The sequence below is a fragment of the Pavona decussata genome, unplaced genomic scaffold, assembly GCF_977016875.1.
Source record: "Pavona decussata unplaced genomic scaffold, jaPavDecu1.1 SCAFFOLD_87, whole genome shotgun sequence".
In the NCBI taxonomy this organism is placed as follows: Eukaryota; Metazoa; Cnidaria; class Anthozoa; order Scleractinia; family Agariciidae; genus Pavona; species Pavona decussata.
In genome coordinates, this window is record NW_028145504.1 from 5,834,666 (window position 1) to 5,976,323 (window position 141,658).

The 141,658-nt window shown below is 39.0% G+C and overlaps 8 protein-coding genes and 5 non-coding genes across 22 annotated transcripts in view; 6 read left to right on the forward strand and 7 right to left on the reverse strand.

Moving 5' to 3' along the window:
• Positions 1–648: 648 nt before the first annotated feature.
• Trnaq-cug (transfer RNA glutamine (anticodon CUG)) lies at positions 649–720 on the reverse strand. The gene has a single exon. It is a non-coding gene; the product is annotated as a tRNA-Gln (tRNA).
• Positions 721–1,387: 667 nt separating this feature from the next.
• Trnag-ucc (transfer RNA glycine (anticodon UCC)) lies at positions 1,388–1,459 on the forward strand. The gene has a single exon. It is a non-coding gene; the product is annotated as a tRNA-Gly (tRNA).
• A 1,336-nt stretch (positions 1,460–2,795) lies between these two features.
• Trnaq-cug (transfer RNA glutamine (anticodon CUG)) lies at positions 2,796–2,867 on the reverse strand. The gene has a single exon. It is a non-coding gene; the product is annotated as a tRNA-Gln (tRNA).
• A 279-nt stretch (positions 2,868–3,146) lies between these two features.
• Trnaq-cug (transfer RNA glutamine (anticodon CUG)) lies at positions 3,147–3,218 on the reverse strand. The gene has a single exon. It is a non-coding gene; the product is annotated as a tRNA-Gln (tRNA).
• Positions 3,219–5,537: 2,319 nt separating this feature from the next.
• Trnaq-cug (transfer RNA glutamine (anticodon CUG)) lies at positions 5,538–5,609 on the forward strand. Its single transcript has one exon. It is a non-coding gene; the product is annotated as a tRNA-Gln (tRNA).
• Positions 5,610–6,527: 918 nt separating this feature from the next.
• Positions 6,528–12,539, reverse strand: LOC146475049 (sphingomyelin synthase-related protein 1-like). The gene is made up of 3 exons (XM_085116723.1): positions 11,767–12,539; positions 9,711–9,861; positions 6,528–8,652 (listed from the first exon to the last, which is right to left on the reverse strand). Exons 1-3 carry the CDS (start codon positions 12,508–12,510, stop codon positions 8,336–8,338), a joined length of 1,212 nt encoding a protein of 403 aa, XP_084972849.1. The 5' UTR covers positions 12,511–12,539; the 3' UTR covers positions 6,528–8,335.
• A 390-nt stretch (positions 12,540–12,929) lies between these two features.
• On the forward strand, positions 12,930–26,220 carry LOC146475050 (hsp90 co-chaperone Cdc37-like). The gene is made up of 11 exons (XM_085116763.1): positions 12,930–13,061; positions 15,822–15,955; positions 16,432–16,537; positions 17,500–17,547; positions 17,870–17,920; positions 18,290–18,352; positions 20,021–20,179; positions 21,318–21,433; positions 22,426–22,555; positions 24,198–24,266; positions 25,432–26,220. Exons 1-11 carry the CDS (start codon positions 13,029–13,031, stop codon positions 25,666–25,668), a joined length of 1,146 nt encoding a protein of 381 aa, XP_084972889.1. The 5' UTR covers positions 12,930–13,028; the 3' UTR covers positions 25,669–26,220.
• A 4,392-nt stretch (positions 26,221–30,612) lies between these two features.
• On the forward strand, positions 30,613–33,275 carry LOC146475051 (guanidinoacetate N-methyltransferase A-like). The gene is made up of 2 exons (XM_085116781.1): positions 30,613–31,073; positions 32,184–33,275. The coding sequence occupies exons 1-2, from the start codon at positions 30,746–30,748 to the stop codon at positions 32,546–32,548; spliced, it is 693 nt and encodes a 230-aa protein (XP_084972907.1). The 5' UTR covers positions 30,613–30,745; the 3' UTR covers positions 32,549–33,275.
• A 1,706-nt stretch (positions 33,276–34,981) lies between these two features.
• Positions 34,982–56,302, reverse strand: LOC146475052 (ubiquitin carboxyl-terminal hydrolase 8-like). Of its 2 annotated transcripts, none has more exons than XM_085116737.1 (17): positions 56,061–56,302; positions 55,040–55,184; positions 53,975–54,060; positions 51,425–51,504; positions 51,289–51,334; positions 50,901–50,979; positions 50,515–50,563; positions 49,756–49,975; positions 49,174–49,444; positions 46,687–48,703; positions 45,125–45,312; positions 43,922–44,041; positions 41,509–41,625; positions 40,532–40,584; positions 40,015–40,104; positions 38,735–38,984; positions 34,982–37,829 (listed from the first exon to the last, which is right to left on the reverse strand). In XM_085116737.1, exons 1-17 carry the CDS (start codon positions 56,174–56,176, stop codon positions 37,758–37,760), a joined length of 3,999 nt encoding a protein of 1,332 aa, XP_084972863.1. In that variant the 5' UTR covers positions 56,177–56,302; the 3' UTR covers positions 34,982–37,757. The 2 variants fall into 2 exon arrangements, with proteins under 2 accessions (XP_084972863.1, XP_084972862.1); XM_085116736.1 differs by having other exon boundaries at positions 50,901–50,985.
• A 48-nt stretch (positions 56,303–56,350) lies between these two features.
• Positions 56,351–81,308, forward strand: LOC146475053 (inositol hexakisphosphate and diphosphoinositol-pentakisphosphate kinase 2-like). Of its 3 annotated transcripts, none has more exons than XM_085116733.1 (22): positions 56,351–56,484; positions 58,131–58,336; positions 59,227–59,465; positions 60,453–60,798; positions 61,711–61,872; positions 62,453–62,760; positions 63,365–63,544; positions 64,024–64,431; positions 65,315–65,459; positions 65,859–65,974; positions 66,410–66,476; positions 67,878–68,025; positions 69,458–69,522; positions 71,233–71,318; positions 72,035–72,107; positions 72,197–72,324; positions 73,191–73,305; positions 74,107–75,136; positions 77,263–77,403; positions 79,004–79,162; positions 80,039–80,155; positions 80,820–81,308. In XM_085116733.1, exons 2-22 carry the CDS (start codon positions 58,193–58,195, stop codon positions 81,119–81,121), a joined length of 4,479 nt encoding a protein of 1,492 aa, XP_084972859.1. In that variant the 5' UTR covers positions 56,351–56,484; positions 58,131–58,192; the 3' UTR covers positions 81,122–81,308. The 3 variants fall into 3 exon arrangements, with proteins under 3 accessions (XP_084972859.1, XP_084972860.1, XP_084972861.1); XM_085116734.1 differs by having other exon boundaries at positions 77,266–77,403; XM_085116735.1 differs by lacking the exon at positions 77,263–77,403 and having other exon boundaries at positions 56,352–56,484.
• Positions 81,309–82,462: 1,154 nt separating this feature from the next.
• On the forward strand, positions 82,463–91,233 carry LOC146475054 (uncharacterized). Of its 3 annotated transcripts, XM_085116754.1 has the most exons (4): positions 82,463–82,806; positions 84,790–85,008; positions 87,519–87,729; positions 88,340–88,478. In XM_085116754.1, the coding sequence occupies exons 1-4, from the start codon at positions 82,714–82,716 to the stop codon at positions 88,342–88,344; spliced, it is 528 nt and encodes a 175-aa protein (XP_084972880.1). In that variant the 5' UTR covers positions 82,463–82,713; the 3' UTR covers positions 88,345–88,478. The 3 variants fall into 3 exon arrangements, with proteins under 3 accessions (XP_084972880.1, XP_084972877.1, XP_084972878.1); XM_085116751.1 differs by lacking the exons at positions 87,519–87,729; positions 88,340–88,478 and adding an exon at positions 88,481–91,233 and having other exon boundaries at positions 82,473–82,806; XM_085116752.1 differs by lacking the exons at positions 82,463–82,806; positions 84,790–85,008 and having other exon boundaries at positions 87,571–87,729; positions 88,340–91,233.
• Positions 91,234–91,368: 135 nt separating this feature from the next.
• LOC146475055 (colorectal mutant cancer protein-like) lies at positions 91,369–119,770 on the reverse strand. Of its 5 annotated transcripts, none has more exons than XM_085116740.1 (11): positions 119,439–119,770; positions 114,649–114,997; positions 104,319–104,619; positions 101,478–101,704; positions 100,306–100,417; positions 99,719–99,798; positions 98,814–98,942; positions 97,462–98,022; positions 95,502–96,563; positions 94,276–94,611; positions 91,369–93,001 (listed from the first exon to the last, which is right to left on the reverse strand). In XM_085116740.1, the coding sequence occupies exons 1-11, from the start codon at positions 119,540–119,542 to the stop codon at positions 92,918–92,920; spliced, it is 3,345 nt and encodes a 1,114-aa protein (XP_084972866.1). In that variant the 5' UTR covers positions 119,543–119,770; the 3' UTR covers positions 91,369–92,917. The 5 variants fall into 5 exon arrangements, with proteins under 5 accessions (XP_084972866.1, XP_084972868.1, XP_084972867.1 ...); XM_085116742.1 differs by lacking the exon at positions 119,439–119,770 and adding an exon at positions 119,303–119,358; XM_085116741.1 differs by lacking the exon at positions 119,439–119,770 and adding an exon at positions 118,207–118,271.
• A 5,402-nt stretch (positions 119,771–125,172) lies between these two features.
• Positions 125,173–141,658, reverse strand: part of LOC146475056 (aminopeptidase A-like) — a 20,806-nt gene continuing 4,320 nt past the window's right edge. The window contains exons 2-19 of the mRNA XM_085116724.1: positions 140,851–141,130; positions 139,633–139,753; positions 138,599–138,753; positions 136,801–136,914; positions 136,110–136,244; positions 135,338–135,403; positions 135,142–135,207; positions 134,596–134,759; positions 133,895–133,983; positions 133,333–133,457; positions 131,862–131,917; positions 131,112–131,259; positions 130,612–130,691; positions 130,307–130,408; positions 129,182–129,355; positions 128,298–128,438; positions 127,044–127,122; positions 125,173–125,874 (exon numbers count right to left, since the gene is read on the reverse strand). Coding sequence (XP_084972850.1) covers positions 125,728–125,874; positions 127,044–127,122; positions 128,298–128,438; positions 129,182–129,355; positions 130,307–130,408; positions 130,612–130,691; positions 131,112–131,259; positions 131,862–131,917; positions 133,333–133,457; positions 133,895–133,983; positions 134,596–134,759; positions 135,142–135,207; positions 135,338–135,403; positions 136,110–136,244; positions 136,801–136,914; positions 138,599–138,753; positions 139,633–139,753; positions 140,851–141,130 — 2,242 coding nt within the window. The 3' untranslated portion in view covers positions 125,173–125,727. The remainder of the gene's footprint in view (positions 125,875–127,043; positions 127,123–128,297; positions 128,439–129,181; positions 129,356–130,306; positions 130,409–130,611; positions 130,692–131,111; positions 131,260–131,861; positions 131,918–133,332; positions 133,458–133,894; positions 133,984–134,595; positions 134,760–135,141; positions 135,208–135,337; positions 135,404–136,109; positions 136,245–136,800; positions 136,915–138,598; positions 138,754–139,632; positions 139,754–140,850; positions 141,131–141,658) is intronic.

Here is a 141,658-nt window from a genome sequence, read left to right on the forward strand (position 1 = left end):
ACACTACAACATTTGCCAGTTTGTTTCTAAAGATGTTTTGCATACGCTAGTATAAGCAATAAGTCCAAAAGTCGAACATTAAAGTGTGTTTTTCAACGTCAAAGTCGTGGGTGATTTCCCGACATCATTTTCAGAACCACTGCAAAGACAAAGATAATTTTATTTTAGTGAGTTTAGAATCACGAAACCCAATCTTTTGGCATGTTGTTCTCTTTCATGTATACAATTCCATGGTTTTTTTTTTAAAGCTTTACCTCTTATTATTGAGGAGATATTACAAATCAAAAAAGATTTCTAGGTGTCACAGAAATGAACCTGACTTTTCTGAATTTGTGTCTAGTACAAGACTTGCAACTTCACTGGACTTTTGTCAAAATTCGAAAAACGGGCTTTAGAAAATGCGGGGTTAACCCGGGGTATTACCAAGGTGTTGCTCAGTACAGAAGACAACTTAAAATTCCGAAAACCCCAAGATTTTAGGGTTTTTCCTGTCCATTTCCCCGTTTATTTGTGGTTTCCCGACACTTTTAGCTTGAAACCCAACGGGTGATTTTATACGAGTTTTCGAAAAAGCCCGATTTAAGTGTAGGGGACTTTGTGGACCGGGAACCTAATTGGGTTTAAAATAAAGAAAATTATAGGACTAGAAGGTCCCACCGAGATTTGAACTCGGATCGCTGGATTCAGAGTCCAGAGTGCTAACCATTACACCATGGGGCCTTACGTGTTTAAAGCGTTAATCGTTTAGCAATTTAGTCTAAAAGTCGTCAAGTTTATTTTAACGAAAACTGGAACAGACTCACACCGGGAAACTTGGTGTCTGTGAGAGTAGATAGACAAGTCAGAGTTAAATTTACACTCTTCTGAACTCTTGGAGCCTAACTCTCTCCCTTTTTGGAGCAGGCTTTTCAGAATCAACTTATGGCTGGTTTCTGTTGTCAGTGTTGTGCTGGTGTTAAGAACATGCTAACGACAGAGCAAGGCTTCTTCACTGATTCGTTAAAACTATGGTGTTTTACACCACAGTAGAGCAAATAAACACTAGAAAATCTAAATTGAACTAACAAGAACATTTAAAAGCTACAGTTTACACCCGAATTTTCGTCTATTTTCAGTTAAACGATCACGAGGGTGGCGTTTCAATTTAGAATTCTTACACAAATTTGTATTTTTCCGCCATGTTTGCCCGACTATACCTATGATCCCCTTTATATGTGCGAGAAGTCGGATCTGTTTTTATCGCCGGGCCAACTGACTCCGACTGGCAAACGTTTCGAAAGAAAACAAAAGTGAAAATAAAATACCGTATATTGTCGAGGAATTGTTCCTAGTATAATTGCCTGTCCGCTTGTCCTAATAATGATATCGAAAGAAGTCTTTTCGTGTGGCGTCGGTGGTATAGTGGTGAGCATAGCTGCCTTCCAAGCAGTTGACCCGGGTTCGATTCCCGGCCGACGCAGTTTGTTTTGGCCTCGTTTCAGTTTTTGTTTTGGATTATGTTAATTTTTTAATCATGATTTTAAAGCAGATATTATACCTCTCTTTTTTATGTTAGGAAACGGCTCAAAAAAGGAAGAAAGGTATCAGCAAGAGAAAGCATTCGAGTTTCGGCACCTAATAAGTTTCCCAAGATACAGAAGCTCGACCAAGCCTTACACCACTGAGCCTGGCAAAATGACGCACACACAAGCTCATATCACACAATATAAAGCACCCGATTACACTGCACGAAAAATTGGATTTGCTCTTTTTTTGATTCGTATCAAAGATGAGGTCAAATACAATAACATTTTTGACAACACATTTGACGTGCATCAAAATTACGTCAAATATGTGACGCCTTTGCATATACCTTTGACTCAAATCAAAAGTGAGTTTAAAGGCTGGTTTCCATATGATCGCGGATCGCAGATCGCAGATCGCATTAAGGTCTGCGATCGTCTGCGATCATATGGAAACCAGCCTATAGATAACATGGTTCTATCTTCTGCGATCGTCTGCGCGATCATATGGAAACCAGCCTATAGATAGAACATGGTTCTATCTTCTGCGATCGTCTGCGATCACGATCGCAGGATCGCAAACGATCGCAGACCTTATTGATCGCAGACGATCGCAGGAGATAGAACATGGTTCTATCTTCTGCGATCGTCTGCGATCACGATCGCAGGATCGCAGACGATCGCAGAAGTAGTTTCCGTATGATCGCAGACGATCGCAGACTGCGATCTGCGATCTGCGATCCGCGATCATATGGAAACCAGCCTTTAGATAGATCATGGTTCTATCTTCTGCGATCGTCTGCGATCACGATCGCAGGATCGCAGACGATCGCAGACCTTATTGCAATCTGCGATCTGCGATCTGCGATCCGCGATCATATGGTAACCAGCCTTAAATGTATTAACAACTTTGACCCTACCTTTGACGCGCGTCGAATTGAAATCAAATAGGTGATGTCAAATGTAGTACAACTTTGACTCCGCCTATGACGCGCATCAAAGGTGGATCAAATAAGTGATATCTTTACAAATATCTTTGATTCGAATCAAATTTGACTCCACCTTTGACGCGCGTGAATCAAATGCGGCCTTTGTCACTTGTGATTCGAATCAAAGGTGGCCTTTGACATTCTTTGACCACGTGTTTTTTCGTGCAGTGTTAGAAAACTGAAATGCCCCAATAAAATTTATTCATCGCCGAAAAAAAGGAAGAACAACAACAGCAACAGCAATACGAACACGAAATTCAGGCGAAAAGTGAAAAACTGCATATTGAAGAAAAATAGGGAAGGGAGGTCCCACCGAGATTTGAACTCGGATCGCTGGATTCAGGGTCCTGAGTGCTAACCATTACACCATGGGACCTTACGTTGAAAGAAAGAAGAAATTTTTCAACAATTTATCCCATAGCACAGTGCGCAGACATTCTCTCAGCAAGTTAAAAGTCGTTGAGAATAAATAATAAGAAGAATAAGAAAAAGAAAAAGAAACGACAATGAGGACAACTGTCAAAAACAAGAAATTCAAATTAAAAAAAAAAAGTACGAAGAAATAATTAAAAGTGAAAAAAATGATAAAAATACATCAGGTTGTCTCACTAGCTATAGTCGTTCCTTAAAAAACTAAAAGAAAAAGAGGGAAGGAAGGTCCCACCGAGATTTGAACTCAGACCGCTGGATTCAGAGTCCAGAGTGCTAACCATTACACCATGGGACCTTGTATGACAAAGTGTTCAACAATGGGACCTTGTGTGACAAATTGTTCAACAATTTATGACATCGTTGGCTGTCCAAAAGTCGTTGAGAGTGAGAAGCGAGAATTTTCAACTCTCATCGATTTTAAGACCTTTTAACGAAAACTCGAACAGATTCTCATGCGGAAACTAGGTGTCTGTTAGAGTAGATAGAGGAGTCAGAGTTAGATTTGCACTCTGATCTCCTTACTCTTGGACCCTAGAGTCTCTCCGTTTTTGGCGCCGGCTTGTGGGTTTATTATGAAAATCAACATATGCTGGTGCCTGTTGTGTTGGTGTTAAGAACATGCTTACGACAGAGCAAAGCTTCTTCCTTGATTCTATGATTTATTACACCTAACTGGAGCAAACGAATACTGAAAAATCTTAAATGAATTAGCAAGAACAACTGGTGAAAACTAAAGACAACGAGAGCATGTGTAAATTAAATGAATGTACTTGGAGTCATGCAGTAGAGTCTTTCGTGGTGGAAGAGAGCTTGTGGCGCGAAAATGTCCTCTAGGGCCAGATCCCTAAAAGACTCGAGGGTGTTAGCCATCACAGTAGGTTCAGAGAGATTGTTTTAAATGCGTACAGATAAAACATGTTGGGAAGTAGCTTCCTTCGGTACTCTCTTTTCTTTTATTAGTGTCATTTTTTCAAAGAGTGGATAATTTTTTTCCATCGGATAAGTTGCTATCCAGCCGGTAAAATGTATTAGTTGAAATATACTTTTATCTGGTGGATAGTGATTTATCCACTGCATAAAGTTATTCGCTCTTTGAACAAGCGTTGCCAGGAAGAGAAGACAATGGGAACAAGGTTGGAGTAGCCTATAGGACAGAATATTTGCGTTTGGCCGCAGCGATGTATGGGGCTAACAGCTCTACTGAGAAGGAGGAAAAACTGATGTTTCATTGCATTGTTATTAACAGGTGTTATTAACTAAACCTTCCCTTGTACAACGATGTTGCTCGGACGTAATAATTACCTCTGAACAGTGTCTGCTAAAATAGTCCCTTCCGGTCAAGGTTGTTTAAACATTTTTGAAGAAGATGTAGATCACCTGAAATCGTACATCACAAAGCGTGCAGCTCTCTCAGTGCGGAGAGAATTAAGAAATATAACCATTTACCCATCTTCTTAGACACTTCGTGTAGGGTCCCATGGTGTAATGGTTACCACTCTGGACTCTGAATCCAGCGATCAGAGTTCAAAGCTCGGTGACTAAAATTTTTGCTTGGTTGTTTCCGTTTTTTTTTTTTTCGTTTCAAAGAAAGAAACAAACAAACAGTTTCCTGTGTCCAGAAACAAAGATAAAATACAGTAATACGTGACATGAAGTGATGTCGTTTCAGTGGGAAAAGTCAGTATCAAATAGACCTACTACTGTGTGGTAAGATATGTAAGGAAGCAAGAGAGGATGAAGGTAACCTTGTGGCAAGAGACATTACAATTTAAAACAGGTGCAATATTAAAACAAAAACGTTACAAAATACAACTGCCAACAGCATGAGCAAAATAGCTAACGTTACAACGTGGATAACAACGTGTTAGTGTCTGCAGGGGAATCCACCTTAGAAACAGCAACCCTCAGTTGTACTGGGTTAATTCTTATTCTTTCAAATTTGATGACAACTTTTTACAGATTTCACGCAAAGGTCCCATGGTTTGAAGACCAACGATCCGAGTTCAAATCTCGGTGTTACCTTATTGTGTGGCAAAAATATTTATTAAATCCTTTTTCTTTTAAGCCCACGCTATTTTTTTAAACTGCTATAATTTTAATTATCATTAGTTTCTGTAGTTCCTGGATTAGTTCCTGGAAAGTCTCTACACCTAGGGTACATTTCTAAATTACTCTAATTATAGACTTTTTTTGCGAAATGGTAGTGTTAGTTTTCTACGATCCTTTCAAAACATCAAAGGATAAAGAGCTTGCCGGGCGTAACCGATTTTACACCCCTGAGGCTGCCCTGCATTTTACGTTATTAAAGTTTATATTTGGTACGAGTTTGGAAACTTTTTCGTGCATAATTATTTTTCTAAAACCATTGCGCATGGGATCATTTCCAACCCCAATATATTTCTACCGGCGGACATTTGCTTACTTTATTATCTGGCTGGTCAACTTATAAATTGTTTCAATGTTATCACGGTTGTCAAGTTTGACAATCACCCTGGAATGGTAATGGTTTTCAAAACCAGAATGATCTTTTCAAGTTGTCAAAAGCAGAAAACGAAAATACATTTATTGTTAACTATATAGCTTCAGCCTGATATAGCTTTGAAGCATTGAGAAAGGTCCCATGGTGTAATGGTTAGCACTCTGGACTCTGAATCCAGCGATCTGAGTTCAAATCTCGGTGGGACCTTGATAAACTGTTGATTTTTTTTTTTTTTTTTATTTATTGTTTAATTTTGTTTATATAAAGGAATTTTCTATCTTCCTCGTGGATTCTGCTGAGTATGAAACTTATGACTCTGTCGGTGGTCGACAGCCATTCTAATTCTCGTCCCCCGACTGCTGTCTTAGTTGTTCCTTTTAAGAGGAACAGATGCATTGGTGCAATTCCGAAGTCTACCAAGAATTTTGAAGTCTTTAGTGACTGCCAAAAAATTATGAACCAATCAAAAACTAGTAATGCAGGCGTTGTCAGCGAGTGGGGGGGCAGGCGAGTGCCAGAATCCCGGTCAACCCACCCTTCCTCTGCTTATAAAAATCCAAGATGGCGGCTATAACGCTCGCCCAAAATAATACGCCTGCATTCAATTTCAGGTTAATCAAAAGCACTCTCCAGATCTAGGGCAACGTCATCACCATGGGATGGGAGATTCGTTTTAACCATTTCCCAGCGAGGCGTTGGGTATTTTGGTCAAACGTTTTTGAAAGATGTAAGCTTAAGTTTTATCTTGCCTTAAGTTTGTCTCTACTCTTAATGCTTAATTAAGGTTTCAACATTTATCCAACATTCGTTCAACAAAAGTTAAACGGATCCATGTTGGATAAACGGAGTGTTCAAACGGCTTCATAGCCATTCAACATTTTCAAAAACAAAGAAAATGTTGAATCGATGTTGAATGAAAGTTAAATTTGATTCAACATACTCTCAACAAGCTTTCAACATTTTTGTACGCTTTCAACAATGTTGAACGATCTGTTCAAACGCCCCCGACATTTGGTTCAACAACTGTGTTGAACGCGTTTTGAAGCAAATGTTGAAACCGTTTAAACGGGCCTTTAGTTGGCATGGCACCACAGGCCATCAGCACTTCATTTGAAACTAACAGACTTGCATGTGGAATAGTTATTTTATTTCAGCAATCTTCAGCATAATTATACTGTTGTTCTTAATAATAGGACAATAATCATCACAAAATATATTATTCATTTGTTTTCATTACACTGACACCTATAGTATATTATTAATTCTCTGTAATCATATTGTAAAGCAAACTTGCCACTTATTTGTGTAATTTAAATTAGAATTGTCACTTCTATTTTTCAAATAAAATTCTCAAAAGTAATCAAAATCTAATTTCTCCTTACAAAGTCACTGTCAGGTTTCGCAGACAAGTGAGGAGAACGACAAAATCAACAAAACAAGTCATTAAACCGTAGCCTCTGGTAATAAATTAAAATAATGTGCATAATATATAAAATTTAATATAAAATCACACTTAATCCCCACAAGTAACCCATTTTGTACAAAAATTAAAGAACCTGTTGTTCTTTCCTCCCCTGATTTTATTTATGGCAATGTACTATAAACCAACACACCAACACATGTTTGGAGAATTTTAAAATGATATGGGACTTTTTCAGCCATACAAATAACAATAAAATATTATTTTGACTAAAATACCACATCATTAACATAAAAAAGTTTCTTGGACTTGAGTTGAAAGCCAATCGTCTGCTCACTTTACATTCTATTTCTATTTATCAAGTGATTAATTTACACTTGTCTTGTGCTTGAGTAGCCAATCATCTGTTCCTTGCAAAAGGCCAATATAATTAGCCAGTGAGGATCTGGAAGATGGTAAACATCCCAGTTTTGGTTTCAGTTAAAAAAAACATGACTGGTTGTCCTTAAAATATCTATATGGTCCTGTTTAAGTTAGCCTGTGAACGGAGATGTATTTCCTGCTGTCGCTTCTCCCTGCTGTTATTTTTCAGTGGAGAGAAGCGACAGCCGGAAAAACGTCTGCGTTCGCAGGCTATGTTTAAGTTAGTAGGGTAGCTCTGTATAATGTATTTATTTACTATAATGTAAAACGTAGTGTCTTAGTGGACTGTTTGTACTTGTCATTTTCTTGTGTGCGTCTTGCTCCGCCTTTGACTAGCTGTCAGTATTTGCGGAACAAGCAAATAATTGAAAATAAACATTGATTGCTTGATTGATTGAAATACAATGTACATATAGACATTTGAGCTTTCCCACAATAAATATCAATTCTGCAAAAGATTTGACTGTCAGTATCTACAATGTACTGCTGGAAAATAATACAGCAGAAGTAAGCCAAACTTTCTTTAGCCTTAACCGTATAAAATTATGTGTGGGGGTAAAATACAGACAGGAACATAACTTCATTTTTCTCCCCTAACTCCTCCACCACTCAGATGATCAGAACCCTTCAAATAAAGCCCAAGAAATGGGCTTGATTTCTGATGTTAAAGATAGTTTACAGTCAATCCATGTCATGCGTGACCAATATTTCCGAAATTGAAATGAACACTTGAATTGCTCTCTGTAATGTCCGGCATTGGAATGGAATGTTGAACATTTGTCTGGAAATCTTTCTTAACTGAAAAAAAGATTCAAGATACTTGCGAAACAATTTATTCTTGAAATACTCAATGCCCTAATATAAAGAAAAATTCATAAACTAGCGAAATTTCTAAGGGTACTCTGAAATCTCGTTGGTAATGTTTAAAACTGACATGTAAATTTCAAAAATCGGTTCAAATTTCAAAAATACTAGTCACGTGTAATGTGGATTGACTGCAAATGGCCCGCATATCAAAATCTCACCTTGAGGTATCATTGACTCTAAAATGTACTCGTAAAAATGGCAACAAACATCTGCAAGAGACCTGTCATTGAGACTTTGCTTTTGTACATAAAAAACTAGGCCACTTCAGAGGCCATTCATACTCATTTGGAACCTTGCCAGAAACTTTTTCTTCAAAGAACCAAAACAAAGGAAACCACACACGTGTTCTCTTACTGTCAATACGTTTCAGGGCACGAGTGTTGGCTAGTGTGTGATAATAAAGGAACAAACGAGACGAGATGTAAAAAGCAATCACCACGTCGATAGAGTAGTGCTCATGAGCAGCCAGGATGAAGAATATTCCAAACATGTTCAGGACCCAGCAACCTGTGTGAAGGTAGTACATATGCGCGGGTGTGTCTGAAACACAGAAACAACAAGATGGTTGATCAGAACATTAATTTCAAGGCAAACTTAAAGAGCAGCAAATTAGACAGATTTTGGAAAACATAAAGATTGGATAAAGCACTCTCCTTCCAAAAAACACCCCCTTTCTTAATTAGTATTAATATGTTCTCATTGGAATGAGTGTTGGTTAATAAACTACATGTATGCTCCAGGGCGAGTTGCATAAAACTTAAGGATGGGCGTAACTGCTAAACTCAGATGTTACAACTGCTTTTGACTGGGCTGAACGTCTGGCATAAGCATTTAGGCCCGATGTTAAAGTTTATGCATCTTGCCCCAGTTTCCAATAAGAAACCTTAAAAGCTGCAGTAACCAGTCCATTACTTAAAGACCAAAAAGACTTTCCAATAACTGCCCCCATAAAATTGACATTGAAAATTGTGAACAAAAATTACCCCAAACTCAGCAAATATTGTGTTGTTACTTTTAACACTGTTATAGTTTTGGTTACTGCTCACCAGATGCCTTATTTTACTCTCAGATGTCTTTGTCACAGATGTAAGATGTACATGTAAGTACCCTGACCTTTATGTTTTTAGCTTTTGCTCTACAATATTACAACTTAGTATCACTGGCACTTCCCTGTGTCCCTATGCAATGTTTCATGAGTATTTGGAGCATTCAGTGAAGCAACAGCTGAAGATATCAGAGTGCTGATGTTTTGAGCGTTATAGCCCTAACTGTTGTGAAGCACTAGAATCTCTGAATGTCACGATGACGAAATTACTTGATAAAACCAAACATTTGTTTCTACTCTCCACCGACGCAGCAACACAGTTACTTCAATTTGTGTTGTTGGTTCTTGTCCTTGTTGTGAGAGGTTTTTCTCCACGTACTCCGGTTTTTCCCTCTCCAAATTCCATTTCGATCCGGAATCTGAGGGCCACAGGTTTGTCAGTCGTAACAGACTGCTAAGTGTCACCCTTGTTAAACAAAGTTGATTTTTTAACCTTCCTATCTAACAGCTGAAGATGTTAATCACAGACTGTAATACACCGACCGATACTTACATTCAGTGACAAAGAAATTCAACAGAGTGATGGAGACTGTGTGACCACTGAACATGTAGTCGCCACAAGTGCGTACACCATTCACAGACAGGCCAAAACCAAACAAGATCACAAATGCTCTTTGTATCTTTGCCCAGGTGTCACCATACAACTAGAGGAAAAACACAATAAGCATTAAAACTTATCTTTCATTTGTTTTGGTCAAGGCAGGATGCAGGGTACTATGAATTTACAAACATTACATGTATGTTGAAAATAATTCAGTGGGAAACAGGATGCACTCTTTTTTGAAGGTTGGATACAGGGAAGTACTGACATCTGTTTTGGGAAGTGGGATCAAAATATCTATGTATCTCAACTCCAAAACTTAAAGAGCAGAAAGAGGACTAGCCTGTTTGTCATAATAGTTAGTAGAATTTACAAATTGCAACTGCCACATACCAGTAAGTATTTTAAAGTTAATTAACACCTATCTTTGTTACAGCTGTAGATAAATAAGCACAGTTTTTGAACCATTAACCTGCGAACAGCAGTCGTGTTTCCGGTCGTTGCTTCTCTCCCGCCGGGAAAGAAGCGACAACCGGAAATACGTCTGCTGTTCGCAGGCTATTGAACCATAGCCTGTAACTGACATTGGCATTTGAATAGTGGCCTTAGCTCCCATGAGTCTCCCGTAGTGGTAGAGTATCCAAACTAGTAATCGGAATTTCTTAGGTTCGACTCCTGATAGGAGCACTCGCATTTCCTTCCAGGCTATACCTTGTCTGGTTATTCCATCTCATCTTAAATGCATGTAATGATTATCTTGACCTGTACCATAGTTACTCATTTATACTAGGGCGGATCTAGCGGTGGTTCGGGTGGTTTGCTCGAACCCCCTAAACTGAACGTAAAAACGTTTAAAAAACGCGTGGTTAAAAAAAAGTGAACCAACTTAGCTAATAAAGATATCTTTTGAAAATGATGCAGACATTTTCCCCAACATCCACTGTTTGCAGCACATTGCATGCACTATTCCAGTGACTTCAGCTGACAAAGAGCGGGCAAACAGTACCTTAAAGCTGGTTATAGGCTATCTGCAGACCACCGTGACGACAGAAAGGTTGTCTGGCTTGGCGCTCATGAATATTCACCACAAGAAACCCATGGATTATGATGCTGTTGTCCAGAAATTTGCAGAAAAGCAACCACCGAGAATGTTGCTGGCTGATCCCATTTTTGAGGAATCATGAATTTTTAATTTGAATGAATTTAAAATGTTTATCCGTCTCGATTATTCTCAGTGTTAAGAAAATCCATCCTTTAAACTACTGTAGTTAGCACAAAAATGGAGGTGACTTTAGAGCAATTAAACCACTTCAAATTGCCCCTAAAAACGCTGGAAATCGCATTCCGAGGCCCTAAAATTAAAATTTTTTTCGGGGGAGCATGCCCGCACCCCCCTTCCTCAAATTCTGGATCTGCCCCAGTTTATAGGTTTATTTGTTTCATGGTTTTTTGATTACTGTGTCTGACAGTTTTTGGTCCTTCTGCTATTCAGGAGTGTAATAAACTAAGAACGAAATTAATGTAATATTCAAATCCAAAATGTGTTAATGATTAATGTGTAGCAAAACACAAGCCACAAAACCAAAATTCAAATGCTATGTAAATTCATTTCTTTGAAATAGCATCAGGCTAAAATGTATCTACTAAGTTTTTTTAATTGAATTAGGGCCCCCCTCCCCGCTAAAAAAAATGAAATAAATAAGTATATAAATTTAACTATCGTGTAGAATTAGGGTCCTAACAGTTTCATTTTCGCTTAATTACATTACGTAATGGTGAAAATCTTGTATTCCTGTGCGAGTCTAAGAACATAATCGTTCCTCTCCCAGGCTTTCAATCATGTCGTTTGACTGCACTACCTTCAAATTAAATTTTTTGGCCTGTGAAATAAAAGCTACAAAACAGTGCAAATAAGTCATCTCTTACGTTGTACCTGGAAATTGTTTTACAAAATATCTCAACTTTGATACTGTAACAATGCCAAAGTTTCCTTTATTCAGCTGCTCACCTTTCCAGAACATTCCAAATGAATCCCTGGAACACTGAGAGAGGTGACAAACATTGTAACACAACGAAGAAGGAACACGGTACCACACAACGCGGCCATGCGGCGAACAACAATAACTCTATGTTTGTGGAGGAACAGGACAATCGCTAAAACGACACTAAGAATAAGCGCCGTAACTTCGCACATTTTAAAAGCCCACGGTATCAGAGGCACATTGTCCAGCACTATATCAGGTAAAGGCGGGTATTTCTTCATATCCGGCACACGATCGTGGACGAAAACCATCACAAACGAAGTGACAAAGAAAACAGTGAACGCATACAGCAGACTGATCAAAGTCCGACCCGTTTCGGAAATGTCCGAAAAAGGATGGACAATGTCTGATCTCTCGTCATCAGAATCTTCCTCGGGAAACCATCCTCCTAGGTTTGTTGTTGCCCTTTCAAAGCTATCGATGTGATCGACATCCTTTCTCTTAACGCATCCATTGGCTAGCGCAGAAATTGGCCGGTTGTCCCGTTGTTGAAGAACGTCTATCTCGAGCCATATCCGCTTTATATCGCCGAGGATTTTCAACTCTAGCGGGGGATTTCTAAGATCACCTTCGTTGAGAGCGAGAAGAGCTTTCCCGTCTATCTTATGGTGATTAATAAACAGATCCGCATAGTCCGTAAAACCCTTTCCTTGTAGCCACAAACCTACGTCTTTACAAGTCCAATTTCGCACATCTTTTCTCCGTCCCATCTTTTTTCTGTTGTGGTTTTTTGGAGTTTTTTTTGTTTATGTGTCAAATGTCATGCACCGATCATGTGTTCTGGCTTAGTGACCACGCCAAAGTTCTTCGTTTTGACAGTGAGCCCACAGCTCATCAATCTCGTACCCAGAGTCTTCAGGCTTTTTGGTCAGCGGGGCAACGCCGGGAAGACTCTGGGGACATCGAATTTTATTACCGCAGGATTTCTGCGATAAAACAATGGAAACCGTTTCGGAACAGCCAATCAAAAAAATTGAATTTTTTCGATGTCCCCAGAGTCTTCCCGGCGTTGCCCCGCTGACCAAAAAGCCTGAAGACTCTGGGTACGAGATTGACAGCTCATTAAACCAGCGGCTGCTTTTAAAGCCGCTGGTCAATGGAACCGTGGTCTCTGGTTACAAGATTAGTTACCAGTTCATTCTCGCGTGCCTTCCTAGTTTGAAAGGTTCGCCATATTTTGGAACTAATACTTCAATTCTTTGGTAATCTCTCATAGAACGAATGAAGTATGGTGGACTACAGTAAATGGGATCATATTGAGGTAGGTGCTTTTGCTATCATTGCTCTTTATTTCGTTCTGTTATTCAGTCTGACCACTAAAAATTGAGTTGACAGTAAACCTGACATTCACGAATCGAAAAATTATCATGATGCAAGTTATTAACAGGCTTAAGGTATTCCTGGAGGCTAAATCGAATGTTTCGGATCATGACCTTTTTTTAACATATGCAAGATAACTTAAAATGGGACCTGTACGCCAAATTTCAGAGATCAGGACTGAAGCGTTCGCGAGTAATAAGCAAGGGAAGTTTGGTTTCTACGGGGTCTTTCGCGGGGAAAACACGGACTGCCTACTGCGAAAATCCTTGCGTCGTCTTCGTGTACAATTCCCCAAAGAGTATGATGTTGACAGATCTGTCAATAGTGCTCTCTTTTACGTGAAAGATGAGACTGTTCTGGATCTCTAGATGGATGAAATAAAATTTTTCTTCGCTTAAGACATCTTTTGCGATCAAGTCAGTGGTGACAATATTGGAAATGAAAGCATGGATGCTATTGATGCGAGGAATTTCTTCAAAACCGGTAATTTGAACATCTCAGCAGTCTATTACGTGATTGATATTGTTTGTCGTAATATCGCAATTCGCTTCTTGGCGCGATAATTTTACGAATAAACGCTATTTCTTATTTCACCACTTAGCCAACTACCTAAAAGCACACAGTATTCCAATAAATATATATATTTTTTCAGGTTTGCTTGAACGCCGAACGGGTCCGGGTCGCGTCGCGTCGAGTAATCCAACAAACGGCGAATTAGACTGCGAGCAGTCGTACTTTTCCTCATATCACCCACGAAAAGTGACGGTAAAATTATGCGGCTTCGCCGCCCGCTAGATCGATCCATCGTGCGCTAGATGCGCGCTCCAAAAATTAGGAGAAGAAAAGACTTCTCGCAGTCTAACGGCGATCTTAAAGCCAGGAGAAAACAGGAGAGAAATGCGTGATTCTCCAGCCAGCTTCCCGCAACTTATCAAAATCTGGCCCTATCCTCGACTGTGATCCTGAACTACAAGCTTCGTTACCCTTTTCGGACTTCCCCTTCATCGTGTGTAACCGCTTTTTCGGCGGCGTCACTTCGACTTTTCCCTTTTTTAAGCCTATATTTCCTTTAGAACCAGCTTCTTCGATCAAATGTGTTTGTCTGTTTGATTCAACGCCGTCACGCTGTTGGGGTTCTGTTGCGGGTGCCGTTGCTATGCAAAGGTGTCATTGTTTATAATCGCTTCTCCTGATTGGTTTCGCGGGAAAAATAGCACCCCAAAAAAGGAAAGAAAGGGCCTAAAAAGGACCGTTTTTGATGATTTACCGCTGTAAACTGTTATTACAGGCGTAAAAAAACATGGCTGCCATTGAATCCAAGCCGACGGAAGCTTTCAAGCCGATTTTTTGACGATTCCAGAGCAATTTTTGAGAAAAAAATGCATGTTGATTGAAAGGTGGGAGCGTGTTCATTTAAAATTACTTTCGAAGGCTTATCAGAACGGCTTGAAACTTGGCAGCCATAAAATACGTACTTGAACGAACATTTTTGTGGGAGTACGTCAAATGCCTTCAAATACAAGACTCGTAGTGGCGTCACATTTTTTATGAGATTGCATAATTACATTTGTAGACATATTTTTTTTCCGTTTGAGTTTTCTCTGACGTACTCCCACACGATTCTAGGTCTTAACATTACACATCAATTGGCCAACGCTTTTTGAAATGCAAGACATTCTCTTTGAGTTTTATAGAGATATGCCAAATGGCAAGGTTTTGACCACGCCCATAAACAGATCAAATTTCAGGAATTCCTTTCATTCTTTCGGAATAAAAATATTTTTTGAAAAAACTACATGCAATAACGTGTTAAATGTGAAAATTTGATGAAGTTTAAGTGATTTTTTCAACAGATTTTATGCATGTAGATATGTGTTGAAAATGTGCAAATTAGCCTCCAGGAACACCTTAAGACACTCTCTATTACCATTTTAAGATAAATACAACTCTTCGGAAACGTCTGGAAAGGAAACTCTTTTGTAGTGGACAGTTATGGGTGCGAGGGTTCCCTTTTCGATTCAACTTCAATAAACTTGTTGAATGGGAATCATTGTCGTGTTTATCACCAAATAATTTAGGTTGCTGGTCGTGCTTAATAGCAACCGATGGTGCATCAGTTTTACTAACTGCATGTTTAAGGTGGATTTATTCCTAAATGGGGCTAATAACTCGGTTAAGTCATTCAAACAGTGGCTACACGGCTATGGAGTAATGGCTCCTCGGCTACACAGCTGCATAGCTATATAGCTTTGTAGCCACGTACATGAAGCTGGGAAAAAAATGCAGTACATCTATCTATTTATTGGAAGATATGAAATAATCATAAGAGCACACATCCCTGTAGCTATGTAGCCTTGTACCCTAGAAAGGAAATTCTTAAACCATACAAACAGGAAGAAGCATGAGAAAATAATGACTGAATAGTGCGACTATACAGCTTTTTAAGGGTATTCAGCAGTTACTGCCGTATTGACAGTTAAGGAACCAGTCGTAATCAGTATACAAGCCAGTAACAGCTGTTAATTCCAAGCAGTTGTATACCTTATTAATATAATTATGCATGTCACAATAGCACTTCTTTCCATGGCACTAACTGAGGTGCTGGTTTTTTCAATTGAACAGCCAATGTATCAGTGGCTGGCCAGGAAAACTAACCCTTCAGAGCCCAATATTTAACTAACGTGATATTATATTGCTGCAGGTCAGCGATGATGAAGATGATACCCACCCTAACATTGACACACCGAGTCTGTTTAGATGGCGACATCAGGCAAGAGTGGAAAGAATGGAGGAAGCAAAGAAGGAAAGAGAGACACTCGATACAAAGATGGATGAGTAAGTTGATAAATGAATACATTAATTCAAAAGGGAGTATTATATTTCAGTCTTATTAATATTGGTATTTCCCATATGGCATGATCGTGACAAAGCAAAATATTCAGTGGTGAACATTAATATTTTGATCTGCCACTGCTAATTTCCAAATAATCATTTACAGAAATTGGCGCCCAGAAATTTGTCAAACTGATAACTAGTGATAAAAGCTAACACTAAAAACAAAAAATGTTTTTTTATTGGCTTTATAATTTCAATTTGGCTTTAATTATGATAAGTGGAAACACTGTTCATTATTGGCAATAGCTTTTATGACTAAATTTATTTTAAAGAATTAACTAATTTAAAACCTATAACTGTTCACAAAATAATGATTGCTGATGGATGTTATGTGTTGAAGAGTCTGTTCCTGGATGTTATAGTATAAAATGTCATATTTCTCCAGTTTGCAAACAAAGTCTTTGTTTACTTTTTAGGAATAGAAAAAAACTTGAGCAAGTAAGAGAAAAAATCAAAGATGTGAATGTTACAGAAGACAAAGAAAGACGACTAAAACGAGAGTTACTTGACTTGGAGAGAAAGGTTAGAGATTTAAATCAAATAATTATTGTAAATCAAGTTTCTCTATGATAATCAAAATGGTTTGTCTGTACATCACTCTTGGTGTAATAAGGGGTTACATGTATATAGCCCAACACATATTTTTGCTGTGTTATTATGAATAAAATTTGCTTGTGCCATCTCTCTGCCTTTCATGGTATTTGTGCTCAATTTATATCTGAAAGGTACATTTCTAGCGTTTGTATGTAAGTGACTAATTTAGTGTTCAGTTTAGATCTACCTTATTCTTACCAATTTTCATGAGTACTTATTTAATACTTGCGAAAAAAAGATTGCGAAAATGTAATACCATATCGTATAAGAAAACAATAAGAATTTTAAATGTTCTGGGTTACCCGTGCCTTATGGTGAATTGTTCTGATTTAAAACTGTAACTATCTTTCCTTGAAAACATCTTTCCCATCTTGTTTTTGGCTGGCACTCTTCCTCCTATTCACTGTCTTCTTTAGCTTGTAATTTGGCCAAAACCTCTTAATTACAGTCATCAAAATTCACATTTGGTAGGCACCTTGTTGTTAGATAGATGTTCTTTGTGACAAGTGCCCTCAGCTTAGGGTTTAAGAAAAATAACGCACTGATAAAATCGCGAAATTTAGAACACTTTTTCCCTAATTTTTCTTGCAGTCATGAAAATTACTACTCCCGAAATTTAGTTCCTGAATTCTAGTGAAATTAAGTATGCATGAAAATTAGTAAGAATAAGGTACTTATATTTTGCTGTTATTTGTGATGGTATTTATAATGCACTAATTCCAGGTAACTACAGTTTATGATTAAAAGTGCATAATATTTACAAGAATGCTATCTGAATAAAAGTAAAATTATGATAAATGTATATTATTATATTAACTTTACATGTTTGATGTAAGTATTATATTCAAATGAGAGCAATATTGTATTTTAATCAATTTTGACATTTGCAGCAAAAAGAATTTAAAAAAGAAGATGATGAATTAACCAAGAAAGAAAAGGTAAAATTATTGTGAGTCAATTTTGGTAAATTTAAAATAATTTTCATGAATTTTGAGGCACAAGTTTCTATCTTCAACTACCCATTTTTGCATTCTTAATTTTGAGCAAAAGCACTTTTCAAGAAAATACAAACAATCTAGACAAAAGAGATACCGACGCTTGACTCATTTCTTTTGTATATGAGCCTGAACCAAGTCAAGTGAAGCATTGGTAGTCGTGAACAAAAGAAATCAGAAAGGAACCCACATACATGTGTCTACATTTAGCTTTGTTTTGTTTTTTACTAAATTAATCATTTTGTATTTTTGACTTGTGTATCAGAAAGCTCCCAAGAATGTTGACACACTTAGCCATGCAGGATTCACTAGAACAGTAAGTTTGTAACAAGACTAATTAACAATGAAGTGCGTCGCCGCATTGGCTATAATCATCTCATATCCAACAAGCGTGAGTGGAATAATAAATTGTTTCATTAAAAACAATCAGGAAATATTGCTATATCTTGTTGATTTCACCTTGCAAGAACAACCAGAAGACAATTTAATGGTCGCTATTTTTCAGGCATGGTATAATGCCTCATGTACCATTGCCGCTAAGCCAGTCAAAATCCCTGGAATTGCACTATCCAGTCATCCAGTTTTTAATTAAGTTATGATATTTATTTAATAATTATTTATTTACATGTTGTTTAAACTTGAATCAACTTCATTCATTTTGTTTGTGGGTTGTTTTATAATGCAGATTATCAATACACCAAAGAAAAAAGAAGAAAATTTGACAGAAGAGGAGAGAGCAGAAAGATCAGTGAGTGATGTTAAATTGTCATCATTTGCATTTGTTGTATAGTTTGTAACGTAGTTTATTTTATTCCCACGGTAATGCATTTTCATTTTCTTTTAAACATATGATTGTAAAGCGCTATTGATCAGCACATGTAAATACGCGCTATATAAATTGGTAAAGTATTTTTAAATTATTATTAAATTATTGTGTAGCAACAATGGCAGTCCTGCTGGTGAAACCATTGCTGCCCTATGACCCAAGTCATTCCCCCCCCCCCCCCCCCCCAAACCGGACATCTCATGACCAACCTTGTAATAGGCCATTTCCAAGTTGTTTGAACGTCATTATGAAAGTGAGGCTAAGTGCATGAAAGCGAGGCTAAGTGCAACGCTTTCAAGTGAAAATTAGTTTTGTTTGAAGATGAATGAAAACTAATTTTCATAATAAAAACTATACTTTTATAACGAGGTTCAAAGCAATTTGAGAAAAGGCCTATTACTGCCACTGTAGTGTTTTAATTAAAAACGCTCTTGCAGTCATTTACGTAGTTTCACAAGACTGCTCTCACAGCATGACCACATCTGGGTGGTGATGTTCATTGAGTTCTATTCATCGTGCATCTTGTTACTTTTGCTATGAGCATAGTGGAAGTTGTTCCATAAGCTTGTCATGTGCATAATTATGAAAGAAGACATTACCTGACCTTTGATTGGCTGAATACTGTTTTCAGTAACTCAATGGTAGCAAAGCAGATTATTGTGGATGTTTGTTTCGTAAGGGGAAATAGAAAACCTTAGTTCTTTGTTCTGTTTGTTTGTTTTTTTCAACAAGTTGTGGTAGCAAGGGAGAACTAAAACAATAGAGCTTGCAGAAAAATGTGCAGGGCTGCCCTGGTCAGGGAGATGTACATGTATATCTATCTAAAGTTAAACTTTCGGCCAAACTAAGAAGAAATAGGCCTTATCACGGTTTTTGACGCCATTTTGATGAGTAGGTAAACAGGCTTGAAATAACAGTGTTTGTATGGAAATCCGATGTCAAATAATTTTCATAAAACATCGCTTCTGAAAAAAACATGAATTGGAAACTTTTGGCACTAGGAAAAGGATTTTAAGAAAAAAAAATGGAGGGATGTAGCTTTGCCAGAAAGCGTCCAGTCGTGTTTTGAACTTTCCACACATTTCCCTGTATTTTTTTCCCGCGAACTATTTTTAGTAGCAGTTCACGGCTGGTTCGCTTTACAGACAAATGTATGCATTTCCTCTGTTGTTGTTTAATTAAGGTTTAAGAAATTCATGGCTTCCTCGGAATCTGTCATTGACATCCTCGAAAATTTTTTCGAGCTTCTCGAGCCTGGAACCTCTATAGTTGATCCTCGATAACTTCGAGGATCCAGGATCCAGGATCCAGGATCAAGTTTCGAGTCAAGACTGTCAGGCTTACTTTTGCACGGCACTGCTGTATCTATGAGAGTAATGTAAAGCTGTAATGGTATTTAATGTAATTTAAAGCTGTATGGCATTTATTTGACGGAATTAGACAGAAAAGGGGAGAAAAAAATTTCTTTAGTTTGAGTTAACTCTAAATTCCTCGTCTGGGTCAGCGAAAAGTAAGGGAGGAATTTTACTTTTGACTTGCCACCTTGTTGCGTTATGATAATCTAACAGAGTTATTGCCTTTGTTTCAAAGCAAGCCTTCATGGATAAATATAAAGAGGAAATAGAACACTTTGGAATGCTGAGTGATTACAATGACAGTGAAGATTATCTGTGTAGAAACACTCACTTGGCTTGTGAGGACACGGCAAATTATCTCGCCTTATGGTGCATCAACCTAGAAGTGCAGGAGGTAATTATATCCATTCAATGAATGGTATATTTAGCTGGGTTTTTGAAAATGGGCCCACCAAAGTCACCAATATAAAACATCAGGTCGTGTACACTGTAGTCTTATTTTGTTCCCTCTTCTCTCTTCTTTCCGGTTTTTACTCTTTTTCCCACGTTTTGGCCTCGTTTGACCTCGTTTCACAAAAATTGTGCAAGTTCCTACTTTTGTTGCTGCGCAAACGTTCTGCGCACCTCAAGATACTCGGGTTTCCTATTGGTATTGCCTACTAATACAGAGATATTTTTTATGCAGTTTAAATCTATGCAGAGAAAGCAGAACTTGGCAAGTGCTCTTGGTATCCAAAAAGAAAATTGAGGGTAACCATGCATTTTTTAGAGAATGATAATACAGCTTTAATTTGGGGAGAAATGCCATACATTGCTTTGCATTTTAGCATTTTTAGAATAATTGTTGCTGAATTATCTCTAAAAATGCATGGTTACCCCCAATAGGCCATTTCCGAGTTGCTTTGAACCTCATTATGAAAGCGAGGCTAAGAGCAAAGTTTTTGTTATGAAAATTAGTTTTCATTCATATGCTAGCCTGCAATGCAGGCGTATTTTTGGAGCGGGAGCGCTGAATAATCCTTCGTTGCTGTCATCTTGGGCGAGGAAGCGCGAGAGGGCTGGAGCGAGTCAAAAGTGACCGTAAGGGAGTGGACGACTGCCCCCCCCCCTCCCCCTCAGCCTCCTTCAAATACGCGAACTAAATTTATTATTCAGCGCTCGCCCATGAAAAACGCCTGCACTGCAGGCTATTCATATGCAAACAAAACTAATTTTCATATGAAAAGGTTTGCACTTTGCCTCGCTTTCATAGTGAGGTTCACAGTGACTCGGAAATGGCCTTCTTTTTGGATTCCACTAGCCCTTGCTAAGATGATCTTTTCCCGCATAGTCATAAACTGCGCGAAAATACGTCTGTATTAGTAGGCATGTGAAAACGTCTACTTGGCAGCCTCAGCTTGCCGTGCCAGGGCGCCTAAACTCATTATAACCTTGACCAATTTACTCATGCCAAACACAATCGGTCCTATGCTTCCCTACCGACCAAAGCTCTTACAGCAGACATGTTGAAGCTCCCTTTTTGCTTCAAACAGAAACACGCGCTGATGGAGCGAGTGGCACATCAGACAATCATCATGCAGTACATATTGGAGCTGGCCAAGTCACTTGATGCGTCCCCTCAGGCCACCGTGCACTCCTTCTTTGTCAAGTAAGTACATCATAGGAAGCCCTTCCCACAACTGGCACGACGGTATCCGGTCGTTTCGCTACACGGTCGTTTCACTCCACCGTTAAGTAAAGTGAGTTCTGTACAATAAAGAATTGAAAAATTGTCAAATACTTGTGAATTGTTCGTGGCTAGTCTGACGTGGCGTTTCGTCTCGGCCAAGAGACTCTTAAAGTGAGTTCGGGTGAAAAATTATGTTAGCTGTTTCTGTTTTTCACACTGTTAGCGTCAGGAGTAAATTGAGCTCAAATATTAGAGCATTATGTCAATTTCAGAATGTAGCGAATCGACTAAATTGCAGTGTAGCGAAACCATCGGTAAGCTGTAACACTCTTAGCTACTGGTGACTGCATGACAATTTCTCTATTGCAACATTCGCGGGTCACAAAATTTGTATTCGTTCAACATGAGGTTGAGAGATTCGCTCATACACTGACAACAATCGAAAAAGTCCAAACGAGATGAATACACTGTACTCACGAGTCATTTTTGTCCTAATCATAGAGGGTAGAACTCGAACAAGCAAACGACTCCATGTGATTCTCTCACTGCGAACATTTGAGTCCATGGTTCAACTGGCCTGAGGTCGCGATATAACACTTCGTTATATTAAGGCCATGAATGAAATGTAACTTGGTCATCTAGAGGCGACCTTTTAATATGGGCTTCGAGAAATCCCTTATTTTTCTTAGGGATACTAAAGCGAGCGAATCACGTCAGCGCGCGTGAAAATTGCTCCCGCGAGGAGACGCGACGCGTGGAGGGAAAGATCTCCTCGCGGGAGGCAATTTTCGCGCGCGCGCGAGTGGTGCGCCAGCTTTCCCAACCCTGAGAAAAATAAGGGACAATTCGAAATGCTCTTTTTAATAATTCGGGGATGAGATCGGGTTTTATTTGTGATTTGGGTGTTATTGTTTTTATTATTGGAAGCTCAATTTTCATGGTGACATGGAGATGTTTCTTTTGTCATGAAGGATGAAGAAAGCTAGAACTGACTTCAAAGAGTACATGGAGGCCTTTGATGACGAACTCAAGTCGTTCTTGCAAAGAGTCAAAGAAAGAGCTCAGGCCAGAATCGATAAAGCTATGAAGGAAGCGGAAGAGGTAAACTAAATGTAAAGGTAAATTCGTTGCCGTTTTCTAGCAGAAATGCGCTATACAGCCAATAAACAGATACAAATGATCGATTTTAACATACCCAGCTAAAAATCTGAACTTGTAGGAGGCAGAGATGCGTTGCCGAGCGGTTGAAGTCGGGGCTACCCAGGAACAACTCTAGCTAGCGGCTTAACCAGTCGGCCACGTTCTCTTGTGGCCTCCAAGGTTTTTCTCACATAGCCTACGAGAAGTCCCTTATATTTCAGCTCGAAGACTGCCTCCCACGAAGGACGCGACGACCCCGCGCGTAACATCTCATCCTGAGGCAATTTTCACACGCGTTTGCGAAGTTTGCGTGGTTTATTATCCCTCAGGAAAATAATGGACTACTAGTAGTGTAACTGCGTGATTACACATTAACTTTACGTCTTAAGAATCGTTATCAAACGCGGTTATACAGTGACGCTGTGCGTTTTCACGCAAAAGTGCATTTGACGTCATTTGGCGGCATACCTACTTTATTTGAAAATAGAGACCTTTAGATTCTAGTACGAGTACGAGTACGACTACGAGTTTCTCCAACAAACAAAGAGCGCGCGCGCGTGAACCAGTGTCATTTTGGCGGGAAAACGAGATAGCTGTCGTCATTTTACTACGAGTTTTTGTAAGAATCCCGTAGTGGCGAAAACGAGTCCTCGAAACGTAGGTGATCTCGTCTTTTTGGAAACACGAAAGGGCTTAACTATCATCATTCAAACCAACTGCGTCAAGTTCGTCGTTCGTAGAGAGTGAAATGAAACTTTCTGTGATATATCTGTTCTTAGCACTTTGCTAAAAACTCGAAGTCAAATCTCGTAGTCGTACTCGTACTCGTACTAGAATCGAAAGGTCTCTAATGTCTACAGAAGGTAACCCCAGGCTGGTGTGAATTCAATTCAATTCAATTCAATTTTTATTTTTCACACGTACAACTAGATTCAGTACAATACATTAAAAAAACAATAAACATTAAAGTCAATGGTACTACACTTCTTTCGTTCAAGAAGTTGTTTTTTCTCTTAATCTTGAAAAGTAACAAAGCTTTTTGCAAAAACATTGTATCCTAGTCTTCCCGATTCAAATAGTGAACAAACCACTGTCCAGATCCAGAGATCACGTTGGCAGCTAATTAAGTGCATTTGGTTGTCTTGACGTCCGGGATGTTAACACGTTTGTTTTTCGTTGATCCATTGATGAAATGTAGGTTTATACTATGTTGTGCGTGAATGTCGGTTAATTTTTGTGGGAAGTGCGCTGTATAGTGCTCTACCCACTATGTCGTCAGGCATGTAAGAGCGAGTCAGTGAGTGAATGTCCGTAAACAGACAGGGGCCCGTTTCTCGAAAGTCCCAGTAACTTACCGGGCCCGATAAGTGTCTTTGGCGGTAACTGTTTCTTTACAGAAGTCAATTTTTGTTAGCCCATAGTACCAAATTTTAAAAGCGTGTAATGTTATGAAAACATTGGCCAAGTACCATGTCTGTAATCGCTGCGTAATGGGCGAAAAAACATTTAAAAATTCACTTATCGGTCCGCAGCGCGTGCACAGCACCACCCACATGTTCGCAATGCGTACCTATTTTTTAAAACTGCTCCTTGTGCATTTTAGGAGGAGCGTCAAAACAGACTTGGCCCAGGAGGTTTGGATCCCGTGGAAGTGTTTGATTCGTTACCCGCGGTAAGTTAGATAGTGGAAACGAAACGTGTGGTTGCGGGGGACCACACGACGCAAAATAAACTGTTCTGAATACGTTCCGTTGCCGGATCTCTTGTAGTAGAAATGCACGTGCCAGACGTCACTTTACGTGTAAATAAACCAAACTGATTGCAGGGCTGACACTACGGCAAAGAGCTTATTTATTTGGGCCAATATTTCAAGTAGTACAACTAGTCTTCTTCATTGTATCTCTGGCCCTGAAGAAGACTAGTTGTACTAGTTGAAATATTGGCCCAAATAAATAAGCCCTTTGCCGTAGCGTCAGCCGTGCAATCAGTTTGGTTTAGATAGTGGCTTCCTGGTATAGCACCAAGCACATCGTCTTTCATCAGAGATTTGAGGGCTTTGTTACTTGTTTGATTTCTCATTTGCCGATATGGAAGAATTATCTCTTGAACATTTGCACTGGCAGTGCATAGTCTTAAAAATATTTTACTTGTGACGAAGAGAAAGATCCAGCTTACTGACCCGAGAAAATCCCCATGGAGAAGGGATTTCTTTACAGAAACCTCGTTCCACCTGCAACCTCGTTTCCAAGGTCTCTCCAGCCTGGGAACGAGGTTGCACCACCTGAGGGAAGTACTGTTTGGTAGGAGTAGTGGCGAGAGGACAGTGTAAAGGTTTCGTAGACATCGCATCGCAACAGCTCCTCTTTGCATTTCTTGGCTTGAGATTTTTCCCTCCCAATGTTATGTTTAAAGCAATAGACCCTTCTCCAAAATGGCGGCAACAGATTTGAATGAGTTAAAATTGAACTTAATGAAAAAATGATACCAGCACTGGAAAGAGTACCTTTACTTTAGTAACCTTGCAAAGTTTCAGCATATTGGGTGTTATATCAGCTTAGAAAATGTAAGATGAAATTTGACAAATTTACAGACGTTTGTATGACTGGGGTATACGTCATACCCCCAGTCATACAAACGTCTGTAAATTTTTCATTTTTCAACTTACATTTCGTAAGCTGATATTACACCTGATATGCTGAAACTTTGCAGGGTTACTTAAGTAAAAGTGCTCTTTCTAGTGCTGGTATACGTTTTTAATTTTAACTTATTTGAATTTCCGGCCGCCATTTTGGAGAAGGGTCTATTAGTTTTACTCACTTATTATCCTTTGATGTCAGGAACTTCAAAAGTGCTTTGAAGAAAAAGACATTCCAATGCTTCAAGAAGTTCTTGGTAGAATGCCGGAGGAGGAGGCCAGAGGTTACCTTAAAAAGTGCGTTGACTCTGGCCTGTGGGTTCCCAACGCACAAGATGCGCAAGCGCAGGAGGAGAAAGCCGCGGAGGGTGGATCCGAGGGAAGTGATGACGAAGATGAATACGAGGCTGTGGGCGAAGAGGCCAAAGCCGGGAAATAAGTTGTTCGGTCTGCAGATTTGTAATGAAAGCTGATGTAAACTGCTTTTATTTACATAATTCCGTAAATTAGCAACTGAGGAACCGACTAACATAAGTGATTGTCAACTGTGCGATACTTCGTCGGCAAATTGGTCAAAGGAACGTTGCAAGAGGTCGTTATTAACGATTAGCGGGTTTTGAGGGGATTTTAAATTTCAATATTCTTTTAAAACTCCACTGTTAGTCTCGTTGTACGTCCCTTCATCTAAAGTGATGTGTAAGAAAGCGCAGGATCTTCGATACTTTCAATAGTGAATTGGCAATCCTTACCAAGGTCCAGTTGGCCGGTCTGATTTATAACTCTGAAGCAGGGCATTTTAAAAAATGCCGTAGCCTGGTTTTGCAATACCGGTTAGGTATAACATTTTCGAACTTGAGAAAGTCAAGTTTGTATTGCTTTACAAGGCAAAGCTCTTGTTAGCTATTCTTTTTAATGGTAATTTAATGAAAGGAAATTAATTTGCGCTCTTTTGAAAATCAACCAATAAAGTTACGATTTGTTGATCTCGTAATCTGTCACGTCGTGGCCATTGTCGCGGAATCTTTTACGGACTCCTCACTCGGCGGTTCACAAACTGGGCAGATTACTATATCTTTCTTTTTCTGAAGTTTTATTCTAACATTCTAACAATCTCCAACATCCAATCTACAGTTCACTATTCTCTATTCGCGACTTTCACAATTTCGTTCCCTATTCGTTCTTACTCAATCTGACCTTACATTACAATTGTACTCAGTTCTATTTGCGCAACAAGTACTTTCCCTACAATCACGAGCACAGTAAAATCCCAAGCCTGCAGTGTTGTAATGATCCTAAATTTAATCCTTATTACTCAATTACACGCGTTTCTTTCTTAATTTAGTTTAATAGATGCGTGCAGTTACATCATTGTCATGCAGTACATTAACTTCGGACTTTGCCAGTTAGTCTGAAATGTCAGCCGTCTCCTCCCCCTAACCCACAGGGGCGCGCGGGAGAGAGATGTCTGAATTCCGAGCACTCTATGTGCCATGCTGACGATGAAGCGATGGGCTCACCTTTGGGGTCTTTCATGGCCAATGCTTTCCTGTGCAGCAAAGAAGAGAAGCTTGAACGCAAAAACCAGGTACCAGAATTTTACCGAAGGTACGTTGATGACACCTTAGCTATAATGCCAAATTTACCAGCAGCAACAGCCTTCCTGTCGACGCCAAATGACTGCCACCCATCCATACAGTTTACAATCGAGACTGCAACTAACAACAAAGAAAAGAGACGCTGCCTACTTATAACAAGACAAACACTGGCCTCCTTCTTCACCACCAGAGCCACGTCGACCAACGCTATAAGAGATCTCTGCTAAGGACTTTGCTTAACAGGGCCTACCGTCTTTTGTCGTCGAGGAAACTGTTCTCAAAAGAATGTGAAAACCTGAAGCGGATGTTTCTAAAACTAATGTACCCCGAGAAGCTCATCAACTCGACCATCGCCACTTTCTGAATTCCGTGACCCAACTTGAACGTGATCAAAATCCTACTGACGCTGGCACCGAACAAATCAAGACCGTCCGGATTGTGCTGCGCTTTAAAGGCCAGTCGTCCGCTGATGCTGTTCGTAAACAACTGAAAGATCTTGGAAAGAAAATCGGTACTAATTTACAACCAGTGCACACCAGCCCGAAAATCGGTGACAAATCAATGCGTTGTTTACATTTTAATATGTGATCGGTGTGATGCTGATTATATTGGTTATACCAAGAGCCATCTTTATCAACGCATTGAGCTGACTTGAATGTTTTCGGTTTTAAGAAATGCCAAGGAAAAATCTGGATTGTTTAAACCATGAGATGTGGTTTTTTATTCGCAAAAGAAAACCTACGCTGAATACACAGTCAGACTTAATTCGTGCTAAAGTATTTATTTTAAAACATTCTTCAGCACCGGCACGTCCAGTTATTGACACTTGTGAACATTCTAATTATGTATTCCGCAACAAGTTTTGACGCTTCGAATTGTATAAATTAACTCCACTTGAAAATTGATCTTTTCTTGACTTGAAAATGAAGCCAGGATGTCTTCGAAACGTAGTCTCTTTTCGCTAACATTTATTTTAAATATTTTACTATTTCTCCGGAGTATGTCACCTCAATAAATCATAGTACCATTTATAACTCCAGATACTCCAGGAAATTCTGGGGACGAGACAGAATGCCAAGACATTGGAATACTGCCCCCTCCGCCCACCCCTCCTGTCAGGAAGGCTCGTGAAGATAGTTGAGGTTCTTACAGCTCAGGGCCCATTTGCTCGAAGCATGGTTAGCGCTAACCCGGGTTAAATACCATGACAACCTATAGGTTTTAATACCTCTTAACCAATGGTTAGCCCTAACCATGCTTTGAGCAACTCAGCCCAGGATCAGAAGATCAGAATCTATTACTTCTGCTAATCATTCTGCTTCTGAATATACTAACTCATAATGGTTTACAAAGCAGCTCTATTTATGTTGAATGTTAGTTAATTGGTTTTTCTAAAGGTATAAAACGTTATTGTTATGCGAAAACGAGGTGTTTGCAGCTGTTACGAGTCGGATAGCAAAATGATTAAGAAATTAGATAGGGTTCCTTTGTTCGTGCAAAAATTTGGAAAACCGAAGATATTTGAAAGGCTGAATTCCAGTACAGCAATTCAAACCGCTAGCCTGAAAGTAATCAAGTTTTACTAAGATCCTGTCGAAACAGATTTGAGTTTAAGGCTAAAAGAAGAGTAAAAATTCAATTGAAAATGATTGATTTGGTTACAAAAAACCTAGAGGTGTTAAAGTGTGCGAGTGAAGTTGGATTTTAATGAGGTTTGCTAAACTAATCAGTGTGCGAACTCCGGCTCCAAGGTGTGAGCGCGCGCGAGCTTAGGGAGTGTTCATTATTTATGGGGAGAGGGGGCTGGCAAATGGGAGGGGGGGGGGGGCAAGCGAAGTTTACTCCCCTATTTAGGGGGGGGGGGGGTCATAAAGGTTTTACTCTGGATCTGGGGAAGAGGCGGGGGGACAAAAAAGTTTGAAGGTTGATATCATTAGTTTTGGTTTTTTTTTTTAATTCTTCCAGAACCGCATGACATTTAATTTACTTGTACCACAATAAATCAAACCATGATCTCACACCAATAGTTTACACAGCAAATTGGTTCCATTCAATGGATTTGCTAGTTAGATATGTTTGGATTTCACTAACTGCACCAACAGATAGGCCGCCCTCAGAAATAAGTTGATCTAGGCCTTTCACTAGAACGGTTGGGTGAAGGCTGTCAGTGTTTTGCAGGCAGATCGTGTCATCTGACAGTGGCAATATAACTTCTTCTGCACTTTTCCCAGTCAAGGACTCCACAACTACAGCTTGGCACAGTCTTTTTCTCTTTTCTTTCCTCTGTTTTGCCTTACTCTTGGCCTCTTTCCGCCTCCTTCTCACTCCACGTTTTTTGAGTGTCTGCCAGTTGCACAAATACCCTCTTTAGCTGCCTTGTGGTATTTTCCAGACTAGTGATTACACTCTGTATCACTTCAACCTGTACATTTTAAAACATACGTAAAAGTTTCTTCTACTGCTAGTGGAGCAAGCAAAAGGCAGGCGAGTAAAGCGCTAAGTGGAGGATGAGAGTATGGTTTGATAATAAATGTATCATGGGGGGGGGGGGGGGTCAAAAACACTTACATGTTCTGTCTGGGGGGGGGGGGGGACAAAAAAAGTAATCGTTCATCATTGAGGGGGTACAAAAAGTTCCAAACGTTCTGTTTCCCCATTTGTCAGTCCCCCCTCCCCATCAATAATGAACACTCCTAAAACAAACGTTCATTAAAGATAGGCTATATCATTTTCCAATTTCACAGCTGAAAACACCTTCTAAAGGAAATAATAACTTTTTTAAAGATAACTTTCCAGAGGTGGTGTTTTCCCTAAATGAAAAGTTAATTTACCGAAAATACTAAGAACTCATTTTCCATGAAGCAAAAATGTAATACAAGAAAGTGAATAAATACTTTGGGCTTGCAGCGAAGAGTGAAAATAATGGAGTAAAATAAAGCTAAATATTATCGTACGTTTACATAATATTCGCATTCTGATCGCATAAAGACTTGAGAAAGGACTGTTTTCTAAGCTTTATTTACAATTATTTCATGAACCACACATTTTCTTTTATTATTCAACATCCTTTATTTAACTTACATCCTTCATGAATATTAAACTAACTGAAACGAGGGATTTATACAGATAAATCCCTCATTTACATTAGCAGTACTGCGAGAAACGCACACATCAGGTTGCTTCTATTGTTCTCCGTTTCTCACCTAAGTGTGACGGTACTAATTAGCCGGCGTTTGTCCCCTTGAACAAAGGAATACGGCCCTCGGGATGTATATGGATTAATACCTCCGTTCTCGGTATTTATCTCTTACATACAATAAAGGTTGTGGAGACTGAGGAGGTGTATGTTGATATATAAAACGCTCAGTTACTCGTATCAATCTTAAGGCTTGCATTTTTAAATTAAAACTTTCTAAATAATAATTAGTCATTTAGGTGTTTTATTTATTAATTTATTTTCTTATTTAATTCTTTTTCTCTTTGTTTAATAAGTCATTTCTATTTTGTGCTGTTAATTTTCTGTTCCTTTTGAGCGTGTAAACAACTATCAATGCTACCCACCTCGAATAGCCTTTGCTAATTGTGGGTATCTAATATTGTAATAAGTCTTCTCTTACAATAAATTCTCTTACAATAAACGACAAGAAAAGACACAGCACTTTTTAACTGTGGGCTTCATTTGGCTTTATTTGAGAGAAATTAAATTTAATTTAAAACACAGAAAATTACGATGGCCCGAACTCCCTCCGGGCTGTCTTTGTTTTAGTGGCCAATAGGAACAGAGTATCAGTCCGTGAGTTGGCGCCCTTTCCCGCCCTTTTGCTACCACCTTCTCCCACGACATTTTACGTAGGGTTACATACTGACCGAAGCAGTGACTGAAAGAAAAAAATTTGTTCATTACCTGACACTGCTGACATTATGGCTAAGATATTTGTTTCGGGGGAAAACTGCAAACCATCATGGAAAGATGCCACTGCAGACTACGACCAGACGGATGAGCATTTGGAAATCATGGGCAAACCAGTGATGGAGCGCTGGGAGACGCCTTACATGCACAAACTGGCTTCCATTGCGGCGTCCAAAGGTGGTCGAGTCCTCGAACTTGGCTTTGGAATGGCAATTTCTGCGACAAAAATTCAGTCCTTCCCTGTGGACGAACATGTCATTGTAGAATGCAATGACAACGTCTTCAAAAGGCTGGAGACATTTGCTAAAACAGCCAAACAGAAAGTGACGCCGTTAAAAGGTATCGTCGACTTATTAGCTAGCTCATTACGAATTTTCTAGATTCGAAAGAACTGTTGTTGTTGGTTTCTTTGGTAACTTTTAATTTGTACAGGGCAAACTGAGGCCATTTATCGATTTTTGTTTGTTTGTTTCAAATTGCCACGCGTCAATGAACAGAGGCGAGCAGTCTGCCGATCACTCGTTCAATCGAAATCCGTACGCGCAAGGTGGGAAAGCCAGATCAGGTGACATGGTTAGCCTAGAAACGACAACATATCACTCTTGTTGTAATCGCGAAGCGAGAAGTTCGAAACAACTTTCCCACGGCCTCGTGAATTCAAGGCGATACTGAACAACTTATGACATTATGCAAATTCGCAAACATATTTATATTAAATTTGCACGAATCGAAGTCCCAGGGGGGAGAGGGAGGTACTCCGGATTTCAAGTGACGGGGATCTTTTTGGGTTTGAAATTTTCGATTCCGGGATTTTTTGGGGTAGGAAAATTTGGCAAGTTTTTGGCAGATTTCCGCACGGCCCCATACATTAATTTTATTGCGTATACATTTTGCAACTCAAACTCTATTCATGCTCGTTCTTTGTGTAAGAGGGTTAGTATGACAGTGATGCATGTATAATTAATGTATGGGGCTGTGCGGAAATCTTTCCCCAGTATTTTTTTGGGTGGCTTGATTTAAGTAGGGTTTTTTTTTTTTGGTATTTAAAACAATCTGAAGATTCATGGTAGTGCCCGCGTATCCCGGCCGCATTGACATTTTATAATGTTATTGTTGAAACAGAGGATGTTTTTGGGTGTCTCGAGTGTTGTTATGACTACCAGATGCGGAAAAGATAACTTCAGATGGTATGATGAATAAACAAACACAATTTCTAATGTTTTTATTTTTCGTGTTATATCATTTAATGCTTTCTGAAAATTTTTAAGGCTCAGAAATCCGGCATGGGATTTTTTGGAATTAATTTTTGGTCCAGGTATTTTTTTGGGTTTTGATCTTTGCCCCCATTCGATCATCCCCGTCACTTGAAATCCGGAGTACCCTTCCTGCAAATCACCCTGATATCATGTGTATTTTAAAATCAGGTCTGTTTCTTTTATCAATGAACAGGCCTGTGGGAAGAAGTGGTTCCTGCGCTTGATGATTGTTCATTTGACGGCATCATGTATGACACTTATCCATTGTCAGAGGAGACATGGCACACGCATCAATTCCTGTTTATCAAGCATGCCTTCCGTCTTCTTAAGCCAGGAGGGGTGCTGACCTTTTGTAATCTCACATCATGGGGGGAGTTGTTAAAGACAAAATATGATGACATTGAGAAGATGTTTGAGGAAACACAAGTGCCAGAGTTACTAAAGAGTGGTTTCCTAAAAGAAAACATATCAACTGAAGTAATTGAAGTTGATGTGGATCCCAATTGCCGCTACTACAGCCACAAGAAAATGATTGCACCTATTGTTATAAAGCATTGAACAAACATAGGTGAAGAACCCGTTTAAGTGGCCTTCAGCAAAATGGTGTTTACAAGTTGATTTTTGAATCTTTTAATGAAAAAGATGTTACTGAAATGGGTGAAGTCTCTTACTGGGGGATTTCATAGAGCTTTTAAAGCATGTTTTTTGAGGTATTAATTAAAACTACTTATAATGGACGTGTATTTGTTATCAATTGATTCTTTCCATGTCTGCAACTGGGATGAATTTCCAGCCACTTTGCAGTTTTTGTCCTTAATCCCTCCCCTGCCATCAAAGTGTGGTCAGCACAGCAGGCATTTTGAATACTTGAAACATCAGATTGTCATATCATTTGTGCCCTAATAAAATCAAAGACCTACTGTGCCACTCTAACCATTTTGGGTTCAAGAAAGAAAACCATACTTATCTATAAAACTGCTGGAAAGTGCTGACTTTCATTCACATGCAAACTGCCATTTGTGAGTAAAAATATTTTAAACTAGCAAGATTTGTCTACATTTTAGCAAGACTTGTTTTGAAGTGCAACAATGTTTCCAACAGATTTACTTTGTTTCAGCATTGAGATAGTAGGAAGCAGTGTAAAGCATTCTAAACAGAACAAGAGGAGCCTGGGGAGAATGGCTCAAATAAGGTCTCTCCCGAGTAGCTTCTTTTCTGTTCAATTGTTTGTAATGTTAAGTAAGGACCACTACAACAAAATGAAAGTACTGGATCCTGTAGTAAAGCCTCTAATCAGCAAAAAATTGTAGAACAAATAACCTAAAAAAGAGCAAAGCTGATTTCACGGTCAGGGAAGTATATTTTCCAATATTTCAAAAGACCTTCCTTCTTCAGGGTCAGTCTCAAACATACCCTGAAGAAGAAACGCTGTGCCTTTCAAAATATTGAAAAATTTACTTCCCTGACCATTAAATCAGCCTTGCTCGTTTTTTAGTTGGTTTGTTTTGCCACTTCTTACTATACTGTTGCTTCTTCTCAGCCTCCCCTCTCATTTACACCGCTTTCCACAAGGATTTCGAGATTGTCATACAAAAAGATTGGTGACGAGGAATTCAGAGCCACCTTAAAGTGCCCCTAACCCTTCAATTTGTTTTCTTTTGGTAGATTTCCATATCTTTCAGAAACTCATTTTTGAAATAATTTTTGAGAAATATTGAATCCTTTTTTTTAACGAGCGCTAGAAGTGAAGTCAGTCTTGTCGATATTTTCACCTATCGTTCGCATTAGTCCCCCACTCAGCCAAATATGGAGCGTGACGTAAGAAAAGGACATCGTGCAAAAATATCCGAAGATTCACGGTAATGCTTCAATTGTAAACAGAGAAAATGGTTGAAAAATGTGTGGTTTTTGGAAACAGCAACTCTCGAAATGTAGAGAAAGGAATCAGCATGCATACGATTCCTTCTGAATCCTTCTAGTGTCCTTTTCTTACGTCACAGCTAAGAAAGTGTCAAATATCGGATGCTTCTCATTTGCGTGTTCCTAATGAGCCCACGAGACAAAAATTTGTCCAGCGGGGCTTAAAGCGCGCCAAAATTTAAAAATTTCAGTAACTTTTAGCGCTCGTAAAAAGAAAAGGATTCAATATTTCGAAAACATTTTTTTGAAAATGAGTTCTTCACAGATATGGAAATCTACCAAAAGAAAAGAAATTGAAGGGTTAGAGGCACTTTAAACGAGGACCACAATCTCAGTCTTATAAGGGTCAATTAGCTGTTGTGCTGATCACACAAGGAGATTTTTCTGTCCTCTTCTCTCACCATCTTGTTTACAATAGAGTGTGTTCACAGTGGCCATATTGTAGCAGCACAACAATAGGATATTTTTCGTTTGGGAGGTAAATTTTATTTTTTTGCAAATATCTTTTGTTTGGCTCCTCCAACAAGGCTACCATGAAAACACTATATTGTAAAGAAAGCATGTGCAAATTTAGAGGAATAGGTATTATACAAACGTTTTCTTATAATAATATTATTGAGAATGGTGATTATTCTAGAAAGTGACGCAGGCATACTCGGAAAAAAGAAATCCGAGTGCTCCAATCAGGAGTCGAACCTAAGACCTTCCGATAGGTCCCGCACTCGCATTTCTTTTTTCCGAGTATGCCTGCGTCACTTTCTAGAATAATCATCTTTCTCATTCATTCACCAGGCTGGAAATATACCATCACATTTCTTTCATATACCACACGTTCGACATTCAAATCCTAGCAGTATGCAGTATGTTTGTCCCATGAACCTAGTTTAATGGCCTAAGCTCCCACGAGTCTCCTGTAGCTCAGTGGTAGAGCATCCGAACTAGTAATCGGAAGGTCTTAGGTTCGACTCCTGATAGGAGCACTCGGATTTCTTTTTTCCGAGTATGCCTGCATCCCTCTTTAGAATAATCATCATTCTCATTCATTCACCAGGCTGGAAATATACCATCACATTTCTTTCCATAACATTATTATTTTATTTGTGTTATTATTATTGTTATCTATTAAAATTATACAATAAAATGAAAACATACCAGTAGTTTTAACGACTAATATTAAAATTAGCCCTTAAGGTGCTGTCTATAACCCAAGATTTCACAGCTGTGAAGTGATTCCAAAATATAAAATTAACGTAGCCACAGAGCTTTGTTGCAAAATACAAATTAAAATTTTACTAACTTTTTCCATCTATACCAAAAATAAATTTGATGTGAACAACCAAACCTGACCAGTAAGAGAAAGGCCGGGGCCCAAACAGCTAAGGAAATGCATACACTGCAAAATCTATTGCTTTAAAGGCACTAACATTGAAAATTATTACTGTTGCAATGTTTATGGCCCAAGAAAAAGAAATGGAATGGAAAAGAAAGGAAAGGAAAAAAGGTAGAAAAAAAGAAGAAAACTTTCTTAGTTTGTTGATTACTCTCATGAACATTGAAGATTCATTTCCCAACAATGTACCTGCTCTCATGATCGACTACAAAAAACAACAAAAACCAACAAACAAACAAAAACAGTGGGGGGAAAGGAAGTTACTCTCATAAATTTTTCCTGCTACATCTTTCTTGAAGTCACAATCTAGGCTTTGCATTGAAGTTTCCCCTAGTGCATTAGACAGTATTACATTTACTAAGTAACATTTATTAATGTTTCCTTCTCTGCTTGAAATCAAAAAGGCAGTAAATTCCAAAGCAGGGTTCGTACTCTTTTGAGCTTTTGAAATTCCATGACTTTCCATGACCTTTTCCATGACTTCTCCAAGTTTTCCATGACCTAAATAATATTATTTGACCATTTTTCTTGGAAATCATCTTTCATTTTCGGTATGTTTTTACTATTTTCTTCGCAAAAAAAACCCAATTTATTTTGTACTTTTTAATATACATCATTTTCCATGACTCTCCATGACCCACACCTAAATTCCATGACTTGATCCAGGCCTGGAAAATGAAATTCTAAAATTCCATGACTTTCCAGGTTTTCCATGACCCGTACGAGCCCTGCCAAGAAGTTGGATTCATAAACATTGCAATTTTTATTTTGTCACCAAGTGACACAGATCTTTATCAAAATAATGATGCCTTAGTTTTTTGTCTAGGTTGATATGTTTAGTTGGAGACAGGGGAGTTCTGTCATATTCAACCACTCTTATCTTGAACTTCCCATTTATTTAAACCTAAGGGCTGTAGCTAGGTCCCAAATACTTGTATCAGTGTAACAGTTATTTATCCCGTATATGTCAAAACTTCAGTTTATCTTGTAAACTTTGTTAGGTCAAGTCACATTTACATCCCCCAAACGAGTTTTCCCACAATTGGACCCCAATAGCTCAAACTGAAACTGAGAGTACAAGCTTTCCTGAGTCAAAGCTTGTGCATTTTCAGACATTTACATATCTGTATAATTTGTAAACATGTTAAAGGATAATTTGTCGGATCAAACAATCATGTTAATGGTCAATACTGAGTGTTTTTGGAAAATTCAGCCTTGCTGTTTACAGGAAAAGACTGAGATAGCGTATGCTCTCTCTACATAAATAGTGCGCTAGCTTTAGTTCTTCTAAGGTACAATTACAAGCATTACACAGTCAAATCCCTCAATATTAGTGTAATTTTACTGCCATTATCTTGAGCCCTTTCCTTAGCTCCCTCCAAAGTTCAAGATAGTACTCTGGAGGGACTGTTCCTTTGATCTAATATATGTTATCATTTACACTTTGTTTCAAGGATAAAGTTGAATCATTCTATCACTACAAATTTCTGTTTCTGATCTATTTTATATCAAATACATTTACCTACTTACTTACTAAATAATGTGTTTTAGTGACCTAATGGTCAAACACTTTAATATTTTTACTACACTGTATTTCTAGCATCCTGGAAGCAGCTCTGTTGTTAAAATTCACATTTGCTGGAGTTTTTGCATGTGTCTGGGCTAAATTCCTTCAGGAAATGTTGCCCCAATGTTCTATCTGCTGCCTTGCACATCATTTTGTGATACAAACAGAAATCTTGCTCATAATCATAGGTTTTTAATGCAAACAAAGCGTTAAGCAATGGATAAAACATTAGCACAACATTTAACATGCAAAAACTCTGGTGAATCTGGGTTAAAACAACAAAACGTGATCTAAAACAAACTATAGATTGGTTATGCACAACAGCTGGAAAAAAATACCGTGCAATGATAATGTCTGTTTTTGATGGTGCCACTGTGTTTGGAGGCACCTGCCTTTACCACCACTGATTGAAGCCAAAGAAAAGTACAAGGCAGCTGATAAAAAACATTGGCACAACATGTAACATGCAAAAACTCTGGGCCCAGTTGTTCAAAGCCCGATTAAACCAATCCTGGGTTAACATGAACTTTGATTCGAGTCTAATTACCAATCAACAAAGGTTTTTCCAAAACGTTTTTCTCCTTCAGTTTTGACTTCCACTCTTCTTTGCCATTAGCTAAATATTAGCTTTTAAAGATATCTTTAACAAGAAAGATGAAAACCTCGGTTAACTGTTAAGCGGGGATTAGCATTAATCGGCCTTCGAACAACCGGGCCCTGGAATCTAAGCTAAAACAACATAAAGTGATCTGAAATGCACCATACATAGGTCGGTTATGTACTGAGGCTCCCTTCAATTGGTTACTGCACCATTGAATGTTTGTTCATTTGAACTAAATGCATATAAATTATATATTTACAATTTAACATGACAGCGTTGTGCCATTAAGTTAAGATCTGAATAAGTACTTAGGAGGTTGAAAGTCAAATGATGTGTAGAACAACAGGTAACCAGCTGAGGTCTGAAACAAAATGAAAATTTCTTGCTTTTAGTTACATATTATGTTATTCAATGATACAAGCGGCTGATTGCCCATCCCACGATACAACAGATGGCCCAACCCTGTAACAAACGCATGCTTTTGAGGCCTCTTAGGCCTAGTTTATACGTCACGCTACAGTCGCATTTAATTTAGCCTCCCACACAGTCATTTTTAGGGGAGGAGGTAATATGAGCACCCTAAAAACGACTGCGTGGGAGGCTAAATTTAATTGAGTCGAATTTAATTCAAGGTCCCACAAGCAATTAAATTCGACGATAGTGCCACGTCTAAAACGAATTAAATTTGTGTGGTAAATTATATTCGTCCTAGACGTTTATCCGTCTTGGTTAGAAGCATAAAATATCAATAATGCGTCTTCAGTTAAAACGTTCCACTAGTGTCGCATCGAATGAAATGCATACATTTTCTTAATGTATTTCAAACTATTTTGGCGACACCTCTGACCAGAGACACTGCATTTGGGAAGAGAATTAAATTCGACTGTATTAATTTTGACGTATAAAACCACGCCACGATTTATGTTGACGGAACAACGAATTTAAAATTCGTCTGAAATTCAACTATAGCGCGACATATAAACTAGGCCTTAGCGCACAGAACATTCACAGAGGTGATAATTAAGTTAACACGATATGAAAATTTATTCAACCATTTTCTGCACAACTATTGAATACATACAACCTTTATTTATACACGATAAAAATTGAAAGTGATGAGTTAGCAGAAAGATCTTATTTACAAGCTAGGAGCAGTGCAGACTGGCCCAGGATGCAAAATTATTTTTAAGTCAAATTGCTATGCATTTTTTTGAATCCAAACGTATGTTCATGAGAAATTTTACTCCAGAATAGAACAAAACATACCGTAACTTCCCTTGGAGACATTTCAGTCACGTACTGGTCATCAAACTTGTACCACTTTTTATCATAAACACTCTTGGCAAACGCAGTATAGTGGCCTCCATGCATGGTCCCATAATGATTGGATACGGCATGCAAGTTGTAACGTGTTGCAGACTTTGGACCAACTACATAGCTGGACATGTCCAATTGTGACATGGGGAAAGATACATTTGTCTGGAGCTTCTGTCGCCACAGTCCTTCATATTGGAATCTAGAAATGAATTGAATTCAGTGTGGATTTTCTCGACGCAGCTTCAGAAATGTAAAATCTAATTCAATTTTAATTGAAAAAATTTAAACATTTTCACTACTGCTTCTCAACACGGAAAATTATATGTTGGCTCGCAACATATCTCTCACAAAAACGCACAGTGATATTGCAAGAGGTTAACCCTTTCCCTACCGAGACCCACTATAGTGGGTCCTGAACTCATACCTTGGTCAGCATTTGCTCAATTACAGTGAAATTTTGACGGCAAATTGGGCTTGGCAAGATCTTTGCATTTCAAAGGAAAAAATGCTACCCTTTGGTATCTATGATGTGGTTTACCACCCCTATGATTTGTGGAATATTGTCATTTAATGCATTTACAGACTCTCACATATTCCAGAGTGTTCTATGCATTCAAAGCTGCAAAATAAGCTACAGTTTTGAGGTATACCTATCACATGAGTCGATCAGTGAAATTTTGTAGTTTTGAATTTTTTCGTTTTAAAACCATTTCTATCAAAGATCTGACTTCCTTTAGTTATCTTGATTTCAGAAATGAATTACACTCATCAAGACCTTTTAAAAGGTATATTACATTAGCAAGCTGGGTTTTTCTTTACCGTTTTGGAAAAATGGGCCAAAAAAACTTTGTAGGGAGAGGGTTAACCAATTCAGTTATGAAATTCTAGCATAAAAGTTGACCAAGTTATTTAAAAAGAAAACAAAAACAGAGCCTATTTTTTAATCACAAAGTTAGTTTTTCTAAAGTTATGCTTAAATAAATAAATTTATTAAATTAATAAATTAATTAATAAATTTATGCTTAATGACTTTGAATTTGGAATAATAATAATATTATTATTGAAAGAATATGGCTATGTAGCTTTTGTATGTGCATGCTATGAACAATGCACATGTGTACTGTTTTAATAATTATTGACAATAATAATTTGGTACAACTAATTTTGTCACACTAAGTTTGTAGCATGGACTGATTGTACACACAAGGCAAAACAACCATTGTTCTAACCGTTTCAGATGCACAACAAGGATGGCTGGAAGCCTCCAAATCTGAATGGTTTTACTGGCTTCCCTTCTTTGCCTGCACTTGGGACAAAACCTGCAATAAAAATTGAAGGAAGATGACTCACTAAAATCTTGATCATAGCCGATCAGAGCCCTTTCCACATAGAGGTAAGATCTGTTGATCTCTAAAGTGTGCTTGAGGATACATGATTGAACAATGATTGGCTGTTTGGGGCTACCAGTCTATGTTCGTCCATTTGAAGTTCTACATGTATTTCACTGCCCTCATCCAAAACTAGATGTGCAGTTTAAGTTGTCTCTTTCTTCCGTTTTTGCAGAATACGAAATCTTAAAAAAATGGCTTCATTTACTGTAAGAAAAATTGCTTTGACTGTACACAAAAAAGGGTGGGGCTTTTTAGCAAAGGGGCTAAATAGATAGCGAGTAACAGTCAGACACAGGCTGAATGGTGAGTAGACATCAAGCACTTATGACTATATAAAAAGAACTGTTTCATGTACCATTTGTCATCTCCTGCCATTTTCTCGGGTTTTGTAAACAAGCTCAAACAATCCTGCAAAAAGGAAACAACAACAATGAAAAAGAGAAACAACCTTTCATCTCTAGAAAAAAGTAGAAGTTCCATCTCCACTGTTTACAACAACCTGCCTCCAGATTTAGAAGTACACCGCAATTTAGCTTGATATTAGAGAACATGGGGTAAATGTTTGTGAATTACAGACAATTTTTTTGCTCCTCGCCAAGGACCTTATAAATTGTTTTGGTGCCTGGTAAATAAGCATATTCATCAGAATGAAGGAGTCAACTTTCAGTTGTCATCCATGGCTTATAAACCTCTTGAATTAACTTCCTTGTAAAACATTTGAGGGAGTCAGTTATGGCCTAGTGCTCATGGCACTTTCCTCTTCCCTGACACAATGTGAATATTTCTAACACAAAAGTGCCAGGTTCAGTTCCTAGGCCATGCAATATAAATAGCCAAGCTCCTACCAACTGGATTTCTCAAAATGTCTATGCTCACTTCAAAATGTCATGATGTCTTTCCTTCACTCACAGTGTCCTCAACCAGCACTTTCTCGCTAGATACATCCAGATTAAGACTTGAAAGTACAGTAAGGGATTTTTAATTTTTAATACTAAAGTTGGTTTAGCTTTCTCAAGGTGCTCCAAGCAAAGTCTAGGTGCCTGTCAACACTAGAACCATTCCAGTGTGGAATGCATTATCTGATTCTGATACACTCATCTTGACTGGCTTCTACATCTGTTCACATTATCAAAACAATGACTTATTGCATGAAAATGTTTCATTATTTTTTTTCAGTCTATCACTGACCATCCCAGCATTGGATTAGGTCTATTGTTCAAACTACATGTAAAACCAGCCACTATCAGGATCTGCACTGAACTTGCTTTGTTCAGAGCCTCTTACTAAAACCACCAGCAGGATTTAATTATACAGTACAAAGCTGTTAAATACCTGAAGTGTACAGCGATTTACATGTGATGGCAGAGGAAGGGTAAGATTGGAAAATGTATCAAATGTCCTGGACTCCTTGGAGCAGACCATACACTTCACAGTTGACATGAACAAACCCTAAAATAACAAACTTAAGTGAGACTGCTTGTTCCTGTAAACCCACATTAGATTATTTTATAATCCGTTATAGGAAAATAAACAAAACAGTATGGCTACCTGAGGCTTAAACAATTGAAGGTCTAAGAGCATAACCGACTTATGTGGAATTTTAAAGTGGCTTTCGATTTCGCACGGATTTGTCCGAATTTTGGCTGTCCCTGATTTTTAGAACATTTCGCAGTTTTACAATCGTGGACAAAATTCCTTGAGAAAACCAAACAGGAACAGAACAAAAACCACTTGCTTACTTCTCCCTCCCACCTCCTCCCCCTATGCAATGACAACCGAACACAGACAGCCAAAAAACCACTCACTTACTGTTTCTTCCTTCATAATTCTACCACAGTTACTTCTCCCTCACCCCCCGCCCCCTTATGCAATGTTGATGTGGGTAGTGATGCTTGCCAGGAAACTGTTTGTGACCCAAAAGACAACATTGAGTCAGGGGGAGGGGGAGGGGGATTTGGTAGTTTGCTTGTCTACAAGTGAACGCGCTTGGAAGGCAAATGTTTTTTATAGGTTTTGTCCACGTCAGACTTGTTTTCCAAATTATCGGTAGCCTAAAAGATTCCACTGTCCACGAGCCGTGTTTAGTCGCACCAGTTGTTGTTTCTATAAGTAACGTTTGTGATGACATCATGGTTTGCTTTCGCGGCTTGTAACAAGCCCAAAATAGATCAAGGCAGTCAGGATAAACAACTTGCGTATCGTACTGGCTAGTTGGTTTCGCTTTTGTTTGGTGACGTTTGTAAACGCACAACATCTATGGATCTTTTGCAAAGTTACAAAATTGACGAATGCAGTTCACAGGAACTGGTCGAAATGTTGTCCAAAGAATCCCTCCTTGGTAGTGATGGCAGTGCCGTGGCGAATTTTTCAATTCGATTATCAAATCCCGCGGGAACAACAGAGACAAATCCCGCCATGTGCAAGGTGTTTTGCACGCCTTAGTTGTGGTTTGCCAGGCTTGAAATTCGGTATGCAACGATTAACTTACAATTTCAAGGCAGTGATTCAATAAAAGTACGATTAACATAGATTTTCAACGGTTAACACCGACTGCTCGTGAAAAGAATAGATAGTCAGTACCTTTTAATAGAACTGCCGTTAATCGTTGTTAATTGTTGAAATGGCTACATATCTTCCTGTTAATCGTGTACAATACTAGTATTTTGCGGTATCAAGAGTGATATGTCGACAAACGGGACAAAGCTGGATTTTACGCCAGGAAATGGACACATTTTCTCTTGGAGAATGTAACTGTTTACATTTCTGACATTCCTGTCACGTACGTAGTAGTTTGTAACAGAATCAAATAAAAGCGTGACAGCATTCTTTTCGTTGCTCCCGCGAAAAAGACTGCTTTAGTGTGCCGTGTTTCAAAGACAACGAGTGTATATTGAATACAAGTATTTAATCCTCAGTGCATTGTCCTTTTGGTCATCCAGTGTCTATAATGTTACCGATATACTTCTTTACAAGATGGTAAAATTTCTCAATGGCATTAATACGAAACACAAATCGGCGTGAAAAAATACTGGACAGTGGTTTTCAATCGAATTGCAGTTCACATGCAAAAGTTTGGACAAATCTGAGCTACATCAAAAAACGGGCTGACATTCGATATAGGTCGGTTATGCTCCCAGCCCTTCAATTGAAATGAAATGTTATCACATTCATTTATTAATTCATTACAGTAACTACTGTGTGCAAAAATTAATAATATTTTGCCAGCAGATGACCAAGGAAACAAGAAGTTTAGCCCTGGAACAGCATACAAAGTTCAGGTTGGTAGATTTTCATCCATTTTACCCATGGCTGTTGTTCAGGGGTTGATGTTGGTTGTCACTATTATTGCTAGAGGTGACTGTGAAATGCAGTCATCTTTTGACTTTTAAACAGTACAGTTTGTGTACTGCTTAGCAAGTTCAGCATCACCGTTTGGGTTAACAAATGCACCATCAACATTTTCATTGCCAGGGCCAAGTAAGTAAGGGCCAAGTTGTTCAAAGTACAATAATTAAGCTAACCAAGCATTGGTGTAAGCTTTGTTCACAATTTTCTCCTAAATATGGCATTCATAAGACATCCAAATGCCCTCCTGAATTCCTACACATCACCCAGTGTTAAATGATTCATAATTGTCACTCCTGGTAAACTATGTTTCAAAGGCTTCCCAACTACCTGTGCATATGCCCCTGTGATATGAAACAGCAGGCTAAAAATATAATAAAGAATGTTCCTGATATCTTACATCAAACAGCTCCACCATAATTGACGCATTCCTCTTCTTGTGGTTTTCCCAAGCAATCTTAGCAGCAGTTTCAGGATCTAAATCATCTGGTGGTGCCTTGAGATATGGCTTTTGCTTCACCTATAGGAGTAATTAAAAATTAAATCTTACAGTAATGTCCACAAAATGAATTGTTCCTTACAGTGCTAATGACATAGCGCTGCCACCTGTCAGAGTTTTTGACTGGTGTTTGACACCTTTCTGATGGTTTGCCTTTAAACCGGTCAATCAAAATTAAAGCAATGTGTAGCATGGAGTTGTCAACTTTCTTGTTATTGTTGGTTACTCCACCTACCACAATCCTTGGATGTAATTGTGCACAGTTCAAAAAGAAGCCACTAGAGAGTTGAAAAGCTTTCAAAAGCTTGACTGTGTACAAGGCAACAGCACAGCCCACTACTTTGGAAAAAGGCAGCAACCTGGGGCAAGAGTGGGTGCATGCTCAACTATGAGATCATTGAGTGGGGCACACCAAGTGTGTGCACTAAATCGTGTACAAGCTAACCGTACACAACAGGTGCATGGTGTGCAATTTGTTCTTCCATAAAGAGGTACTTCGTCCTAATGAACAGAAATAAATTGGCCCCTGCTTTTAAAACAATGAAAAACTCAGAAAAAGTACTTCCTGTTTGGTAACAGAGATTATCTCAGTCTGTATTTGTGGTACAATTGTCAAGTGTCATGACACAGCTTGACAATTGACAGGGCTGTCAACCTCACATGTTTCAAATATGGAGAACATGACTTCCCCGCCAAATCGCCGTACAGAGGCCTCGCATCAAGGCCAAATTCACGGGTTCAGTGGAGGGGGGGGGGGGGGGGAGGAAGGCATCGTACAATAAACAGTAAAAAATAACACTGCTAAACATTTCAGATTTTCTTGTCAGAGAGTCAAGGCAACAACAACTGGTAAACTTTGTCTATTCTCCGGGAGATTACAGACATAAATCTGGAGAAATCTGGAGACCAGAAGATACGCCTCAAAATCCGGAGATTACATACATAAAATTAATCTGGAGACCGGGAGATACGGTTCAAATTCGAGACTCCCGGATTATCCGGGAGAGTTGACAGCCCAGAATTAAGTTATTGCTTGAGGAAGATATGTTTGGTAGTAGTCATCCTGTGCTTACTTATCGTAAGTTCCTGTCTAACACTCTGTACCTTGTTGAGATCCTCTTGTAAACCATCCATTAGGAAAGCCAGAAATTCTTGAGAATCCTGTTGGTCACATCCTGAAAACTGAGACTTGAATTTTCCAACGGTTCGTTTAAAATCTGTCGCAGATATATACTTGAACTGTCCTGAATGCAACACTCTGATGAGTGCTGAAAAGTTCTCTGCCAGAACCCCTAGAAGATGTTTTGTTTATTGTAAATATCTGTGAGACACATTGTCTTCTTGATCAGGAAAGACCTCATTGATTTACTTTCCACACACAATTTCACGGCATATGCAACAATAACACTAGTTTGGTCGGAAGACCTCGTCAGTTGGTCACCATGTTCATTTTGAATTCGAAACTACTTCATGTAACAATATGTGAAAAAACCCTAGTTGTCAGGTAACTTATAACAACAATAAACGTGTAAAATAAATATGTAAACAATAACACATTCATGAAAGTAACAGGAACATTTCATAACAATGAGTTAAGACAAATCACTGAGGCAGTCATGATAAATAAGGTTCAAAAGAGTGAATTCATTATTTGATAAATTTCAAAAGCGAGAGGAATTATTCCAGCATTCCAAGGGCCGTCATCACGGCATAGGGAATGGACATTCCTTAAGTCTAGCTATGGAAATGACTACATGAACAATTATTGTGCAGAACTGTGTTACTGTTTATTTTATTTTATTTTTTATTTTTACATTTATATTGTTTTTGTAAGTTACCTGAGAACTAGGGGTATTTTTTGCATACTGTTACATGACGTAGTTTCAAATTCAAAATGAACATGGCGACCAACTGATGAGGCCTTCAGATGAAACTAGTTTTACAGTCGCATCTGTAAATTGTGTGTTGAAAGTAAATCCAAATGAAATTTTTCTTGATCAAGATGTTGAGTAATACTTTTAAATAATGACTTCGAAAAACAAAATTTCACAGACTGACACAGTTTTTCTGTTCAGAAAATGCTATAACATTAACTCTCTATGCTAGCTAAAAAGACACATTTTGATGCTGACAACCTAATTTAGACTTCCTTTGTTTACCCTTTGTCAATGATCATGACAGAAGGTGCTGGTTGGACTGAGCATTCAAACATCAGAAACAAATTCGGGTACTTCAAATTAAAAACCAATGGGTTTGAAATCCCAACTGACAGAGGTAGACCAGCTGACTAATTACATGTACAACCTTGGCCCAGGAGTTGAACTTGGGACTATTGCAAAAGAACTAGAGCCAGCAGTCAGACTGGGACTTAAACACAGGACCTCTGGATCTCAAGTCCAGAGGCCAGATTCATGAAGTCCTGCTAAGTTAAAATAAATTTTAAGTATTACTTCATAACAGTAGCCTAGTATTGTTAGTCCAGCAATAGAATTTTGTTGAGAAACAAAAGTTATGATAAACTTAAGTGGGCTTCATAAATCTGCATGGCCTCAGCATTGTAACTATTCGGCCATGCTGCACCCTTCAGCAAGGATGCACGCATGGACATCTCATGCTTCCTTTACTAAAACAAAATTTAATACAAACCTTGAAGCTCAAACACCTACCCCTTGTTCCATCCCGGCTGGTCCTGTTGATATCCTCCCTGTAAGCACCAGAAATAAAAAATGCTGCCAGAGGAGCTGCACTGCTCAAGCACTGAACAACAGAGTTCATATAGCAAGTATTTCCCAAGTTACGTAGTCCTGTTAAAGCTGCTCCAATACCACCATAGCTTGGGTTGAAGCCATCAAGCTGGTTGGCAGACAAAGGTTTGGCACCCCGGTTAACAGTGGGTCTAGCTGGTACTGCTTGATCAGAATCTGGTTTGGATAAGCGATCAACCACTGGTCTCTTGGCACCAGAAGACCCTTGCTCAATAAGCTTTGCAATGTTTGGCGAGGACAGAGACCGATGCAATGTTGGCTTATCTATGGATGATTGCCTTTTCATCTGGGGTTGTGGCTGCTTTTTGACACTTGCTTGTGGTGCAGCTACATTTGACGGACTCATTTGTTCTTTTGGCAGTGCCCAATGTGTAGTTTGAGTGTTATGATCTTTATAGTATGGTCTTCCTCCATTATCAACCCTCTCCCAACCTGGTGGTAGTCCTGGGGATGTTGTATGACTACTTTGCCTGTTGAAAAGTAATTGTTGGGATGACTCACGAGAACTCTGGTCAACTTGGTGTGATGATTCTCTGCCTGGTTGGTTAGCAGAATCCCTAGGAGACAGCTGAGAGTTCCCTGGCACCTGGTTTGACTTTTGTGGTGAATGCTGTGTACCTCCTGAAATAGTGTTATAGGGAGGAGCTTGAGCAGTACTTGAAGATGTCTGCCCTCCATGTTGGCTGTTCCTTGGTTCTGCTCTAGGGATGGGTGTTGAAGCTGTATGGTGAGGTTGATTTGCTGAAAGCAAGGACTGTCCAGGAACTTGCCTGCCACCAGGAGGCATTTGACTCACTGACGGGTCTTGCGGTTTGTGTCCAGATTGTGTACTTTGTGGTACTTGATGAGGCATCTGGCCAGGAACAGAAGACACAAAAACTCCAGAGTTCTGCAAATGCACAGGTTGCTGTGAAGACATTTGAGGTACTGTAGTGGATGATGCAGGCAATACAGTAGCAGATGCTGCAGGTACAGGAGACACAGAAGGTGCAGAAGAAGTGGAATTCATACTGACAGGCTGACTCCCAGGGACTGGTGAAACAGCTAGACCTGAGTTTGACAATGTGTGTCTAGATCCATCAGGTCCAGATGATGAGATGTGGGATGGTGAGGTAGACTGTGACCTAGGAGGAAGTGATGATGGAACAACAGGCTGGGAAGATGGCGTGCTTGAAGGGCTTGAAAATGGTACTGTTGTTGCTGAAAATGGCTGTGAAACCACTGCATTTGGTAAAGAAGATGATGGCGTGGCTGGTACAGTTGGAGGACCCGAGGAAGGTGCGCTAGGTTGAAATACTGGTTGGTGTGGAGGATGTGGCGTTGTTGTATTTGGTGGTAGTGGGCCTGCAGGATTTGGAACAATTGTCTGGGGGACTGATCCAATTGAAAATCGAGGATCTAATGCTCCAAATGGTGTAGTAGAAGGTTGTGATAATGGTGCACCTGGCCGTGAAGATGGTGCATTTGATGAAACTGAACCTGGCTTTATATCAGATGGCCTTGGCAATGGAACTCCAGTCTGGGATTGTGGCACTGGTGAATGAGCTCCAAGCTGGTCAAACTTTGGTCCTGGGCCAAGTGTATGCAATGGGATAGGTTCTTTTGTAGGAGCCACTGTTGAAGCCTGTTCTCCAAGCTGTAGCCCTGGCATTGTTGTATTGGGTTGGAATGGTGCCAGGGTATTTGGAGTTTTCACTTTTGCTTGATCATTACTGCCGTTTGGCTTAACAAATGACCCGTGGACATTTTCAGGTGCAGCAGAGGGGAGGATTGGATATTGGAGACTTCCTTTATTAGTAACAGATTCAGGTGCTGGTTGCACTTGAGGTGCTGGAGGTGATGTTCTCTCTTCAGGAAGTTCAGGATAGTCCAAGGACGATAAGTCCACAGGAGTTACTGCTTTAGGTTGTGACACCACCTGGAAGTTCAAAGTTTAACACTTGCTAGGCTCAAAACTTGATGCCAAGGAGAAGGATTGCAGGAAAAAGACTGCATTCTACTGCAACATGGGTTACAAGATTTAAATTTAAATTAAGAATGTTAAGGGGGAAATGGCTGCTCCTTTAAATTGGTCTCTTTGGATGATGCGCTTATCAGGGAATGATCAGTTTGACATACAAAGTAGCTATAAGACAACTGGATGATTTTATGTATCATCAATCAGCCACAGTATTTTTAGGACATGTGTTACAAATGGCTTGCAAACATTGAAAGGCCTATTAAACTGCTCAAGTTTAGCTGGAAAAATTTTTAAGTGGAAAACGAAGAACAGTCGCAAATATAGAGAATAAAAAAGGAACCAAAGTTGTTTTAATTGCCCAATGATTGGTTTGATTCAGTTTAGCTCAATCTGGACTATTGCATACTTCTGTACACGACAGTATTTACCTTGGGTAATTCTGGTCTCAACGCAACAGATGGATAGTGCCACAGCCAGCTATGGAATCCACCATCAAGAAACAGGGGTTCATTCTTTAATGTGCTGTATGAGTCATATGTAAATATCACATCTTTGAGCCTTTGAATTCGGCATTCAGGAGTTATGTCCGCAACCTTGGTGGATTCATCCATCAAAATAACATACTCCTTTTCTCCTCTCCTTTTCCAGATCTTTCTTGTGTCTTCTCGTAATCTTCTTTCGATGCTGCCAGCCGACACTCTGGGGATAAAAGTTATTTCCTAATCAATGCTACAGGAAAGACTATGACTAAAGGAGTTCTCTTAAGAAAATTTAACACATACTGAGATCATGATAATAGGCACAACGAAACCAAATTTTCTGAATAAACAAAGAACAAGCAGTGAAAGTGTATCTACAATGTGCCCAAAAAAAGAAAAGGTTAAAGGTAGATTGCAAAATAGAATAATTATTCTCCATTGACATTAGCCACTATGATAAACTACTCTATTTTACATTACTAGGCACTCCTATTTACATCAAAGAGCCAAAATTATCAACTCTTCACTAACCCTGAATCCAACAACTCCGCTGGTATGTTTATACATGATGGACGGTTGATGCGATTCTCCAAAAACATTGAATGAGGCCGGCAATCTAGAACCAGTACTCTGGACGCACTTTCGTCTCTCAGCAGGCTGTACAGATCTTGTGCTGACACAAAGGGTACATTGTCTGTACCAGCTGGCTTAGTAGAAAAAGCTGGGATCTCAAGACCACTGATAAGGGCACCTTTAGTTAATAAGACAATGAGGAGTTATGCCTTTGCACTGTGCACTTAAAAAAGGCCACATCACCACTCAAGTCAGTCAATCCTATACAGTCAGTCTACTGTCAGTCAGGCAGACAGACAGACAGTAAATTAGTCAATCAATCAGTAATGCAGTCAATCAGTCATAATTTAATAATTATTACACATTCAGCCAGTCAATCAGTCATACAGTTGATCTACCTACTAGTCAGTCAGACAGATAGCTACATGAGTCAATCAATCACTACTGCAGTCAGTCAGTCAGTCATATGCATTCAGCCAGCCAGTGAGTCAGTCATTCAGACAGTCAGTCAACAATAGTCAGTAAATCAATCAGCCACACAGTCAGATTGCCATACAGGCACTCAATATATGATACAGTCAATCAGCCTGAGCCAGCCAGTCAATCAATCCATTGTTATAGTCAGACAATTGATCAAATAATTAAGTTAGGCAGTTAAAAATACTATGGAAGCCAACATGACTAACAAAATAAGATGTTGGTAGCAGCAATACCTACCATCAGTGTTTTCAGAGGTTTTGGGCATAAGAATGGAACTGTGGCTGACCTGAGAATAAAAAAATATTAAGAGTGCTAAGATAAACAACTGGTCCCGGTTATTCAAAGAGAAGGTAAGCCTATCCACCGAACAAATCGTTACCCAGCAGATAAAATGCACTCCAACTAACATATCTTATCTGCTGGAAAAAGTTATCTGCTCTTTGAACATGATATTAAAATAAATAAAAACAACAACAACAAAAAAAAAAAAACAAGTTAGCCTACCCAAAGGTTTTTATTTCTTTATAAAGTGTCTATTACTGACAAGAGGTTCCTACATGTACATGTAAATAGAAAACACACACAACATCCAAACCAGAAAATCAGCAAAAGATTATTCCTACCTTCAGCTTTTGATAGACGTCAGCAGAAGAACTAATGCCACTTCCATTTAAGAGGGAATCAAGATCACTTTCAAAACCACTGTCACTGAAAATGTTTAAGAACATACATGAAAAAACTGGTTCAAATGGCAAGGATCCACAGGAGTTAGATCCATGGTATTAATCAAGTATAGTACGGTGTTTTAACGCTGTTTTGGGGTTTTTCCAAATTATACTTACAAGTTTTTATCCATGCAATTGCAATGGAAAGGTGTGTTCATGATGTATACATGGTAACATTAACAGTTATGAATCAGAAATTCAACCAAAGATCTTCATATGTCCATAATCAAAACAGAAATTCTTGATTTAAAATATTGAGAAAGGCAATAAACTACAACTTTCTTACCTGTCAGCTCTATTCCTGGACTTAGCCTTTTCTGCATCCAATTTTTCTGCGGAATAACGAAAGACACCATAAATCATGCGTTTTGTCTTTTTAAATGACAAAATTATCAAGTCAGAAATTTAAGACTAAACCTTACTTTTGTCTTCTTCTTCTTCTCTCTTTGCTTCTTCCTCTGCCTTTTCTTTAGCTTCCTTCTGGGTTTTTAGTTTGTCATACCTATAAAGCAATGTACTTCATGAATACAACAACTCTATATTACTGAAAATGTTATTTTACTGCTCTGGTAAAAACATTAACGTTGAGAGAATTCCAAAACTCAAAGTAAAATATTTGAACATTCGGATATTTCATCCAAATCACTCTAACTTCAAAAACCTTCCCTGAATAGGGATGAGGGAGTCGACCTCCCGGTCATTTATAACACTCTCCTGGGACTACGTAAGAATGAAGTCACATGATCTCGCTTGATTATTCACATCACTAAATAAATGAAGTTCGAGTGATTTGAACAAAATATCCAAATGTTCAAATATTTTCCTCAGAGTTTTGGAATTCTCTTAACATTTAACTCTAGATTAGCTCAGGGATTGAGACCAGAATGATATTATATTCCCTAATTTATCAATCAAAAATGTTTTCAAGTAAATTGTGTCTAAGGGAAAAGTTGAGAAAACCTCTTGTGCAGTTCAAGAAATATCCGTATCTCCCCTACCCCCTCCCTTGCATGGTGGGGGACTTTCTTCTGAGACCCCCTAAGCCCCATGGGTAGAGGGGTCTTCTCAGTCTTACTTTCCTTTAAATTTTTTGGCCAATGAGACCCTCCACCCTGCAACATTCCTTTCTTTGGAGGTGGGATGGACTGGGAATATTTTCTGGACTATACATTTATTTACTAACATCTTCTGACTGGTCACTGTCGATTTTGTAAACTCAGTTGGATGATTTATAGGAAGATTAAAGGCCCAATGTAAGTATCACGCTGTGGGATATACTAGCTGCCTGAAGAGATTAATTCCTCGTGAAGTGAGGGATGAGGGCCTAAGCAAGGTCAATAAATTTGTCGACCGAAGGCCCAAGCAGAGCTAAACCGCGCGAATTCGAGTGAAAAATATACTTATATATATGAATGTCATTGAAGATGTCTGTGTTGTTGCCTGGCAACAGTTCAAACAAAGTATGAATGGCGTCAGACAAAGGGAAGGTTGCTAGGCAGCAACAGGTTGGAAGACAGGCTGGCTTCAGATGCAATTTGTAGGTTGCCGAGAAAATTAATAAGGGGAAAGTGTTTTGCTCTGACACCAAACTCTCAGGAAAAGCCAACAAAGACAAATCAACTGTTCACCCAGCCCTAGCTAAATGCAAGGCAGGGGTTTCAATAAGTTCTGAAGTAGGCGGCAGACCTATAAAAGTAGGCGGCTGTAACACTTCAGGGGCCGTGAGGCCCCTCCCCCTAGGGGGGTCTGGGGGCATGCTCCAATCTGGAATCTAGAAGCCCGGAAATGCCATTTCCTGCATTCTGGCATCAAATTCAGTACTAAAGTAAATATTGATTAAGTAACGACAGCATTAGTGACAACTGTATTTAGTTTTTCAGGTGAAATTCAATTTTAATTAAAGGATAACGTCAACCATAGAATACTGATTGAATCTTGGGAATTTTTCATTACATACAGTATACAGCAATGTGAAGCATTTCCAGATGCATAGCTGAAGTCGAGAAGTATTACATCAAATGAAATAGGAAAACAATGTTTAGAAGTAAAATGAAATCTTGCTTTGTTGTTGTCTTACTATCAGTCTATGGTCACTAGCATAACCATTACTGATATCCCCATGTTTCCATGACTTTTAAAAGCTACTAAAAACTGCTCGTTACCTAAAAAAGGTATTTAAACTACTGCAGCATTGGATAAATAAAGAACTGCTAGCCAGGGACAAGTCAGCCAGGACGAAGCAGACGAAGTAATGTAACACTTTGCCAGACTATTGCTACAGAGTATCACCCAAATAGTGTCTGAAGCATATAATCTTTGATTGTACTTCTCATCCGCGTCTTAATGCGCTTGATTGCTGAGGCGCCCTTTTCAGTCCAAGCGTTGCTTACTTTTATTAAAATATGCTAAAATACTGCCGCCTCCCCCGCGTACGTTTACGGCTGGGTTCCATCGTCCAAACACGTGGACCGGAACTGAAGAGCGAATGTGATCGAGGCAAGAATTGACACCAGTCTCTCTCCTCTGTTTAATCAACATGGCTGACTTCGCAACTAAACCATCGCGCGTTGAAATCATTATTAAATACAACCGTGACCTTTCCGAGAAATATACTAATACAGCGACAGAAAAAAATGGAAACAACAAAGAAAATGTTTTCTCTTTATTCCATATTTCGTATTTAACAGGTGAGAAATTGTGTGACTCAAGAAACTCAAGGGACAACGCGTGACTGAATTGACAGAACATTTTATTTTATACGGCATTGAGTTTCAGGCTGTTCTAGGCTAAAATTTTAAATGTTTAACAACTGATCACGGTTGAAAGTAGCCGGCGAAACGTCGCTGAGTAGCCGGCGAACTTCGCCGGCTGCCGGCTCTTATATACAACCCTGCAAGGTTTTGCGAGTCACATATTTCCAGTTTACTAATAATTATAAGTGGGTTAGTACACTGTACTACTGGTACACTAACCTTTTGTCAAGGCTTTTTTGCAGAGCTTCGGCCCGCTCAATGGATTTTAGGGTTTTTGATGTTCCCATCAATTCATTGTAGTACTTCTATTTAAAATATAAAACAGCAAACAACAACAATTTCAGTTTAGATAAAATTAATGCATTCATGATTGTCAGGAATATAGCTAAAAAAATCTCCGCAGGCTCACAACTAAACCTAGCTGGCTATTTTGGACTGTGCACCTTTAAAATTAGCCTCAAGCATTTGTGTTAAAATTTCAGCCAATGATAAGACCTCTTTTAAAGTCTGTGAAATTTGCCAGTAGTCGGCTCTTTGTGACCTCCCTTGATTGTATGACATTAGAACAATGTTTATACTGTATGTTTCCTGGATTCTTGTCAAATATTTGCCATACAAGGGTATGACTTAATTGTGCTCCAGCTACATTATGTAAGGATTTTTTCATACAAAAAGGCCACATTAGTATCTTTGGTAAAGGGGGAAAGTAAAAGAAAGTCTATAAGCTTTTGTGGTCAATGATTAAGCCTAAATGGACTTCTTGTTCGACCAAAGAACATAACTTACATGTAGGTATCCAAATGTTTACCTGGTATTTAAACCTGATTTGATGCAAAAACTAAAAATTAATGCTCTGAAATACCTAGCTGGGTGCATGATCATTGAATATTGATTAATGGAAATCAATCAGTCAAATGAATATTGATATCAATCACTGACTGTTATTGGCCAATCAAAGACTAATCAATAGTCACAAGTAAAATTTCCTTCATAATACGATGTAAGTGATTGATTTTTATCAATAATTTATTGATGTTGATTTTTATATCTAGTAGCATAGGCACATACTAGTTGAATTGATCCAAACAGATAAAGATCAGTATCAATGAGAGCTGTTGTAAATCAACACTGATTTCACTGAAACTACTCCTTAAGTTCAACCCATCATTGACTCCATAATTTATCAATCAGTGATTGTTATGAATTAATATCAATTATCATAAATTTGATTATTAATTTCATTGACCCATCATCCTTGAGAGTGTACCTTTCATGTTCACTCACTTTTTTCTCAGTGTATTTGCTACTCTTCTTGATCAAAGTGATGATGTTAAAATATCGCATGTAGAACACATATGCACTCTCCTCATCACCCTCCAGGTCATCACCCTGTGCTTTCAAGTAAACCTTATCTGCTGACTTGATATATCTACGAAGAGACGAGAATTGGATATTAGGGAAGTACAGTGGAACAATGCTTTATGTACACCCACTTAAAACAGACAGTCACATGTTACATTAATTATGGGCAGTTCTTGGTCCTGCTCCATATATTTTCTTTAAAATTAACCGACTAATAAGGACACTGAAATACTGACACTTTTCAGGTCCCAGATGTGTTTGTAACAGCAGGGTTTGACTGTTCTAAAAATTTCTTTTATGCAGTTCTCAAGTCTTATGTGCCACTATGCACAAGTATTTTACTAGCTAAAACCAGCTTTTGTGTCTAGTTGATAATGATGATGTTAGGTTTTAAAGACAAAGAATCTAGTTTCCAGTTTGCATGTAAATAATGATAAATAAAATGAATCAAAACGCGAAACTCTCATTGTAGGATTGCATTTCTGTCATGCTCTCATTACAAAAAGGAATACATGTAGCCACAAGAGCATTGTGACAGAAGTGTCAATTAACCAGCGAACATTAATTTGGATTCTTTAATTACGCGTTAAGATGTCTGTTGTTGATGATAATGTCTCAGGGTTTGAAAACAAAGAATCCTGTTTCCAGTGCACATGTTAATGTTGTTATTTTATGATAATTTCCTATTTTCAGACGATCACATAAGCTTAAGTATGCGGTGTTCAGCAGTCTCAAAGATGAAATTAAATTGAACCTAGATAAGCTTATTTAACTTTTTCTTCAGTTATTTTTGACATTTCTCTTCGATTCCAAGCTATAAGCTTTTAAGCTATTTTAAGCTATTGCATAAAAAATTACGAAGTAGAACTACTGGGTATAACATCTATGAGACTGGAAAGTGGAAAAACAGTAACAATGCAATGAATCAATCCACGAAACTCACGTCGCAGGATTTGCATTTCTGTCAACTGGAAGGCCAGGGTCGGCAAGTTTGTTGAGATCTCCTACACTGGAGGCCAAGTACAGGTCCTTTAGTGTCTTCTTTTCTGACGAGGGCATGGCAGAATATCACATAATCATAACAAGTTAAACAGCATTGCGTGTACGTTGAGGAGATCCATAATCGATGTTTTCAGTTCCGTATGTGATTTTTCGGCGGCCATCTTTGAAAATGAACTAAATGACGTCATATGCTGAATAAAAACCTCTCCGTGATTGGATAGCACAAAAACCAATCAAAACGCTGTTGATATCATGTCAGAAATAATTCAAGATGGAGAATTTCAAGTCTGACCAACGAGTTGATGTGTTGTTTTGACTTTTTCTCCAGTCATGTAGTGCTTAATACTTTCATCTCTTTGACGAAGGTAATTATGTAAGCATATCTTTGTATTTATGAGGGATCATGGTAAAAATCACCAAAATAATCCCAGTATGAGTGATGAAATGAATGAGCGTATAAAATTTGGAGGCGCGCGTGCGGGTCTGCACATGGCGCACAGCCGCACAGCCTGAATATTGGTTTAGAAGATGCAAACTGAGTGATTTTACTGAATCCATAAAATACTTTATGGTGTGATACACTTTATGACGCTCGAGTCATTGCATTCGTTTGTCTGTTTGGCTCAAAATAGACGCTGAAGATTACATTAAATGCTGCAGAGGTTACACACATGTACCGTACAGTGAGCTCACGGGAGATCAGATCTATATTTTTTCGGTAACAAACCTTGGGTTGACACCAAACCTGATAAACGTCAGACTGCTTATCTGGGCAAGTTTTTTCAACAGCTATGAGTTTCAGATGGAGGTTCAATTTTGGATCTGCACAGGTCTCAAATCCATACATGTACTTGTTTGGTGTGAACATCACAGTAGATTTTGGTGTACATAAGCTTATATTTATAGCATAACCGTTTTATCGTAATTTTTATGTTGTTATGAACTGACAGTACCTGTCAACTAAGTGGATACATGCAAGTTTGGTACTGTCTGGTAAAGTTTAGTTTCATACAAGATTTATGCTGTATATAGTTTGTATCCATATATCTACATCCATTTGCCCATTGGTTGACAAAGGCCGCTTTAAGGGCGATTTAGACGGTACGATTTTCTCTTACGACTGTCGCATGCGATTTCTAGAGCACGCGCTGCTTGCGTCATGTAAAAATCGTACACAACTCTCGCCACCCAACATTGCCTTTACTTACGATTGTGGTAGGATTTTAAAACATGTTTTAAAATCCTACGACATTTTTCGTGTTGTGTGCGTCTGTCGTAAGGATGTTGTAGGCTGATTTACACGACGCGATTCGTGTTGTAGGCATGGCGTAAGCGTGTCGCATGCGACAAATCGTGGGCAAAATCGTACCGTCTAAATCGCCCTTTAGTAATCTTTGGGTTGTCTGTGGATGCACAGAGGGCTTAAAAAGGGCCAATCCTTAAATGAAAGGTTCGGTGACAGTTGGGACAAGGGATAAGCTAGGGGGGTGTCTGCTCAGGGATTGCTGTTTCAAGTTTTCCTGGCCAGTCTTCTTCTTTGCTTTGCTGCTATATTCCTGTTGGCCTGTTGGTCTTACCATCTTGTGAATAGAAGTGCGCCATTGACCCTGCCCATGGCAGTCTGTTACCAGGTGTCTGGGTTGATGCCAAACGTTTTGAGGGATCTCTTCAAAGCGTTTCTTTTGACTTCCGTGGGATTGCTTCTATGCAGTAGCTCACCATAGAGTCTATTGGGTAGTCAGTGGTCTGGCATGTGAAGTACGTAGCCTGCTTAATGTAGCTAGCCCTGGCTGCTTCAAGGTGGTATTAATGCTAGGCAGGTCAGCTTGAATAAGCACTTCAATTTACTTGCAATAATTATCCATTTGGACATTATACAAATGGTCAGTGGAAGCAAAATACAATGTCTATTTGTCTGTTGAATTCTACAGAGGTATGAAAGTATTCAATTGAGTGTTAGTGTTTTCTCTTGCCCAACTAGCAAAATAATTATTTATCTTGCCTTTTACAGAATTATTTCAACATGTCCCGTGCAAGGGACTGGTGTCTGAGTGACAGTTGTCAGTCAGTATCATGTCTGTGACTCGTCTTGACTCATTTGAAGAGATGGATGACCATACGACACCTTTTGTTAGATACGATGGTGATGATGATGACGAGGAGGAGGAGGATGGAATACCTAAAATTAGAATTGGAATCTGTGCTATGAGTAAAAAGGTGAGTTACAGCAGCTTAATTTAAGTGAACTTCTAGAAAAGTGTACAAAAGGTGCATCAGAATCCAATTTCCAGAATAAACACTGCCACTGATGATATTCAGTGAGTTCCTAGTCTAAAATAAAAATCCTTACTAGATACTTAGATTATTATACCTCTCTTTATAGTTCGCACTAGTGATGGGAAGGGAGGCAGTCAGTTGTAGAGTGTACAAAGATGAGCTGGGAACTGCTGCCAGGGTGGCTGCTTTAACCCTTAGTATCAAAGAACAAATTCTCCTATCTTGTCCCCATACTTTCTTATAAAAATACTGGGGAGATTGCGAGAAGTTATTAAAATATCAAGAAAATTTACCTTGAGTGATCATATCCTTAATTCTCATGACCTCAGGGGTTGAATAAGCATTGATCTAACAAGGAAAAATTTGATGCTGATCACTGTCAGGACGCAAGGTTTAAAGGTAGCATGTACTACAGAGATAACTCCATGATTAGAAAGTAGGTCTCAGACTCTCTTATATCTTAAAAAAGAGTAACTTACCATAGGCTAATAATACATTGACAGTTTGCAATAAAAATATTGTTGTAGTCTGTGCCTGTGATGTTGAGTGGATATAGTGTAACACGGCCAAGATGTACAATCTGGAGGCAAGTATAGCCTGAATTTCAGCCGCCTTCTCTGCTCACTAAGTGACTCAGTGAGTGAAGGAGGCCAATGAAATTCAGGCTAGAGGCAAGCATGGCATTAAGCCTTGAGATTGTAGATCTTATAGAAAAAGGCAGATAGATTAAATGCATAACTGTTACATTGCTATAAATACCTTAGATTAGAAATGGTTAAAAGTGGATTTGACTGTATAGTATATTTAATTTTTGTGTTTCTTCTCTTTAGACCAACTCACAACCTATGCAAGAGATTCTAGGACGCATGTCTGAGTTTGATTTTGTGGACATCTTTGTGTTCCCTGATGAGACCATCTTGAATGTCCCGGTCGAGAATTGGCCCATTTGCGACTGTCTCATCTCCTTTTACTCCAAGGGATTTCCTTTGGAGAAAGCCATTGAGTATGCTAAGCTCAGAAAACCTTTCAGTCTGAATGATTTGGAGATGCAGTATGCTTTGATGGACAGGTGTGTTTTAAAACTGTTCCATATACAATACAATATTTATTTCGCCATATACACAACATTTACAGATGGGAAGAAAAAATGAAGAAAAAAATTGAAGAAAGAAAATAAATGGCGAGGAAACCTGAAAGAAACCACGAGGCTTATAACAAGTCAGGCTTCCTCACTTAACTAATCTTATATTAGAATTACAATATGGACTTATGGTAAATTAACTTTGACCGCGCACACGTACACACACACATATTAAGTAAGTTAGTTAAGAATTACAGCCTTACAGAAGTTAATACCTAGAAAGAAGAAATTCTTTAAGCTTTCTTTTAAAAGAAGCGGGGGAGGGAGAACTAGTTATGTCAGAAGTTAGCGAATTATAAAAATTTGGACCTTGAAAGTAAATTGAAAACTTCCTGGTGTTCGTTCTGCACAGTGGCAAGCGGAAGGACCGAGCATTCCATGGCAGAGGAAAGAAGATAACAAAATGTTGTTGTGTGATCCACATAAGATATCTGATTGTAACCAACCCAATTTAACAAGTTTTTTTACTTATTATAAATTGTTGTGCTCTGATTGTTTATGACATAAAAATTACAAGAGATGGGTAAGTTAATTTCAGTCAGGAAACATGTATACACGTAGTTAGCTGTAATGCATGTCACACAAGAACAACTTGCTGTTCTCCTAATTCAGCTGGGACAGCTCTTCATTAGGATAGGTTTATTCATACCACAGAGAGAGTTAATGGTTGGAATAGCAAAAACACATCCAAGTTGTGACTCTGATTAAAATGGCCATGCCAGGACACCCATTGGAGGAGAATTCTACACTCACTCTGTCTGAATCAATCTGTTTTTTTAGACTGTGCAGGTCTGCCAAACAGGAAATAGAAAACAGTTCTTGCTACATACTTTTCCTGTTATGCTATCAACTACTGCAAATCAGTTTGAGAACTTAGCCTACTAGATTTCAACATTGTTTCCTTCTCTCTTGCAGACCAACAATGTACAGTCTTCTGGCAAGTGCGGGGATAGATATCCCAAGGCATGCCATCCTTCTGCGAGATCAAAATGGGGAACCCATCAACACAAATTTTGTTGAGTATGATGACTCAGTTCAGATTGGTGATGTGGTTTTCCAGAAACCCTTTGTCGAGAAGCCAGTGAATGCAGAAGACCATAACGTCTACATCTATTATCCCTCGCATGCTGGTGGAGGAAGCCAGAGATTGTTCCGTAAGGTTGGAAACAGGAGCAGTGTTTATTCAGCTGAGAGTTCTGTGCGTAAAGAAGGGTCCTACATTTATGAAGACTTTGTAGTAACTGATGGAACGGATGTAAAGGTATGTATACCATGTAAGGAGACATTGTTTGTAATGAAAATTTGTTCTATCATTAATCAGTCCAAAAATATAACAGGGTTTGTACAGGTTATGGAAATCCTGGAAAATTCCAGGAATTTCAGGATTCTAAAATCAAGGCCAGGAGATCCTGGAAAATCAGGATAGGGCTAGTAAATAATTTAGATCACTGTTAGTTACATGTAATGTACAATATTCCTATTTAAATCAATTCAGCTTTGCCATTTTTGCATCACTAACATCTCACTTTAGAATTGCCAAAGTAAGGTTGTGAATTTCGAAATTTTAATCAAAAAGCCATTTAAGAGTTTTTGGCAACAAAAGGTTTACGGTGTATGTGGTATGGTTAGCTTTGCTTCTGGTTTGAAATTACACAAACTAGTTTGACTTTATTTTTCTTTATTCCAAATAATTATGGTAGTGAATCTAAAACAAAGGAAAATAAAAAGTAAAATGGTGTAAATTTGTAAACCAAGATAATAGATTTAAGCCACAACAACTGAACCTTATAATTTTTTTTTATTTTGAAAATAGCGTTTGTCTTTTAAGTTGAATATGTTTCAAAATAAGTGCACTGGACAAGTCTTGACTATGTGCAATGGTACATTTATATTGTTGTGGTCTGTTTTATTTATTTATTTATTTCTTTATTTATTTATTCATTTATTTATTTATCTGTTTATTTCTTTATTTATTTATTTATTTATTTTTTGAGATAATTTCGGAAAAAGAACAATATTTATTGAACAATTGAAGGACTGTTCAAGTGAACTGTCAGGATTTCAGTTCAAATTCTGACCAAAATGGAATAATAAAAATTGTTAATGATTGTGTGGTATTCCCTCAATCTGAAGGATTGTTAATTTTATTTTTGTTTCTTTGTTTATTTATTAGGTGTACACAGTCGGACCTGAGTACGCCCACGCTGAAGCTCGCAAGTCTCCATCACTTGATGGAAAAGTTGAAAGGGATTGTCAAGGAAAGGAAATACGCTATCCAGTAATTCTCAATCAGTATGAGAAAGAACTTGCCAACAAAGTCTGCAAACTGTTCAAGGTAAAAATTGATGCTTTCTTCCAAAAAAAAAATGTGCTAGTTGCAGTTATCATAAGTTTTTGACAACAGTTTTGTTGATTTATATGACTGTATGGCTGTAGCATTGCTGATGCAATTCTGTATATGAAACTCGCAAGCGACACCTGAACACTGCAGTGTGAAAGGCCTGTCTTGTTGACGTCAGCAGATCTGGAGAAAGCCATCTGGCAAGGCACACATCATCTGCTTATTTCAGCATGAGATAAATATAATTAACAGTCACTGAGTGTTCACCAAGACCTTCTCAAAATATTACAACAAAATTAAAGTTAAAAAATGGAGACATGATAAAATACTTAGTGGCTAAGTTGGGTTGGACTTAATTACCCTTGGTCTGTACACCAATAGACTTACAACAAAAATGGAGCATCTGTGCCCAGTTGCATAAAACAGACTGTTCACATAGCTCAATTGGGGAGTGGATTTTCTTGCCCTAAAGTCCCTTATTTATTGTCTCACTAATCTTGGCTTTTGGCTAGCCATGAATTCCCAACAACATTAAATTTTGTAATTATTGATGCATTGATTGTTTTTCCTTTAGCAAACAGTTTGTGGGTGCGACCTTTTACGCACTCATGGCAAGTCTTACGTTTGTGATGTCAATGGCTTTAGTTTTGTCAAGACATCCAAGAAATATTATGATGATGCAGCGCAAGTGTTGATTGGCCTTGTCGTACAAGAACTTGCTCCTCAGTTGTACAAACCTTACAATCTAGATGTACAAGAGGAGATTCCTACAGTTGAAGCTCTGGAAGGTACAATGCTGGAGCTGAGATGTGTTGTTGGCATCATCAGACATGGTGATAGAACTCCCAAACAGAAAATGAAGATGGAAGTTAGACATCCAAGGTGAGATCATCTAGACTACCTACAGTAGCTTAAGATGGAGAGCAGGGATGGCACAGTGGTGAGAGCACTCACCTCCCACCAAAAATGTGGCCCCAGGTTTTGACTCCTGGACTCCGTGCTATATGTTGGTTGAGTTTGTTGTTGGTTCTCATTCTTGCTCTGAGAGATTTTTCACTAGGAACTCCGGTTTTCCCCTCTTCTCAAAACCAACATTTCCAAATTCCAGTAAAAAGTAAAAATCAGTTTTCCAAGAATGTTTACGGAACCTGAAACTAAAAAAAAAACACTATAAAATATTCTATAATTTATGAATTCCCTTTGAGAATGTAAATCCAACACTGTTTCTTACAAAGGGTTGGACGTGTGGCTAAAACATGCAGAATTCTACATTGAATATGTGCTAAGCACTACTCAGATCTACTGTAGGAATGTAATACTTCTATTTGGGAACACATCTGTACAGCAGCCATATTTGGCTGCTGGCTAGTTATGCATAGGTGCGTTAAGAATAGACTATGATTCTATCTACATGTAGATGCTAGATTCTTTCACCACGCTGATCTGATTAAGTTACCGGTAATTTTCAGCAACTTTCTATTTGCAGGTTTATTGAACTCTTTAAGAAGTATGATGGCTTTGATGAGCACAAGCTTAAGCTTAAGAGGCCAACACAGCTGCAGGAGGTACTTGACATTGCCAGAGACTTGCTAGCTGACATCAAAGGAGGCAAACCTGTGTTTGAGAGTCCAAACAAGATCCATCAACTCAAAAGTGTCTTGGAAATGTAAGTGCCTTGTGGTTCATTTTATACAAATGTTTGGTTTATCAACAGAGTTGATAACTAAAGGTAAATTGGCCACCGTAAAGAAATTCCAGTGCTGACGTTTTGAGCATTTGCCCTTCATCAGAGCAAATCTGCTCTCACAAAGGGCTAACGCTCGAAACGTCAGCACTTGAATCTCTTTATGGTCGCCAATTTACCTTTGGTTATCAACCCTGTTGATAAACCAAACATTTGTTTCCACTCCCCACCGGCACAGCACCACAGTTTCTTAAGAAACTAAGTTCCCCCCACATGTATCCATTTATTTTATAAATGGTTTGTACTGTTATTGTTTAACGTTGTGTGGTTTAGCAGGTTCTTATTTTTGGTATTCTAAACTTAAAACAAAATGGAAAAAAATTGCTAATGTCTGTCATTTGCTCACCATTGTCAATAGTACAGTTTCTGTAATAATTTTTTTTCCACTTTTCTCCCCCAAGGTATGGTTATTTTTCTGGGATCAATCGGAAAATCCAATTCAAGTACCTTGGAAAACCTCGAGATGGAAATGACAGTGAAAATTCTAATGAAAGTCGACAAGATTCAGGGTCAGATGAGAGAAGTGCTAAGAAGAAACAGGGCAAGGAGTCTAAAGAACCCAAGAACAAACAAGCTGCAGAGAGTAAAGATGAGACAGAAGTGAAGAAAAAGGACACAAAGGACAGTGGAGAAGCCAAACCTCCTGCGGTAAAGGATGGAGAGGCTGGCTCTGTCGATCAGAAGGGACATGACGAGAAGCAGAAGGTTCCTGCTGATAAGGACCATTCCCTGCTGCTGATTGTAAAGTGGGGTGGAGAACTGACCACGATGGGAAAAGAGCAGGCTCTGGAGCTTGGCCGTGCTTTCAGGTACAGATTAATCAATTAAAACCAATCCTGGAAAGGAAGTATGTCTTTTGAGCCTCCCTAGGACCTGCACAGACATGTAATTTGTTTGCCTGAGCATTTTATATGTTTCATATATTCATATTCATATTCATTTATATATGGGTATATTACGAACTCACAATAATTATGACCAGCTCCCAGTTGGCTTGATAGCTCAGTTGGTAAAGCACTGCACCAGCATCACAGAGGTTATGGGTTTGAATCCCGTTCAAGCCTGTATTTTTTCAGGCTTTCTTTTTACAACAGCTAAGGTTGCGTACTAACTGTTATGATCTTTCCTCTATTTGATATTTACCGGTAAGTTCTAATTCTAGCATCTGAAGAGAAATATTATGGACCAATTAATGATAAACCACAGTGGGAAGGTGTGAGGCCTGGCAAACGCAGGGCATTTGTACTAAGCTGTGATCTTCCATTCAAAAGGCCCACTGTAGGAAATTCATTTACACTTAGCAGAGTGAGTCACTAAAAGTAATCTGTCACAAATTAATTTTGTTTAAAAGTCCACTTAAATGGTCACAAGTCCTCATTATGGGTAGATAATACTTAGACAAAATAAACCTGACTGAGTCTTATGTACTAGCCACTATGGTCAAACCCCTAGCCATTCACATAGTTGGATTAAATTCCATTGGCTGTATGAAATATAGCCCTCCATAGTGATTTGCTTTTAGTTAACTACTAATGTCTTGTAATTACAGTTTATTAAAGGGAGGAGGGGCAAAGTCTCAAATAATTCCTCTTCGCAGTTTAGTAAAGGGAAACATGTCCCAAGACTTTGTTGTTATTGTAGCCATGTTTGTATGGTTAATTTCCGAATGTTTAAATTGTGTTTGGTACTCAGGAGCATATACCCTGGTGGCCACGGGCAGTACTCCAGGCTGTCAGGTTGTGGTCTGCTGCGTCTTCATAGCACGTACAGGCATGATTTGAAGATTTATGCATCAGATGAGGGAAGGGTACAAATGACAGCTGCTGCATTCGCAAAGGTAAGCGAGCCAAGTGAAGGTTACCGGTAAGTTCTTGAATTAAATTTATTCAAGAACTCATCGTTCACTTCTGTTCAGGTACAAGTGTTATTGAAACTACATTTATTCAAGGGCATGTGGAAGTGGCTGAGATGTATGATACATTAAGTGTGAAAATTCAAGAGTTATCTCCTTAAAAAAAAACAGAATTGCCTAAATGAACAAAATTCTACTATTTCCCACTTCAATTTAATAAATTAAATGTGCCTCATATAAGTGACCAGGAAATATGTTGTGCATTCAGGAGCCAACTCCCAAATTATCCGGTAGAGTTGACATATCTGTGATAGGCCTGACTAGCCAGTAAATAAATGCATGGAACTGGGATATTTGCTAACAGCATTGCATTCTTGTCTCTAGGGTTTCCTCGCACTTGAAGGTGAGCTGACCCCTATTCTTGTCCATCTAGTGCGTAGTGATAAAAACACTACAGAGATGCTGGACACCTCTAATGATGCTGCCAAGATTCTTGGAAAGTAAGTTGTTAGCTGATGATCTACATCTCAGCTGTTATCTTATGAAGATGAACCAAAATCTGTTGCAAACTTCCAATACTAACTGCATGGTATTGTATCCTTTCCCAAATTCCTTGTTCCACGTTCCACATTCCACATTCCACATTCCACATTCCCTCCAAATCTTGTTTCTACAATCTCCTTCTCTCCTATGAAGAAAAAGGAAAGATCAAGTATTCTGGGGACGTGACTGGTTTGAAATTTGAAAGTTGTACTTGTACTCAGATCTGGAGGTTCCTGTTAGCTCAAGGCAACAATAATTACTGGACATTTGTCCTCAATCCCCTTGGACTGTTTTTGCTGTTTTTGAGCATTAGTTATTACAATGAGTTGACAAGACTTTTGGTCACAGTAATAAAATGTTCTTTAGTTATGAGATGTAATGTTGTCATACAGGGTCAAGCACAGGCTTCATGAGATGCTTCATTCTGGTAAAGATTTTGAAGAGGAAGATTTTACCAAGGTTTGTAAGAATTTCTTGTCTTCTGTAAACTGTAGGGTGCAATATGTCGGGTCTGAGTTGAGGGGCACTTTTTCATGCTACATAAGTTGAGGGAGGGGAGGGGGTGCAGATTGAGGCTTTAAATCATTGCCTAGCAATTAAAGAGGCATGTAACTAAAAGTGGTGGCTGAAAAACAAGTGAGGCCTCAATGTACACCAGATATTTTCAATTTCAACCGGACTGATATACTTTAAGTGTACTATATGCCACCTGGACTAAAATGCAGCTACAATCCAGGCCAAAATGTTGGGACGATTTCAAAACTCAACTTGAAATACCTCACTGCCCTGCACCCATGTAATGTTGTTTTGTTGCTGTGTTTATGTACAATCTGAATGTTTTCAGTGCCTATCAACATTGCTTGGAGGAGGGGGATGCTTCCATAAATTTGCAATGGTGGCATCACTTGTGGCGACTGGTTATAGATATCCAGAATGCAAACGTACACTGCAAACACTATTTTTGTATCTGTCCCAGAAAATATTGGCCAGCGAGATGGAAACCTCAGTTAACTTTTAATCAGGGATTAGCGTTAATTGGCTTTCGACCAACCAGGCCCAGAATTGTAGACTTGGAGGCTCCAGTCTGGAATTCATCTGGATTCCAGTTTCAATCAGACTCCAGAACTGTAGAATGATATTCCAGTAGACTCAGGAACTCCAGGGGCAGAATTCCTTTGGACTTGAAAACTCCGGAACTGGAATTCCACAAGACACCAGAAATCTGGACCTCAATTTCCACCAGACAGTGGAATTTCAGGTTTTAGCTTCCTGGAATTCCAGCGGATTCCAGGTGGGATCCAACCCAGATCTGGAATGCTGGTGGAACTCTGTTGAATTTTATCAGGGTGGTCTGTCAGGAAGCAGTTAGTTAAGTTTTGTTTCCCGTGAATATTACTGTTTCCCTCAACTTATATCTGAAGAAACCTCGAGATCCTCAAGAAAACAAAACAAACTGTTTTCCCAAGAGCAGTAATTGAGTGTATAGTATACTTTCTTCTGTCTTCTTGATGATAACTTTCACTCAAAATGTCTACACACCATATATTACACCAACAAGAATAATAAAATAAAATTATTATTGTTACCCAGATGATCTTAATGAAGCAAACAGCCATACTCAATATATTCTGTAAATAATTTGAACCCAGGAGTCATGTCATAAGTACGTAAATTATGTACATCAGGGTGAGTGTAGTCCTGAGAAGGACTGTTTGAGGTGACATTGACTGACGTTTCAAATTCCACTCAGGTTGTCAAAACAGCAGTCAATGTCACCTCAGACAGTCCTTCTTCACTCACCTGGATGATCATAATTTGCATACTTATGTCATTATATTCTTATTGCTTTCTTAATCACAGCTTGCACCAACCAAGTCTCGCTCTGTGATTAATGCCATGAAATTTGTGAAGAATCCGTATGCCATGTGTGAGAGGCTTTATAACCTGGTTCACAATCTTACAGGGCAACTGAAGGACTTGACTGCGCAGAAAATATATGATCCAAGAGGTCAGCTATTACCCATCTTTGTTGTTGCTGTTAGTGCATTTATTAGTGTTTGGTGGGAACTGTTCATAGGATGGTTTTCAGACTGCTTAATTTTATCACCATTTCTCTGGAAACTGGAACATGTTTACAGGTGTTGCACCTTTACCTGAAACAATTCACTTGAAAAGGGAAGCTAGGATAACTACAGATAATACTCTGTGATGAGAGCTAAAATCAGATTTAAATTCTTATACAGTCGAAACCTCCCGTAAGCGACCACCCGTAATGTCAAGGATATGTGGTCGCTTACGGGAGGTGGTCACTTGCCAGAGGTCAGACCACAGGGGGTCTAAATTTCGGGTAATTTACATATGGTAATTTCAGAGACCTAACCCTTTTGCCAGTGCTTATCAAAACCCAAAGTAATAACTTTTCTTTAGACCGCCTGATTTAGGAGCAAACAGGAAACGGCATTTTTGCAATGTTACATTTCAAGTGTAAAACATCTACAACTTTCGCGTTTGTTTATTTGTTACATAATCCAGTTGACATTCTTTTTCGCCACAATTTTTCTGTTGAATCATACAAGGTTGAGAGAGTCATCACCGGTCATGCATGTACATTCATGCTATTTACAAGATAAGAGAGTTTCTTTCCTACAAGGGGTTCAACCTGATTGAAGTTCATTTCAATGTACACTATAGTTTGTGTATGTTATCAATTGTTTCAATGCTAAGCTATTTCAGGAGACACTTCCGATAGCTCCAGCTGTGAGATTTTAATACAGTGTGCGCTGTAATGATGTGGGTCAATATGTTACAGTGACAGAGAGAAACAGCAGATTGTGTGTCAAGTGGTCGCCTACGGGAGGTTAAAAACAATTGAAAATTTTAAAGAATCATCTCTAAAAGTGGTCGCTTACGAGAGGTGGTTGCTTACAGGAAGTGGTTGCCTACGAGAGGTTCCATCTATAGTGATTTGACTTGAAAACTTTTGGTATTTTGGAAAAGTGGTCGCTAATGAGAGGCGGTCGCTTACGAGAGGTGGTCGCTTACGAGAGGTGGTCGCAAAGGGAGGTTCGACTGTACTTCCCCCATTTTTTTAATATGTAAGGACAGTGCCTCGTTTTCATAGTGCACTTATCAAGTGTTCTGTGCATCCGAGAAACTTGAGTTTCTTTAGAATGGTGACTCCTAAAATAAACATAGGTTTTCATGGTTTATGACTATAGAGGAAAAGAGGATCTTAGCTGGGCTCTTGGAATCCAGAAAGAAAATTGGAGGTCAATCACAAGTTTTCGGAGAAAAAAGAGCCATACATTGTTATGTATTTTAAAGTTTTTTGAATTAGTGTTTGCTGTTATCATCTCAGATCTGCTTTTCCCACAATCATAAGCCATGCCAAAACACCTATGTATTTCGAGGCACTGTCCTTAATTTACTTCTCTTTGCAGATCCGTTTCTGTACCATGAAGAGACACTGGAGCTAATGATGCACAGGTGGACAAAACTGGAAAAGGTGAGTATGCTGAGAATATCTTTATTTAAAAGATACATACTACTTTAAATTAATTCAGCAAAGTTACGGAAAAGATAAGGGAGCAAGTTTCTATAGAAATAGCCTGCGTAGCAGATGTTTCCGTTTCCTTTAAGCCAAGCAGGGCAAGTACGAAAGATGCGCAAGGGCCTTCGGCAAAAAGGAGCAAAAAAGGAGCAAAAAAAAGGTTTCCTTAAAGGGGCAGTATCATGGGAGATCGATGGGAGATATCATGATTTTTGGCCAAAATTCACTAAATTTAAACTTTGAACACTGTGTTAATTAATTTCTCAATCGCCAATTTAAAGAAATATTAATAGTGATTCTAAGACGAAAGGCTGAACCAAAATATAGTACAACCGGCGATTTTTAGTGCGTTACAACAGCAAAATTTGAAAACGTCTGCCAGACGTTTTCAAATTTGAACTCCTCTCTATCTTGGTCATCTGGCGGCGAAAATATACGTGGATAGTTTCTTTGCATTCTGATAGTCTTTTAATGGAATTTTGTCATTATATCTTGGCTACTATCAACCGAATAGCGTCTTTCTGATTTTCAATGTGTTACTAAAAATAGTGTGATACTGTCCCTTTAATGGATATCTCTGTAATGCGTGATTGAGATAAGACCTTTAGATGTTGTGCATGTCAAAGATCTTTCATTCCTGTGTCATCCTTTGTGAGAGCAAAAGCTCCTTTTTGATCAATGCCCTCGTGCGTCATTCGTGCTTGCCCCGCTTGGCTTAAAGGAAACGGAAACGACTGCTACGCATGCTACTAAAGAAACTGTGGTGCTGCGTATGTGTTGTGTATTTTTGTTTGGCCTCATTGTTGAAGCACAGTGGTGTAGTAATAAAGGACTGACTCTTTGCCAGTCATCTTACTTGTGTTTGAGAAGAGTTATGCCAAGGGGAAATGTGCACTCATGGGGAGAGATGCATAGGGGTGAAGCCATCAAGTCTGAAGGTCAGTTACAGTTCAAGGCTTAGGCTCTGCCATCATTGCTCCTCAGACGAGAAACTTTGTCCACTTTGTTTTTTCCCTTTACTCAAGTGTATAAATAGCTACCGGCAACTCATTACTGTGGATAACCCTACAATGGATCAGCATCTCCTCCAGTACTTCTACAGAGTTGTCAGAGTCTGGGTGGAGGAAATTAGAGGGAATTTTGCTTGAAGTTAGAAAAATTATAATAAATTTTTCCTCAAAGTTAGTGTGAAACTAGGGAATTTATTTTTAGCTAGCCACTAGGTTTCCAAGTCAGAGTAATTTTCTTGTCAGCAAAGGTATTGTTGTTACAAAAATACATGTACTTGATTTCTGTGCCAGCTTTATTAACAATAATAATAATCTTTATTGAGGAAATCTATGTCACTAATAAGTGATTTACAAAAGAGTCCTCGAAAATTAAAAAGAACAAAAAAAAGAAAAATTGCTAAAGGTGGGCAAGTTTGGAGCCTTTTTCTGGCTTTTTTTGCCAAGAAGCGATACACACCCCTTTGCAGGGAACCATTCTATTGGAATGTGAATGTCACATGAAAGATCCAGCCACCTTTTAAAAGCTAACAGATCCAAATTTTGGTTTTATCGAATCAGTGACTTCAGAGTTTACACCCAATAGGATAGAATTTGTAAGCCCCACAAGTTTGCCCCAGCTGACCTGTTAGATAATTGATATTGTTTTGTTACATAGGATTTTAGACTGAAGAATAGACAGTTTGATATAAGTCTCATTCCTGATATTTATGACTGTATCAAGTATGATGTGCAGCATAATGGGTGAGTACAGACTGGTCCACTTTTAATTTGAAATGAATTAAATGGATATTGTAAAAATCTCCATTTGCAGCAGCATTTTAAGAAAATCTCTGTTTCTGGAGCATTTTCATTTTGTTTTCATTTTGTATTATGTGTGCATGGAAGGTTAAACATAAAAAATCTCTGGTTTCAAACGAAAAAAATCACAATGGATATGTGTGGGCAGTGCCTTAGTTTTGTTTTTGCCAGTGGAAGGTAGCATTTGTTAACCCTTTCTTACTGCCTACCGGTTAGCTCAGTTGATTGAGCATCAGACTACCGTGCGGGAGGTCGTGGGTTCAAACCCCGGCCGGACCAACACTCAGGGTCTTTAGATAACTGAGGAGAAAGTGCTGCCTTTGTAATGACATCTGCAAATGGTTAGACTTTCTAGTCTTCTCGGATAAGGACGATAAACCGTAGGCCCCGTCTCACAACACTTCCATGGTCTTAACCCTGTGGGACGTTAAAGAACCCAGACACTAATCGCAAAGAGTAGGGCATGGAGTACCCGGTGTGCTGGTCTGGTCTTTGTGCTGTTTCATGATTTCGTGGGTTGGGTTGGTAGGATGAGGTCGCTAATGGACACATGCTGATGTAAACCGCATTTGAATATATATATATAAATAGAAAATGCGGTATATAAATGCATTACCATTACTTCAGCTTGTATACTTATCCGTCTCATTCTGTTTTAGTCATCTGGGTCTGAAGAATAGTCTGGATCTTTACAAATGTGCAAAGGCTTTTGCAGATATTGTCATTCCACAGGTTAGTTTCTTGCTGTTGAAGAAAAAAATGTCCCATCCACTGCTTTTTAGTTCCTTTTCTCCAATTTTGGGTTTAAAAATATCTTTCAGGAGTATGGAATTACACAAGACGAGAAGCTAAGCATCGCTCAAAGAGTGTGTGTTAGGCTGCTGCGGAAGATCAGAGGAGATCTACGACACGCAGACAAGTCAGACATCCATACACGCCTCAACCCAAAGTACGAACAAAATCATTTAATGAATAAGTGAATGATCATCTCAGTTATATAGGCAACTTGCGAAAAGATAGCCTAAAAAAAATTCAGGCTTGAACGGGATTCGAACCCATCATGGACCTCTGCGATGCCGGTGCAGTGCTCTACCAACTGAGCTATCAAGCCAACTGGGAGCTGGTCATATTGTGAGTTCGTAATATATACGTGGATGAGATGTACAATGGGAGCCGTCAGGTGGAAGCACAATGTAACATTATTTTAACATCGATAAATGAGAAACCAGCGCATTTATGTACGCAACTAAAGTGGTTGCCTCTCCCGAGCCAGAGGCTCATGATAAAGTGCTTGACAATAATCCAGATCGAATTGGAATTTGGAAATGTTGGTTTTTGAGGAGAAGGGAGAAACTGAAGTACCCGGAGAGAAACCTCTCGGAGCAAGGACGAGAACCAACAACAAACTCAACCCACATATGACGCCAAGTCTGGGAATCAAACCCGGGCCACATTGGTGAGAGGCGAGTGCTTTCACCACTGCGCCATCCCTGCTCCCGGTGCAGTGCTCTTCCAACAGAGCTGTCAAACCAACTGGGAACTGGTCATGGTGTGAACACGTAATATACACCCGCATAGGTGAAGAGATGAAAGTGAAATATATACTATATTTGAACTGCAGATGAAAGAATAACTTAACAGAAACCTTCACATTTACGTACGTAACTAAAGAAGCTGCGAAAAGAAAGCCAAACAAAAAATGAATAAATGCGCTGTCTCGTTTATTAATTCTTTCATCTGCAATTCAAATATACGTATTTCCTACTTTTTACTTCAATATTTTAACATTGTGGTCACTTCTTTTAATTTTTGTAGTTACTCTCAGAGCGTGGAAACCCCTCATCGTCATGTCCGGACAAGATTGTATTTCACAAGCGAAAGTCATGTCCATACTGTACTGAATGCCTTCAGATTTGGAAAACTCTTTGAAGTAAGTTATTCTCGTAACAGCTTGTATCAACCAAGTGCAAAACGTGCAACAACAACCTGCATGTAGACTGGAGTGTGGACTGTAGTGTGGACTGGAGTGTGGACTGATTCATCAATCAGTGTTTATTGTTGGTTTCCTATTAGAAACCTTTAGTACGAGTTTTTTCAATAGACAAAGCGCGCGCGCGCACGTAGAATAGTGTCATTTTGGCGGGAAAACGGGATAGCCGTCGTCATTTTACCACGAGTTTTTGTGAGAACTTCTTTGTGGCGAAAACAAGCCCTCGAAATGTTCTACCTCTATTTTTTCAAAAAAACAAAATACAAAAAAGCAAAATAAGAGTACAAAAATATATATTACAGAGAAAGTGGTGTGGAAGCCTTAGGAGAAAACATAGGGCTTATAGAATAAGGCTTCGTCATTGTAGAGTTGTTACATATAATGTTTGAAGACTGTGAGACGGCTGATATACAATATTACAGTTGAAACGAATAGATGGGAAACGATCTGTAACCATTTGAGAGAAAATAGCATGCAAGGTCAAAAGTAGAGATACGTCGTCAGTTTTGGTATCACAAATGGGCTTAGCTATCGTGATTCAAAGCAACTGCGTCAAGTTCGTCGCTCACAAAGAGTAAAATGAAGCTACCTGGGATATCTGTTCTTAGTACTTCGCTAAAGACTTGAAGTTTCGTGTTCATATTCATACTCGCTCTAGAATCTACATGTCTCTATTGTTAGTAGACTAGTCCTGTTCCATCTTTCCCTAAATTATTTAAGGCGGTATTGAACCATTTTCAGGATGTCCCAGATGACCAGTGGCAGAGAGCAACGGAATTCCTTGCAGAGGTACCTGAGCTGAATTACATGACACAGATTGTGCTTATGTTATATGAAGACCCCAAGGCTGATCCGCTGTCTGAAAACCGATTTCACGTGGAAATGAACTTTTGTCCCGGGGCAAAAACCATTGATGATCCAGAGTTCTTAGCAAGGAGCTCTCCTCCAAGAAAACAGAGTGCAGAAGAGATAAGACATTCGTCCTTTGGTACAGTGCCTACAGATATGCTGGACGTGAGGCGTGTGAGCAAGACAAGCGAAGTTGATAGCATTGCCGAGGCTGGGAATAGCGACGAGCACCGTGAAGGAGTGTCTGACGCCGAAGATTCACCTCCCTCTGGGCTGGAGACATCATCTTTGTACGTTTTAACTACAGATTCAAATTCTGCGTTGTCTGAAGAAAGTGCACAGAGTTTGGAGAGCGCAGACGTAAGCAGCACTGCAGTTACTCAAAGCACGGAGCCTGCTTTACTTGAAGAGGAAGCTATTTCCAAGGGCGGTGATTTTGAGCCTTACAGTGACAAACCGTTTGATGAGACCGTGTATGCAGGAAACGAGCGCCCACGTTGCGCAATTGGAATTGAGAACTACTCGGATACTGCGCTAGAGGCAAGCACTGGTGATAGCGCTGTATCGTCTGGTACATCGATCGAAGAGTCATCTGGAGAAGACAGAGCTCTGAAAAGGAAGCGGAACAGCCTGAGTGAAAGTGAAATACACTGCAGTAGCATGAGTGACAGCGCTCTCCCTAGAAGCAGTGTCGGTGCTAGCACAGAGCACAGGAGTATCAAATCTGATAGTGATATTGCAAGTCTGACATCACCAAGGAAGGGAACGCCAAAAGGAAGCCGGGAGACTAGTTCCATTACATGCATTGTGGAGAAAGATGAGTCAGAGCCACGTGTACATCGGCTCCGACCAAAGTCCCATTCTCTTAGTGGTCCGCCAAGCAGTGCATCGCCAACAGATGACTTAACTAAGTTTCCACAAGGTAAGGTGATTTTATTTGCGACTTCTGTAACGACATAGCGATGGCCAGCGAATACGAAATTATGTGTAATAGCTTTGCAGGTGATTCAGCGCATACGATACAGCGCGTGTTTTTATTGGACAAGTACCATTGTGCAAACTGTAGGAATGCATAGCTTTCGTTTGTTGTTTAAATAGACATAGTTAAAATAGTTTTATACTTTCGAATGTTGAGGCAACTCGACGGAGTGTTGTTTTCACAGATTTTAGAGCCACAAAGTTGTAGTGACAGTAGAAAAGCAATGGATATTTTTGAACACTTTTCCATGTTTATGCCGAGGTGCGCCGTTTTTTATCTTCATTGGTGCGAATTAACATCTAAATTAATTACGCACTACTTGCTACCTTCTAGCCTACGTAGCTAAGCGTTTCCGTTCGGGCTTTGTGCGTTTTTTGTTTTTTGGCCGCGCGGATATTGGGACGAGAGCGAAAGAAATGGAGGAGGGTGAGGCTCGTCCCAGTTTCCACTCGTTCAAACAGCGAAAAACGCACAGAACCCCACGCAGGCTAGCTACTGTCTGGCCTCGAAACTCAGTCGGTAGAGCATCGGTGATCAAATCCGGGGACCGTGGATTCAAATTCCACCGAGGTCAGAGATGTGTTCTTTACATGGTGTGGATCACATTGCCTTACAAGGGCAATGCTCAGTTTGACTGAATTTCAGTTTGTTGCCTTCCAGCACTTGTCAAGGTGTTACGGTATACGGTGTTACTTGTGGGTGTTTGTTGAGACTCGTTCGCACAGACTATCGAAACAGAAAAAGCGTTTTGTGTTATTTATTTATTTATTTATTTATTTATTTATTTGTTTATTTATTTTTTTATTACTCTGGCCACAGTTACAGCTATCCTACAAAAGCAACAGTAATTTTTGCCTCTGCACCTTCAGAAAAAGGGGGAAATGCAGGAAAATGTCTGTTTGAGTGAAAATGAAAATAGAGCCGGCCATACGATGCAGACCCACTGGCCAAAGTGGAAGCCGATTTGAAGTAATGGTCCTGTAATATTTTACTTCATTTCACAAATAGAAACATGACTCCTCATTCATCCGGGTACCTAGCAGTCATATATGTACACAGTGGAACCATGCTACAACCGAGTACCAGGGGCCCGTTATCATGAATTTGTGGGAAGACGTTCAAAATCTTCGTTTTATCGGGATCTGGCTAATACTTAATTTGATGATTTGTTTTGAAGTTGGCAGAACTAATAAAAGACAAGGTTGAACGAGGAAGGAAGGGTTAATTTGAATACAAACAAAAGAATGTTTAAAATAAGAGCCATTTTGAAATAATGTTTATTTATGGTCAAGTCTGAAAATCGGTATCCGGTTAGGGGTCACTTTCGATAATGGGTAAGGGTGTTTTAACGGGAGGAGGGAGGTGGAGATTTTAAGTGTTTGAAGAATCTCCCCCCCCCCCCCCCTCCTAGTTACTCTCGCCAGTGACACTTTGAATTGCTTTCTACCACGAGGAAAGTGTATGTTGGGATGTGCTTACTATGCTTGTATCCAAAATCAGTAGCTATTTTTTCGGTGGTAAAAAACGAAGCATTAAGATATCTACCTTCTGTGATGTTGGCTGAAGATATGATTAACGGCAGCTATGTACGGATCATTCTCCTTTTACTCGATAAAAAGAGAGATAATTAGCAAGATAGATCATCCAAGTTGAAAGAGGATTTTCTTTTAGTAATACACAACAATGCCACTTAACCTAGCCTATTGCCTCTTACCCTGCCTAAATTAATTTTCGTCAAAATCTGCAAACAGCCTTCTTGCTTGGCAACACGTCGCATTGAGCTAATGATTTCTGAGTCCGGTGATCCAAGCATGCAGCTATTATCTGTTTTAATAAAAACATTGCTTCCTGGTAAATGATGTAAGCGCTTTCGTTAACCTGCCTTCTTCTTGCGTGCATGCATGCATCTTAATTGCTTATAGTTCATTCATGACGACAATAAACCGCGACATGATGGCGCATTGCTTTTGAAACTAACAGCAACATCTGAAATTAAACTGCAGTCTTTGTGTGATGTTCTTAACATTTCATGTGGCATTTCCGTGATCACCTTGCCGGGATGATAACAGAAGTTATGCTCACAGTTGACGAGGAGGACGAAGAGTGCGTGTACGATTCACCGGATGGCAAGAGCGGGTTTGAAGAAGAAGCGGCAACAGATGAAGAACTACAGACAATAAAAGACGAACGACAAACACTGGAAGAGAAAGGTGATGAGTGAAGAGAATGGCAGGAGTAGTGAGTACATGGTAGGAAGAGAGAGGCAGATTCCAGGCAGTCTTCAATCTTCGTATATTTTTTAACACATCACTTTTAATTTGCTTTTTTGACATGTCACAATGCTAAATGCTGTTTGTCATATTTATTGTAAACCGCTGCACTAGTTGGTCATTTTCGCTTGTTTTTTAGTTATCCTAATTTAATTTGTAACATTGTTGAACTCACAATACAATGCGTGTGTTTTGTTCTTCAAATTTTGGGAATAAAACGAGAGAGATATGCAGATACAGTCTAAGAATTTCTAAAAACAAAGATCTGTGTCACAATCATTGCTAATTACAAATATGCTTACAGCATTAACGTATTAACTAACTAAATGATATTTTTCCATGTAACTCATACCATGAACCAGTAAACACATATTAATTATGGTGGAAAGGTGGAACTGAAAGGGTCGAAGTCGCGCTCTTTTAGCATTCTTGTTAGCGAAAGAATATCAACGTTACTTATTCATTTCGTGATGAGATGTTATGGACGTCATATTATGCAAAGGACGTCCAATCCAACAAATTGAATGAGCAAAATGTATAACCCAATGCATGAACCATGAAATGTGCAGAGATCTCCATGAATTTTTCAGGTTTTGAAACGTTGAAACTAGGGAGAAGGGGTTGAAAGATCGTTAACTTTACTGGAATGCTGTCATTAGGGATAGCGTAAACTGAGTTGCTACAAGGACTTGAGTAGTGGGATGGTAGAAGCGGCAAGGGGTTCTGAAGTTTCACTAACAAGAGAGGCTAATATTCATGTCACCGTTTTACATCGTAGTTGACTTGTTATATATATTAATCCTTTAATCTCCATCCATCTTCATTCATCCAACAATCCATCCTTCCTTTTGATTTCATTTGTTTGTTATCCTATAAGCTTCAGTCTTGTGTAATTTGTAGAAGATGCACCGTAAGTAAGGGAATTTCTGATGTTTTAGTATTGGTTTTCAAAACTTTTGGGTGAATTTTTGGCGGCTGGAATAAACATTGGCGTATTAGCGTTGTGTATGTCCTGTATTCACCCTAAAGGTGCCAGGGCGTGTATTGAAATTCACCCAGAACGTAGGAAAATCTTCTAACCGTCCTCTGAAACCCCATCAAACAATAAGTTGGGCCCGGCCTTTGTTGTGCACTTCTTTGTGATGATTTGGCAATCTATAAGAAAGCTATGTTGTCAAGAGACTGCAATCAAATATGTTTACAGCTATTTCAATTAACTTGGTCGGTCGGAAAGCTTACGTGTCAGGACGGCAGCAAGGTGATAAAGGAAAGTTATTAGTCAGAAATTTACCACACACAGCTGTGGCTCACTCTCTTTTTCATCGCAGAGGTAAATGTTTGACATTTTCTCCCATCCTATGGAACTGACAACCTTAAAATTGCATCGAAATTGCATGATTGACACCCACCCATATTATCTTTAGGTCTTGTCGTGTAAGCTCGAGAAGTTATAATCCGACAGCATTAATTGAAATAGCTGTGTGCCTATGTACATCCACGCGAGGTACTTTACCAACAGTAAACAATTCTCCGTTCACAGACAGTCACAAACCTTCGTCAGCCAAATCAGACACTACCTCCGTACGGCCATTTGATCTGGCAAATGAGCAACGAAGCAGTGCAGTTGGCCAGCCGCTCAGAATTGTGCAGTCGTCGCCTGCGTTGAAGAAGGGATCTCCAACAAGAAAACTAAGTTATGGTAAGAAAGTGATTACTCGTACTCTGCACATTACAAAAAATATCAAAATAAGCGTTAGTCGATGTTTCGATCTTTCTCGTAACATCTTTCATGACCTAAATGTAATTAACATTGGAGGCTGAATATCATTAAAAGTTTCTTAGGACATCCCTGCGTGGCGTGATTAGGCCATTTCTGAGTTGCTGTAACCTCATTATAAAAGCGAGGATAAGTGCAAAGCTCTTCATATATAAGTCATCAATGAAAACTATTTTTCATAATACAACTTTACACTTAGCCTCGCTTTCATAATGAGGTTCCGAGCAACTCGGAAATTGCCTATCATGTGAATAATTTAGCACATAACTTATCGTTCGATCTTTGGGCACCAGTGAATCATTAATGACTGCGTGCTTCACGCCCTGCTAGCAGAGGTTCCTTTGGTTCTCCTGTGTGTTGAGCTTCTGCAAATATTCGTCTGATTTCCCGTCGTGCATCCGCAATATACTTCATACTTATCGCCACCATGTCATCGTCAGTTTCGCGTAGACTTTCAAAACTTTTTTTTCACGTGCCGACATGCTTACGCTTAAGTTCTAACTTGAAAATTTTAAAAACTAATGCTGTCCGACGTTTCGATGATACTACCATCATCATGGTTCATCTTTATCAGCTGTATATAGGTATGTGCGGCCCCAAAAGGTAAAGCTGTTTTAGTCTTAAAATGGGTATCAGTTTGAAGTTTATTTGAAGTTTACTTGCCTTTCTTTCTAATATATTTACAATTAATTGAGTGGTTAATGTATGGCGAGGTGACCTCTAGAAACCACCAGGCTTATAGTATCAGCTTTAGGTTCAGGTCTGAAAATTGGTATTAATTGTCATTGTTTTGTTTAGGGTCTGCAACTTATGCCATTCGTGCCGTCAGAAATCTTTCGTACGCCATTCAAAGTGCTTTGGTGGTAAGACCTTACTCAGTTACAAAGAGCACAAGAAACAGTCGTAAGCCTCCAAGTAAGTCAGTTTTCATGTTCTTTATACGTTCAGCTTCTTGCAAGGTTTTCAGTTGAGTGCCGTAAAACCCAAAACCAAAGTAATTAGATCTAACCAATCACAGCAGACGTAGACTGCAAAATGAACCATTCAGAACTCGACGCAAGGCGCGGGAGGACGCCCGCGAGCAATTCACGATTGATTTCATGTCTTACATCTGATTGGTTGAGAAAGTGGCGCGAGTTGACAGTCGCGCGAGTCTTCTTTAACCCAAAACAGCGTAGTATCAAAAGAAAAATCAAAGCACTCGTTTGAAAACCGCTCGATCGTCTAATTGTGCTGGTTTTGTCTCTGCTTTTTGACCTGACTGATCCATTGAGCCGTATTGTTATGTAAAGACGCGAAGTAGCTATTGATCAGTTTTTGTTAAAGTATTAACCAAAGGAAGTGGTCACTTTCCTGAGGCTTCGAACGATTTCGTACTTTCCTGATTTTTTTTTTTTTATTTCGGACATAGAGCACTTAATAATTACCGAAACTTGTGACTTTTGGAGGTTTTTTCCTACATCGTTTGCATCACGGAAATGATATTCTCACCTTTGCTGTATCTTCACCTCGAGGCATTACGCAACATTTAAATTTACAAGCTAGACTCACTTTATGGAATCTTTTGCTCAATGTTTAGTTGCAGATTTTTATGAAGAAATGACCAAGGTGGAGACGTTGAATCCACTTCGTACTCTGCACAATTCAATACCGCTGAAAGAGATGGACAGCTTTTTTGACAAGACCGCTGGTCAGATGACTGAAGCCCTCGTCACACCAATGAACACACCCTCAAGAAAATCCGCTTCAAGGAAGTTAGCGTCTACTTCGCGACCTTCAAACTCCACACAGTTAATGGAGAAGCTGAGTTCCGTGGCAAGTGAAGATGCAGAGGGCATAACGGACTTGTTAACCGAGGCAGTTGAAAAACTAGACTCTTGACAAGAAATGCCTGACTTTCTCGATAGCAATAACCGTTAAGACTAGTGTCTGAAAATTTGGTTTATTTTATGACAAATTTTGAAGTGGAAAAATGGGGTCGTCACGTTATATCGCTGACTGTATTTATTGATGCTCAATTACTGGTAGGATTTATTTTCGAAGGAATTAAAATGTGTTTTCATTTTGAGCTTATGGAGAAAGACGTTCTTTCTTATCAAAACTGAACCCGCTTTCCGCGGACACCCGTGGTATTGTGATAAGGGCGGCAGAGGGAAGATCAAGGGGAAGGCAAAACGTCCGTGTGTGAACGAGAGTAGGGGGACGCACATTTTAGCTTAAGATCGCGCCAAAATGCTCAGGCAACAAGCTATCACGCTGCTGACGCAGGGACTTTCTTCGTCCTCTTTCTTTGATTGCTAAACGCGCTGAATATTTGCGTGTGTAGCGCACGAAGTGACCAGTATTCAGATAATCGTAAAACGCGTGTGGAATATGAGTGTGGAGTGCGATGAAAAAATACGTCTGCCGAACCAGCCCCCTATTTTGATCTATCATTGTGCGTTCTCCGTAACCAGCGGAATGAGCGACTTGAAGGAAGTCTAAGGCCCCTAGGGATTGTATTTACTGTCAGTTCTCACTCTACTATCCACACAAAAGGTCTTTAGACTCAGGTTTAACGGGTGACGAGCAGAAATAACGTCTTTTACCCCCTAAGGAAGCTAACCTGAGCAATGAATGATGGTAAGATCGAAATACGAGAAGTAGCCCGTGAACAGGCTCCCAAGTAGGGTATACGGAGAAGAAAAAAATTGCGTTCGATCTGGGGGCGAGAAAGAAAAGCAGGGGGGTTCCCTCCCTATTCTTCTCGCCTCCAGACATGGCGCGGCTCGCTACCGCCCGCGGATACAGTTTCTCGTTGCGGTATGCCCCACTTTGGAGCCTGCTCGCAGGCTGGGGAGAAATTTTTTGGGCAAGATTTTGTCCGGGTGCGCACGCTCCGACAAAAATATACCCTCAATAAATCATTCAAGCGACAGCATGGTCATAAGGATGAGGGGGGTGGGGGGGGGGGGGGCGGGGTCTGCGGTCAGCACTCTGCTAGGTGGCAAATGTCGAATTTCATTTGAAATGATACAATAAATGTGTTGAGCATAACCAGCGAAAACCTTACCACGCAGAGTGTTTGTTGCACGAACATGCAGATCTGATCAGATCTGAACACTCATAATCCTCTGCCTCACCTCCTCATATCACCTATCTCAAACCAAGTACCGTGCCCAAGTGAAACTAAAACTGCAACGCTGACGAGCAGTAAATTTACTTTTATATGGGAGAATTTCATCCCTGCAAGCCCAGGAAAATAATTGGCGAGGGTCGATGCTCCGAGAGGATGAGGTCACGGATAAAAATGCACGATTTCGTGACGGTCACGAAACAGTTGTCTCAAGACAATCACACAATTATGTGCAAATCAATAAGACTCGCTCGTGTATATATATTCCGCAACACTTTCAACTGGAAACGAAAGAAGTACGTTTTAATGGGTACCTATAGCATTGTTTATATGGCAGGGGTAACGGAAGGATTGCGTGATGAGTCACGCCATCAGTGTGTTTTACAAATCCTCGCGGCGACAAATCCCAGCGCTTGTCGTTTCGCTGCCTCTCGGATTTCAGTTCATCTTGGTGAGTGCACGTGTTGTTCACCGCTTGCTTCTGTGTGCTTCTTTGCAGGTTCTGAGTTTGCTAAGTGTCGAGCAACTATCAGGAAAACTCTATTAAACTAAACTGTAAAAACCCCGGCTACATGTTTGCATTGAAAAAGAATGGTTTCTTTTGTAGGAGAGCCCTTTTGTGTTTGTTTGCTTCGTTTTATAAAGCGCTCAGAGTCATTCTAGAATCGTTTCTTATACTCGTTTCTTACATAGTCGGGCATAGTATACCTGTAGCATTTTCGTTGTGCGGTTCCTTGCTTATTGTTTGCTTAATTTAAACGCTAATGTGACTGACACTACCGCAATTCAACGACTAAACGTTTGAGCACAGCTTCTTTTCGATCACAGACTGAATGACCAGTTTGATCCACCGGCAGATAGCTGGTGAAGGATCGTGAGGCGGAAATCTCCTGCGGACTTCCCACTCGCCGTTTCACACTCTCAATTCACTCGGACTCGATCTCTGACCTTGTGCGGAGTAACTAGGGAATACCCCGCCACTCCAAAAGTGACCCTGGAACAAGTGGATACGTGTCTACGCTGATACAAAGTGGTCAATACCCGCCTGAATACCATAGGGGCTACGTAGCTACGCAGCTACGCGGCTACGTGGCTTCTCACACAAAGAACGAGGCATAGTCATACAGTATGTACTTCTACGCCCGGGGTAGTCAATCGATAAAAATTGATATCGGAAAATCATTCGATAAATCGATATCTATCGATAAATTGAATTTAAACGATATCGATTTTATCGGTCAATCGATAAAATTCGATACTCACACGCCGACGAAGTGTTAATGTTATCGATTGTATCAGATTCATCGATCGTTATTGAATCGATAAAAATTATCCTGTTTCCATTGACGGAGTGTTTGATTGTGACTCTTTAAATATAGATTTCAAAGGCAGCAATGAAATGATTCGTTGACAAACACTGTACAAGAGACTAAAGAGACTGCATTGTGATTTTCTTCCTGATTTTATTGTTCGATTACAAACGTAACTTAGTTTTCCTTAGTTTTCCGGGTTCTCGGCTTCAAGGTTGTCGTCTAATTTTTCCTCTTTCTTTGTTCCGTTGGTTTTGAAACCACGTTTTCACCTAAGAAATATGGGGAACAAGAAGAATTTAGATTACGAGCCCGAGGCGGTCTAGGTGATTTGTTCATATCTTTACAACGAGTGTGCGATTGTGTTACGTCAGCAAATAAATGAAACAGTGGAATAATCAACCAGGGATCTATATCGGATTTCAAATACAACACACGCTGAGTAATACTAAAAGTTTGTAGAAAAGATGAAGCAATTTATATCGTTTAACGAACAGGGAGGTTGTTATAATTGTCTCTGCGAGTTCTTTAATATCTTTTGGTGTTGCCGTTTCGAAAATTGGAACGATAATTCAGTTTCGATAAAATCGATAGCCCTGACTCAAAAATCGATAATTATCGATTACTCACAACGAAATCTTTTATCGATTTTTATCAAATTTCGAAAAAATTAATCGATTTTTATCGATTGTTATCGAATGCTATCGATTATCGATATTATCGATTGACTACCCCGGGTTCTACGTGGCTACGCAGCTACGTGGTATCTGCGTAGCCACGTAGCCACTCTTTTCAGGATTACTTTTGGAGTGGCGGGGCATTCCCTAGTTAAGCCCCAAGCCATTGTAATGCTCCTAAATTTAGTTCTTGTTTGATACACGCGACGTACGTGTGCAGCTACATCAGTTTCATGCAGTACATTAACTTCGGACTTTGCCGGTTTACAGTTTTGCGATTTGTTGTCACTTACCTGCCGTTACTTATTAAATCCTATTCACTTTACATGTAATATATGTATATTTCGTGACATTACTCATTCGTGACATTATTCATTCCCTTATTCCCTTTGCTACGCAGGCTAAGGGTTAGCTTTTCGTATTCAACCTAAAGTTCTCATTGCATAGGGTGTGGCCAAAGGTGATAACCAGGAAATTGAAGAAGACTTAGAAGCAGTTCCTGGAGTCATGGAAGCTTGCCATGTTGACCTGAAGGAGTTTGTGACAGGTCAAGATGTCATTTGTAAGGCAGAATCAGAAGATAAAGGTTTGGAGACATGGCAGGCGGAGGGTGTAGGTGAGGGACAAGAACACAGCACTCAAAAGACATGTCACTCCATAAATGAGGTATGTAGTAATTTATACTTCTGATTACCTTTTCTATTGACAATTAAGGTTGGAAAACTCTTGCAAAATAATCAAATGGGCTACCACTGTAAGTTTCCTTCTCTGTCGGCAGGGCTAAAATACAGGTCACAGGTCAGAAAAAAATGCAAAATAAGAAAATTAAAGAAATTGATAAAAATAAAGAAATAAAAGTACACTAACACGAATAAAAAGAAAAGAAAAAACAAAAAAATAAAAATAAAGAAGTAAAAATCGTGAAAACTGACAAATAACAATTCCTAGGTGTGAGTGGAAACACCTAGGAAGTGATAACTCACTAAAAACGTCCCAAATTAGGATCATTAGTGGGCAGAGAGCAAGTAATACACCATGGAAGTAAGGTAAGAGCATTTTCAAGTATTCCTGTTTACTAAAACATATTGTAAATTTTCCCATAGAAACTCTTATTACTAGAGCGCCATCAAGCAATATGGTCTTTGCTGGCTCACAACTTGAGCTTAGGCAGCCTGTGAAATTGTAAATTGCTCTGTACATTTAATTTTTTCTTAGTGTAAAATAGATTGTATTTCGTTGTAATAAGTGTAAATAAAATTGAATTGAATTGAATTGCTCCTACTCAGCCATCCTAGCTAGCATGTGGTTGAGAACTGATCCTGTGATCACATCCCTTCAGGGGTAGGGTGTGTACACAAGTAAAAAGAAATTTTGAGGAAAAAAGGGATTAATTTTTTTCGTTATTTGTTAGTTATCATGATTTTTATTCTTTATTTTTATTTCCTTGTTTTTTGGTTTTTTTTTTTGTTTGTTTTTTTTGTTTTTTTTTTTGGGGGGGGGGGTATTCATGTCAGTGTACTTTTATTTCTATTTTTCATATTAATTTCTTTAATTTTCTTATTTTTAATTTTTTTTTCTAACCTGTGACCTGTGATCTGTGACTTGTATTTTAGCCCCACCGCTACTCTGTAAACAGGCTTGTCTTGCTTGTGGGTAAGGTTGTTTGTTTCTAAATTAAGAAACTGTGGTGCTGCGTTGGTGGGGGAGTAGAGACAAATATTTGGTTTATAAGGTTTATAAGTTGATAAGGGAATTTAGCCACTGTTAAGAAATTTGAGTGCTGACGTTTTGAGCATGAGCCCTTCCTCCGAGCGAGATTTGCTCTGATGGGGGGTAATGTTCGAAACATCAGTTTTGCAGTGGCCAAACTTATCTTATCAACTGACAGTTGATGAAACCAAACATCTGTTACTTGCTTGTGCCTTCCCGCAAATTTGTTGATGGGAGTCCCTGTTTAAATATAATACGTATAGGTGTTTCAAACCGGGTCAAATGCCATATCTTCTTGTGCTGATTAGAATCTTCATCCTGGAAATGTCTGTGGTAAGATGATACTGTTTTGCTCCCCAGTTTCACAAAATTTAAGCCTGATTACAGTGTAAGTTTTGATTAAGCCTAAACTAGGCTTATTAAACCTACAAAAGGATTACTTACTGTATACACCTTATGTTGTCCTCCCTCAGTCCTCAGTATGCAGATATCCCACACTAATTAAGTAACTATAAGCTAGGCCAGACTGGTTTTATTTGACCTTCCCTTTAAGGGAATTTGTGGTTTTGCTGGTTTCTTCATAATGTTTGTTTGATATTGCACCACTGAGCCGACTGCTATTGCAGTTCCAGAGAATAATAATATTATATACCATAGATTTTTTCTACACAGAAATTTGATGTCGATATATTACCCTTGGGTGGCCTTTAAATTCAAGAAATTGATCAGCTTATGACTTTTGCTTAAAACTCAAGGAACAAAAACAAAGGAAGACTAATGCATGGTTGATTTCTTTTGTTTGACTTTAAACAGAGGAAAGAAATCCTTCATATACTTGGATTAGTTTTTAGGCTAAAACCCAGCTAATTCATAGAATTCAAGGCTTCAAAAAACCACAGAATAAATAAGGAACATATGTCTGACATGATAACCAGTCTATTTGCCAAATTTACTCACTCACTCATACCCGTTATCAAGTGAGCCCTTCAATTAAATTGGTGAACTATATGGTTTATGAGAATGATGTATTATTCAGTAAGTGACACAGGCATACTCGGAAAAAAAATGAGTGCTCCTATCAGAAGTCGAACCCAAGGCCTTCCGATTACTAGCTTGGATGTTCTACCACTGAGCTACAGGAGACTCGTGAGAGCTTATAAGGCCATTAAACTAGGTTCATGGGACAAACATCCTGCATACTGCTGAGATATGTCCTGAAATGCACGCTAATGAGATTCATGAACTGTATGATAGACATCACAAGGTGTCCCCTAACCTAAATTCCCACTAAAACACACATAATTCTGTCAAACATGAAGTCATATGAAAACGACAAAAAGGCCTGTTTTATATGAAGTACCCAAATTAAGGGTTAGATGCATTTCTGGACATAAGTGATACTGCTAGGACTGGAATGTCATGTGTGGCATATGCACAAGATTTTAAAATATTTTAACATATCCTAGGGAAAAACAGTATATTACAAACTGAGGGCAGCACTGCCGAGAAGCTTTACTGTTAAGTCAATGGAAGAGATCTATCAAGATCTTTCCATGGTGAAACATGCTGCCAACCTTGCAAAGCAGGAAATTCTGGAATGTGTGGCTGATCAAGCCTTGGGCTGGCTTTGGATAGCATTTAAAAAAATTCACAGTGATGACTTGTCAAAGGGAGCATGTAAGTGCCTGAATCAACTTGTTCTTGATTCTTCAACTCTCCATTTAAGTTTCCTATTAACCCAGCTAAGGGTAGGTAGTACAGTGGAACCTCTCCTTACGGACACCTCTCTATTATGGACAGTTCACGTGGTCCCTGAGAGACAGAAATCCATATAAAGCCTACCTCTCTAAAACGGACACCTCTATAATACGGACACTTATTCCTGTCTCCTTGGTGTCCGTAATAAAGAGGTTTGACTGTACTTGAAATTCATTATGGGTTGGTGTTTTGACAAAACTGAAACAGTTCAATAGTCTTAACTAGTGACTTTTTCTACAGTTATTTAACCTCTTTCTATTTTTTGTCGAAAGATTAATCCCTGTTCTGAATAATGGTAGAGAGCAATTTTGTATATTCATTTGCGGTATTTTGTATTATCTGCCACATCTTCCACCACAACAGCTCAAATACTTATAAACGTTTTTGCAGAAGTTAAGTAAAGTTGCTACGGATTTTGTTTACCCCTCTCCTTAAGTCAAGATAAGGAGACTGGTTGTGTGAGTGTGTACATATGTTTGGAACGAGTACTCCTTGTTAAAGAATTTTAAAATCTTTTGTATCATTGTAGGCTAAGTTGTCGCCAATTGCATTAGCTGCCATTTTTGTCTTTGGTTTACGTCATGTTGATGAGACTCGTGTCATGGACGCAGTGAGAGCATTAAAGCTTGATCACATGAAGTTTCCGCAACCACTTGAGTCAATCATCAAGCCAAGTGCAGATGCCGTAGTCACCAAGGAAATAGGGAGGAATTCAACCCCTCAGGGAAATCAACAAGGGTCATCTGATCGCCATGACCAAAAGATCTGCCATTTCAAGCGCCTGTCAGAGACTGCAGGCCAGCCCGGCCAGCCGCTAGAAAAGAGATTAAAAAAGAATGATGAAAACAGTTATGACAGGGAGTATGACAAAGATTCAGGTGACGTCGAAGATGTCAAATCATGGAAAGAATTTTACAAAAGGTCAGTGAGCGAAGACACTCGCATAGCTTATCTCTCAGAATTTTTCAAATTCCTCCAGACCGTCAATGGGGGTGGTTTCAAGGAGGATGAGGCACTTGAAAACACCTGTCACGTTCTCAAAATGATGGAGGCGTTGGAAAGAGGTGGCCACACTATAGACTGTCTTTTGGATCGCCTGAATATCTGGGATTGGGTAGAGCCCAGAATAGAAACAAAACTTTCAGTGCGCACTTTACAGAAATATTTGTTCTCCCTTGAGAAGTTTTACGATTTTATTTCTTGTTGCCGTCTCCCTGCATACCTCCCTCAGTTCTCGGAGAAGACAAAGAGCGTGGCAAAGAGACTGGCGTGTGTCTGCCCACATTGGAGGAGGAAAGTGGGCCAAATCGCTTGTATCATCTTTCCGGCGGACAAATTTTATAACGAAGACACTCGCATAGCTTACCTCTCGGAATTTTTCAAATTCCTCCAGACCGTCAATGGGGGTGGTTTCAAGGAGGATGAGGCACTTGAAAACACCTGTCACGTTCTCAAAATGATGGAGGCGTTGGAAAGAGGGGGCCACACTATAGACTGTCTTTTGGATCGCCTGAATATCTGGGATTGGGTAGAGCCCAGAATAGAAACAAAACTTTCAGTGCGCACTTTACAAAAATATTTGTTCTCCCTTGAGAAGTTTTACAATTTTATTTCTTGTTGCCGTCTCCCTGCATACCTTCCTCAGTTCTCGGAGAAAACAAAGGGCGTGGCAAGTAGACTGGCGTGTGTCTGCCCACATTGGAGGAGGATTGTGGGCCAAATCGCTTGTGAGAGGAGATGCAACCCCCTATTGGTGGACCCAGTGAACCCTTGTAGCAGCTTTCCGGCGGACGCTGGTACAAGTTTCACTCTTACTCAGAGCGTCCTAGGGGAACATTCAAGATTCACAGAGACATCTTCAAACGAATCCAAAATGCAAGGCTCAGCCTCCATGTGGCCACGAAGGAAGAAGTGGCGGAACGAGGATGTGGAGCTTCTCCTCACTCATTTCAAGAGAAATCCCGGCAAAGCTGCCATACGGAGGAAAATGAGACAAGATGAACAATTAGAGGAACTGGTAAAAAGGGAGGGGTTAAATAGGTGTTATGAAAAAGTGAAAAGTCTTTACAAGGAGAAAAAGTGAAAGCCTGGCCACCTTTAGTTCGAAAGCTGCATTTTTTCACCTATCTGTTATTTGACAAGTGGCGCCTGCTTTACAAGATCAAAACCAGCTAAGCAAATAGTTACGTCTAGTGAAAATGATTATCGAATTCAGTCTTACTCTACGACCATATCGAAGGCATGGAGAAAGAAAATTCTAGAAATTAATATTAACATGTCCCTTGTCCGTCACGGTTTCAAATGCTTATTCACCAGTTTTTGTAACTGCCTTGAAAACCAGGTTTAGGTAACTTGTAGTTCGTCCTTTCTAACAACACGTACGCCTTCGGTCAAAACGTTAAACGCTATACGAATACCGCGTTTTGTAGAACGGCTTCAGAAGTGGATCAAGGTGCATCGTTTCGTCAAGTTTTTAGCCTTTTACTAACTATAAATCAGTTTTTAGTCAATAATTACAGCTGTAGTGATCTTTTTAGACTTGTGTTCAAATACTCTAGTTTTAGCTTTGTTTTTAATTTCCATGTATTAAAGAACTGTTATTATTATTATTATTATTAGTGAGTTTAAGAAGCTACTATGGTTATACGGATATGAGAACGTCACAAAACAATAGGATCAATGGGAAAAACAATGACCCTGTAGGTGGGTTATAAATTTTTGTACATTCGTTTTCCGTACTCGGGAAACAACGTTGAAACAACGTGAAATGACGGTAAATTTTTCACTCTCCGTCTAAACTTTTACGCCGTTGCACCCGTCCTGTTGCTGGATAGTTCGGCCGCATTGTACAAGTTGAACGAAATGGAATAGTCGCGGAGTAGTACAAGTAACGCGAACTCATTTTCAAGCGACGTTTTCGTTGGCGTTGCCGTTGTGGTTTCTTTCAGTCCATTATCGTTTTGTTTAGACGGCGGGCCGGGGCAGTGAAGGAAGAAATGAAAGTGAAAAACGATCATTCTTACACAAAAGAACTCGATTTTCAATGGTAGACATCGAACGAGTCTCAGCTCAGCACAGTTTTACCCCAACAAAACTGCGTCATAAATTGTACCGGCCGTTTTGAAGTGATTACACCAAATTTATTTGAAGTATGCCAGTGGAGAAACCGGAGATTTTCTCTTCAAGTTCGTATTTTTTAACAGTGTTACATTAAAGCTGAAGGATTGGTCCTACAGTGTTCAAGCAAAGGGTATATAACCGAGATAAAATCGAACAGAGATATTTTATTGCCAAACATGGAAACTTACGAGTGAAAACACATGCGTGAACACTTGGAACGATAAAAAAAGGAAAGAAACGGAGCGACAATTTGAACAATGTTTCGACCGAATGATGCGAGCGTTATCAAAAGGACGCCGTCTCGTAGTTTCCGCCCGCATTGAAAGCGACGGGGTTCTAGTGAAATCGCGTCCTTGTAAACGCTGCCTTAGTTGTCGCTCAAAATGCCCAGGGATGCTTCAGGTCTTCACTCAAATAAGTCAAATGGGACAAACAAAATACAAGACTGAAGCTGATTTCTTTCTTTATTATTTGAAAGATTTTCCTAATAACCGTTATTTTCCCTTCAAACATTGCTTTTTGAAGTTATTTTTTTGCCATTCTGTACATGCATAAATTTCAAAAGATAGAAACAAACAAATGACAATGCCCTGGAACGAGTAAAACTAATTTAGTTTCACTGTTGAATTAAGTTCGTTTAGGCGCAAACCAAAGTAACAGTAACCTTTGTTAGAACGGTTTTCCAATGTCTTTATACATTTGTTTTCTACCTATAATTGGTTAAGAACCTAAGTAAAGTTACTCCGACCAACCAGAGCGATGGTTCTGTTTTATGAACCAATCAGGAGCAAGACCAATCGTGAATTGGTTAACGCGCGCTCAGTTTCCCGCGCTTGGTACCGTTGTCGTGTTTTGGCTTCGACTTCTGATTGGTTTATCATGTTTGTTAATTTTGCCCAGTCGAGATTAATTGAACCAATGAGGTTTGTTTCTGTTACACCATCCTAAAGTGTAGTCAATAAAAAGGATGCTTTTGTTATTTATTCGTTACCACTTTCCATGTAACGCGCATTTTTACACTATTGACTTATCACTGAAGGACAGTAACGATAACCACAAATCAGGTGCGCCATCCTAATATTCAACATCTGCAATTTCTTTACACGCGCGAGATTTCCTCCAGACACGAAGGTCTTAAATAAGTTCTTTTTATGTATAAACAATACTTTACAGGGGTTAACAATAACACGCGACCTATCGCCTTCAAAAGACTCCGATAAAGTTGCGTTTTGGTGGATGTCAATCAAAGAAAAGCCGTTGAAATTGTTTTGAATTCTGAGAACATTTCAAGGCAACAGAACGAAGAAATTGACAGTTTTATCCGCTGACGGATGGTAAACATTATGAAAATTGATTTCCAAGACAGGTTATCTAAAAGAATGGGCATTGTTTAGACTAAGCCGTATTTCTTTATGAAACATTTGAAATATCGCTACACCTGACAAATAAATCAGCGATGCGTGCAAGTGAGCAAATTATCACGTGCAGTGAAAATCGAAATTTTAATTGAAAAATACTCTTTATTTGCGCTGGAGAATCAATTTAAATAAGGTTTACCTTCTCTTAGCGAGGTTAAATTCTTAGTTTCTTGCAGGGTTGCCTTGGAATCTTGTCAGAATTCAAAATAATTTCAACGGCTTTTCTTTGATTGACGTCCACCAAAACGCAACTTTATCCGACTCTTTTCAATGCCGTAGGCCGCGTGTCATTGGTAACCGCTGTAAAACCTATTTTGGAGCGATTGACAAAATGAAAAGGTTCCTAAACAAAAAACATTCAAATTCAAAGAAAAACACGCCTACTTGACGTAAGGCGTTACAACAGTGCTCGCGCAACTGTCCAACATCACGCAAGCGATGCTATTGCTCCTATGAAGCACGTTCTTATCACGTGTTGCTCACGTGTCTGTACTCCCTTGATACACATGCGTGGTGTATATTCAGGAGAAAACGGTCTCGCAGCATCGTGGCAAGAAAATACGAATGTACTAGAGTGCAGTCTCGTTTTGTCGTGCTGTAGTCGTCTTGAGTTCTTCTTCAAGAAGTGATATTCTTTCTTTCATAGTTCGCACCTGAGAAGATAAACAACACCATCATAAACTAACATGTCAAGATACAACACGGTAACGAGAAATTGGAGGTAGTTTGGCTGGAATAGACCTTATTCGCTCTATATAGTAATTGCCCATCACAAACCACGTGGTATTCTCAGGAGAATCGATCCTTTGTCGTTTTGGAAGTAAAGAATGCGCGCCAGCGTGAATATGACCAATTCAAAGAGACTACTCCCTAGAGTACAGTCAAATGATCTGTAGTGGGGCAACAAAACAACGAAGCGAATAAGGGCTATTCTTGTTCTTCCTCTGAGGAATACCATGAACCACTCTATGTCTCACAAATGAGCGAAAAGATTTGCGTGCTGAATCCAGACTATTAGCAAATACAATCCGGGCTTTTGGTATCCAATCAGCACGCGTGAAAAACACTACCCACTGATTTTGTATAATTATAATTACCAATAATTGCAAATTGCCAATTTTAATTATTTCAAATGTACAATGCATATTACAGCTGGCTGTGGTTGATCCAAAAATAACACAATATAGTTTTCGCGGACTCTGGTTAGTTAGTGCTAAATACTTCGACACTTAAAGTCATTTCCTTTATTTATTTTATTTGTTACTCAAACTCCTCCGGGATTGTATTTGAAATTCTTGAAAAAAATATTACGGTAAAAATGCTATTGAAAAGAGACCATCGTGATTGGAAACGTTAAGTATTTTTTTAATATCAATTCTGCCAAACTTTTATTCATTTTTCTCGACGAATATATCTATTATTTGCTACGGTATGATTAACTTTCCGGTATTACCGTCGATTTTGAGCCGTATCTACTGGTTTGGTATATGCTATGAAAACAATTATTCACTTCAGTGTCGGTGAATAGTGGTAGATATTTACTTCGCCTCCCCCCCCCCCCCCCCCCCCACTTCAGTAAATAATTTTTAATTTGTTCTTTGATATTAGGGGTTCAAGGGTTAAAGCTCCGACCCCATGAGCCCTCAGAAGCCAGCTTCTGGAATAACGACTACTGGACCAATACGATTGCGGGGTTGGCATATTGTACACTCCATATCTTTACCCTCTCTTTTTACTATTATTATAATTATTAGGCTGATTTAGCAACAGAACGAGAACATCAGTTGACAACGGCGCGCGCATCAAGAATGCCCATATATCGTCGAAATAGACCCGCATCCAGACTATTCCGCGCGCTCTCGCGTCCTCAAATGACGTTCCCTTTCTGTTGCTAAATCAGCCTATTTACTCCCGCGCGGCATCCTACCTGCGCATCATGCCTCTCCACCATTGTTATCATCTGTTGTTCCAGTTTTCGTAACCTGGCACCGTGTTTCTTTTTCGCTTTCTCGTACGCCGCCACCAGGGCGCCGTTCGCTTTCTTCAAGTCTGCCACATATTCCGCTGTTTGTTGGTGTCTTGTCTCGGAATTCTTCGACAGACTCTCCAGTGTTTCCACCAGCTCCTGAATCCGTGCCTTGAGCTTTTTCTCTCTCCTAGCAGCTTCGTACAAGTCTGGTGGGATGTCTTCATCTGATGTTTTTAGTTCCGCGAGTGTGATGGATGGAGTTCCAGATGGACTGCCTCCTGACCTCTCGTCCGACTGAAAGAAATAACAGTTTACACTGTCTTATGGCCTGTTCACATGGCGAGAGAAGAATAATTTTACGTACTACACGAGGTATGGTAGGCTGCTAGTAGCCCTTTTTTTTTTCTCTTCCCCCAAAAATGTATCCTCACGCGGGATGTGATTTTCGCGCGAACTCGCGTGTTCCGCTCGCTTTTCTGTCTCTAATCATCATCATCATCATCATCATCATTAGGTCGTAAGATGGTTCCCTAACTGAATAACAACTGGTCGCCAGGTCTAAGGTTGCGCCGTGGCACATAAGGTTCATATAGTTCCTTGAGATAGCCAGACGCAGTGGCATTAACCATTTTACATGTGTATAACAATATTTTGAGTTGAACGCGTTGTTCATTCAGCAACCAATGCAGCTCAAGTAATCATGTCACGCCGCTTCTAATTGACAATTAGAAGGCGTGTACCAGAAGCTTGGTGTTATCAAAGCTAAGAAATGTTGAAATAGTGAGAAATGCTGATTTACAGATATAATAAGACACTACTCGTAGTCTAGATGGACGGCAAATGAGAAAACGGCGATGCTTACCTATTTAAAAATTATTCCACCAGAGCGCGTTGGATATGAGATGATAGATACGCGCCTCGTTGGCCATAATCATCTCATATCCAACATGACTGAGTGGAATTGTTTTATTGAAAGCAATCAAGAAATATTGCTAGATCTTACTGATTTCGCTTTGCAAGAACAACTGGAAGACAATTTTTAAATGGTCGCTATTTCTCAGGCATGGTATAATGACTAATATACCACGCCAGCTAAACCAATCAAATCCCTAGAATTGCATTAACCAATGATCCAGTTTTTAACAATGCGTCTTATACCTTTTACACAAGCCATTTCACAGTACCTTACTACTAGCGACGCCAGCATCCTTCTGTATTCTCCTTCTTCTTCGTATTTCATCCTGCATCTCGGATTTTAAATGTTCAATGTGCACAAGGTACGCCTGCTCCTGTGCGTCGCGCGAGGTGATCTTTAGCTCTAACGCTTTCTTCTCCTTCTCAATTAAATAATTCTTGGCTTTCAATTCAGCCTTTTCTTCCTTCAACGCCATCAGTTCCTGCATAAGCACGGCATTCTCCAAATCCACTTTAGGATCAAGAGGTTCCAACTTCAAATCCCTAGGGGGAGCGACCTCGTGCAAGCTCTCCAACTCGATAACCGTTAGCCCGACCGTAGACCTTTCTGATTTCAACTGTTGAAGGTAACTCTTCAATCTGGCCTCTTCCTCAGGTGTAAATTCCATATCATTTGATGAACCTGTTGAACTAGTTCTACTGTTAGACGACACTGATTCCCAAGGTTGCCCTCCGCCATTTTGGGTCTCGAAATTGCGATCGAGTTTTTGCAGCAGCGAGCGCGCTTCGTTTTCCGCCGTTCTCCTCCGATTCAAACACGATTCCACATCTCCGGTCACCCGATCGTTATCCTCGGCTTCGGCTTCCTCGGTGTACATAAGTCTATAAGGCGACTCTGTGGATGAATTTGTATAGCTATGAAGGCCAGTCTTAACTCCAGCCGCACGACAATTGGCGAGAAGTCTAGCTTGCTCTGCTTCAGATAACTGTAACAAAACTTCATATGCTTCTATGACTCGATCGGAGAAGGTCAGTGCTAACTGTAGCGCGGTACAGTTCGATTCATATTTACCCATTAAAACGCACATTCTGTCTGCGTTGTTTCTACTCTCCTCTAAAGATAACGATATGACATTGTTTTGAGCCTGGATGTGATCAAACCGACTGGTCAACATTTCTATTTCTAGTTCGTACTCCTTAAGTTTCTTGTCAGCCTGTGCGTCGCAGTAAGTGAAAAGAGCCTTAAACACGTCTTGAGCTGTTCTACAGTTCTCCAGGGCATGAACAAGATCCCTAGGCATCTTGCTGGATGCAAACTCCGGTAATTGACTCTAGAATTAAAAGACAGTAACACAAGAAATGAATATAAAAATTACTGTTTAGGGAAGTGGACAAAACTACTATACTCGAACAGGGCCCACCAAACCACGAAACAGACGGTGGTCTCTGCCTGCACTCCCCTTCATCAACCTAAAAAGATGGTGTCTTTATTGCATAGCCACCCTCTATCCAGCAGCAAAAAATGACATAAAGATTCAAAGCTCACATTTCTTGTTTAACTAGTAACACTGTCTCTTGCTAGCTGAATATTTGAGTGTCAACTCAAATTTTAAAGCCAATAAAATTTTGTCGGTAATGTTCATGAGACAGGCGGTGTCTTTGATAGCCCCCTCCCCCACCCCCCCCCCCCCCCCACCCCAGACAAGGTGGGTCCTCTTCGGAATGTTTACCAAAGCATGTTAGATAATGTTTTGACACCCGTGTTGTCTCGGGAAAATGAAAGAAGCAGCCCCTTGTCCCATGTAACTACGTCGATACACCCCCAAGGCCGTACGCTGAAATCCTACAAAGGTCAAAGATATACTCTGGCTGTCTTTCCTTACTCAAAATCAGCCATCGAAAACACAGAAATGTTCCACCGTGGCAGTCGGATTCCGAATGGCATTGGAAATTTCAAAATGTTGATTATTGAGGAAAGGGGAAAAAGGAGTACGTGACAAAAATCCTCTTGGAGAAAAGACGAAAACAGTCAACTCAACCCACATATGACGCGTTTTTGACACGATTTAAACGCGTTTCAGACGCGTTTTTTACAGGTTTTAGTCGCGTTTCAGACACGTTTTGACATGTTTTCGGGGCGTCCGGGAATCGAACCCAGGCCACATTGGTGAATGGTGAGTGCTCTCGCTACCTCCTCAAATCTGATTACTTATTAAAGTTTGTACTTACAAGAGCTTTGATGCAGTTCACCCCAGTGATTCCTACACCCTGTGTTCCGTCGTCCACCATTTTCGCCAAAACAGTTATCTCCTGTGTTGAACCATGCATTGAGGATCCCAGGTCACTTGTAGCCCCAGGCCTCCAGAACGCCTGACTTGAGATGGACTGGACACTACCTGAAGGGTGCCGCAGTGGCTGGGCGGGGCTGCCATCAGATGACGCCCAAACACCTCCAGGCATACTGCCACTTGGTCTACGAACATGTCCATTTGGAATGGACTGTGAACCTCGGCCCTGGCTGTTCATGCTTAGATTATCGATACTGGAGCGCCGTGAGATACGTGGCGATGTTAGAGCCATATCTGAGCCCAGACTGGCTTGTCGGTTGTGAATGCGGACTCCTGATTGGCTGTTGGTTGGCTGATTGTTCCGGTTTGGTGAGTTAGGGGATCTGGGTGTAACTGGACCTTGCATGGTGTTAGCGCGTGTCCTGGCTTGTTGTTGTTGTTGTTGCTCATACTGAACTGATTTCTGATGTAGCAGCTTCAGTTGATCCTGCATTTCAAGAAGCTGAGAAACAACAAAGAAATTGTGTAATAAGCTACGCCACGTTTGCAGAACTTCAAGGTTTCCCGAGAGAAACTCTCGCGTGATTTGTCACACCAAAAGTAAAGATTAGTAATTTATTTACTGTCAATAACATGGGGAGAGCTTGCGCAATCTCCCGCGCCAAAGGCTCGTGATAAAGTACTTGACAATAATCCAGATCGAATTGGAATTTGGCAATGTTGGTTTTTGTGAAGAGGGGAAAACCGGAGTACCCGAAGAAAAACCTCTTAGAGCAAGGGCAAGAACCAACAACAAACTCAACCTACATATGACACCGAGTGCAAGAATCGAACCCGTGCCACATTGGTGGGAGGCGAGTGCTCTCATCACTGCGCCATCCATCCTCCCCAAAAATTTAAAAATTCAAACTGTCACGCCCTCTCACTGACTCAAGCCATTTGTTTTCGAGTTTGAATCGTCTCAGGCAAACTTCACTAAAATCGACGAGGTTTCAAACTTTCATAACCTTTCATCATTCCTCAAATTTTTAATTCTAGCATTGCCAAACTTTCATTCCGTCTCCTTGAGTTCCAACCTTGTTCGTGTTAGATTTCGGCTTATAGTTGCCTAACAGCTTTTCAGAAACTGGAAAAAGAAAAACAGACTTGACTTTCCCACAAGTCAAACTCGGGAATTTTTTCCCCGGGAAGATCACCAAGCTCCACAAGACCAAAAGAGAGAAGGAAACGAATTCGAGGAAGTCTACAGGACGCAATTCTCTCGCTTGCAGAGTTCGTACTAGAGACACTTACCCTTCTTCTTAGCCGGTCCCTTTCTTCTCTAAAGCCCTGATTTTCAGTTTTGATCTGATCCAGATCTGCTTCTGTTTTTCTGAGTTTTACTTTGAGGCCATCCCTCTCACTTACAGCTGCTTGCAGCTCCTATGAAAACACCCCGGGAAAAAAATCATGAAAAACAACAAGCAGATTTTTTAATGTAGCAAGCAACTTATTATATGATTTGCATGCATGGACACTGCAGACACAGGGTCTGACAACTCACAGATAACAGTGGAAGAAGTTTACGGTCACTTGCCGTGCAGCTAATGACAATGATGATGATGATGATGATGATGATGATGATGATGATGATGACAATGATGACAATAATGACGGCAATGATGATAATGACGATGATGATGATGATGATGATGATGATGATGATGATGATGATGATGATGATGATGATGATAATGATGATGATAAGGGGGACGCTATAAGTGATAGTAGTGGTGGTGGTGATAGTGAGTGCTGATGCCAGAAGGATTGCAACCTGACACAATCTTTGCTACTGTTAAGTTGACAGTCTACAGTGCGGCCATGAAAGTGAAAAACATGAAGCATGTTCACTTCACGGAATGGGTAAAGTTCAGCCCTACATCCTGGTCATGGGAGGTGGTCATGCCAGCCAACAGGGCTCTGGAAAACAGTGCATGGGCAAGCAATCCCACCATGATACATCATAATATTGCTACACATTGATGATCAGAGTTTTTTCAGCCCATAGAGGTGCAAAAAAGAATACATGTATGTAAAGCAATTCAGTACACTATAAGGGACTACAAATTAAAAAAAGAACAAATACAACTACAAAAGAAATATTTTCAGTAGTCAATCAACACCACTCAAGAGTAAAACAATGTCTTGCCAAGGCTTACATCTGGTGCTCCTGCACTTCCAGTAGATTTTTTTCTTGTCACCCATTCCTTCAAACTGGTCTGCTGCAGCTGGCGTTCCACTAAAGAAGAAAAAAATAAAGTTTTCCCACCAAAAACGGTTTGACTGTACAATAATGTTATACAATATTATTGTAATCAGAGGCTACTCCTTCATGAGCCAACTCATGAATGCAAAGGATGTATTATGGCATAGTTCTTCAGAGACTGAGTGAAACATGCTTCAGTTAAAAGCGTATATGACAGAATTTCTATCTTTTTTTTTTTTTGCGTTTGATCTAATCTTCATGCTGTTCTCATATGAAAATAAAAAATAAAAAATTCCCGATCACTTTTTCTTCCCTGTGTTTGAGGCGTATAAAAGTGCTTAAGTTTTCTTCCACTTGGGTACAATACCGTGCTAGACAAAAGACTGACGATAGTAGCATTGTGATATGAATACAGGAACGCTAGCCTCGCAATTTCTGTATTCCTCAGTTGTTTCATTCTGAGTATTCAACAATCCCATCCACATTTTCATCCACAACAGTTCTCATCTTCTGCATGGTACGAAAAACAAGTTCACTTACATAATTGTCTTTTCTTTTCCAAGTCTAGGCACTGAACTCTCAGTTCTCTGACTTTGGCTTGAAGCTCTTCATGTTCCTTTGCTGTCTTGTCTGGCTCACCAGTTTTTACAAGCTGTCAAAAAATAAGCAAACTTTCTTAATTCTCCTTTTTTTCTACTGAAAAATTAACAAGCAGGATTGCACAGTAACTGAGGATGGCAACAACACTTACAGCTGTATTATAGCATGGATTAGGGTAGAAAGGTGAACCTTTAAAATTTTCTTTGCAGTGAAAAGGCATCAGATTACAAGATGTACAACGTATGGAGTCTAAAATACACCCTCCCTCCCTCCCCCCCCCCTTCCTCCAGAAAAGAAACAAACAAACAAAATGTTGATCAAAAGGAAATTTTCCACAGTTGCATTATTGAAATGCAAACCATTGAACTCAAAAACAGGAGAGAAATAAAATTGAACCAAAGTTATTGGTAAGTTTGACTAAAACAGTGCCCCATTCAAGTATAACCCTTTCCTGCCCGAGGGAAATGTCGAATTTTTCTAAATCGTTAACTATGAACTGGGAGACCACATGTGATATACCATTTAAAAGGTATTTTCTGGGGTGTGTTATAAATCACACCAATAGAGATGGAGGAGGTCACATATTAGAGTGAGAAAAGTCCAAAACGAAAGAAGAAAAACATTGAAAATTTTCCTATTCGTTGTATATACTGGGTATCCCCCTAAACTAAAGCTTAATGTACAGCTCTTAGTGCTTTGCTTGTTGTAAGATATCAACTGGGCCCTTAACGTACAAAGGGAAAAAAATCCAAAAGTTTGAGGGGTGGTAAATCAAGTCTCATATAGGAGGGGGGCATGATTTTATGCCTTCAATTTGTAGATCTTTACAAGATCTTTTGGTTGTGCAAATTTCACACAAATTGACCAAATACTGAGCTCATAATTGCGTCTTGTGCCATATGGCACTCTTGGGCAGGAAAGGGATAACTAGAATTTAATTTTCTCTGATCGCACACATCGAACAGCCCCTAGGTAATGATTTCTTTTAGTTAACCAACAAGGCAATGGAGGAATAAAAATGTTATATACAGTAATACATGTATAACAATTATTTTCTTGTGTTCACTTCACATTTTTTTATCACAACCCAAACAACTGAAAAAAATACTTACAGATTGCAAACTATGCAAAGGTTTCTTGTCATCTTCTTGGGCAGGCTTTTTCTCTTCCTGAGGTTTGCTTTCAACAGCCTTCTCTTTTTTTTGCTCCTGTTTGGAATCCGTATCCTGTCTGTCAATAGCGAACTCCAGACCACCAACTACTTTAGACAACTCATCGTCAGTATTATCATCATTTGCGCCTTCCTCAGAAGCCAGGCTGTCAGATTCACTCTGGGAACCTTTGAAAAGAAACAGCAAACTTAAGATTCTTAACAAACAATTAAGTGTACCACTTTTGTGGTTGCATTATAAACAACAACCACACTGGACAGTTACGAACATACTGTATAGCTCTATAAAGTTAAGGCCTGTTTTTAAAGACAGTTTACACATTTGCACAACTGAGAGTGTTTAAAGTATCGTGAAAATTTTTTGTCATTTCAAAACCCAAAAATGTTTGCCTGACAACAGAAACAAAAAATAATTGTCTAATTTTGTTATAAATTATCACCCCAGTGTAATAAAACTGTCGATTAGTGCCCCTGGCCAGAGAAAGAGTAGGTCGGAATGGATTAAAACTTGAAAAATATTAGGCTAATGTTTTTCAAGTTTTTCGTATTTTTGTTTCAAAACTGCGCTAAAACAGAGTACGAGTTGTTTCTGTCAAGAATTGGGTTGATTTCTCTACTCTCGTTGTTCTAGAATTACTTTGTAGCAAAGTGAAGGTCTTATTTCACCATTTTTAACAAAAGAGGACAAAAACCTCATGATACTTCCCCTTTAAATAGTTTCAATGCTATTCAACATTTTCGAGAGCAAAGGAAATGTTAAGTTGATGTTGAATGAAAGTTCAAAACAATTAAAATTTTGATTCAACTTGCAAGCTTTCAACAAGCTTTCAACATTTTTAACACTTTCAACAATGTTTAACAACCTGTTCAAATGCCCCTGATATTTGGTTCAACAAAGTGTTGAACACATGTTGAAACAAAGAAGAGTACCACTTACAAGGAGCACAGCTGTGGAGCACAACTGTGCACTGTACCACTCTCAATGGAGCACAGCTGTGCTCCATCACAAACACCTTGCTGAAGTCAGCATTTCTTCTCTTAAGAAAAGTCCCATCTGGTAAGATTTTCATGCAGGCACACGAGCTCAACAGTTAAGTATCGACTCTATCTGGACTGGGCTTTTTTCTGTCTGCTGGCGTGGGGTCATGGATTCCACCCCCTCCATAACTCCAAGAGTACTAAGGCTATGTCAGTGAAACTCATAGGGAAAAAAGTAATCCGAGAAATGTTCCTTTAGGGTTCACAACACAATCTGATGATTTATTTTTTTTAATGCAGCCATCTTGAATCTGTGATCTTAGACTTGCAACAGTTTTTCAAAAATGTCTGAACACCAGCAAAATTTAGCAAAAAGTAAACATATCCAGAAATGAGTAACAAGATGATCGAAAATGTAAAAGTTACAGCAATAAAGTTACATTTTGTGTAATGAAAAACAGGAGAAACCTGGCTGTCAAAATATGGTTGCCATGGTATTGATATTGGCTATGGAAAGTCACACTAAATTCTTTCCAGGTAAGTTTCTGGAAAAGTCACATAGTACAGTAGTTACCTTCACTCCCCCTCCCCCCTCAGTCAATGTTGTTTTGAAGATCAGACAAGCACCCAGCCTTGTTTTACAGCGGTGGACCAACACTAGGGAACTTAAGCACCGGACGTTTTTGGGGCGACGGCGACAGCCAAACGAGCAAGCCTGGGTAAGAGGGCGCCGTTGTTCCCGCCAAAATCCAACCTTAAGCAAAGAGGCGTTTTTGCGACGGCAACCCTTTCGAAAACTGCCTTGAAAGCTTGCGAAAACCTCTGTGAAAAATGTCTTTTCAGAACCAAGAGAGATGCTGTTACTAGCATATGATGGTAAAATAATTTCTGATGAAGAATTCTTGGTCTTGTGGAAGAGCTGCCGTGCTAAGAACCCAGATTTTCCGCACAGTTCGCATGCAAGATTTGATCTTGAGAACATCAACGAAACCGAATTTTTGGCAGAGTTCAGGGTCGATTATCGAGCCTGTTCAATCTTCTCTGGGTTGACTCCCAGAATTTGTCACGGTCTGGACTGCCTTTCTTGAACTGAAACAATTCGCTAGCAATCATTTCATGCAACAGGAGAATGTCGTGGTCATATGATTCCATTACAGGTTGTTTTTTTGATAGCCATCTCCGCGCTAGAGGCTTAAAAGTTCAAAAAATGACTGCAAATACTTGATAAGCGCCCGTACAAGCGCTAAAACGATAGAATAATATTTTAAGCATCGATAAGTACAAAAAATTGAGGGCAAAATGACATAAAAGAAACGAAAATCATAAAGGCGAAACTCACGTTTTACAAGCGACGTCAAAATAAGCAAAACAAAGTCGGCGCCGAGTTGCGACGGCTGACCATGTCGGCGGGAAACGTGAATCGGAAGTAAATTTGAGTTCCGGTTGCCGTCGCCCCGTAGAAAACGTCTGGTGCTTAAGTTCCCTACTGATGAGGGAGAGGGGGCTGAGTTGTTGTATCAATGTAATGGAGGAATTTGTCAACAAAACGTCTCTCAATAATAATTTTGTTCAATACTGTAGTTCAACTTTTGTTTGAAATAAGCCCCTCTCTATCACACCAACCTCTATAAAAATGCTCCCCAACCCTAAACCCACCCCCTCCTCCCTCTGGCCTAAAAATAAAAAAGCCCCCCTCCCCTTCCCTGGGAGTTTCATAGAGCTTTTACTACACTAAACATCATTAAAAAAAAGTTGTCAGCCAAATTCTGATTCACCTTAAGTTCATTATTTTATTGTGACTAACCATGCTCAGATGTCTGTGATTCTATTTCATGTTCTTCTGATTCATCAAACTTGTCCACAGAGGCCTGGGACAGTTTCTTGTTGAGTTCGGCGATGACACTCTGCAGTTCTGTGATGTGTTGTTCACTTTGTTGGGCCTGGCAACTAAGCCTGTCTTCGTAATCATGAATTAGCTCCTTGCGCTCCTGTGTAGCTTGGTCGAGTGACAACTGCAGCTGATCTCTTTCCTCAGTCAACTGCTGGACTTTGCCTGTTAATTCCACAATTTCTGTCTTCAGAGAAGCCAGTGCTGCTAGATGAAGCTACAAGAAAACAACAATTATTCCCTTAGAAAATGATATATTTGTGAGCCTATTCTCACCTGTAGTACATTTATCATTCAGGCAGGGCTTTCAATTGTAGAATGCGACTGTCTTTTATGACAAGTAAACTAGAGAAGAACCTTGAAGACAATGACCAGCAAATCAGAGTTTGCAATGACAGTCACTGTACTAAAAAGACAACTGAACATCCATGGAAGGTCAACCTACATGTAGCTTCCTTTAATTTGGACCCTGAGCTTATTAAAGCTAAATTACAGCCCTGTTTAGATCTGGCTACTGGCAACTTCAAGCTAAAGCATGTGGGCTGCGCTGACTGCTTTTAAAGACCTCTAATATATGCAAAATATTTGAAATTACATTGGCAAAAGGAATCCCACAAAAGAACAGAACAGAAATGCTGAACAGTTGAGTTTCTAACCACACTGTGCCGAGAGGAATGCAGCCTGATAAGCAGGCCATTCAACAAACAAAACAATTTAATAATAGAGCATCTAATGGGTAAATGTTTAGCAACACATAGATAAGAGATAATTAATACTGTGGACTTTATTTGCAAAGAGTCAAACACAAAAGACTTAGTATTCAGCATTCACATCAAAAATTGAGTTACATGTGATGGCACACTAGAGATTTAATCAACAGCACCAGAATTATGTGAATAGCCTGCACTAAAGGAATATTTTTATTTAGGGTGTAGAAACTTACAATGCACAGAAAACCACAGCATTCTCAAAACACATTATTTTAAACTGATTTAGAACAATAAAATTGCTAATTAAATGCAACTGATTTGGAATGATAAAAGCTTTATTAGAAAGATCAATAACAAAGATATGCCACTTGAGGTAACAATTAAATATTGTTACATAATGATGTGCCTAGTCTTTCAGTTTGTCAGAGTAATTGAAGGTATATAAAATTATTTTTGTAGCATTTTAACTTGGAAATATAACTTTGCATTACAGATCCACAAATCATCTGTGGAAAGTATTTCTTGATAGCTTTCACTTCAGAACTATTCCACTGTCATGGTTTGCGTATTTAATTTGTATTTGAATCATTTCTCTACTAAATCAAAACCATCTATTTTGCAAATTGTTGTTGGTTAAACATTGTTCAAATGAATAAGCCTGCATAAGCCCTGCTGCTTGTAGCTCATAAGTCACGTCTCAGTTTTTTGACCTTTTTATGACACATGACTTGACTGTTTCAAATCAAAAGCTCTGGGAACAAAAAAAAAATGCTTCTTCAAAACTAGCTAAATATGTACCATGAAATGACTAAAGTTTAACCAAGCAATCTTTTTTTTTCACTTCAAATAAATATTGTTGAGTAAATTTCAACATCATAATCCTTGCATGACTTAAAATATTTAAGTGAATGGATGACGGCCAGATATTTGTCTCAAAATCCTTTCAAAAATACCAGAAGACAATACTTGAAAATTTAAATTGAACAACTCAGTGAGTCTAACAAATGAAACACAAAACAAGCACAAGGCTTACCCTGTGAAGCCTTAAGATATAAACACTAACATTGGGTGAAACACATGTCTGCCTGCTGTGGCTAAAGGCATGTGATTTGCATGTCTCAGATGATGTATAAACTCTGGCGGTGGGGTAATTTGACCAGAAAGCCTTCAAGTAATTTCCAAAGTCCACACAGCCTGAACTCATGATGCACAGTGTAAACAATTAATCCACATACACGCAGAAGCTGGACAGAAAATGAGTACAAACGGACATGTTACTCCACCAGACATGCCCAGATTTGCCCACCACAAACAAGTCTATTAACTGCTGGTCTGTTCACACATCAAGTGGAAATCTACTCCTATGTTTGGCAACAGCAATTTAGGAGTAAAATAAACAAATTACACTCCAACCACTTTTGGCAGAAACTGAGGAAAGCAAAACATGCCACAAGATACCAGTTTTTCTCAAATTAAGTGCATCATTGAACTATTTTGTTGAAACAATCAAGATAAACTTATGCAATTGAGCTGATAATTTATATAAGGATAAGGTTACGTGCTAAACTGCATGCTTTGTCACTCAATCAAATATTTTAAAAACATTTATAAACAGATTTTCCTTGTCCAAAATATTCCAAATGTTTGGCATTGATAACAGGAAATGGAATAACCGCTAAGATGGTTTAATTTACCTTAAACTTGACCACTGTAGAGGAAACATAAAAATGTGACAATTTTTGGTTACAATATTGATACATTAATAATATTATTAATATTGGCATACCCTTTTTGCCAAACACCCATCATTAACCCATCTCCAGGAGAAAAAGTACGAGACAGCCCCCAACCTCACAAAAAAATTAATGCCCACTCCCACAACAGTCACTCACATGGCCTTAAGGCAAAAACATATTTCCCTTCAGTTGGTTTCTGTAGAAGTCTCCTGACAGACTGGGTGAAAGATTCATAAAAATGCAGGTATGAACCATTGCACAGATTTCAAAAGCCGATATCTTTTAGATTTTTCAGAATTTTGGGGTTAAAACATTTAGCTTATTGAAGAACAAATATTCAAAATTAATAATTAATTTTGAATTTTTGTTCTGCGATAAGCTAATATAAAGGGGAAGAATCACGAAAATTTGCCTTCATTTCAAAACCCAAAAATGTTTGACTGTCAGCAGAAACAACGAAATAATTATCAAGTTTGTTAAAAATTATCACACCAGTGCAATAAAACTGTCGATTAGTGCCTCTGGCCAGAGACAGAGTAGGCCGGTTTGGATTGAAACTTGAAAAATATTAGGCTAATGTTTTTCAAGTTCTCGCATTTTTGTTTCCAAAATGCGCTAGAACAGATCACGAGTTGTTTCTTTCAAGAATTGAGTTGATTTCGTTCCTCTCGTCGGTCTAGAATTATTTGGCAGGTGATTGAAGGTCTTATTTCATCATTTTTAACAAAAGATATCAAAAACCCCATGATACTTCCCCTGTAAGGAGACCTTTTCCTTATCCGGGCTCAGACCCCCAGATAATCCGGAAGAGTTGGCACCTCTGATATCGTAACACTAAATTTATATAATATGGCATTCACTGGGACAAGGGAAATACTCTATTTAAAATTCAAAAACTCATTGAGCCCATTGACCTATCAAATGGTCGATAAAACATGTGCAGTGGTTTTAAAACCTGATAAAACCTCCTCCTTATTAGTATGCAGTGTTTAATGTTTTTCTCGTATGCTAATTTCCAACGCTCACAAAAGCATCATTGTTATGAACTCTCTTGACACAAGCTTTTCCAGGAATGTTTTTGAAGCTGTTCAAAAAAGTTAAAAAGCACGTGTTTTATCAGGTCTAAAACCACTTGGCTGCGCCTCATGGTTTTAAAACACTGCTGCTCGTGTTTTAAACATTACATAACAGGGACAATAAATTATTTGGTACCCAATTAAATACTCAACCCTTTTAAAATATAAAATTTACTGTTGACGAATGAAAACAATCAAATTTAAGTAAAACACCTTAAATGATAAAAATTTCTGATGATCATTGACCAGTAAAATATTTAAAAATTAGTTTGCCTCAGAACATTTGCACTTTAGCCCAGAATTGACACTTACTGTATGTGTCTTGGTAAATGTTATTACTGCTTGACTTGGGCCAATAAAAACAGCTGACAATACTGTATTTTATCAAACAAGCACTGCACCCTAGATGCTTATTTCAAATTTCAGGGGATTGTGAAGAACAACTACCCCCAACCAACCCTTGGCCATACATACGTACGTACGTAGGTACGTACATACATGTACATACATACATGCTTTATTTAACACTTAGCTATTCGCCATGGTCAACTAAAGCCAACAGTTAACCAAAACCAACAGGTTTGCAACAAGTTATCAACACTTTAAACAAACACTCTAGCAACTTAACAGTCTGCCAGCAGAGGGCTTAATTAAACCTTTTCTTGCCTCATGCAACATTTTAAAATTCTTTTCATTGAGGAGATATTTCTGGTTATTTCCATTTTCAAGACATCGACCCAAGAGGTGCTTTGGGGGGGGGGGGGGGGGGGCAGGGCGGCGCAGTGGTGAGGGCATTCACCTCCCACCAATGTGGCCCTGGTTTGTTTCCCAGCATTGACATCATACACTGTAAGTGTATGGGGGTTGAGTTTACTGTTGGTTCTCGGTTCCGGTTTTTTGCCCAGTTTTCCATTTTTCCTCCCTCCACAAAAACCAACACCAATTGGCATTGAATTAGCTCTGTGCTATCCTCTGAAATCCTTATTGTTATCAATTCAATGAACGACAAATAATTTAGAATGAGTACTTAATCAAGGATACTATATCTCCATGGCAGGTCATTGGAAATTCTGAGGGGGGGGGGGGGAGGGGCTCAAAAGCTAAAGAAGGTTCTTCATGAATCTACAAAGGGTAATTTTCCACTGGCTGAGTGGAATGAAATAAGTGGGAAATGTTTCTTTTCATTTGCCCCAAATTATCCTGCCTCATGCTTCTTAACCTTAATATGGTCTGTTTCTTTAACTGACATTCTATAAATATTAAATTACAAGATAAAACTACCAGTGTGATCTAACAAACACAAAAGAATGGCATAAATACTACAAAAAACAGAACAGAAAAAATAAAATCATTTTCTGTCTAGCTTATTTGCATAACATGATATTTTTTTTAATTAACATTTGACTCAATCTTGTTTCATTAGGAAAATCAAAAACAAAAAACAAAATGTCGGCCAAACCCTAAGCAATGGAAAAACTCTGCCATTCTGATATTCACCGTGTGACATGTACCTTTGCATGGTTAATCTATAACATCTCAAACTACCTTGACAATGTTAATGTTAGAAAATGTTTAGACAAGTGCAGTCATTTAATAATTTAGTGTATACATAGAAACAAAAATTGGATAGACATTGGGTTCTGGTAAGATGACAGTACAAATATACATACATTCATATCATGTTAATCTTCAGTTCTGAAAAATCAGTTACTGCATAAATAAATCTCTGTACCTTAATTTTGTGCATTTCTCACTTAGGTTCAGGTAAGTCCTTCGTCGTTTGAGATTTTCGTAAAGCGCATATTCCTTTCCAATTGTGACTGATTATTTCCTAGCCAGTGACTGGTAAGTGACTTAGCCACTTGAGAAATTTGCACCACAGCACGATGACTAAATTGAAATATTTTTGTAAATACAAAAACTCTTGACAGCAAATAGATTGCCTAGACATTCACCTATTGTACCAAAAAATTAACCCAGACATCACTTCACACTTGGTAAAAGCATAACCAATTCAAAGAAGCAAATTTGCATGAGTTAATACTGAGAACAAAAGATGTTTCCAAGTTCTTTCTAAAGCCAAACAATATGAAAGGAATAGAAAATAGAAATAATGCCAAATCAGCTGCCAATTTAATTAAAAACATTCAATTCATCATTGCCCACTGGGGCATGCTAAAACTTTAGAAAATTAATAAATAATGCTCATTTTCAATATTAGTGATTACTTGAATTCAACAATATCCCTTTGAAATTAAAATGAATAAAGTTGGACTAAAGTTTGGTAAAAAATGACTACTGTACCTTTTCAGCATGTTTTGTGAAATCATGCATTTTTTATTTCCAAACTGTTCTTGAATAACTTGTTTTGGAAGTTAAACTCCAGTGACAATATAATATTTTGTCAACAATGTTTAATAATGAATAAATCTGTGGTGAAAATATTTCTCTTAAATATGCCCTTGGTTAATATCCTAATCCCCTTCACTAAATTAAACTGAATAACAATAAGGAATATTCTTGTTGAAATCAGGATATACAACCTTGGTCAAATGAATTGACGACTTTTGGCTTTAAACATGATGAAAACACAAAAATTCATAAATAGAGAGCCACCCTGTTTACATCACAAGGTTTTAAAGTGATCAGGGCAAATTTGAAATATTCACAAAATAATTGTCTTCAAAACCAGAAATGAGAAAATTATAAGGAAAAATATTTTTTTGGTTTTAATTATTACACATTAATAAATAACTATGTGACCCCGTGATTCAGTTCTAGCCAAAGACCCACAAATTTTTTCAAAAATTATTCATCTTCTTTCCTTTTTATTCCCTTAAAGGATGCTTTCTTAGCAATATTATTTTTCTCAATAAACGTCATTTTCAATGGCTTTCCATGACCACCGATTAAATTTATTCAAGACTTTCCAAGCCTGGAAAATAAAATTACAAAATTCCATGACTTTCCAGGTTTTCCATGACCTGTACGAACCCTGTCTGGAATTTTATGGTATCACTGATTTTTAAAACTTAGTCATGTGAGCCTGACCCCAGTTGTTCAAAAGTTCAAGATAACACTATCCACCAGATAAATCTGGATAGAGATTTATCCAGTGGATAGCGCCATCTACCTAATGAACAACTAGAGCCTGATGTTTAATCACTACACTTCCTTGGTTAACCAATGAAATACGTGCGCCGATGGCTGAGAGAAATTTTATTACAAGAAAGCTAAAACATCTGTTCAATCATTGGCAGCTTTACAGAAATTTAATGAGATCCTAGTGTTTATTGAACAGGTCAGAATATTTCTGTAGTGCTGCTTAAGGAAATGAGTCCATGTTTGTCTGAGAAATGAACTCAGCTGTCACTTTTCGGGAAGGACTACATGAACCAGTGATAAGAGAGTCACAGAAATTGACTGACTGTGCCTGTTCTGTAACGAAAATAAGGACCAAGACTCTGAAGATTAACTCAAGTTTGAAGACCTCTATTCAGAAACAACTGTTTTTACTCAATCAATCAAAAAAAAAAATTTTATAGGCCAATTTCAAGGTATCAAAACTTGTACTTGGCTCCAACAAAAGAAATTTCATCAGGGTTAAGGAAAGGTACAATGTACATTGTAAATTCACAGTTTAAGCCTTAGTGGCCCACATGACCTTAGCTTAACCCAGTTTCTGTAGCATGAAGCAAGCAGAATTATTAAAATCTGGATCATTGTATATATATATGCAACTCAAGAGATTTGATTGGCTTAGCAGCCATGGTATATAAGCCATTATACTACGCCTGAGAAATAGCGACCATTAAATTGTCTTCTGGTTGTTCTTGCAAAGCAAAATCAGCAAGATCTATACGTAGCAGTATTTCTTGATTATAATAAATTATTATTCCACTCACACTTGTTGGATATGAGATGAATAAAGCCAACTCAGTGCTACATGCCTCGTTTGCTATCTAACATCTCATGTCCAAAGCGCTCGTGGAATAATTGTTAAGTATTATTACCCCTCCCTTGCTGGGATTCCAGTCCCTTGCAGGGTTACCCCTAGCATTAAATCACTGTTACCAATTATTTATACACCTGGGTGAAGAGAGACAATGTGGAGCAATGTTCCTTGTCTAAGAAAACAATGCAAAGATCAACCTAGCCTTGAGGTCATGGAAACAATTTTTTGTTTTTGGTTTTAGTAGCCTTAGTTTTGGCGCCAAGTTAGAATTTTACAGTCAGTCTATGTCACGCATGACCAGTATTTCCGAGAATGAAATGAACATTCGAATTCCTCTTTGTAACATCCGGCATTATAAGTGCAGTTTTAATAAACTATCTATCTATCCATCTATCTATCTAATGGAATCTTGATGATTTCTCTGGAAATCTTTCCGAAAAAGCCGCATTAACTGAAAAAAAATTTTCAAATATGTGGGAAACAATGATCATTGCGTAATGTGCCCTGGAGCAAGCCCATTTTGAGAGTTAACAACACCTTTGTATTTATAACTAACTGATATGACCCTGTACCTTGCAAAATGCACTAGTCACCAAGAAAACTTATTAATTAAACAAACTTGACAGAATTTGCCTGTATGAGATTCCTGTATCCAGAAAGGACTGTCTAATGCATAATTTATTGCAAATGCTTTCAAATCACAGTTAATGCATATTACTACGTATAAACTTAAGTACTTAGTAAACTATTTTGTGAATTTTTTGATACATGTAATTAATCCACCAAACATCGCTATTTTATATCCCTTCTTTGATAGACACCTGCATGTTTTGTTTATTTTTGGTTATTTGACATTTGCTTGATAAGAAATTACAATGATAGATATCACAATCCGTCCAATGCAGCACTAGCACTGCCTAACTGCATTTTGTTTGAGGTACACACATACATACTTCGGATGTAAATGTGGGTAATGGTTTAATCCACTTTCCAAGGAATTCGTTCAATATTTATGAGGCTTAAGTGTCCTCATTCCCTAAAGTCATAGTTACTAAATAAGTATTATATCATTCTACATACATGTTGCTTATAGATATTTTGCTAGACAAGTGCTATTCGCTGCCAGATTCTTGAAGGGTTATGAATTTGGCAATGTTCTTGTGAGATGAACTAGTAGTTTACAAATCGAAAAATATCTCACAGTCTTCTTTGAAGTTTATGACATGCCCATAACATGTTCTAGGATTATATTGGTCCATGGATTTTCTGTCATTAGCATCTGACATTAATTTGTATCTTTTTTTCTTTACATGAAGCAACGAATGCGTCAAATAGACAAAAGAGAAAGAGTAACAGTGTTTAAAATACATCTCCGTTGTTCTCTTGCTATGAAATTTTAAAATAAGATATAACATTTTATGCTCGAAAGGTCAGAAATGATCTGGAGTTAAAATAGTCCAGTGACAGAGGCTATTGACCTTGGATAACAAACCGAGGGCGGGTAGTTATCACACAACGTTCCGATAAATAATTGCAATGGGAGGTTGAAAATTGCTAGGGGCAAAACATTCGCGATAAGCCAAAGATACCGGTAATTTTCCAGCATTTTTTTAGTTTCTTTTGTCGCTGCTCAACGCTCCAGATCGCAGTAATCAGACTCTCGGTCGTCGACGATTCTTGAACTCTAAGCTTCAATGATTCTCGAACGAATGATCACAAAAGCCACGTCAATCCCGAAATTGATTTATTGTCATCGACAAACCCAGCATTTAGATGGTTTCCTAAAAAAAAAAATTAGACCCCTAGACCCCGAGCAACAGTATATACAGACGCCGGGTTCTTTTTAAACAACCAGCGTGTGGCTAAATATTTAACTTTGAGTATTGGGTTAAACCTAAAACTTAAACTTTACAGGATCGGAAATACATGGTCTTGAAAGATTAAAAATCCTCTAAAGATGATCAATAGGATTGTTTTAACGTTCGCAAACTGGAATCTTGCCAAATACGATCGAGTACATTTAATTGATATAAAGCTTAAACTGTGTCCGTTTTAATATTCGTGCAACCCATTTCGTGTTAAGATGTTCAAGTACATCGCTTCCTCCTGTTTATTAGAAACAGATAATATACGAATCGCTAGTGTAATTCAAAGTATGGTCAGCGAAACAACGATTTGCACTTAATAATTGGGCATTCCACAAAACTATCATTAGTGGCAAGACGGCATAATTTTGTTTTAAAGAATGCTATTATTCACTCGCGCAGTTTGCTAATTGTTCACATTTACAACATAAAAGAGTGTCCCACATCTGTTAAAAGATTTCAATCGCCATGATTCTAGTTTCTAATTTATTTCATGGCAAAACCAAATTTCTGGAGCCGATCGAAAATAATTTTGTGAAGCACGGTACAGGATACGGATATCGATTTCATATTAAACTCGTAATCGATGATGTTGCTGCCCAATATAAAATCGTCTTGCCCACGGCCACGCTAATGATCCGGTTTTAAATTTCACCAAAAGCCTCACGACCAAGAACACTGAGTATACAACCAAATGGGTCTTCATTTAGGGTTTCAATCCCAAGGGAAACTCTGTATTTCGGTTGCGGATTCCGGAAATGATAAACGAAGTTTACGCGCATCGCACCCATGTGATATAAATATTCACACCCAAGAAAAGCAAGCAAAGTACTCGTAAAATACGCTGAAATGTTGAGTCTAAACTTAACACGATATCATAAAAAACACTAAATGATAAACTCACCGTATTTGCTAATTCCAAGAAGTTGCTTGAACGTGATTGTCCTTTTGAGTTAGCCACAGACATGATTTGTTGAAGAGTAGGATCGCCGCTCAGATCATGTGCTCCACTGTCGATTTCCCAGCTCTCCTTACCATTCGATTTGTCGTTCATTTTCTTTCCGCTATTTTCGTCCCTGGAGCTATCTGCTGTCACTTTTGATTTCTCATGCCCTTTGTTCATTAGAACTTGCTCTCGTAAATTCGCAAGTGAGACTATTCCATCGCGGTTTTCACAACCCAGTTGCTCGATGATCTCTCGGACGCCGTCTTCGAGTCCAAGCTGTTTGTACGTCAACGACAAATCATCAGGGCTGTATTAAAATTCACAAGACACAACATCAGGAAAAATAATCTCCCGGTTAGCTAGTGAGAGGTTGCCACAAACACCGACGAAACGGTTAAACACAATCGACAATGACAAGTATTGTAAAACACTGTGTTTTGCTATGGCTGTCACGTAAACCAACAAATGCAATGACCCGAAACCCGACCGCAGTTAGATGGGTCGGCGGTGTGATAACTTAAAATGCCCTTACATCTTACATGCCACGATCTTAATACTTTTTAAATCCTCCAGACGTAACGACATACCTTTCAAGAAAACCATTGACCCCCCTATCACCTGTGTTTAGGATTTTACGGATGCTTTCTTCCAAACTTTCACTCGATGTTCGCCGTGAACTAGTTGCGGACGACATTGAAACCGATAGTCCATTTTCGTTGTCGCTCATACTACAGGGGCGTTCGTTTTTACCGGTTTATCTCGAGTACATCTTTTCATAAACACTCCCGTAAACTCTATGGAAAATTTTCACGACAAAGAACAAGACTTTTTTCATACAAAAAGGAGCGAAATAGACCGAATAGACTTCGGCGATGTACAAACCGGCTGGATACCGAAAGCTGATTGGTTACCAAGCGGCAGTCGAATCGGGCTTTGTGTACTTTCCGGGGTGGGTACAGAGCATCCGACAGGTCCTTTTCCGCTGAAAAAAGGGAAGACTTTTTTGCGTGGGTAACAATCCTTTAACGAAACTAAATTCTTTTAAACATAATACTTCTAATGTTTTTAATACATATTTGGTGGTTTTTGCCCCAGAATCAAGCGTAATTTCGTAACTGTAAAAGAAAGGGGGGACAAAGAGCAAAACGACCTGACCCTACACTACAGAAAATATACACTTGTCTAAGACTCTTTCCCGTAGGAAGCCACAATATTTCCTTTCATTTCAATGTATTGTTCGACAACTTGTCAGGTGAATCTTCCAGATTATTGTCCTTTATCATTGAAATTAAAATCATCAGCATTCGTGGCACCCGCATTTTGCGGAAAAACGAACAATTCCTCGAACAAAGGGTACAACACCGTTTCCTGTATTTATATTTTGGAAACAAAATGACCGCAATTTTCTTTTTAAATTTTTCACTGTAAGCACTCTAAACAAGTTTAATAAACGAATTAAGGCTCCAATGTTATGTTAGTTTTTCTGTTTAGCTCAGAGTAAAGTGAAAGAACTAATCCAATGCAAAATAATCTCGGGATTTTCTTGTAAACCTTCTATAAAAATCTTAGAAAATATTGTACAAAAAAAAAGAGATCAGCTTTATTTGCTTTTTATTCCTTGCTTTAATGGTAGCCGACACAATTTTCAATAACTGAGTCTATTGTGAACAGGACATATGAATCTTGAATAGAACGTGACTGCCGTTATATTGACGTATTCAATATAATTAATCCACCAAATGAAATAGAAAAAGTTGCTGATTGATCTGGCGCGATCGTGATCGCGCAATCATTAGCATGACCGGGTATTTTAGTCTATGTATTAAATAGTTTAGATGTAACCAAGGTCAGTATATTCATATTTTGGTTTGTTTGTTTTATTGAGCCTTTCCGTTCAGACACGCGTTCTTTTTTAATGTTTATTTCACGCGGTGAGTCTCCCTTTGAAGTGTGACGTCTCGTGTGAAGTCCACCGCCTTGAGGCAATTTTTAAAAATTATTTTGTTACGTGATAGGGCTTGTCATGGGGGGAAGGGGGGGCTGATCGAGTTGTGGTACTGAGAAAGAGAGTGGCTGATTTCAACGGAAAAGCTTGCCCCTTCTCATCCACATAAAATTTCCCTTTAAAAGGAGAGGGATAAAGAACAGGAACAAAAATATGAGATTGATTCAGTAAGACAAGGCGTACAATATCTTCGGCTTGAGCGAAGGTCACAACAGTCGGTTTTAATTTTAAAATCGCAAAAACCTGAATACTAGTCAGACGGTGCTGAGAGAACATGATTGACCAGTGATTTGCTGATCAAGTGTACGTGAAGACTGAACTTCAATATTTGTCTCGCATCCGACAATTACTAAAGGCTTTCAATTTAGGAGCTTATTGCTGATTTAATACTATTAAAGAACGAACAATATAAATCTTAAGTGGACTACTAAATCATTATATTAATTTCTGGTAACCGTGGTGATATTCTCATGGTCTAAATTTACCTGTTTGCTCCCGTAGGCCGACAACCAATACCAATCGCGTGTTGCACTGACGAGTCGTCACTCTAGACTATCGTTACACATGTTGCATATAAGATCAGCCGACAAGACAATTATATTATTTTGGAAATTTCACTTTAATAAAAAATTCACGCCAGCAGGTTTCAAGGACAACACAGCATGTGGTTTAGCACTTATACCGTATTTCCTCAAGATACTCCCGCGCTAGCATATGCACGCATATTAGTTACAAAAAGAGGGAGATTATTTGAGGCAAGTCAAAGTCGTAGAAAGAGGCAGGACAAAGGCGAGGACACACTGGCCAGTATTAAAAATATTACACAAAAAATAACAAATTTGAATAAAAGAACAAAGAAGGCGGCATCAACAACTTACACGAAATCGAAACTGACGGATCACAAAATTTCTGCAAAATTTTGAAGGTTACACTTCCAGAGGCAATCCTTCTTGTTTCTTTTCAGCTTTTCATATATACTTGATCCAGTGCGACCAGACCAAGTTTCCTATAATGCACATTAAATTTAGTCTGAACAAAGCTATTCTGTGCGCCTAACTGGTGACCTGGATACAAGCAGAAGAAGAGTCATCGTTTACGTGGATCCCTTGGTATCAATTTCTCAGTTTAGATAATATAAAAACTATTCGGCTACAGCGTATGGAAAAAAACAGTCGATGTAAACCCAAGCGTAAACCAGACAATTCGGTTACGTAACGCGTAAAAACTAACCAGACTTGCTCCTGTCAAAATGTTTTGCTTGTTGTCTCATTTATATTAAGTTATTTTTAAATAACCGAAAATGAACGATTGAACTCAAAGATTGCAGTTGTCTTGTTTTACGGAAAGCAGCGTTGACGCAGTCGTTTCCAAGTGCGTAAGCATCAAAAACCATTCGCGAATGTTTCAGTGAGTAGACCCTACCCTTCCCATTCCCCCCGCCCTCCCTTCATCACTACAGCCCCACCACTCGCGCTTTTTACACTCAATAATATGCCATAATCTATGGTCACCTCATTAGCGTGGATATTTGCATGTTGCCGTACAGGTAGAAAGACTTCATTGCAGTTCCCTTTCGGCATGCTTTCGTGGTTCTGTTCTCATTCGCATGATGCCAGTCCAAATTTCGTACCAGTTTGAGTCTTGCCAATGCAAGCTTACCCAATCAGGCGATGTTAGCTTGTTACCAAACTTCTTTCAAACCGACGCGAGTTGACTTAGGCTCCGTCATATTCCGGCTGACTTGATACCGGTTCAAAATTTCATTTCGCGCGCTGCCGTAAATACTTTCATCTTGGTACTGTAATCATTCGTACCGTAATGAAAGTCGTAGGTATCCGGGTATCAAACAAGAAATCAGGGAATGAACTCTGAACATTGCCCTAATAGGAAAGTCAGTGTGATCTAGACGACTTCTTAACTTCCGCAACTTCTGCCTTCGGTGGGCCGTTCCAACCCCGGATTTGATCGCCGATGTTCTACCGACTGAGCAACGACGCCAGACGAGAGCAGGTCGGAGTGGGTAATTTAGATGGTAACTTCGCGACAGTGAATCGGAGATGTGAAGGGTCCATGAAATATTGTTCCGCGCAACACTGGTTATCCATATTTCAAGCACCAATTCATTTCAATAGCCTTGTTGAACAGGTTTGCGTTTCTCATTCACCTGATTCCGATACCGCGAAATCAGTCTTATACCGGTATCAGGGATTAAGATGCAAGACTGATTGAACAGCTAGTATTAATAAGCTGTACCTTCGATTGAACAAAACTAACCTTGATCACTGTGGGGCTAGAAAGGCCAAGTGATTTTCATTTCATTCATTCCTTCTAGCCCCTGCCAGGGGGAACTTAGCCTGCGTGGCCGGATTAATCGGGGAAGGGGAACATTTTTCCCGCCCCCCTCGCTCCCCCTCCCCTTCCCCGATTACGCCGGCCACGCAGGCTAGGGGGAATTGGAATAGTGGAAAAACTAATTGACTAAAATACTTAGCTTTTCGATCACCCTTGCATCTTTCAAGTTTCTTCATTCACTGAGTCCATATTGTTGGTCCAGATTAGCTAAAATAGTTATATCTGGCGTCCGTCGGCTGTAATGGCAGGTCTTACCAGTAAAAAGCACGTGTAGACTCCCCATAAGAACTCAGCATTTAAAGGAACTAAGGCAACTGCATGAGCTTGTATGCAACACGAACTCGCCTATGAACAGCTATGAACAGAGAACTAAGAAATAAAACATCAATACCTTTGCCTTTTGGGGGGTTTCTTTCTTGACGATGTACATGCAAACATCAACTTAAGTCTGGCCACTCTTGAACTCATCGTCCCTCCTTTCACCCAGTGCCCCATTTATCCGTCAGAGACTTCACAGATCCATCACACAACAGTTAAAGCCTGCTCGATCATCCCGTCAGTATTTGGCAAACCATGGCCACACAATTCGAGGATGAGCTCTAGTCTATTGGTGTATAATCGCGTCTATAGTAGTTGTATAATACGAGGTTTAGCGGCTTGCGTGTTGTTAAGGAAGAGAAAAACTACATATCTACACATCTATAAGACACAAGGCTCCATCGAAGCACATTCTAAACAGATCCTTCTCGAACAGACTTAGCTGAGCAAAAGCGCCTTAAAGACGACAAATTGGATTTTATCGATTCATTTGTGTCCAAGTCACGTTTCCTGCTCTCAGGGACCAAAAGTTTAAAGGACGCCGGGGCAAAAAGAAAAGGCTGGCATTTCCGTAAAGGCCTAATGCGTGAATACAATATAGCCGCAAACCTTAAACAAGCTCAGTTTTTTAACTGTCCCCGTTATTGCACTATCAAAATATTTGATCTTTCTTGTTAAGTAGTTGGTTAAAATTCTCTGCCTTCTTAAAATTGTACCCCTACTCATGGACAAGAAGCAACACCTGAACTCAGCTGTCCTTGAGTTGTGATAAGAACACATCCGATCTTTGCACGTCGAAGAGATTATTTAATTATACGAAAAACGGCTCTTGATTTAAAAAATTCCTTAAGCGATCATTAAAGGATTTAAAAAAGCAATGCCAAGGCGGGTCAGTGTGCCCTTTGAAAAATTTGGCCTAAATGCTTTCAGGATTAAGTTGTAATCTGTCAGAGACCTACCACATTCTCAGTCATCTTTCTTCACGCTTAATGATTTGTTTTGTATATTTTCTGGCTTTTCCAAATTATTTCACTGATCGTAATTTGACGTTGCTTTGATTCACAGAAAGTGTCGGGAGCTGGCAACACCTCACCCGGAGCCTTTTTAGAAACTTAGAAGTAATGAAATTTCTGTAGAAGTTTTTCTTGTACGAATTCAATTTTAATTGGATCAAGAAGTAAACAATTGTCACCGAAAAGGAGATTGAACCCGTTTTGCTTGTTATCAGTACCAATTCAAGATGATTCAAATCCTCTTATCTACATAACACTAACGAAAAGTAGAATACACACTTGGGCACTAGCTGAAAGCATAATAAAAAGTACTTCTCTAGCTTTCATTTTAATAGCATGCTGATTTCATTCAAGACTAGAAGTTAGAACTACACACAAATTATCCAAGGTCACCCGACTCTAAAAGATTGAGACCTGAAGCCCAATCATTGGATGTAACAGACAAATCAGCTTTATATTTTAATCCATACAAATATTTCAAAGCCGTGAGTTTAACTGCCAACAGTTACGATAAACAATATTATCATTTCCGGTTTGCGATAAAGAAATGACCAAACTTTTAACAGAATATTTCATGTGGCTCGACTATTTCCGAACGTGAACCGATCAGCAAATGATTTAAAAACTGCTCTTTTGTAATTCTTGCACTTATTACGATAGCGCGCGCGAAACTTTCGAGTAAAGTTGAATGGAGCTTCTCCGTCTCGTTACTTCGAGCGTCCCAGGCAAGACATGTACACGGCGAACATTTTATTTAAATAGATTATGTGAAATATATGTGAACTGGGGATGAAAGATAGTATTCGTGGCTACAATGGTCTTTGTGGCTATTTTGACAAAGTTTTGGGCCGCGAATTCGACACGACGTTCCATGCGTTCGTGAGATAACATTGAAACTCACATGCACAAATCAGGAATGACTCTGAAACAGTACAAAAATCATTGTAAGTGAGACACCCGGAAGCGGTCTCTCCCCTTTTAATTGGTGGTTTTACACCAGAAAGCGTGTTTAGAAAAATGTGTGCCTGCCTTATGTAGATGTACATGTTTCGCTGCCATAAAGAAAGCGGCAAACTAAGTTTTGGTGTGTTTAAAATCAAGATGGACTCGAGGGAACATTGGCTTCCCTTTGTTGTTTTGTTGTTTGATTTACAGTTCATTCAATCTGGCCTTGAGCCGAGTCAACTACCTGCGCCTGTCTGTCTAACCTCAAACATCCTTCCCGTTATGATTTTCGCACCCCACGCACCCGACTGAAAAACACTAAGGGATAGCATAAAGATAAGCGCAGGAATGAAGCAAAAAATGAAGGCATTGAAGGAGAAGAACAAGAGCTGATCGCTTGTAATATTACACTGTCATAAGTTACTTGAGACGCTGCCTTTCGGGCCGGACTACATTCCGCCAGAATAGAAACACACGGAGTAGACAGTTTTCATATTCTTTTCAGAGGAGTTGCGTTCTTTTGGGAAGGTTTTCAGGTTGTTAGGAATAAGTGCAATTGCGTTCTTTTGGAAATTCTGCGGTTTATTTTGTTATTCCTGAACAGAAATAAGAATAGCAGGAAATTTCCCAAAAGAATGAACCCTTGATTTAACTCGTCCAGTTAACCCGTTCAAACCTACTGTAAACCTTGTAGGCATGCAATGTTGCACAAAGGGTTCAGCCGACCCGTAGAAGAGTTTGACCAGTCAAAAGAAAGTGAACGAACGATACGGAGCAGAACTTTCATGTTGCTCGGTTCGTGTATTTGGCAGATTTTTTGCATCATAAACGTAGGCACGCTTATTAGTTGGGCTAAAAGTGAAAATTAAATTTACAGAACAGTTAATGTTGTATATAATATAGTAATACACCCTTGAATCAGTCGGCTTAACTAATCATGAAGCACTTACTGAAAGGAGTTTACTTAAGACACGCGAGCTTACCGATAACAGAGGACAAATTTCCGTGACATGGGATGGGCGTGGCCAGGAAAAGGCTATCATACATACTGCCAACAGTGCCACGTCCGATAATGAAATAGATACAAACGATATACGACCGCATCGTCTGCTGAAGAGACTGTCAATTTTCAAGTGTACTGGCTTCCCTTTTACAATGTAACACGCGTACATGACCATTTCTCACAAACAGTAAACCCACATTTCTAAGGCCACTTCATTTTGTACCGTATGAAAGCACACCTGTAGTCATTTTCTCAGGCTGATGTAACGTAAATGCCCTTTAATCCGATCATGCTCTTTATGCGGCTAGATCTTCGACTTTCTGGCTCGTTGGTGGCCGGATTAGTGGGATTCAGCACTGCATACAGCGCGTGAGTAAAACTTCCAGCCTCGGTAGACCAAGGTTTCTATATACGGAGTTTAAAGCAGAACACGTGGACATAATACTTCCTAGACAGCTTGGAGCCCATCACGATGGTGGTCGATGGGCTCCTGGTCCTAGCTGTGTCCTAACAAATAGCAGTCACATACACACAATTTCATTGCGCAAGAACGAGTAGAGACGCGAGAAGGCTGTAAAAATGGGAGGAAACTTAACAAAGCTCATATGCCAGGGTTTTCGCGTTTGAACGAGCGCAAGTAGCGACGCCACTTTCCTTCCCACCTTCCTTTGCGTGCCAGTTTGTGTAATTAAAGTGACAGTCTGGGTACGAGGCAGCTGTTTTTCCTTATCACCATTATTGCCAAGGTTAGACTGGCTACTATTTCTGAACTATGGGTAAACTTATTCCGTAAGTTAATTACCCCTTATCCTTATAATTATTTTCGCTATTTATACTTAATCCCTAGAATTATTTTGCCAATTTGGCCTTATCCCTAAAAACACTAACAAAGCCTCATCTTACGAAAGCATGCGATCATGTTTAAGGTGTCTACACTCGCCCGATCATGTTTTTAGTGTCTACACTCGTTCGATCATGTTTTTAGTGTCTACACTCGCTCGATCATGTTTTGTGTCTACACTCGCCGCTCGATCATGTTTAAAGTGTCTACACTCGTTCATCACGTTAAGTAGAACGATTTAGCGACCAAGCGTCACGAAATGACACAAGAACGTAGTTTTTTTGAACAGGAAACCACATGAAGGCCGAAGTTCTAAAAGCATCAAGTACATTCCTTCAAACGTCACGGTAACCGTTGCGGAATAGCGAAATTATAAGGTTTCGTATGGGAGAAAAACTTTTCCTACTTGAAGGCCAAATTAAGAGTGTTTTTTGAATAAAAATAACCATCCTGAACTCCTTTGCGTCGCTATTTGTATCTTGTGTCCTATTTGAGTCGATTGGAAGGAGTTTTAGTCCCACTGCTTTTAGTCTTCAGTAAGAGTTTTGCTCCCATACAAAACCTTATAATTCACTCCGGTGACGCTCAAATTGCCGTATGCCGGTGATTGTAGCATTACAAAGATCAGCATAAACGCTTGAAGAGCTTGGGCTTCCTGTGAGGAAACTAATTTGAGCTAAATATTTTCATGACGTACAAAGACGCCGAAAACAAAGTCCTTAATTATTCTGGGGGAAACTAAAGTTTTAGCTTTGTTTTCTCTGCTGTTTGTAATTTACGAAGGAAAAGAAGAGAACAGATACAAACCTGCAAATGTTGCGGATTACGCTGAAAGCCGCGACAACACGACGACAACATTCCTGAAGTCTTTTTCGGATTTTAGCCGATAATTTTAGATCTGTGCATGCCGTCGTAAGGGCGTGAGGTTGTCTTAAATCTCCTTAATACGAAAACATTGACCTGATAATATTTACATTCACCGAAATTGGCTAGGAACCGATACTTTAAAAAATAATAAAACGTTGGTTTAGAAAATAATGTTATTCGAGATCTTGAAGTTCAGAACGAACGTTAAAATTAACATGAGAAGAAGTTATCCGTTGCTTTTGACAAAGACCCAGCTATCTTAAACTGTATTTCACGTAGTGCGCGCAAAGAACGAAAAGATTTCAAAGTAAGGTTACGAGAAGTGTTTTGACTGTGCTGAAAAATGAGGATAATCAAAAATAATCCAAGCTTCCTGCTTTGTCATTTCAGCCATCAGCACTTCTCTTTCCGTTCTTGCTTTCCTTTTTTTTAATATGTTTATTTACACCTATAAAAACGTACAAATATATTTAAGTAATCTTTGTGAGGATTGCTAAATCTGTGTGGAGCCGACTAACCCTCGTCGAATAAGTTGTTACCCGTGAGTGACAGTCAGTTGTTGTAAAAGATCATCTGCTAGCTGCTGTTTTGAACGTTTATCCCCGACCGATGCGGGACACAGCAAATATGCAAGTAGTGGCTTGAGCTAGTCACTGATCGATATTTAATAGTAGATAAAGTAGGGCTGTACAAACAGATAACCTGGGCGTGGTTTCCGTTGGGGAGCGCCCGAGAGAGGTTCAAAGCAGCTCTCGTTCGCGAGAAGCTTCGACGAGAGCGCACCAAAACATCAATCACGCTAAGTTCACAACCGACTACTGTGGCCCAGGGAGCTTTTCTGCGCCCTGTTTTAGCTCAATAGCTGATGGTGATTTGAAAAACAGAGGCCAAACTAACAGAATACTAAAAAACTGTCCATTTATTGATCAATTTGTACTTAACACAGATAGGTCGGTTTAATTACCGGGTTATTTATAGCATAATTATTTACTTGATCATTTTTTTTTCTAACCAACCTCATTTTCTCTTGTTCTTATTCTAATGCAATTAAAAAACTATTTAGCGTGATTAACACGATCATTTTCAAAACAAATATATATTTCCTCCATATTGTTTCTTTGTTTATTTCCTTCAATACTTTCTTTTATCGGTTAAATGACGATTCCAAAATATATCCAGTTTTTGCCTTCTAAAATTAACGTGTAATTTAATATATTTTTACTGTTATTTTATCGATGTTCTATCATTGAGGGAAAATCATCCCTAATCCTGATCAAAAAAGTCACTAATATGAACCAATTAAAGAGTTCAATAAATGCTACATGGAAGCAAGCAAATAACCTTTACCCCTTTGGAGAGAAATTATAAAACGCTGAAAATTGTAAAAAAAACAATGCAGTTTGAAAAACTTTACAGTTAAAGTATTAAAGCATGGCGGGATAACTACAAAATCTGGAAACAAGTTTGACTGTGGTGGGAGGAGGATAAAAAACAAAACATTAAACAAAAATCTCAGTAGGACACAAACAACACGAACTATTGCTAAAGAAGCTGGGCCAAGGGAGATCACCCTTTCCGTAGTTCAAATTAGACGACCAATATCCTCTTTCAAATAAGAACGTACCAGTGTGAACGCGATCCTCTGATTTAAAGGAGAACCTGACCTGATCTGACTACACTTTGCTAAGCTAGTTTAAGCTCCCACAGCTCCACTGAGCCAATCTGTGATTGTATTTTCGTATTTCTTGAGCCAGTCGATGTTTGCCTGTGTGCGCTCGATGGCCTGGTTACGAGCATTCTCGCTTGTTCCGGCTTCAGAACGTTCGAAAAAGGCCTTCATCTGCAAACATACGAACAGTTATTTCATAAGTCCAGCAACTCTTATTGTGTCTTGATAGTAGCAGGCAAGTTTTGTCGTCATTCTTTAAACTCTTATTGTATTTCAACGCAGCTGGTTCTGGCGCTAGTCTACTGACTAAGCTGAGCAGACACCTCGATTTGTTCAGCTACTGGTAATTGTCAATGTTTGAAACACGACGGTTAATTAATTTGTCTTTCAATTTTGGTTTCATTTCATAGGTGAACACGAAACAAACAAATACGGACACAAAACTGACACGGTTGGGCGGGAATAGACACCCGCTGTTCAAACCTTAAACGGGCGTAATGGAATGACTTCAACAACAAACTCTCGCATGTTCGGACCCGGGTATCTAGGTCTGAGCGGGGCCTCAGTAACTAGACTCGCGAAGACCCAACAAAGTGCGCGTCCGTTTTGACGCCCTCTTTCGACGCATCCAGTTTCTTTCTTTCTCTTTTCTTTTCTTTTAGATTTCTCGGTACCACACGTATCCGATGAAAATGGCTGCAGAAAACGGAACTTTTCTAAAACGATGGCCTTTGAATTCGACCTCACGACGAAAACCTCCGTTTTCAGGTGTCAACACGAAAACACGAAAACGGCCTTTTTCAAAAATGTCCACTTTGAGAGGCGTTTCCGGTTTTCAAACATTTGCCTTTCCAGTGATCATTAGGGAGTTTAAGAAGCTACTGCGGCGACGGCAACGAGAACGTCACAAAACAATAGGATTTAATGAAATAAACAATGGCCCTGCACGTGCGTTTTAAATTTTGGTACATTTCTTCGCCGTCCTCGGCCAAACATGTAAATGACCAAATTCAAGGTTTTGTGGAGGACGTGAGCACATAACGTTAAATTTTTCATTGTCTATCTCACCTTGAACGCCGTTCCCACCAGTTCTGTTACTGGATAGTTCAACCACAATTTACAAGTTGAACGAATTGGGATTATCGTGAAGTAGTACAGGTAACGCGAAATTATATTTTTAAGCGACGTTTTCGTTGGCGTTGCCGTTGTGGTTTCTTAAAGTCCCTATTGTCATGGGATACATGCGGACGGGAGGCAAAAACGGAAGAAAAATCTTTTGCGTTTTCAAACGAAAACGGATACCCGTGGACGGGGCTTGAGAAGATAAGAGAAAGACAAACCTGTTTCAGATCAGCCTCGGTACTAAACCGAGTCACACCGGTGGTCAGACTTGTCAGACGGAAGGTACTGGTGCTAAACCTGTGGTGCCGGAATAATAGAGAGATTTAGAGCAAGCGGCAAACGTGAGAATCGCGTTTATATATTGCGTTGAAATAATTAGTACCTGGATGAGAATAATGCAAAATAATTCTGGTCTTTGGTGCTAACGTAAAACTACTCAATTTTACTGAGAAACTGAAAACAGCGAGCGCTAAATGAAGGATTCACATGGTCACGTGATCATTTCAGCCGTTTACCGTAAACGCAATTCTAAATCTATTGAATAACAAACAGACGCGTACATTAAACACGGGAGTATGCTATGCTACCGGAATAATATTACAAAGAAGGGATTAATATAGGTTCATTTGTTTTGTTTTTGTGGCTACATGGAGGATTTACCTTGGATAAATATAGACTATGGCTATGGTCTCCTTAGGAGTGGGGGTAGGGGAGAGGGGGCGGAAGAGCTTTCTCGCCCAGGTTAGCCTCACCTTGGTACAGAGGTAGCTTATCACCAGAAATAATAAGCCTACAAGGTCCGTGAAACAGATCTTAACCTTTACAATACTGTTTCAGAAATTCCTCTCGGGACTGCGGTGTTTGAAAGAACGCGAATGCGTACTAGCTATCAGTCCTATCAGGTATTTAACAATTGTTCCACGAGCGCGCGTTGGATATGAGATGATAGATAGCCAAAGAGAGTTGGCTATAATCAACTCATATCCAACAATCGCAAGTGGAATAATTGTTTTATTAAAAACAATCAAGAAATATTGCTAGATCGTGCTGATTTTCGCTTTTCAAGAATAACCAGACGACCATTTATTCGTCGCCATTTCTCGGCCATGGTATCATGGCTTATATACCATGGCCGCCAAGCCAATCAAATCCCTCGAATTGCATTATACAATGATCCAGTTTTTAATTATCTCTAATATTCGCGGGGGAGCGCAAAAATGTCAGTTAAGGGTCCCCGAAGGTCAGTCAGTTACGCCAACAAATCTATGACGTAATTAGCGCCAAAAGTGAGTAAGCGGAAAAGAACGCCGGGATACCACGCTGCACAGACAAAAGTGTACTAACAACAAGAACGAAACTACCGCGCACGATTTTTATATACATGATCACATGCGACGTACAAAATACACAACCTGGAGAAGCTTTGAGGATACTGAAAACACTGGCAACAAACTGATAATAAAACTACTTACATGTTAAACAAAGCATCCCAGTTGTTTTGGACGAAATTCCAGGCCAGATACTTCCCAACAGGATTGGAAGCGACATATCTGATTACGCTAACAGCATCCTGGGAACGGATCTTGGACGAGTCAAGGGAATACCCCAGATATCTGGTAAAAATTATACCACCACTTACGTTATTTTATATTCCAAGTAATCAGTGAACAAAGGCTAATCAAGGGTTTAACTTGAAATGAAAACCTCACAACGTTTTGTACGCTGTTGTGTTTTCCTGCACTGTTATATTGACTTGCTCCGTTATTCTTCATCATCCGTGAGTTTTTACACCGAGGTCAAGCCCTAATTGCTGAGTTAGATGTTCTAAGCTTGAACGATCACTATACGGCAATTTAAGGACGGTACCTCCTAACACAAGGGCATTTTTAGCGGTTCATGGCTATGCGGGTAAAACAGACCTTAGCAAGGGTTATGGGAATCCTATTCGTATCGTTCTAAGGCCCAATCACCACTAAGACGTTATCAAAAGTGTCCGTTTTCATCTCGGCGGAAACGAAGAACAATGTTCTCATCCACACTAGCGTTTTCGTATAGTTTTCATCTGTCCACACTAAAACGCTTGAACACACGATGAAAACAACGGGGATCTAGGATTGCGCATGTGTTAACTCCACAAGACCATCTGCCATCTTGGATAGATGCTCCGATTTGGACTGGAACCGATGGCATGTGACGCTTTTTACGTCACCGTTTTCACCTGTCCACACTAGAAACGAAGGGTTTTAGCGTGGAAGATAGGCGAAAAACGAATAAGAAATTATGCGTTTTCAAACGAAAACGCATTAGTGTGGATGGAGCCTAAGTCACCCAAGAGCGATTGAGCATGCGTTCTTACGTGTTTAGGATCCAGGGCTCGCGCGACCCACCCAGTGCGTACATCATCTTACTCTTTTCAGACGCATCTGTAGTGTTGAGGAACTTGTTGAAGAACCACTGCCACTCCTCCAAACCAGTGTTGGCAATCCCATAATAATAGACCTGCGTGCGCAAATCCACGTCTATTTCTGACCTGTTTTATAAACAAGACAACCCGAGAAGTTGGAACAAGACAAACTGGAAAGTTGGCATCCCAGGAAAACTGTTGTTTAAATTGATGGCAAACAAAAGTTGATGTGCTGCACAAACTACACATAAATTCTCCCTTACTCATTTCAATTCCACATAATAGCTTACTTTTAACAATTTGGCGTTTCATCAATTAAAGCCTCTGTACCACATTAGGGCATTTTAAAGCCTGTTTTCGTTTTACCCGAGAATTTGCTAAATAAGTGTAGTAATACTAATGTCCTTTTTCATGCGTCCATACTAAAGAGGGTTTTGGCTTTCAAACGCATAGTTTGAACGCCTTTCTCTCGTCATCCACAAGGAAAAGATTAGGACCCTGCGGAGTTGGGATCGATCTAGACTGGGCCCCCATCCACTGCACCCACCCAACTTGATTTTATGTCGTCAAGCTTTGCACTTTTCCTGATGAGTTTCTCAGCGTGTTTCATTGATCAACAGGTCAAACAGAATCCATTTAATGGCGTATTTCCATTTTTTTTCGCGTTTTGAAACTCAAGCAAGGTCCTCGGGAACTCTACGCTGGGGCAAGTGTTTCTGTTTCACCCGCTAATGATTGCAAACATTAATGCCTTCTTCAGGGGAAATGCATTGATTTCACTTTGAGGATTTCGTTTAGTATACGATGGTGTGAACTGATGGGAAAATAATCAAGGTATGCGTTTTCAACAACCCTAACTGACATGAGGAGTTGAACTCCGAGCTACCGAGAAACAGACCACGCTAGCGGTGAGAGAGCGTGGCCCCTGGACCTCCGCATTACACTGAGTCCGGCGCCCTAACCGCTCGGCTACGCTGGCGCTGTGTGAACGGAAGGAGAAAGTATAAGGCCTGATTCAAACAAACAACTGCATGGAGGATAGACTGAACCAAAGGGAATGAATAACAACACGCTTACACTTGTCCGCTTTTCCATTCTTTAAACATCTTAGTTGCATTTCCCAAGGCGTCCGGGTCTCCTGAACTACAGGCAGCACTAAGAATAGAACTTCTCAGGTATCTGATGGGTACAAAGACACTCATGTTAGACCTTCGAATTATTTCTGATAAAAATTTACTTCTAAATAAGGTAGGTATGTAGCATGAAGCAACTATGAGTATTGCTACTACCCACCCCCCCCCCCCTAACAAAACATAGAGGCGGTATGGTTTCAGGGGATGAATGCAGTTCATGAAGGTTAAAGTATATATAATTATACTCACTTTTCGATATGTGTAACATCCTTGTCATTCTTCCATCCCAGCTTATCTGCAAGCGCCTTCACTTTGCTTCTTATAAATTTCTATCCAAAATTTTAAAAAAATATCTTAAGCCTCGGAAGAAAATGGGTGCAAGCGACGATTTGGTTTGAGTTTCCATGTTTTCGTAAGTTTTATATTCGTGTTTATGCGCTGATCAAAATCGATCAGTCGGGATTCATGGGTTTGAATCCCACCAAGGTCAAAGATTTTTTCTTTACCTTGTATGCACCGCCCAGGGTAATTCTTAGTAGGTTTCCATCAAGCACTTAAATTTACACTGCATTGCAGTTATACACAACTTAAATTGTTGCGAGAGGAAAGCGACAAAATTTTCAATTAACTTCCCTGTTTGCATAGAACCAGTCTGGTTGTCAGATTTAAGGTCATTTGATCTCTCTCTCCTCTGCTCCCTCTGACAGTCCAATAAAAACCTTAACAAAAACAAACAAACCGATTCCAACCTGAAAGTAGCCATTTCCACGTCTGTCACTTAAAATGTCGTCCAGGAAGCCTAAGCTGTTTAACGCTGTCCTCCACGGAACGTACTTGGTTTCTTTTTCCAGGTACTGCAGTGTGCCCAGGGCAATTGTGTACTTTAGATATCCGGCTCTGGTGTACATGAAAGTGAAATGAAGGAAATCAAATGAAAACTTTATTAATTTGTCAAAGCTTCTAACGTACCAGAATGTTCGCTAATTGGGGTCAAAATCATCTTTTGAGTTTAACTTGTAACAGTTTGTTCATGAATTTATAAGAGTATAGTTTGAAAACATTGTAATTTAAGTTATATTATTGAGGTAGTTAGCACGGCTCGCAGGAATCTTGACCATTTTTGTCAATGATTGTGATAACATCATCACCACATCATCATCATCATCATCATCATCATCATCATCATCATCATCATCATCATCATCATCATCATCATCATCATCATCATCATCATCATCATCACCATCACCATCATCAACATTTGAATATGTGTGACTGTGTTGGCTATGTTTTGTCATCAAATTTTGATCACAAAACATAGTCAGGCTTTTGTTTTTCACATCCATCTGTCAAAGGGTTTTCATTACTTGGCCTACAACAAAATGTTAAATTACCGTACGCGTGATAAAGGTAGTTAATAGACATTTAGGAGAAAGGAGAGACTTAACTTCTCAAAATCTACATGTTTGCACTGTTCAATTGAAATTTAAAAGACATACCTTGCCAAGTTGAATGAATCATCGATTAAACTTGACCTGTCCTCGGCAGTGAAAACCTAAGACAAGAATGTTAAATAAATAATAAATAAATAAATAAATAACTTTAATAGTAACATCCTCGTGAGGTTTTTCAGGAACTATTTACAAACTATTTCCAATTTATAAAAGCAAAAATGACAATAAAAACTCGAAATCACAATTTATGCTGGTATTTTACTAAAATTCAAAGCTTATGAAGGAAATGTCTGCCTCAATAGTGTGTCTTTCAGGGTGCGTTTGAAAGATGCCAATGAGGCACTTTGCCTAAGTTCATTATGCAAGTTATTCCATATGTAGGCCCCTCTATAGGAAAATGTGCGCTGGCCTGTAGCCGTTCTGTATAGCGGAATCTGCAGAGAGTTCCGTGTACGAGTGTTACGAGTATGTATATTTGAGCGCTTGGTAAACTTGCTCGTTAAGTATTGAGGCGCAAGATCGTTCTGACATTTAAAGGTCAAAACGGAGTCTCTATAGAATAATTGTTCTTTAACAGGAAGCCAGTTTAGCTCTCGAAGCAAATATCACGAGCTACTGCAAAAAGAATTGCATGTGCAAGAAGAATATGGGTACACCTCATGAAATTGGAAAATTCTTGGAAACTCATGAGTGCACCTCACCACTTTAACTCTATTTATCCTTTTACAGCAGGGTTAATTCTCTGATTCACCATTGTGGAGATGCCGCCAAGAGTCGGCTACCGGCTAATTTGACTGTCTGAAAGAGATCTTATCACCGGCTGAAATTCCAACAGTACATGAATACTTGAGGCTATAATTTCAAAGGTTCACAGTCCAAAGTTTAATGAGCCTGCTGAGTTTTTTCTTAGCTGTATACCTGCCATTGCATGTGTCACTAGTGCTGTGCAGTGCAACATTCATTGCAACATTTACTCTAATGTTGGACAGGATCAATGTGGGAATTAAAAAAGAAATTAAAATTTATATAATGACAAATATAGATTATGGAATTCTTTAAGGAAGCGCGTGCTTACAAAACTGCATATTTGAAGAAAAGTGTTAACCAAATAAGTCTGAAGGGCTGACAAATACATGTATAACGTGCGCTGAGACTTGATGCTGCCAAGAGCATCCATATGCCTCCTATACAGGGTATTTAGGTTTGCACCACCCCCCACCCCTCCCCGCCTCTGCCCACCCTTTGGGTAACTCATCATACATGTACATTCCTTTAAACTTGGCTTGGCAGAATTTCAAAATAATGATCTTCCTTGGGGTTCTGGCTGTTTTCTTGAACTGCATGATAGATACTGTAGTTAACCTTACCAACAACACAACACCTTATAATTTGTGCTAAATTGTCAAATGACCCCAATATGTAATAATGTCAATAAATAACTTTAGGCATTTTTCAAAGGTTTTTAACTTCTTGGACTACGAACTTGCCAAAAAAGAATAATTGATTCAATACTAACTGTGTGGTCAGTGTTGAGTTGCTTGATGAGTGCATTCCAGTTGTCATCATCGTATTGAACTCTGTAGTATCCCACTTGTTTAAAATTCCCTTTTATCCATTTATCCACTGGCCACGTAAACTCAACTAAGGAATGAAAACATTTATGTTCACTAGCTGGTTTATGGTTAAACAACTGACTGACTGAGTGAATGGTGGATTGATTGATTGAGCAGCAGTTTGACATCTGATCTGATTCATTAAAATGATTTGTAATGATGAAAAATTAAGCATATCTGATTAGCTATTATTAACTTGTAATATTTAACTGACTGACAGACTGATGAATTGACTAACTGTCCCAGACATGCAGACAGATTGACTAATTAATTCCAAGGCTGGTCGGTTGATTAATTGAATTGAATAAGTGATTGATTGATTCACTGATTTGCTGTTTGAGAGGTGGGCAGATATCTGATTGATTGATTGACTGGTTGATGGATTCAGCGACAGGTGGATGACTCCTTGATTAGTTGATTGATTGATTATTCAATTTCAATCAAACTGCAGTTTTCCCTACAAACCTTGATTTGTTGAGATGTTCATCCAGGTTGTTTCAGGTTCTTGAGGGGAACCTTCAAACACATATGTTAGTGGAACGTACCACTTGTAACTGTAACAACAAACAAACAAATAAAAATCAATTGACAATGAACTGGCTTGATCTAGAATTATATAACACCATCCATAAACAGTACAGTTAACTCTCATTATTGCAGAGGCCCTCTGGGACTGCAAGTTTGTGTCCTTAATAGCGGGAATTTATTTCAGTCAAACATCTGTAATTTAGTTTTGCCGGGATTTAACTGCTGTCCATATTAAAGGTATGTCTGTAATAGCGAGGTGTCGCAAGGCGAGAGTTGTAGTTAGAGATTTAAAAACAAACAGGTTTGAAGTGATATGAGAAAATAATCTTTCTAAATCAGAGGTAAGACCACAGCTTAACTGGCCTTCCTTACACTGTTAGTAGCAAAGTACTAACAGTTCTAAGTGTTTCATTGGCATGTACAGCCTTCAATTCTAAAGTTTATAACAACTTCTGGGAGATCATTGACGTACCAATGATAAATACAAGAGGCCCCAAGACATTCCCCTGACAGACCCCATAAATTATGAAATTGACTGAGGGTCTGAGAAGACATCTTTTTAACTGTTGCAGTTTGAGTTGTTCGCATTTAAGTACAAACTTAGAAATACAAAGGACACACGTAAAGCGGAATCTCACTTGAAAGGTGAAGACTCTTTAACCACAGCATTAGGATCCAGCAGGAAATGCTTCTGTGTGGCTGTGGCTTTGTCTGAATTGCTGACGCGTTTGATTGTCACCACAGGAAATCCCATTTGAAGTGTCCATGTGTCCATGATCGTTTTAACGTCCATCTCTGCTTTCTGGTGATTAGGGTTAACAAATATACATGTATAGTTAAAAAAAAAAACAAAAAAACATTTGCTGAAACTTGACACACATTCAACCCAAGGCTCCTGAAAGAGATAGGCTCCCAGAGGGAGTTGGTTACTCAAGTAGGTTGAAGGGTGTGACATAATCAAGGCCTCTAAATTTGGACCCAACAATGATAATGATACCCTGCTCTATAAATAGGTAACTTTCTTAAAAAATTATACAGTGTTGTAGAACTTTTACTTAATTTCAGAACCCAGTATTAGAAAAGTTACCACTTTAGTTTTTTTGGGTCAGATAGGTTTTGCGATTGTCTAGATTAATTCTTACTTGTGCTGTTTATCTATGTCAAGGAATACAAAATGTATTTACCTCTCCTAAGGCATTCCAAAGGTCTTTGGTTTCAGCATTGCCAAATGCATACTTCTGCAAATAATACTGTTCAAAAACACAAGCAATCAATCCTGCATATTAAATTGTTATTAATAATATTATTTTTATTAATTAATATTATTGTGGTAACTTGCTTTGCAGGTCAATACAGCAAATACTGCAAAATTGTGCTTACACTCAGCCCTTCCTTGAACTTTTCCTTGCCAACAAAACCTTCAAGCATTCGAATGATAGATGACCCCTGAAAATAAGGTACCATCATCATCATCATTTATTTGCCTTACTAAAACAAAGAAACATTCAATTTACAAGTCAAGGTAATGGCAAAGAGACCTCAATAAACCACCAGGCTTATAAGAGAGGCCACCTTGGCTGTCATTAACAAATTGAAAATATGGTGCTGCGTTAGTGTGGCTTGGTCAATTCATGATTTTAGAGATAAAAAGTGCAACATTTTTTCCTTAAAGGTAAAAAAACTAGAAGAACATTTAAGTAATTGATTTTGGCAGAGAGTTCCAGATTTTTGGACCTTGGTAAAGGACTGTAAATTGCTTAAGATTTGTGCAACAAGAATGTGATAGATAGTAGTTGGCTGTTCTGGTGCCATAATTATGCACTTGGCTACTTGTTAAAAACAAATTCAGAAACATTAGAGGTTATTAATTGATTTTGATAATAAAACATAAATTTGGCTATTTGAAATGAATTAACAGGAAAATGTCTAAGATACTGGCAATTAAAATACTTAATAGTGCCTTTGACTTGATTTAAGGTTTGAATGTGAACAAAGAGGCAAACATTGAGAAGGTGAAATAAGGAAAAAGAAAGCAAATGAATAAGAATTCAAGGAATTATGAAGTGCCCAGCAAGAAAAAAACGAGAGAGAAAGAAAAAAAGAGAGCAATAAGTGAAAGGAAGCTTAAGATCCCTTGAAATAAATATTTTACCTTGCTGTAGGAGATCCTATCAAATAACTGTTTGATTTTCTTTGGGTGGTCAACTTCAACTGAGATGGGATGAGAACTTGCTAAAGAATCCAATGGGAAAACATTCTGAAGATCGGAAAGGAGGAATTGTTCCATCTGCAAGGAAATCATGCCACAATAATAATCACGTTTAACAGACGTCCTGAGTTGTTGGCTGTAGCAGATCATAAGCAATCCTGGTGCATTACTAGCCTGGTTCAAGTACAATGTTTAAGTTATTTGTGATTTTTTCTCAAACAAACATGATATTTAATTTATATCCTTCCACGGTAATAATTAATTTTATTTAATGCATGCACTCTCTAGATTTTCAGATCTCTAAGATGCAGCCAACACATGACACCATTTAAATTTCTTAGCACAAGACCTCATATTGTTTGTCTAGGATTGCCCATTGTAGAGCAGAAAAATGGACCATCAATGCCATTTTGCCAGCTACCCTGAAATAAAGTTGTCTTACTAGTGTATACACCCATCACAACAGGTGTACACCATTGTCTTTACTTCACACTGTGTGACATGTCATGACCTGTTGTTCTGAGGATAGACTGAACTCTTCTTGTTCAGGTGAAAAGGTACAAAGGTGCAAAGGGTCAGTGTTCACTGCTTTATGTACACAGTATTCTGATGACAGTTAACAATGTGAGCTCACCATTTCCCAGTCTGGATGAGTGTAGTTTACTCCAAGGTACTCCACAAAACTAGCAAACCCTTCATTCAGCCACAAGTCATTCCACCACTTGGGAGAAACAATGTTTCCATACCACTATGATACAAACACAACATGCATAATCAAATGATGATTATAATGAAATATGCTTAACAATTATTCCACGAGCGCGCGTTGGATATGAGATGATAGATAGCCAACGAGGCGCGTAGCGCCGAGTTGGCTATAATCATCTCATATCCAACAAGCGCAAGTGGAATAATTGTTTTATTAAAAACAATCAAGAAATATTGCTAGATCTAACTGATTTCGCTGTGAGAAAAGAACCAGCAGACAATTTAATGGCCGCCATTTCTTGGCTATGGTATAATTGCTCATATACCATGGCCGCTCAGCCAATCAAATCCCTTGAATTGCATTATACAATGATCCAGTTTTTAATAAAAATAATTATACAATCTTGAAACTTACATTGTAGTTGCAATAAGACAGTCAAAAGGGTCAAAATTCAAATCCTCCCCATTCACCAGTTGCTACTACAGTCGAACCTGTATATAACGGCCACCCTCGGGACTTGAGGAACTGGCCGCTTAATACAGGTGGCCGCTTAATACAGGATCACTAAAAATACTCACTGGGCGTTGTCTAATGTCAATATTAATGGAGTATCATACAAAAACAGTTCTTGCAAGGAAACAATAGGACAATCAACACTCTTTCAAGCGACCAATACTTCAAACAAAGTTCGGTGCCAACTTGTAACTTAACGGTATAATATACGTAACATTGTGTAAAAGTACTATGCAATAAATTGTCCTCTACTCTTCTATGGTATACAGTGCTCTATTTCTATGGCTTACAGTTCACAACAAAATATCTCATTCAGTCATTTCACAGTTGTTACGCTCAATGCTCAATGTCACATGGCTGAAGAACAAGCTAATTAAAGAGGAATTTCTTGCTAAAGAGTGAACCATATTCAAAACAAATTTCTTTTAGCGTTCGTGATATGGTACTGTACTTCAGCACATTGTGGACCTAGTATCAGCTTACAGTAGCTTTGTACAAGTTTATAAGTGATGCTGGATCGCATTTTAAACACAATAAAATACCGCATAAAATAACATATGGCTTAGTTTTTACTCAAGGGTGGCCGCTTAATACAGGTAAAAATAACAAAGAAAGACAAACATAGGACTGCTACAGGGTGGCCGCGGTCGCTTAATAGAGGTGGCCGCCTAATACAGGTAACAAATGCAGCCTTTATATGAGCGAACAATCGGGACTTTGAAAACTGGCCACTTAATAGACGGTGGCCGTTTAATACAGGGCCGTTATATACAGGTTCGACTGTAACAGTACTAAATTGCCTGCATGTAAGTCCTGCATATTTTGGGACAGATGATGTTTCCTATTGTAGATGATAATGATGTTGTACACCATTCTTCTCAAATCATCATAGCTGTAGTTAACTCATTACTGTTAAGAGGAAACTACTACTAACACTTATCTAGTTTGGACATGAAATTAAATGAAATGGCCTGACACTCAAGTCAAACACTCTGAAAACTGTTGGTTTTTCATACTTTTAGAAAGTGAGTGAGGGGTAGGAGAGGAGATCCTATTTTGTGTTGCACTAGTACTCTTGTATCGATCATCATCATGTTTTCAACAGGAATGTTCAGCCATTTTCTCTCTCTTTTCTGGGGAGGGGGGGAGGGGGGTTCTTTGGTTCACCTTGTCCCCTCCTTCCTGTCCCTCCCTTCCGTTCCCTTCATACCTGGTGAGCTAATTCATGAGAAACCACAGTAGCAACTCTTTGCCTATTGCTCTCAGAGGACACGCCCTCATTGAACAGTAATGCCGTCTCACGATAAGTGATAAGTCCCCAGTTTTCCATGGCTCCAGATGAAAAATCAGGGATGGCAATCATATCTGAATTGATAAATAAATTGTATTAATTTATTTATAATGATGAGATCTCACTGAGCAGAAGGAAGACAGCAAAAATAGCAAATAATTAATTTGCATAATGTGCGTAGTCGGGAAATTAACATGGAGCATGCTTCACAGATCAGTGCTTGCAAATCATCTTACAGAGGAATAAATGTAAAAAATGTACATCTCCATTTAACAGACCATATCTAAGTTGCTTTGAACCTCCTTTTGAAAGCGAGGCTAAGTGCAAAGTTTTTGTCATAAAAATTAGTTTTCATTCATATGCAAACAAAACTTATTTTCATATGAAAAGTTTTGCACTTAGCCTCGCTTTCATAGTGAGGTTCACAGCAACTCGGAAATGGCCTATTTTATTTAGTTGGTAAAGTCTAGTGGACATCACACCAACTCATTAAAAGGAACCGACGGAGTGTATAAAATATACAGAATAAAGTATTGAAAAAAAAGAATGGGAAATTAAATAAATAAATAAATAAACAAACGAATGCCAGGGATTAATTATTTTAACTAACTCATCTTGAAGCTTATCTCTAAAAATCTCTAAAGAGCTGCTCTTGACTAAATTTTTGGGAAGGCTACATCGTTAAGTCTGAAAGTCCACCAAGGAATGATGACTTGAAACAAACATTCTTAGTAGCATTATTGACATGTAATTGGCTAAATCTATAGTTACTGCTCCGACCTGTGCATTCAGAAACCTCTAGGTAGAGGGACAAAGAAAGCAGTTTACATAAGTATCCACCACAACTCATCTTGTACAATACCTCTGTCAATAATATCACATATTCCAATATACAATGTATAAACATTTACAATTGTTACATTACATGTTTGAAGTGCACTGAATCCACTCACCTTGCTTAGGAAGAGGATAACCCAGGTTATAGTATTGTTCATAGTAGGTGATGATGTCCTTGCCAACACCCAAGGCATATTTAGTTTGGTCTACTTGTGCAGGGGTGGTCCATACTCTGAGCTGTAAATAAATATCAATAATAAAACCAATAGACAAAAGTAATAAAAGCTTAATTTAAAGTGCTTGATTCATAAGCCAAGTGTACATGATGGTGATAGGTGCATATAACTCTGCTTTCTGTAGCGATAACCAGGAACTCGTATTTATTTACAGTCATAAAATTTTATCCCTGCTCCTCCTAGATTGTATGCCAAACCATTTATACATAACTAAGCTGCATCCCTCAATCAAGCAGGTTGAGATTATAGGTGCCTACACTACACCTGGATAGTAATTAATAATAATCAATAACTTGTATTGTGCCTTTAAACATGGAATGATCAAAGACACATTAGCATGAAAACTAAATAAAAGTATAATAAATTAAAGTTATACTTGGCATCAAAAGCTAATTTAAAAAGACAACTTATTAATTTAGTGAGGATTTAAAATGCTCTTGAAAGTGATCTAGGTTTCTGTATCACAAGAGGTAAAGCATTCCACAGTGTGGTTTGAGCCATGCGCCGTAGCAGCAAAAGACCAATTCACCAAAGGATTGCAACATTTGATGGAGGAGACACTTTGGAGTAAAGCAGCTGGTCAAAATGGATAAAATGGGACAGAGAACATGCACCAAATAAATCAGTGACATTTTCATCTAAAGCCCAACACTGCAACCTCTATGCATACACCTACCGCACCCCTAAATAAGCAGACAATAAGATGTAAAAACTCCACACTCTTGAAACAGTCACCTTGAGTTAAGAAGTTAATCAAACTGATCATCCTGCTTCATGCGGTGTACCAGGAAACTAGAAACCCAGAAAGGGGAAGACAGAGGTGGTAAATACTCCTTATATTTTGTGTTAATAAAACCAGAGTCTATAGTATGGGCTAGGTGTATGACCCAGGTTTACCTTTGATCACAAAGACCACACAAAGGGACCTCAACCAACAACTAAGGTAACTTTAGTTAATTACTATGAAACAAATGTTTGGTTTATCAACGGGGTTGATAACTAAAGGCAAATTGACCACTGTAAAGAGATTCAATTTAGCACTCCAGTCTCCTTACGGTGGACAATTTACCTTTAGTTATCTACTCTGTTTTCACTTACTGTAATGTTATTATGCATTCCAGTTGTCGCATTTGTGTACTTAAAGTCACAGACAATGAATGCCAGCAAATACGTTGGCATGGGAACAGACTTCATAAAATATGAAGCTACCCTTCCATTGGACAAAGGCTGCTTTTTAGCCACTGGCATATTTGACAGCGCAGTGTAGTCTGGTTCATGTACAATCACAGTGGAAAATGTTGCTTTCATGGCTGGTTCATCAAAGCAGGGAAGGGCTTTCCTTGCATCTGTTGGTTCGAATTTTGTAGTTGCAAGACGTCTGAATAAAAACCAATTTTAAAAACAATATGATGAATTAAAGGAAAAATGTCTACAATAACTACTATAGCAGAAAAGTATAAGAGGCTTAAGTTTATAGATTTTGTAAGTATAAATAAATATACACTCGACTGAAAAAACATTAACAGGTCAAAGGTATATTTTAAAGCCATGAACAATAAGACTGACAGCTTTCTGGGTAGTATTTGACCTATGAGCTTATTTGCATTATTCTTGTTAGAAAATAACTTACAGCACTTTAAGGCTTTAAGGTAAATTTACTTTCAATAGTATATGTTAGATCATTTTCAGTGACTGAACGGATGTTCTTTAGCAATCAAATAACAAATTATTATAAAACCAAATCTAAGTATATAATTCTTTATGAAAAGTGATTCTCCATTTACTTCAAGCTACACTGTATGTTATACATACAGTGTAGTTTAAAAGAAGATGAAAAACATCAACAACTATTGTTAAGTTAAAGCTGTTTTGAGAATGGTCATAAAATTCCTAAAACTATTAATAA

What these genes read in the sequence shown, in the direction of transcription:
- LOC146475052 (XM_085116736.1), bottom strand. Translation starts at nt 56,176, where the DNA reads ATGCCCTCGTCAGAAAAGAAGACACTAAAGGACCTGTACTTGGCCTCC. An exon ending in TCCAGGAATAGAGCTGACAG is followed by an intron (nt 50,986 to 51,288) that starts GTAAGAAAGTTG and finishes AAACATTTTCAG; the next exon opens with TGACAGTGGTTTTGAAAGTG. An exon ending in TAAATCGCTGTACACTTCAG is followed by an intron (nt 40,585 to 41,508) that starts GTATTTAACAGC and finishes TCCTTTTTGCAG; the next exon opens with GATTGTTTGAGCTTGTTTAC.
- LOC146475049 (XM_085116723.1), bottom strand. Translation starts at nt 12,510, where the DNA reads ATGGGACGGAGAAAAGATGTGCGAAATTGGACTTGTAAAGACGTAGGT. An exon ending in ATTTGGAATGTTCTGGAAAG is followed by an intron (nt 9,862 to 11,766) that starts GTGAGCAGCTGA and finishes TTTTTCCTCTAG; the next exon opens with TTGTATGGTGACACCTGGGC. An exon ending in GAATTTCTTTGTCACTGAAT is followed by an intron (nt 8,653 to 9,710) that starts GTAAGTATCGGT and finishes TCTGTGTTTCAG; the next exon opens with ACACACCCGCGCATATGTAC.
- LOC146475055 (XM_085116739.1), bottom strand. Translation starts at nt 115,417, where the DNA reads ATGAGCGACAACGAAAATGGACTATCGGTTTCAATGTCGTCCGCAACT. An exon ending in CTGGCGTCGCTAGTAGTAAG is followed by an intron (nt 94,612 to 95,501) that starts GTACTGTGAAAT and finishes TATTTCTTTCAG; the next exon opens with TCGGACGAGAGGTCAGGAGG. An exon ending in TGGAGAGGCATGATGCGCAG is followed by an intron (nt 93,002 to 94,275) that starts GTAGGATGCCGC and finishes TTATCTTCTCAG; the next exon opens with GTGCGAACTATGAAAGAAAG.
- LOC146475053 (XM_085116733.1), top strand. Translation starts at nt 58,193, where the DNA reads ATGTCTGTGACTCGTCTTGACTCATTTGAAGAGATGGATGACCATACG. An exon ending in CAGATATTGTCATTCCACAG is followed by an intron (nt 72,108 to 72,196) that starts GTTAGTTTCTTG and finishes AATATCTTTCAG; the next exon opens with GAGTATGGAATTACACAAGA. An exon ending in CTTAACTAAGTTTCCACAAG is followed by an intron (nt 75,137 to 77,262) that starts GTAAGGTGATTT and finishes GGATGATAACAG; the next exon opens with AAGTTATGCTCACAGTTGAC.
- LOC146475054 (XM_085116751.1), top strand. Translation starts at nt 82,714, where the DNA reads ATGAGTCACGCCATCAGTGTGTTTTACAAATCCTCGCGGCGACAAATC. An exon ending in TCGGATTTCAGTTCATCTTG is followed by an intron (nt 82,807 to 84,789) that starts GTGAGTGCACGT and finishes CTCATTGCATAG; the next exon opens with GGTGTGGCCAAAGGTGATAA. An exon ending in CATGTCACTCCATAAATGAG is followed by an intron (nt 85,009 to 88,480) that starts GTATGTAGTAAT and finishes TCAATCATCAAG; the next exon opens with CCAAGTGCAGATGCCGTAGT.
- LOC146475051 (XM_085116781.1), top strand. Translation starts at nt 30,746, where the DNA reads ATGGCTAAGATATTTGTTTCGGGGGAAAACTGCAAACCATCATGGAAA. An exon ending in GAAAGTGACGCCGTTAAAAG is followed by an intron (nt 31,074 to 32,183) that starts GTATCGTCGACT and finishes ATCAATGAACAG; the next exon opens with GCCTGTGGGAAGAAGTGGTT.
- LOC146475050 (XM_085116763.1), top strand. Translation starts at nt 13,029, where the DNA reads ATGGTGGACTACAGTAAATGGGATCATATTGAG. An exon ending in ATGCAGGATTCACTAGAACA is followed by an intron (nt 17,921 to 18,289) that starts GTAAGTTTGTAA and finishes TTTATAATGCAG; the next exon opens with ATTATCAATACACCAAAGAA. An exon ending in CTATGAAGGAAGCGGAAGAG is followed by an intron (nt 22,556 to 24,197) that starts GTAAACTAAATG and finishes TGTGCATTTTAG; the next exon opens with GAGGAGCGTCAAAACAGACT.